The following is a 143,558-nucleotide window of genomic DNA, read 5'->3' on the forward strand; positions in this document are numbered from 1 at the left end:
GCCTGACCCTCACTCCCTCCCACACACCGTCCCCAGCCTGACCCTCACTCCGTCCCACACACCGTCCCCAGCCTGACCCTCACTCCGTCCCACACACCGTCCCCAGCCTGACCCTCACTCCCTCCCACACACCGTCCCCAGCCTGACCCGCACTCCGTCCCACACACCGTCCCCAGCCTGACCCTCACTCCGTCCCACACACCGTCCCCAGCCTGACTCTCACTCCGTCCCACACACCATCCCCAGCCTGACCCTCACTGTGTCCCACACACCGTCCCCAGCCTGACCCTCACTCCGTCCCACACACCGTCCCCAGCCTGACCCTCACTGTGTCCCACACACCGTACCCAGCCTGACCCTCACTGTGTCCCACACACCGTCCCCAGCCTGACCCTCACTCCGTCTCACACACCTTCCCCAGCCTGACCCTCACTCCGTCCCACACACCGTCCCCAGCCTGACCCTCACTCCGTCCCACACACCGTCCCCAGCCTGAACCTCACTGCCTCCCACACACCGTCCCCAGCCTGACCCTCACTCCGTCCCACACACCGTCCCCAGCCTGACCCTCACTCCGTCCCACACACCGTCCCCAGCCTGACCCTCACTCCGTCCCACACACCGTCCCCAGCCTGACCCTCACTCCGTCCCACACACCATCCCCAGCCTGACTCTCACTCCGTCCCACACACCGTCCCCAGCCTGACCCTCACTCCGTCCCACACACCGTACCCAGCCTGACCCTCACTCCGTCCCACACACCGTCCCCAGCCTGACCCTCACTGCGTCCCACACACCATCCCCAGCCTGACCCTCACTGTGTCCCACACACCGTCCCCAGCCTGACCCTCACTGTGTCCCACACACCAACCCCAGCCTGACCCTCACTCCATCCCACACACCGCCCCAGCCTGACCCTCACTCCGTCCCACACACCGTCCCCAGCCTGACCCTCACTGTGTCCCACACACCAACCCCAGCCTGACCCTCACTCCATCCCACACACCGCCCCCAGCCTGACCCTCACTCCGTCCCACACACCGTCCCCAGCCTGACCCTCACTCCGTCCCACACACCGTCCCCAGCCTGACCCTCACTGCGTCCCACACACCCTCCCCAGCCTGACCCTCACTGCCCCCCACACACCAACCCCAGCCTGACCCTCATCGTCGTCCAACACCGTCTCCAGCCTGACCCTTACTGCCACCCACACATTGCCCCACAGCCTGACACTCACCGCCGCTCACACAACACCCCCTGCCTGACCCTCAGTATTGTCAATAACTACTCCCAGCCTGATTCTCAACGCTGCCCACACATTGTCCCACAGCCTGACACTCACCACCCTCATCCTAACCATCACCAACATCTACGCACCACGCCCAGCCTAACCCTTACCACCGTCTGCACACCACCCCAGTCAGAATCCACACTGCCCCCAGCCTGACCCAAAACGCCGTCCACAAACCGCTCTCAACCCGACCTTCTCCGCCATCCACACACCAACCCAGCCTGACCCTCACTGCCATCCACACACTGACCCAGCCTGACCCTTACCACCATCTGCACACCACCTCAGTCTGACTCTCACCAGAATCCACACTGCCCCCAGCCTGACCCTAACCGCCGTCCACACAACGCCCCCAACCCGACCTTCTCCACCATCCACACATCGCTCCAGCCTGGCCTTCACCGGCATCCACACACCACCGCCAGCCTGAACCTCACTGCCATCCACACACTGCCCTCAGCCTGACTCTCAGCGCCGTCCACACACTGCCCCCAGCCTGACCCTCACTGCTGTCCACACATCGCCCCCAGCCTGACCTTCACCGGCATCCACACACCACCCCCAGCCTCACCCTCACTGCCATCCACACACCGACCCAGCCTGACCCTCACTGCCATCCACACACCGACCCAGACTGATCTTCACTGCCGCCCACGCAATGCCCCCAAGACTGACCCTCAGCGCCATCCATACAACGCCCCCAGCCTGACCCTCACCACCTTCCAAAGACCGCCCCCAGGCTGGCCCTCACTGATGCCCACACACCGCCCTCAACCTGACCCTTACTGCTACCCACAAATCACCCCATCCTGACTCTCACTGCCGTCCAACACTGCCCCCCGCCTGACCCTCACTGCCGATCATACACAGCCAACAGCCTGACTCTCACCACCATCCACACACCGCCCCCAGCCTGAGCCTCACCACCGTCCACATAGTGCCCCCAGACTGACACTCACCACCTTCCAAAGACCGCCCCCAGGCTGGCCCTCACTGCCGTCCACACATTGCCCTTAGCCTGACCCTCACCAATGTCCAACACCGACCCCAGCCAGACCCTCACTGCCGTCCACACACCACCCCCCAGCCTGACCCTCACCGCCCCAGACTCACTGCCCCCAGCCTGTCCCTCACCGCCCCCAGCTTGTCCTTACCGCCCCCAGCCTGACCTTACCGCCCCCATCCTGATCCTCACCGCCGTCCAACATTGCCCCCAGCCTGACCCTCACCGCCATTCAACACCACTCCCAGCCTGACCCTCACTGCCGCCCACACACCACCCCCAGCCTGACTCTCACCACCATTCAACACCACCCCCCCCCGACCCTCGCTGCCGCCCACACACCACCCCCAGCCTGACCCACAACGCCGTTCAACACCACCCCCAGCCTGACCCTCACTTCTGCCCACACACCACCCCCAGCCTGACCCACAACGCCGTCCAACACCACCCCCAGCCTGACCCTCACTGCCACCCACACACCATCCCCAGCCTGACCTTCACCATCATCCAACATCGCTCCCAACCTGACCCTCAATATGCCCACACATTGCCTCACAGCCTGACCCTCACCGCCGTTCAACACCATCCCCAGCATGACCCTCACTGCCGTCCAACACCACCCCCAGCCTGACCCTCACTGCCACCCACACACCACCCCCAGCCTGACCCTCACCGCCGTCCAACACTACCCCCAGCCTGACCCTCACTGCCACCCACACACCACCCCTTGCCTGACCTCCAACGTCATCCAACATCGCTCCCAACCTGACCCTCAATGTCACCCACACATTGCCCCACAGCCTGACACTCACCGCCGTCCACTCACCGCCCCCAACCTGACCGTCAGTGCCATTCACACACCGCCCCCAGGCTGACCCTCACTGCCACCCACAAACCACCCCCAGACTGACCCTCAATGCCATTCACAACCGCCCCCAGCCTGACCCTCACTGCTGCCCAGACACCATCCCCAGTTTGACCCTCACTGCCGCCCACACACCGCCCCCAGCCAGACCCTCACTGCTCCGCCACACACCACCCCACAGCCTGACCCTCACCGCCCCGGACGCACTGCCCCCAGCCGGACCCTCACCACACCCAGCCTGACCTTACCGCCCCCAGCCTGACCCTCGCCACTGTCCAACATTGCCACCAGCCTAACCCTCGCCGCCATTCAGCACCATCCAAGCCTGATCCTCACCGCCAACCACACACCGCCCCCAGCCTGATCCTCACCGCCCCAGACGCACTGCCCCCAGCCGGACCCTCACCACACCCAGCCTGACCTTACGGCCCCCAGCCTGCCCCTGACCGCTGTCCCTGTGAGGGACCCTGTGAGGGTCAGGCTGGGCATGGAGTGTAGACGGCGGCGAGGGTGAGGCTGGGGGTGATGTGTGGATGGCAGAAAGGATCAGACTGGAGACGGTATTTGCGTGGTGGTGAAGGTCAGACTGAGGACTGTGTGTGGGCGGCAGCGAGGGTCAGACTGGGGGCGGTGTGTGGATGGCACTGAGGGTCAGTCTAGGGGTGGTGTGTGGGTGGCAGCGATGGTAATGCTTGGGGTAGTGTGTAGACTGTGGTGAGGGTCAAGCTGGGGCTGTGTGTAGACGGCGCTGAGGGTCAGGCTGAGGGCGGTGTGTGAGCGGCAGTGAGGACCAGGCTGGGGGCGGAGTGTGGATGGTGGTGAGGATCAGACTGAGGGCGGTGTGTGGATGGCGCTGAGGGTCGAGCTGGGGGTGGTGTGTGGGCGGTAGTGGGGGTCAGGCTGGGGTGGTGTTGAATGGTGGTGAGGGACAGGTTGGTGGCAATGTTGGACAGTGGTGAGGGTCAGGCTGGGGGCGGTAAGGTCAGGCTGGGTGCGTTAGGGTCCGGCTGGGGGCAGTGCGTCTGGGGCGGTGAGGGTCAGGCTGTGGGGTGGTGTGTGGCAGAGCAGTGAGGGTCTGGCTGGGGGCGGTGTGTGGATGGTACTGAGGGTGAGGCTGGGAGCGGTGTGTGAATGGCATTGAGGGTCAGTCTGGGGGTGTATGAGGGCAGCAGTGAGGGCCAGGCTGAGGGCAGTGTTGGACAGCAGTGAGGGTCAGGACGGGGGCGGTGTGTGGGCGTCAGTGAGGGTCAGGCTGGGGGTGGTGTTGAATGGCGGTGAGGGTCAGGGTGGGGGCAATTTTGGACGGCGGTGAGGAACAGGCTGGGGGCAGTAAGGGTCCAGCTGGGGGCAGTGAGTCGAGGGCAGTGAGGGTCAGGCTGGGTGTAGCGTGTGGGTGGTGGTGAGGGTCAGGCTGGGGGCGGTGTGTGGACGGTGGTGAGGGTCGGGCCGGGGGCGGTGTGTGGACGGTGGTGAGGGTCAGGCTGGGGGCGGTGTGTGGACGGTGGTGAGGGTCGGGCCGGGGGCGGTGTGTGGACGGTGGTAAGGGTCAGGCTGGGGGCAGTGTGTGCACGGCAGTGAGGGACAGGCTGCGGTGGTGTGTGGACAGCAGAGAGGTTCAGACTGGGGGTGGAGTGTCAGCGGTGGTGAGTGTCAGGCTGGGGGCAGGGTGTGGACGGTGGTGAGGGTCAGGCTGTGGCTAGTGTGTGGAGGGTGGTGAGTGTCAGGTTGGGGCGGTGTGTGGACGGCGCTGAGAGTCAGGCTGAGGGCAGTGTGTGGATGGTGGTGAGGGTCAGGTTGTTGGCAGTGTGTGGATGGCGCTTAGGGTCAGGATGGGGTGGTTTGTGGGTAGCAGTAAGGGTCAGGCTGAGTGCGGTGTGTGGGCATCAGTGAGGGCCAGCCTGGGGGCGGTCTTTGGAAGGTAGTGAGAGTCAGGCTAGGGGCGGTGTATGGATGGCGCTGAGGGTCAGTCTTGGGGGCATTGTAAGGGCGGCAGTGAAGATCAGTCTGGGGCGGTGTGTGGATGGCAGTGAGGGTGAGGCTGGGGCAGTGTGTGGATGGCAGTGAGGGTGAGGCTGGGGGTGGTGTGTGGATGGCGGCGAAGGTCAGGTTGGGAGCGGTGTGTGGACGGCAGTGAGGGTCAGGCTGGGGGTAGTGTGGATTCTGGTGAGAGTCAGACTGGGGTGGTGCGCGGATGGTGGTAAGGGTCAGGCTGGGTCGGTGTGTGGATGGCAGTGAGGGTCAGGCTGGGGGTGGTGTGTGGACGGCGGTGAGGGTCAGGCTGGGGGCAATGTTGATTCTGGTGAGAGTCAGACTGGGGTGGTGCGCGGATGGTGGTAAGGGTCAGGCTGGGTTGGTGTGTGGATGGCAGTGAGGGTCAGGCTGGGCTGGTGTGTGAATGCCGGTGAAGGTCAGGTTGGGGACGATGTGTGGACGGCAGAGAGGTTCAGGTTGGGGGCGGTGTGTGGACGGCGGTGAGGGTCAGGCTGGGGGCAATGTTGATTCTGGTGAGAGTCAGACTGGGGTGGTGCGCGGATGGTGGTAAGGGTCAGGCTGGGTTGGTGTGTGGATGGCAGTGAGGGTCAGGCTGGGCTGGTGTGTGGATGGCAGTGAGGGTCAGGTTGGGGGTGGTGTGTGGATGCCGGTGAAGGTCAGGCTGGGGGCGATCTGTGGACAGCGGAGAAGGTCAGGTTGAGGGTGGTGTGTGGACGGCAGTGAGGGTCAGGCTGGGGGCAATGTGGATTCCGGTGGGAGTGAGACTGGGGTGGTGTGCGGATGCTGGTGATGGTTAGCCGGGGGGGCGGTGAGTGTCAGGGTGTGGAACAATGTGTGGGCAGCATTGAGGGTCAGGCTGGGAGCGGTGTTGGATGATGGTGAGGGTCAGGCTGAGGGTGGTGAGTGGACGGTGGTGAGTGTCAGGCTGTGGGACAATGTGTGGGCAGCGTTGAGAGTCAGGCTGGGAGCGGTGTTCGACAATGCTGAGGGTCAGGCTGGGGGTGTTGTGTGAGCAGCAGTGAGGGTCAGGCTGGGGGTGGTGAGTGGACGGTGGTGTGTGTCAGACTGTGGGGCAATGTGTGGGTGGCAGGAAGGGTCAGGCTGGGGGCGGTGTGTGGGACGCAGTGAGGGTCAGGCTGGGGGCAGTGTGTGGGATGCAGTGAGGGTCAGGCTGGGGACGGTGGGTGGGAGGCAGTGAGGGTCAGGCTGGGGGTGGTATGTGGGCGGCAGTGAGGGTCAGGCTGGGGGTGGTGTGTGGGCGACAGTGAGGGTCAGGCTGGGGACGGTGTATGGGAGGCAGTGAGGGTCAGGCTGGGGGTGGTATGTGGGCGGCAGTGAGGGTCAGGCTGGGGGTGGTATGTGGGCGGCAGTGAGGGTCAGGCTGGGGACGGTGTGTGGGAGGCAGTGAGGGTCAGGCTGGGGACGGTGTATGGGACGCAGTGAGGGTCAGGCTGGGGGTGGTGTGTGGGAGGCAGTGAGGGTCAGGCTGGTGGTGGTGTGTGGGCGACAGTGAGGGTCAGGCTGGGGACAGTGTGTGGGACGCAGTGAGGGTCAGGCTGGGGGCGGTGTGTGGGAGGCAGTGAGGGTCAGGCTGGGGGCGGTGTGTGGGCGGCAGTGAGGGTCAGGCTGGGGGTGGTGTGTGGGAGGTAGTGTGGGTCAGGCTGGGGGTGGTGTGTGGGCGGCAGTGAGGGTCAGGCTGTGGGTGGTGTGTGGGAGGCAGTGAGGGTCAGGCTGGGGACGGTGTGTGGGACACAGTGAGGGTCAGGCTGGGGACGGTGTGTGGGACGCAGTGAGTGTCAGGCTGGGGACGGTGTGTGGGACGGAGTGAGGGTCAGGCTGGGGACGGTGTGTGGGACGGAGTGAGGGTCAGGCTGGGGACGGTGTGTGGGACGGTGTGAGGGTCAGGCTGGGGACGGTGTGTGGGACGGAGTGAGGGTCAGGCTGGGGACGGTGTGTGGGACGGAGTGAGGGTCAGGCTGGGGACGGTGTGTGGGACGCAGTGAGGGTCAGGCTGGGGGCGGTGTGTGGGACGGAGTGAGGGTCAGGTTGGGGGCGGTGTGTGGGACGCAGTGTGGGTCAGGCTGGGGGCGGTGTGTGGGACGCAGTGAGGGTCAGGCTGGGGACGGTGTGTGGGATGGAGTGAGGGTCAGGCTGGGGACGGTGTGTGGGACGGAGTGAGGGTCAGGCTGGGGACGGTGTGTGGGAAGCAGTGAGGGTCAGGCTGGGGACGGTGTGTGGGACGCAGTGAGGGTCAGGCTGGGGACGGTGTGTGGGATGGAGTGAGGGTCAGGTTGGGGGCGGTGTGTGGGACGCAGTGAGGGTCAGGCTGGGGACGGTGTGTGGGACGGAGTGAGGGTCAGGTTGGGGGCGGTGTGTGGGACGCAGTGAGGGTCAGGCTGGGGACGGTGTGTGGGAGGCAGTGAGGGTCAGGCTGGGGGCGGTGTGTGGGACGGAGTGAGGGTCAGGCTGGGAACGGTGTGTGGGACGGAGTGAGGGTCAGGTTGGGGGCGGTGTGTGGGACGCAGTGAGGGTCAGGCTGGGGACGGTGTGTGGGACGGAGTGAGGGTCAGGCTGGGGGCAGTGTGTGGGACGCAGTGAGGGTCAGGCTGGGGGTGGTGTGTGGGCGGCAGTGAGGGTCAGGCTGGGGACAGTGTGAGGGACGCAGTGAGGGTCAGGCTGGGGACGGTGTGTGGGACGCAGTGAGGGTCAGGCTGGGGACGGTGTGTGGGACACAGTGAGGGTCAGGCTGGGGACGGTGTGTGGGACGGAGTGAGGGTCAGGCTGGGGACGGTGTGTGGGACGGAGTGAGGGTCAGGTTGGGGACGGTGTGTGGGACGGAGTTAGGGTCAGGCTGGGGACGGTGTGGGGGACGGAGTGAGGGTCAGGTTGGGGACGGTGTGTGGGACACAGTGAGGGTCAGGCTGGGGACGGTGTGTGGGCAGCAGTGAGGGTCAGGCTGGGGCTGGTGGTGCACGGCGGTAGGGGTCAGGCTGGGGGTCGTGTGTGGGAGGCAGTGTGGGTCAGGCTGGGGGTGGTGTGTGGACGATAGTGAGGGTCAGGCTGGGGGTGGTGTGTTGCCGGCAGTGAGGGTCAGGCTGGGGGTGGTGTGTGGACGACTTTGAGGGTCAGGCTGGGGACGGTGTTGCACAGCGGTACGGGTCAGACTGGGGGCTATGTGTGGGTGGGCATTCGTGCTGTGTGCTGCTGCTGTCTCCTGAATGGGGAGCAGACTTTGAAAACTCCGAGCCCCAGAGGAAAGGCATTTAATCAATTCACCGAATCATTGATTATCCGAATGAATTAGTGCCCACCCAACTCGTTCACATAACTGAGGTGCCTCTGTCGGTGGGAACATGATTTGGAAGGGTTTAGCGGGAAATGGGCTAGGTGCTGGCAGGTGGGACTAGAATGGGTTGGGATACCTGGTCAGCATGGACGGGTTGGCCCGAAGGGTCAGTTTCTGTGCTGTATATCTCTATGACTCTATGACCTTCCAGCCAATTTTGTATCCAAATCTCCCCATCTCCTTGTATTCTATGGTGATGAACTTGCTAACCTGTGTGTTATGTGGACCCTTGCTGACCGTCTTTCTGAAGTCCAAGTTAGTGATTTCCATGCACAAAACCATGCTGACTATCCCTAATCAATCTTGTCTTTCCAATTACATGTACATCCTACCCCTCATACGCCCTTCCAACAACTTGCCTTCTTCTGACTACAGGCTCACCGGTCTATAGTTTGCTGAATTTTCCTTACCGCCTTTCTCAAATAATGGCACCAGTCTTCCAGGATTTGGAGGGATATGGGCCGGGTGCTGGCAGGTGGGACTAGATTGGGTTAGGATATCTGGTCGGAGGAGAAAGTGAGGTCTGCAGATGCTGCAGATCAGAGCTGAAAATGTGTTGCTGGAAAAGCGCAGCAGGTCAGGCAGCATCCAGGGAACAGGAGAATCAACATTTCGGGCATAAGCCCGAAGAAGGGCTTATGCCCGAAACGTCAATTCTCCTGTTCCCTGAATGCCGCCTGACCTGCTGCGCTTTTCCAGCAACACATTTCCAGCTTAGGATATCTGGTCAGCATGGATGGGTTGGATGGAAGGGTCTGTTTCCATGTTGTACATCTCAATGACTCTGACACTAAATGGCCAGTTTCCACACCACAGTGACTCTACGGGAAACCCATTTGGACAGGTACCTCATAGGAAATGTTTGGATACATGTGGACCAAGGGGAGGCAGGTGAGATTACCTCAGTTTGGAATTATGTTTGACATCGATTGATTGGATCACAGGGTCTGTTTCCATGCTACATAACATTACGACTCTAATTCTTGCTATCTCTGCATCCCTCCCTCTTCACATCTCTCCCTATCTCTGTCACCTCACCCAGCCTCACAACTCTTCCTTATCTTCCAAGTTTGTGAGAAGATTTGTAGCTCGGGTGATCGTTGTTGTGGTTCTGTTCGCCGAGCTGGGAATTTGTGTTGCAGATGTTTTGTCCCCTGTCTAGGTGACATCGTCAGTGCTTGGGAGCCTCCTGTGAAGCCCTTCTGGGATGTTTTTTCCGACATTTATAGTGGTTCAGGAACTGACAACCGGAAGCGGCAGAGACAGGCCACTATAAATGCCGGAGGAAAAATCACAGAAGCGCGTCACAGGAGGCTCCCAAGCACTGAGGATGTCACCTAGACAGGGGACGAAACGTCTGCAACACAAATTCCCAGCTCGGCGAACATCTTCCTTATCTCTAATAATTCCTCTCCAGCCTCAGACCCCTCCCTAACTCTAATCCCCTCCAGTCTCTGAAAGTTGTGCTATATGTGCCTTTCTTTGATTGCAGCCTTTCGGATATCCCATTTTTATTTCTCACTTGATGATGGCTCTTTCAGATTCCTGCATCGAGCTCCAGAATTTCCTCCTAAACCGCTCCATCTCACTTTCCTCCCAAACACATTCACCAATCATGTGTCATCTAATCTACTATCATTTTTTCTGACCCTGTTTCAAAGGTGGCCGGTCATATTCCTATATTAAGTGTCTCGAGGTTTACAGCAAAGAAAAAGGCTCTGTGGGCCATTGAGTCTGTGCCAGTAAAGAAAACTATCACCAAACTATCCTGATCCATTTTCCAATACACAGTCATTCGCACCATCTGTCTTGGTATCACAGTGTGCACCGAAATGTGTCTTAAATGCTGTTGGGAATTCCTTGTCTCCCACCCTCCCAGACAGTGAGGATTAGTGCAACTGTTGCTCGATGATGGAATTACCCACAGGAACACAGAGCAGCTGGGTCTGTGCAAACCAGAGATCGCCCACACATTGGGAAGGATGGCAGGGTCCCTGAGAGGAGGCACAGGGGCGATTTACCAGGATGGTTCAAGGAATGGGGGATTGTAGCAGCATGTTTTGGATATTCTTTTACATTATTCATTGGTCTGATATAGTTGTTGCTGATACATTGGGTAGATAATATCGATCTACAATAGGTGGGCTCTCCTTCCCAACCTCTCCCCTTGCCTGGGCTGTGGTAACCTTCAGGTTAAACCACCACCAGTCATCTCTCCCTAATGAGAGAGCAGCCCTATGGTCTGGTAGGACAATACTGACTTTGCCTCTTACACAGTGATGACATTGTACCTCGGGGGTAGAGAGAGGGAATGCTGAAGGTGGTGGATGGGACACCACTCAGGCACAGTGCTTTGTCCTGGAGGATGTTCCCTTTCTTTAACATTGCTGGGGGGGGGGGGGTGCACTGATGTAGGTGAGTGGACACTGTTCCAACACAAACCTGATGTGTACCTTATAGAGAGCAAACAGACATTGGGGAATCAGGGATTTGGAGAAACTGAGATTGCTCTCCTTGTAGCAAAGGAAATTTGAGGAGCTGTGACAGAGGGGTTTACAAAAGTTACCCGTTATAATAATAAACCTGACACCCATCAGCTCATTATACAAGGAGTACAGGACACATTGAAGGTGTGGGGAGAACTATTGAGAGAATGGGATGATTGAAAGGAGAACTTTTATGCAGTAAATGGGATTGAGCTGGAACACAATACTCACGCACAATGTGAATATCCCGGTCCTGATGAATTGAGTAAGAGTTTGGCGTTACAGTTACTGAGATTACCATCTGAATACCTACCTGTAGTATCCTGTAATACAAGTTTATAAAATCCATCACTGTCAGTTCAGGTTAGAAACTCACACCATCCCCTCCTCCTGGCCCAGGATGACTGGACACATTACCCCTTGTGGAGGTCAGCAGTCAGTTCAGGGGGAAATCTATGTGGGTTTCTAGGAGTTTCCACCTTGGGACTTCATGTGACTGAACAGGGCAGATCTTTCATAGATGGGACAGAATGATCCAAGAGTCAGTGAGATGTGGAGAGCAGGATTTCCTTCCTTTTCTTTCCTTCCGTCTTGCCGCTGTGCCTCATCAATAAAACATGGGGGGTGAAAGGCTCATGCAGCTCCATGGGCAAGTTGTCTCCATTCTGACCAATGGGCAGCAAGCTCCTCCTAGTCATCCCATAGAGTCTCATGGAAAACAGAGCAACACTGCACGCTTCCCACTGCCCAGGATTCCCAGTAAACGGTTAGAAGAATTGGGGGGTGGGGATATCTGTCAGAAAAGGCATAACTGTAAAGCTCTAAGAGGATTGTGAAGTGAGAGAGATGCACAGGAGAAGGGAGCAACAAGTTGCCAGATGGAGTATAATTTGGGAAAATGGGAAGTTGGTCATTTTGGAGGGGATAATAAAAGAATAGAGTGCTATTTAAATGGTGGAAACTGTAGAAAGCTGCACCACAAAGGGACCAGGGGGTAATTGTGCAGGAAACACAGAAAGCAGCAGATTCTGGGTCAGTCACGAAATCAAGGGTTCGGCTTCAGATTCATCAAGTTTAAGGCAACACCGACACGGGTAAGGGGTTTCAGTAGCAATGGAGCTGGGGTGAGGGGGATGTGGGATATTGGTAAATTAATGTTATTTCTGCAATTATAATTTCTGATACAAGGTAAATGAACTCACACCAGTGTGTAATTGTTTCAGCCAAGAGCTGAGTCATCAAGAATGGAAACTATGTGGAGGAAATATATAATTGTTTTTGTATTAGCTAGCATTGTATGTCAGCATGAAACGTGATTGCAGAACAATGGTAGATTTTATGGGCAAATAGATAAGATGTTGTGAGGGGATGCAGTCAAGCTCGAAAACCTGTATAAACAGTAGGTTTTCCATTTTTACAGAGACACAGGGACAAAACCTAACTAAAGAGGTCATAGAGATCAGAGTGTTCTCGGGAGAGGCCCAGATGGAAAGAGTAGATACTGATGAAGAAAGAATATGCCTAACAATGACCTGCAGTGGGATGAGGTCAAACGGCCTTGTGAGGCCAGAACTAAGCATTTTTTCACAGACAAGGCCGGATGAGCAGGAGTGGTGGGATCAGTCTTCGGGAAGTGAAGGATGTAAACGGGGGGGGGGGGGGGGGGAAGGGGGGAAACAATGAAATAAGAAACCCTATGTAGGAACCAAATGATATAAATATCGAAAGTTTGTTGAATTTGGTGTGTGTATGTCCTCTGCCTTGCCTGGCACTGGACATCACACCCAACTGCAAGTGGATGTATAGGACACTACTGATTCCGATCTTGTCTCAGACTGCAATGATTGAAGTGTGTGAGCTTTGTTTCTCACAGGGAGACAAGCAACGTGTAACAGAATGGAATTCCTGGTGTTTGTGATTGTGTGGATGTCTGATCAGAAGGTCACCTTGGGGTCAGATATAACAGCAATATTGGAAAGAATGTAGTGTACCTCAGATATTTCCCAGTGGGACGGAGCGGCTCAGCAGTTAGGGAAAGGTATTTGTAATAGCAACTGAAGGCAATGGTTCTAACCATTACAATGTTTCATTGGAGAAAACTGCAGTTAATCGAGAAGTGGGAGCGTGGTAAGCAGTTTGATAACTGAGTAACAGTGGAGTAATGAAGACAGATGATGGGGAGAGGGACTTGGGCAGTGTCAGTTTACATGTGAAACCTAACACAGTGCTTTTGGACAATGTCACCTCCTGGCAGTATGTCGGTGAGAAAAAGGAGGGTCCAAGGATAGATCCTTAGATTCCCTACAGTGTGGAAACAGTCCCTTCGTCCCAACAAGTCCACACCGACCCTCTGAAGAGGAACCCATCCAGACCCATTCCCCTACGTTTACCACTGATTGATGCACCTAACACTACAGGCACTTTAGCATGGCCATTTCACCTAACCTGCACACCTTTGGACTGTGGGAAGAAACTGCAGCACCCGGAGGAAACCCACGCAGACACTGGGAGAAAGTGCAAACTCCACACAGACAGTCGCCCGAGTCTGGAATCGAAGCTGGGTCCCTGATGCTGTGAGACAGCAGTGCCCACCATTGAGCCACCGTGCTGGCCAACCCTTGAGGGACAACACATGCAATGAATTCAGAAAGGAAATCAGAGAGGGTATCACAGCTACAGAAGTTACCATTGTCGAGGAGGGTCTGCCTACTGAGTCAGTATGGGTGGAAATTAGGATCAGTAAGGGAGCAGTCACCTCATTAGGGGTTTACTACAGCCCCCCCCACCCCCCCAACAGCAGCAGGGAGATTGAAGAAAGCATTGGTCAGCAGATTTTGGTAAAGAGTGAATGTAATAGGGTTGTTGTAATGGGTGACTTTAACTTTCTCAATATAGATTGGAACCTCCTTCGAGCAGATGGTTTTGTAAGGTGTGTTCAGGAGGGTTTCCTAACTCAGCACATTGAAGCGGCCGACGAGGGGAGAGGCCATTTTGATTTTGGTGCTCGGCAATGAGCTGGGGCAGGTGTCAGATCTTGTGGTGGGAGAGCATTTTGGTGATAGTGACCACAACTGCCTCACATTCTATATAGCCATGGAGGAGGAGAGAAGCAGGCACAATGGGAGGATATTTAATTGGGGAAAAGGAAACTATGATACTATCAGACGTAAGTTGGGAACCATGGACTGGGAGCAATTATTCCATGGAAAGGCCACGACAGACATGTGGAGACGGTTTAAGGAATAGTTGTTGCGAGTGATGCATAAATGTGTCCCTCTGAGACAGGCAAGAAGGGGTAAGATAAAGGAACCTTGGATGTCGAGAGCGGAGGAGCTTCTTTTCGAAAGAAAGAAGGCAGCTTACGTAAGGTGGAGGAAGGAAGGGTCTTGGTCAGCTCTAGAGGATTACAGGCAGGCGAGGAAGGAGCTCAATAATGGCCTGAGGAGAACCAGGAGGGGGCAGGAAAAAGGCTTGACAGGAAGGATTAGGGAGAATCCAAAGACATTTTACACGGATGTGAGGAGTAAGACAATGATCAAAGAAAGAGTAGGGCCGCTCAGGGATAGCATAGGGAACTTGTGTGTAGAGTCTGAGGAGGCAGGGGAACCCCCTAAATGAGTTTTTTGCTTCTGTCATTACTAAAGAAAAGGACCTTGTAGTGAATGAAACCATTGAGGAGCAGGTAAGCATGCTGGAACAGATAGAGATTGAGGAAGCTGATGTGCTGAACATTTTGACAAACATTAAGATTGACAAGTCGCCAGGGCCAAACCAGATTTGTCCTCGGCTGCTTTGGGAAGTGAGAAATGTGATTGCTTCGCTGCTTGTGAAGATCCTTACATCCTCGGTCTCCATTGGAGTCGTACCTGAGGACTGGAGGGAGGCAAATATAATTCCTCTCTTCAAGAAAGGAAATAGGGAAATCCCCAGCAATTACAGACCAGACAATCTCACGTCTGTCGTCTGTAAGGAGTTAGAAAGGATTCTGAGGGACAGGATTTATGAGCATCTGGAAGAGCATGGCTTGATTTAATGCAATCAACACGGCTTTGTGAGGGGCAGGTCATGCCTCACAAACCTTACTGAGTGCTTTGAGGATGTTACTAGGCAAGTTGATGAGGGTCGAGCTGTGGATGTGGTGTATATGGACTTCAGTAAGGCATTTGATAAGGTTCCCCATGGTAGGTTCATTCAGAAGGTCAGGAGGAATGGGATACAGGGGAACTTAGCTGTCTGGATGCAGAATTGGCTGGCGAACAGAAGACAGCGAGTGGAGGTAGAAGGAAAATATTCTGCCTGGAAGTCAGTGGTGAGTGGTGTTCCACAGGACTCTGTCCTTGGGCCTCTACTGTTTGTAATTTTTATTAATGACTTGGATGAGGGGATTGAAGGAGGGGTCAGCAAGTTTGCAGACAACACAAAGGTTGGAGTGTCGTTGACAGTATAGAGGGCTGTTGTTGGCTGCAGCGGGACATTGACAGGATGCAGAGATGGGCTGAGAGGTGGCAGATGGAGTTCAACCTGGATAAATGGAGGTGATGCATTTTGGAAGGTCAAATTTGAAAACTGAGTACAGGATTAAAGACAGGATTCTTGGCAGTGTGACGGAACAGAGGGATCTTGGTGTGCAGGTACATAGATCCCTTAAAATGGCTACCCAGGTGGACAGGGTTGTTAAGAAAGCATATGGTGTTTTGGCTTTCATTAACAGGAGGATTGTGTTTAAGAGTCGTGAGATCTTGATACAGCTCTATAAAACTTTGGTTAGAACGCACTTGGAATACTGTGTCCAGTTCTGGTCGCCCTATTATAGGAAAGATGTGGATGCTTTGGAGAGGATTCAGAGGAGGTTTACCAGAATGCTGCCTGGAATGGTGTGCTTATCTAACAAAGAGAGGTTGACTGAGCTCGGACTTCTTTCAGTGGAAAAAAGAAGGAAGACAGGGGACCTAATTGAGGTATACAAGATAATGAGAGGCATAGATAGAGTCGATAGCCAGACACTTTTTTCCCAGGGCAGAAATTGCTAACACGAGAGGTCATAGTTTTAAGCTGTTTGGAGGAAAATATAGAGGGAATGTCGGAGGCGGGTTCTTTAAGCAGAGAGTTGCGAGAGCATGGAATGCGTTGCAAGCAGCAGTTGTGGAAGTGAGGTCATTGGGGATATTTAAGTGACTGCTGGACATGCATATGGTCATAGAAATTTGAGGGTTCATACTTTAGGTTTCCCTTACATGAGGATCGATGGTCGGCACAGCATCAAGGGCTGAAGGGCCTGTTCTGTGCTGTACTGTTCGATGTCCTATGTTCTATGTTCTATGAAGTGTATCTGTACCTTTCGACCATCTGCACCCTGTACTGACAGATAGTGCTCCCTCAATACCTTAGAAACCATCCCCTCAGTATGTTTATCCCCAAAGCACCTCGACAGAACATTCATGCCCTCAACACCTCAGAAAGCAAACCTGTTGCCCGCTTGGACCGTGTTCATCCCCAAACCTGTTCTCACTGTGATGACCCACAGCCACCTCCAAGATTGGAGCCCAGGGCACAGAACATTATTTGAGTCTCTGGATTGATCATACAATCCCTAAGATGTGGAAGCAGGTCATTCGGCCTATCAGGTTCACACTCACCCTCGGCAGAACAGCCCATCCTACCCCCTCTATCCCCGGATCCCTTCATTTCCTCTGGCTAACCCACCCAGCCTGCACATCTTTGGACAGTGGGTGGGAACTGGAGCACCCGGAGGCTGGCACGGGGACAATGTGCCAACTCCACACAGACAGTCGCCCGAGGCTGGAATCGAACCCGGGTGGGGTGAGGCAACACTGAGCCCCCTGTGACCAACCCACCATCTCCTCCCGTTGATGACCGTTTGATGTCTGTACCCGGGGAGTATCGAACTTGTCTAGCGTTTATTTAAGAAAGACTAGGGACAAGGGCAATGCCTCCACATGCTCAAGATGCTTGGTCCCCCTCGAAAAAATATTTATATCAATTTCAAAAAGATACTTTATTCACAAAAAAACTTTACGTACAAACATAGTCACTAAAGTTCGGTTCTGTACAGTCTGTATAACAAGTCTTTGCAATTACATATATACTCCCCTTGGCTGATTAACTGAAATGTTAGGTCTGAGCTGTTTCTTCTGAATTAACATCACAAAGTTACATTGAGAAGGATCTTTGTGAAGTGCCTGTGTTCTGTATCTGTTCTCCCATGTACCCCGCCCTCCGAATACAATACCTTACAAAGCCTTAAACCTGTTTGTCAACTTTCAGCAGAAGCAGCCTCAGGGCATTGCACACTGACTGAATGACTCAGTGACGCTTGGATCAGGTCAAATTCTCAATCAAACAGATGGTGGGGATATTCAGCAGAATTCACCAGGTAGCAACGGTGAAGAGAGAGAGGAACAATTCGCATTTCAAGTGACCCTTCCTCAAAACGGTCTGTTCTGATGGAACCTTCCCGCAGAAATCACTGGATTGAAAGGTGAACTCTCTCTCTGTCTCTCCCTCTCCCTTCAGACATGCTGCCGGACATGCTAAGTTTCTTCAGCAATCTCTGTATTGATGGTTCAGGTCTCCAGCGCGTCCGTACAGATTGATTTTAGTGTTGAATTCTCAACCTTGCTCTATTAAAGGGATTGATTCCCTCTGCTACAAAGGGGGGTCAGTTACCACAGCTAACAGGTTCGTGATGCCAACATTGTTGGCTTAATCTCTATCATGTCTGAAATTACCATGAAGGCCCCAGCTTCTCAACCTCACCCCTCACCTGAGGTGTGTGACCCACCAGGCCTCTCTGACAAGACAGCAGCTCTCGGGTCCTCCTGGTCTATAACTTCCCAACTAAAAAGGGCACTCCAGTAAGAGAGCTCTTTACGTGGTTCAGGTCAAAATCCTGGAGCTCCCTCCCTAACATCACTGTGGGACACCCAAGGACTGCAGCAGGAGAGTACAGCTCATCCACACCTTCCAGACAACTATTAGAGGGTGTGGGAATCACATACAAGCCACATGTGAAAATAAGTTTTATAACAGGGTTACGGTGGATGGTCACTAACACTGTTTCATTACCTGTGTTGAAATCAGGGTAATGAAGGAGCTCAGAGTGGGTTGAAAATGACAATGATAGCATTTCGTAGGTTGGTGTTTATTAGAGTTTGTATCGACAGTATGAATGTTTGAGCACTTATTCAAGGGCATGCAGGTAGCTGCCAGAGGAAGTGATGGGGGCTGGTACAATTGTGACATTTAAAAGGCATCAGGATGAGTATGTGAACAGGAAGGGTTTAGAGGGATATCAGCCAAGTGCTAGCTAATGGAATGAAATGAGATGAGAATATCTGGTTGGTATGGACGAGTTGGACAGGAGGGTCCATTTCCAAGCTGTGCACCTCTGTGACTCTGTGCCTCTGAATAGTCTATTACAGAGAGTTTCAGACAGGGTTTGGTTTGTGTGTCTCTCTCAGGCTTCCTCAGAATCTGCAGACCCAATGTCTCCAAATTTCCACAAGACTCTATGAAATAGAAGAAAAGAGGGTCAGTACTGAGGGAGTGCTGCACTGTCAGAGGGTCAGTACTGAGGGAGTGCTGCACTGTCAGAGGGTCAGTACTGAGGGAGTGCTGCACTGTCAGAGGGTCAGTACTGAGGGAGTGCTGCACTGTCAGAGGGTCAGTACTGAGGGAGTGCTGCACTGTCACAGGGTCAGTACTGAGGGAGTGCTGCACTGTCAGAGGGTCAGTACTGAGGGAGTGCTGCACTGTCAGAGGGTCAGTACTGAGGAAGTGCTGCACTGTCAGAGGGTCAGTACTGAGGGAGTGCTGCACTGTCAGAGGGTCAGTACTGAGGGAGTGCTGCACTGTCAGAGGGTCAGTACTGAGGGAGTGCTGCATTGTCAGATGGTCAGTACTGAGGGAGTGCTGCACTGTCAGAGGGTCAGTACTGAGGAAGTGCTGCACTGTCAGAGGGTCATTACTGAGGGGGTGTAACACTTTCAGAGGGTCAGTACTGAGGGAGTGCTGCACTGTCAGATGGTCAGTACTGAGGGAGTGCTGCACTGTCAGAGGGTCATTACTGAGGAAGTGCTGCACTGTCAGAGGGTCAGTACTGAGGGAGTGCTGCACTGTCAGAGGGTCATTACTGAGGGGGTGTAACACTGTCAGAGGGTCAGTACTGAGGGAGTGCTGCACTGTCAGAGAGTCAGTACTGAGGGAGTACTGCACTGTCAGAGGGTCAGTACTGAGGGAGTGCTGCACTGTCAGAGGGTCAGTACTGAGGGAGTGCTGCACTGTCGGAGGGTCAGTACTGAGGGAGTGCTGCACTGTCGGAGGGTCATTACTGTGAGAGTGCAGCACTGTCAGAGGGTCAGTACTGAGGGAGTGCTGCACTGTCAGAGGGTCAGTACTGAGAGAGTGCAGCACTGTCAGAGTGTCAGTTATGAGGGAGTGCTGCACTCTCAAAGAGTTAGTACTGAGGGAGTGCTGCACTGTCAGAATTTCAGAACTAAAGGTGCGCTGCTCAGTCAAAGAGCAGCACTGTCAGAGGGTCAGTACTGAGGGTGTACCGCACTGTCACACGGTCGGTATGGGGGCACTGCCACAGTGTCAGATGGTCAGTACTGAGGACGTTCTGCACTGTGTGAGCGTCAGTACTGAGTGAGTGCCGCACTGTCAGAGGGTCAGCACTGAGGGATCACTGCGCTGTCAGAGGGTCAGTACTGAGGGGCTGCTGCATTGCCAGAGGGTGAGCACTGAGGGATCACCGCACTGTCGGACAGTCAGTAGTGAGGGAGCACCTCACTGTCAGAGGTTCAGTCCAGAGGGAATGCCGCACTGTCTGAAGCTCTGTAGTCTGAGAGCACTGCGCCATCAGAGGGTCAGTACTGAACGAGCACTACACTGTCATAGGGTAGGAACTGAGGGAGCATGTACTATCAAAAGGTCAGTACTGAGGGAGCGCTACACAGTGAGAGTGTCAGTTCCGAGTGAGTGCTATTTCAGAGGGTCGGGACAGAGAGAGTGCTGCATTGTCAGAGGGTCAGTACTGAGGGAGTGCTGCACTGTCAGAGAGTCAGGACCGAGCGGGTGCTGAACTATCAGCGGGTCAGTACTGAGGGCATTCCACACAGTCAGATGGTCAGTATTGAGAGAGTGCAGTATTGTCAGAGGATCAGTACCGAGCGGGTGCTGCACTGTCAGCGAGTCAGTACCGAGCGGGTGCTGAACTATCAGCGGGTCAGTACAGAGGGCGTTCCGCACAGTCAGATGGTCAGTATTGAGAGAGTGCTGCACTGTCAGCAAGTCAGTACCGAGCGGATGCTGAACTGTCAGCGGGTCAGTACTGAGGGAGTGCTGCACTGACAGAGGGTTAGTACAGAGAGAGTGCTACACTGTCAAACAGACAGTACTGAGGCACTGCTGGACTGTCAGAGGTGCAGGACCGAGGCAGAGGGTCAGTACTGAGGGAGTGATACCCAGTCAATGGGTCAGTACTGAGGGAGTGATACACTGTCAATGGGTCAGTACTGAGGGAGTGCTACACTGTCAATGGGTCAGTACTGAGGCAGTGCTGTACTGTCAGAGGGTCAGTACTGAGGCAGTGCTGTACTGTCAGAGGGTCAGTACTGAGGGAGTGCTGCACTGTCAGAGGGTCAGTACTGAGGGAGTGCTGCACTGTCAGAGGGTCAGTACTGAGGGACTGCTACACTGTCAATGAGTCAGTACTGAGGCAGTGCTGTACTGTCAGAGTGTCATTTGTGATGGAGTGCTGTACTGTCAGAGGTTTTGTCCTGAGATTGGTCCACAATGTCGGAGGGTCAGTATAGGGCTACTTCCACTCTGCCAGAGAGTCAGTACTGAGGGAGTGCATCACAATCAGAGGATCAATGTGGAGGGAGTGCAGCATTGTCAGAGGTTCAGAGTGGAGGGAGTGCAGCTTTGTCAGAGGGTCGGTGTGGAGGGAGTACAGCATTGTCGGAGGGTCAGTGTGGAGGGAGTGCAGCACTGTCAGAGGTTCAGAGTGGAGGGAGTGCAGCATTGTCGGAGGGTCAGTGTGGAGGGAGTGCAGCATTGTCAGAGGGTCAGTGTGGAGGGAGTGCAGCATTGTCAGAGGGTCAGTGTGGAGGGAGTGCAGCATTGTCAGAGGGTCAGTGTGGAGGGAGTGCAGCATTGTCAGAGGGTCAGTGTGGAGGGAGTGCAGCATTGTCGGAGGGTCAGTGTGGAGGGAGTACAGCATTGTCGGAGAGTCAGTGTGGAGGGAGTGCAGCATTGTCAGAGGGTCGGTGTGGAGGGAGTACAGCATTGTCGGAGGGTCAGTGTGGAGGGAGTGCAGCATTGTCAGAGGATCAGTGTGGAGGGAGTGCTGCATTGTCAGAGAGTCAGTGTGGAGGGAGTGCAGCATTGTCAGAGAGTCAGTATGGAGGGAGTGCTGCATTGTCAGAGGGTCAGTGTGGAGGGAGTACAGCATTGTCGGAAGGTCAGTGTGGAGGAAGTACAGCATTGTCGGAGGGTCAGTGTGGAGGGAGTGCAGCATTGTCAGAGGGTCAGTGTGGAGTGAGTTCAGCATTGTCAGAGGATCAGTGTGGAGGGGATGCAGCATTGTCAGAGGGTCAGTGTGGTGGGAGTGCAGCATTGTCAGAGAGTCAGTGTGGAGGGAGTGCAGAATTGTCAGAGGATCAGTGTGGAGGGAGTGCAGCATTGTCAGAGAGTCAGTGTGGAGGGAATGCAGCATTGTCAGAGGGTCAGTGTGGAGGGAGTGCAGCATTGTCAGAGGATCAGTGTGGAGGGAGTGCAGCATTGTCAGAGGGTCAGTGTGGAGGGAGTGCAGCATTGTCAGAGGGTCAGTGTGGAGGGAGTGCAGCATTGTCAGAGGGTCAGTGTAGAGGGAGTGCAGCATTGTCAGAGGGTCAGTGTGGAGGGAGTGCAGCATTGTCAGAGGGTCAGTGTGGAGGGAGTGCAGCATTGTCAGAGGGTCAGTGTGGAGGGAGTGCAGCATTGTCAGAGGATCAGTGTGGAGGGAGTGCAGCATTGTCAGAGAGTCAGTGTGGAGGGAGTGCAGCATTGTCAGAGGGTCAGTATGGAGGGAGTGCAGCATTGTCAGAGTGTCAGTGTGGAGGGAGTGCAGCATTGTCAGAGGGTCAGTGTGGAGGGAGTGCTGCATTGTCAGAACGTCAGGATGGAGGGAGTGCAGCATTGTCAGAGGGTCAGTGTGGAGGGAGTGCTGCATTGTCAGAGGGTCAGTGTGGAGGGAGTGCTGCATTGTCAGAGGGTCAGTGTGGAGGGAGTGCTGCATTGTCAGAACGTCAGGATGGAGGGATTGCTGTGCAGGGAGAGGGTCAGTAATGATGAAGTGTGCACTCTCTGACAGTCAGTACTAATGGATCGCCATGCTGTCAGAGTGTCGCACTGTGAGAGGGTTACGACTGAGGGAGCGCTGCACTGTGAAAGGGTTAGAACTGAGGGGTCAACGCACTCTGAGGGGATTAGTACTGAGGGATCACCGCGCTGTGAGGGGTCAGTAGTGAGGTAGTGCCATGCTATCTGTCGGACAGTCTGTACTGAGTGATTGCTGCATTGCCAGGGGGTCAGTACTGAGAGAGTGATGCACGCTCAAAGGGACATTACTGAGGGAGAGCTACACGATCAGTGTGTCAGTTCTGAGGGAGTGTTGTTTCAGGGGGTCAGTACTGAGGGAGTGCTGCACTGTCAGAAGGTCTGTACTGAGGGAGTGCTGTACTGCCAAAGGGTCAGTACTGAGGGAGTGCTGCACTGCCAAAGGGTCAGTACTGAGGCATTGCTGGACTATCAGAAGTGCAGGAATGAGGCAGTGCCGCACTGTCAGATTGTCAGTACTGAGAGAGTTCTGCTCTGCCGGAGGGTTGGTACTGAGAAAATGCCACGTTATCGGAGGGTCAGTACCGAGAGAGTGCTGCACTGTAAGAGCAGCTGTATTGAGGGAGTGCCACATTATCGGAGGGTCAGTACTGAGGGGATGCCACACTGTATGAGTGTCAGTACTGAGGGAAAGCTGTTGTGTCAGAGCGTCATTTCTGAGGGTGTGCTGCAGGGTCAAAGGAGCAGTGCTGAGGGAGAGCTGCACTGTCAGAGGGTCAGTACTGAGGGAGTGCTGCACTGTCAGAGGGTCAGTACTGAGGGAGCGCTGCACTGTCAGATGGTCAGTACTGAGGGAGAGCTGCACTGTCAGAGGGTCAGTACTGAGGGAGCGCTGCACTGTCAGAGGGTCAGTACTGAGGGAGTGCTGCACTGTCAGAGGGTCAGTACTGAGAGAGTGCTGCACTGTCAGAGGATATAGAACATAGAACAATACAGCACAGAACAGGCCCTTAGGCCCACGATGTTGTGCTGAATATTTGTCCCAGCTTAAGCACCCATCCATGTACCTATTCAATAGCCGCTTAAAGGTCACCAAAGATTCTGACTCTACCACACCCACAGGCAGCGCATTCCATGCCCCCACCACTCTCTGGGTAAAGAACCCACCCCTGACATCTCCCCATACCTCCCACCCTTCACCTTAAATTTATGTCCCCTTGTAACACTCTGTTGTACCTGGGGAAAAAATTTCTGACTGTCTACTCTATCTATTCCCCTGATCATCTTATAAATCTCTATCAAGTCACCCCTCATCCTTCGCCGTTCCAACGAGAAAAGGCCAAGCACTCTCAACCTATCCTTGTACGACCTATTCTCCATTCCAGGCAACATCCTGGTAAATCTTCTCTGCACCCTCTCCAAAGCTTCCGCATATTTCCTAAAGTGAGGCGGCCAGCACTGCACACAGTACTCCAAATGTGGCCTAACCAAAGTCCTGTACAGCTGTAACATCACTTCACGACTCTTGAATTCAATCCCTCTGCTAATGAACGCTAATACACCATAGGCCTTCTTACAAGCTCTATCCACCTGAGTGGCAACTTTCAAAGATCTACGAACATAGACCCCAAGATCCCTCTGCTCCTCCACCTCACTAAGAACCCTACCGTTAACCCTGTATTCCGCATTCTTATTTGTCTTTCCAAAATGGACAACCTCACACTTGGCAGGGTAGAACTCCATCTGCCACTCCTCAGCCCAGCTCTGCATCATATCCAAGTCCCTTTGCAGCCGACAGGGCTGAGGCTTATTCCTCAGCTACCGTCTGCTCATCCCAAATGAATCCCACTGCCCCACACTCAGCACAGTCATGTGTTCCTTATTTCTGAGCTTCCCAATGCTAATCCACATCCAGAATGACATCCCACACTCCTCCAAATCGTATTGCAGGCTATTTGTCTGGGAACGAGGAGTGCTAAGAGAGGAAATAAAAATCTGAAAGGACTTTACAGTGACATTAAGGGTGAATTGATAATGAGAGAAAGAGTCGGTTGTGGAACACAGTGAGAATTTGTGCATGGACCCAGAGGCTACAGTGAATGGATGCATTGTGTCAATGCTCATTGGGACAGGGACGGTATGAAATCGTGGAGATGCTCTGTGATACAATTAAATGAATTAGCATATATAGAGAGAGATGGTTCTGAGTGGTCTGGCCTTCTTACAGCCCAATAAATCTCCAAAGACGGTGGAAATGTATCTCAGTTTACCGAATGAGGTGATGGAGGAAGTAGCAGGGACACTTGCAAACATTTTCAATTCCCCTCTGGCCACAGGAGAGGTGCCGTCGGACTGACCATGTGGTCCTGTTATTCAAGTAGGAACATGGGATATACCAGGCAGCTCCAGGCCAGTCAGGCTAATATCGTGGGTGGGATGTCTGTTGGAAGCAATTTTGGGAGATAGAATTAATCAGCATTTACAGAGACTGGAGTTCATGATGAACAGTCAGAATGGTTGTGTTAAGGGGAGGGCAGGTCTGACCAATGGGAGTGCACTTTTTAAGGAGGTGACCAGCTGTGTAAATAAGGGCAATACTTTCCTGTCGTCTGCTTGGAGGTCAGTCAGGCTTTTATCAGGACCCATACTGGAAACTGATAGTGATCATAAAAACTCAAGATCCAAGGAATTTGGTGCAGAATGCTGAGTGGCAGGAAGCAGACAGTGATGGCCCAGTTAGAAATCTCTGTCTGTTCATGTCTCACTGTTGGGGTCTTGCTGATGTGGTTGATAGAAAAGATTTAGGTTTGAATGGTGGAGGGTTAATCATTGGGTTCATGAATGATATGGGTATTGGTTGGGTGATAAATACTGAGGATGATAGCCTTAGGTTACAGAAGGATGGAGATGGCCTTGTCAGATGGACCGATCAGTGACAACGGGTGAGGTGCCTGAAGACTGGAGGGTGATTAATGATGGGCCATTATTGAAGTAAGGCTGCAAGGAACAGCCATTGAACTATGGAGCTGTGAGCCTGGTGGCAGTGGTGGGTAAGCTGTTGGAGGGCATTCTGAGAGACAACTTACATGTATTTGGAAAAGCAAGAATTGATTAGGGAAGGTCAGCTTGGCTTTGTTTGTGGAAATGATGTACCCAACTTGATAGAGCTTTTGAAGGGATGACCAAGGAAACAGATGAGAAGGTTTCACATGGGAGACTGCTTAGTAAAAGGTTAGATGAGATGGCATCCAAGGAGAGAGGACAGCATGGTGCCTCAGTGGTTTGATTCTAACTCCCAGTGACTGTCTGTGTGGAGTTTACACATTCTCTCTGTATCTGTGCGGGTTCCCTCCGGGAGCTCCAGTTCCCTCCCACCGCCCAAAGCTGCCATGGGAAATGCAGCATTACAGGGATAGAGTAGAGGATGTGAGTCTGGGTGGGATGCTGTTCAGACAGTCAGTGAAGAGCCAATGGACGGAATGGCTTGCTTCTACACTGTAGGAATTCTAAAATTAATCCAGAGAGACAAGTAATGTTCTGGGGACCTGGGCTCCAATCTTGGACACGGGTGGATGTGGGTCCTTACAGTCTGAAGGGGTTTGATCACAATCTAAGGGGGGAGCAGGGCTTAGCCCAGAGCCCTGAAGTGTTCAGGATGTGAATGTTTTGTGGAGCTACTGTCGAAGGGGCTTTGGGGGTTAAACACAACAAAGTGATGCTTTCTTCGGTATTAAGGGAGCACTTTCTGAGGTATTGAGGAAGCACTTTCTGAGGTATTCAGGGAGCACTTTGTGAGGTACTGAGGGAGCACTGTCTGAGGTATTGAATGAGAACTAACTGAGGTATTGAGGGAGCACTTTCTGAGGTATTGAGGGAGCACTTTCTGAGGTATTGAGGGAGCACTGTCTGAGGTACTGAGTGTGCACTATCTGAGGTAGCGAGGGAACACTTTCTGAGGTACTGAGGGAGAATTATCTAAGGCACTGAGGGAGCACTTTCTGAGGTACTGAGGGAGCACTTTCTGAGATATTGAGGAAGCACGTTCGGAGGTATGAGGGAGAACTCTCTGAGGTTTTTAGGGAGCACTTTCTGAGGTATTGAGGGAGCACTTTCTGACGTATTGAGGGAGCACTTTCAGAGGTATTGAGGGAGCACGATCTGAGGTATTGAGGGAGAACTATCTGAAATATTGAGGGAGCACATTCTGAGGTATTGAGGGAGCACTATCTGAGGTACTGAGGAAGAACTATCTGAGATATTGAGGGAGCACTATCTGAGATATTGAGGGAGAAATACCTGAGGTATTGAGGGAGCACATCCTGAGGTATTGAGGGAGCACTTTCAGAGGCATTAAGGGAGCACTTTCTGAGGTACTGAGGGAGCACTTTCTGAGGTACTGAGCGAGCACTTTCTGAGGTACTGAGGGAGCACTTTCTGAGGTACTGAGGGAGAACAATCTGAGGTATTGATGGAGCACTTTCTGAGGTATTGAGGGAGCACTGACTGAGGTATTGAGTGAGCACTTCCTGAGGTATTGAGGGAGCACTTTCTGAGGTATTGAGGGAGAACTATCTGAGGTATTGTGGGCAGCACAGTGGCACACTGGTTAGCACTGCTGCCTCACAGCACCAGAGACCCGGGTTCAATTCCCGCCTCAGGCGACTGACTGTGTGGAGTTTGCACGTTCTCCCCGTGTCTGCGTGGGTTTCCTCCGGGTGCTCCGGTTTCCTCCCACAATCCAAAAGATGTGCAGGTCAGGTGAATTGGCCATGCTAAATTGCCCGTAGTGTTAGGTAAGGGGTAAATGTAGGGGTAGGGGTATGGGTGGGTTGCGCTTCGGCGGGGCAGTGTGGACTTGTTGGGCCAAAGGGCCTGTTTCCATACTGTAAGTAATCTAATCTAATCTAAAAACTATCTGAGGTATTGAGTGAGCACTTCCTGAGGTATTGGGGAGCACTGTCTGAGGTATTGAGGGAGGACTATCTGAGGTATTGAGCGAGCACTTTCTGAGGTATTGAGGGAGCACTGACTGAGGTATTGAGTGAGCACTTCCTGAGGTATTGAGTGAGCACTTCCTGAGGTATTGAGGGAGCACTTCCTGAGGTATTGAGGGAGAACTATCTGAGGTATTGAGCGAGCACTTTCTGAGGTATTGGGGAGCACTGTCTGAGGTATTGAGGGAGAACTATCTGAGGTATTGAGCGAGCACTTTCTGAGGTATTGGGGAGCACTGTCTGAGGTATTGAGGGAGCACTTCCTGAGATATTGAGGGAGAACTATCTGAGGTACTGAGGGAGCACTTTCTGATCTATTGAGTGAGCACTTTCTGAGGTACTGAGGGAAAACTATCTGAGGTACTGAGGAAGCACTTTCTGAGGTATTGGTGGAGCAATGTTTGAGGTACAGAGTGTGCACTATCTGAGGTACTGAGGGAACACTTTCTGAGGTTCTGAGGGAGAACTATCTAAGGTACTGAGGGAGCATTTCTGAGATATTGAGGGAGCACTTTCAGAGATACTGAGGGGGCAATTCTGACGTACTGAGGAATCACTATCTGAGGTACTGAGAGAAAACTATCTGAGGTATGAGGAAGCACTATCTGAAGTATTGAGGGAGAACTACCTGAGATATTGAGGCACAATTATCTGAAATATTGCGGGAACAATTTCTGAGGTATTGAGGGAGCACTGTCTGAGGTATGGAGGGAGAACTATCTGAGATATTGAGGGAGCACTTTCTTAGATATTGAAGGAGCACTTTCTGAGGTACTGAGGGAGCAATTTCTGAGGTATTGGGGGAGCACTGGCTGAGGTACTGAGGGAACACTTTCTGAGGTACTGAGGGAGCACTTTCTGAGGTACTGAGTAAGCACTTTCTGAGGTATTGAGGGAGCACTGTCTGAGGTACTGAGTGTGCACTATCTGAGGTACTGAGTGTGCACTATCTGAGGTACTGAGGGAGCACATTCTGAGGTATGGAGGGAGAACTATATAAGGTACTGAGTGAGCGCTTTCTGAGGTACTGAGGGAGCACTTTCTGAGATATTGAGGGAGTACTTTCGGAGGTATGAGTGAGAACTATCTGAGGTATTGAGAGAGCACTTTCTGAGGTATTGAGAGAGCACTTTCTGAGGTATTGAGGGAGAACTATCTGAGGTATTGAGGGAGCACTTCCTGAGGTATTGAGGGAGCACTGTCTGAGGTATTGAGCGAGCACTTCCTGAGGTATTGAGGGAGCACTTCCTGAGGCATTGAGGGAGCACTTTCTGAGGTACTGAGAGAGCACTTTCTGAGGTACTGAGAGAGCAACTTCTGAGGTATTGGGGGAGCACTGTCTGAGGTACTGAGCGAGCACTTCCTCAGGTATTGAGGGAGCACTTCCTGAGGTATTGAGTGAGCACTTTCTGAGGTATTGAGGAAACACTTTCTGAGGTACTGAGGGAGAACTATCTGAGGTATTGACGAAGCACTATCTGAGATATTGAGGGAGAACTATCTGAGATATTGAGGGAGCACGTTCCGAGGTATTGAGGGAGCACTTTCAGAGGCATTAAAGGAGCACTTTATGAGGTACTGAGGGAGCACTTTCTGAGGTATTGAGGGAGCACTTTCTGAGGTATTGAGGGAGCACTTTCTGAGGTACAGTGAGAACACTTTCTGAGGTACTGAGAGAGCACTTTCAATGGCATTGAGGGAACACTTTCTGAGGTATTGAGGGAGCACTGTCTGAGGTATTGAGGGAGAACTATCTAAGATATTGAGGGAGCACTTTCTTAGATATTGAGGGAGCACTTTCTGAGGTATTGGGGGAGCACTGTCTGAGGTACTGAGGGAGCACTTTCGGAGGTATTGAGGAAGCACTTTCTGAGGTATTGAGGGAGCACTGTCTGAGGCACTGAGTGTGCACTATCTGAGGTACTGAGGGAGCCCTTTCTGAGGTACTGAGGGAGCACTTTCTGAGGTACTGAGGGAGCACTTTTTGAGGTATTGAGGGAGCACTTTCAGAGGTGTTGAGGGAGCACTTTCAGAGGTGTTGAGGGAGCATTATCTGAGATATTGAGGGCGAACTATCTGAGATATTGAGGGAGCACTTTTTGAGGTATTGAGGGAGCAATTTCAGAGGCATTGAGGGGGCACATTCTGAGGTACTGAGGGAGCGCTTTCTGAGGTATTGAGGGAGCATTGTCTGAGGTACTGAGAGAACACTTTCTGAGGTACTGAGAGAGCACCTTCTGTGATATTGGGGGAGCACTTCCTGAAGTATTGATGGAGGGCTTTCTGAGGTACTCAGGGAGCTCTTTCAAAGGCATTGAGGGAGCACTTTCAGAGAAATTGAGGGAGAATTATCTGAAATATTGAGGGAGCACTTTCTGAGGTATTGAGGGAGCACTATCTGAGGTACTGAGGGAGAACTATCTGAGGTATTGAGGAAGCACTATCTGAGATATTGAGGGAGAACTATCTGAGATATTGAGGGAGCACTTTCTGAGGTATGGAGGGAGAAATATCTGAGGTATTGAGGGAGCACTTCCTGAGGTATTGAGGGAGCACTTTCAGAGGCCTTAAGGGAGCACTTTATGAGGTACTGAGGGAGAACTTTCTGAAGTACTGAGGAAGCACTTTCTGATCTATTGAGGGAGCACTGTCTGAGGTACTTTGAGAACACTTTCTGAGGTACTGAGAGAGCACTTTCTGAGGTATTGGTGGAGCACTTTTTGAGATATTGAGGGAGAACTATCTAAGGTACTGAGGGAGCACTTTCTGAGATATTGAGGGAGACCTTTCAGAGGTACTGAGGGAGCACATTCTGACGTACTGAGGAATCACTATCTGAGGTACTGAGGGAAAACTATTGGAGGTACTGAGGAAGCACTATCTGAAGCATTGAGGGCGAACTATCTGAGATATTGAGGCAGAATTATCTGAGATATTGAGGGAGCACCTTCTGTGGTATTGAGGGAGTACTTTCAATGGCATTGAGGGAACACTTTCGGAGGTATTGCGGGAGCACTGTCTGAGGTACTGAGGGAGCACTTTCTGAGGTATTGAGGGAACACTTTCGGAGGTATGAGGGAGAACTATCTGAGGTATTCAGGGAGCACTTTCAGAGGTATTGAGGGAGCACGTTTTGAGGTTTTGAGGGAGCACTTTCAGAGGTATTGTGGGAGCACTATCTGAGGTACTGAGGGAGACCTATCTGAGGTATTGTGGGAGCACTGTCTGAGGTACTGAGGGAGCACGTTCTGAGGTATTGAGGGAGCACTGTCTGAGGTACTGAGTGTGCACTATCTGAGGTACTGAGGGAGCAGTTTCTGAGGTACTGAGAGAGAACTATCCAAGATACTGAGGGAGCACTTTCTGAGGTACTGAGGGAGCACTTTCTGAGGTACTGAGGGAGCACTTTCTGAGGTATTGAGGGAACACTTTTGGAGGTATGAGGGAGCACTTTCAGAGGTATTGTGGGAGCACTATCAGAGGTATTGAGGGAGAACGATCTGAAACATTGAGGGAGCACTATCTGAGGTACTGAGGGAGAACTATCTGAGGTATTGAGGGAGCGCTTTCTGAGGTATTGAGGGAGAAATATCTGAGGTATTGAGGGAGCACTTCCTGAGGTATTGAGGGAGCAATTTCAGAGGCATTGAGGGAGCACTTTCTGAGGTACTGAGGGAGCACCTTCTGAGATACTGAGGGAGAACTTTCTGAAGTACTGAGGAAGCACTTTCTTGAGCTATTGAGGGAGCACTGACTGATGTACTGAGAGAACTCTTTCTGAGGTACTGAGAGAGCACTTTCTGAGGTACTGAGGGAGCACCTTCTGATGTATTGAGGGAGCAATTTCTGAGGTACTGAGGGAGAACTTTCTGAAGTACTGAGGAAGCACTTTCTTGAGCTATTGAGGGAGCACTGTCTGATGTACTGAGAGAGCACTTTCTGAGGTATTGAGGGAGCACTTTCTGAGATATTGAGGGAGCACTTTCTGAGATATTGAGGGAGCACTTTCTGAGATATTGAAGGTGCACTTTCTGAGGTACTGAGGGAGCACTTTCTGAGGTACTGAGGGAGCACATTCTGACGTACTGAGGAATCACTATCTGAGGTACTGAGGGAAAACTATCTGAGGTACTGTGGAAGCACTATCTGAAGTATTGAGGGATCATTATCTGAGGTACTGAGGGTGAACTATGTGAGCTATTGGAGGGGCACTTTCTGAGGTATTGAAGGAGCACCATCTGAGGTACTGAGGGAGAACTATCTAAGGTACTGAGGGAGAACTATCTGAAATATTGAGGGAGCACTTCCTGAGGTATTGAGGGAGCACTATCTGAGGTACTGAGGGAGCACTATCTGAGGCCATGAGGGAGCACTTTCTGAGATATTGAGGGAGCATTTTCTGAGGTATTGAGGGAGCACTATCTGGGGTATTCAGGGAGAACTATCTGAGGTACTGAGGGAGCACTATCTGAGGTATTCAGGGTGAACTATCTGAGGTACTGAGGGAGCACTATCTGAGGTATTCAGGGTGCACTATCTGAGGTACTGAGGGTGCACTGTCTGGTGGTACAGAGTGCAGAGGGTAGAAAGGAACAGATGCAATTCCCTGATCATTTCCTCAGGGTCCCCGGGGCACTCTGGTGTCGTAATTTGAAATGGAAGCCACTCCCCATTTCAGAAGATCCAGATCATTTTACACAATCAGTGAAAAATAACAGCAGCATGTGTCTGAAACATGGTTTGGGGGAAAACATTCATCAATCTATTGTTACTTGTTTCTTGGAGACATTTTAGAAAAGCAGCACCCAAACAGACTAATGCTGTCGATGCAAGAGGTGGTGCACAGGAAGATCCAACAAGTCTCTGTAGCTGCTGTCTGTCTCCCCGGAGCCGTCATCATGTGAGATCATGGCTCAGTCCTCGGAGAAATCATTTCTCCAGCAATACCTCAACCATGCCTTTACAGCTGTGTGTGTGTGTGTGTGTGAGAGAGAGAGAGAGAGACAGACAGAGAGAGAGAGAGACTGTCCGTGTTTGTGTGTGTGAAAGAGTGGATGCATGTGTATCTCTGTGTGTCTGTATATGTGTGCGTGAGAGAGAAAGTGCATGTTCATGTGAGAGTGTGTGGCTGTGTGTGTGTTTGAGGGTGTGTGTGTCTCTGTGTGCATGTGTGTGAGTGAGAGTGTGTGTGAGAGAGTGTGTATGTGTGTGAGAGAGTGTGTGTCTATGTGTATGTGTGTGAGTGTCGCTGTGTGTGTGAGAGAATGTGTCTGTGTGTCTATGTGTTTGTGTGTCTGTGTGTCTATATGTGTATGTGTCTGTGTGTCTGTATGACAGTGTGTGAGAAAGAGTGTGTATGTGTGTGAGAGAGAGTGTGTGTCTGTGTGCATGTGTGTGTGAGAGTGAGTGTATCTGTTTGTGAGAGTGTGTGTGTCAGTGTGTGTGAGAGAGAGTGTGGGTGTCCGTGTGTGTGTGTGTGTGAGTGTGTCTATGCATATTTGAGGGAGCGTGTGTCTGCGTGCGTATGTGTGTGTGAGAGAGAGTGTAACTGTGTGTTTATGTGAGTGTGAGAGAGAGCGTCTGTGTGTGTGAGAGAGTGTGTGTCAGTGTGTGTGTGTGAGAGAGTGTGTGTCCATGTGTGTGTGTGAGAGAGAGTGTGTCTATGTGTGTTTGAAGGAGCGTGTGTCTGTGTGTGTATGAGAGAGAGTAACTATGCATTTATGTGTGTGTGTGAGTGTGTCTCTGTGTGCTTGAGGGAGCGTGTGTATGTGTGAGAGAGAGAGAGTAACTGTGTGTTTATGGGTGTGTGTGAGAGAGTGTGCCTGTGTGTGTTTGAAAGATCGTGTGTCTGTCTGTGTGTATGTGTGTGAGAGAGAATGTCTGTGTGTGTGAGAGAGACAGAGTGTGTGTGTGTGTGAGAGAGTGCCTGTGAGTGTATGAGAGACAGTGTGTGTGTGAGAGAGAGAGAGTGTCTGTGCGTGAGAATGAGTGGATGTGTGAGAGAATGAGAGTGTGTGTGTGTGAGTGTGTGTGAATGAGAGACAGTGTGTATGTGTGTGTGTGAGAGAGAGTGTGTCTGTGTGAGAGAGAGAGTGTGTCTGCGTGTATGTGTGAGAGAGTGTGTCCGTGTGTGTATTTGAGGGAGCGTATGTCTGTACGTGTATGTGTGTGAGAGATATAGTGTATGCTTGTGTGTGTATGTGTGTGTGAGAGAGTTGTGCCTGTGTGTATGTGTGTGTGAGTGTGTCTGTGTTTGTGTTTGAGGGAGCGTGTGTCTGTGTGTGTGAGAGAGCCTGTGTGTGGCGGGGTCCTGTGTGTATGTGTGTGTGAGAATGTGTCTATGTTTGTTTGAGGGAGTGTGTGTGTGCGCGTGCGTATGTAAACTCGCCAATCTTATTGGGTGCCCATGAATATAAAATCCAGCTCCTGTTTCAGGTGAATTGGTCCTTGTGTCTCCAAAGACTCAAAATCTGTCAGGGTGGCTTAACTGGGGGAAAGAGAGTGCTGTTCATTCCCATGGGGGTTTATCCGGTAAACCTTCCCCACACACAAACATCCCTCTGGCAATGCAGTGACCAGTCCTGCACACAGTGCCCCAGGTACAAACCAATGTAATGTCTTACCAGAGCATGGGACAGCTCCTCATGAGAGAGCGGTGTCTGGTGGGGATTTAAGCAGAGGGTCACCATGGCCCGGCTGAGGGGAGAGGTTGGGAAGGAGAGTCCTTCAGAATAACCCCAGCTGGTGTGGGAATTGAACACACGCTATTGGTTTTACTCTGCATTATAAACCAACTGTCCAGCCAACTGAGCTAACTGACTTCACTCCAGGGGCATGCCCTGTATAACCCAATCACAGCCAGCCTGCACCTCAATAGGAGCCAAGAGCAAGGCCATTCGGCCCCACCCTAACCCAGAAGGGAGAGCACGGGAAGCTGATGAAGGAAACAAGCCCCTCCCATGTGGCCGTCTGAAATGGAGCTGGAGGACAGAGCACATCTGGCCTGCTGTTTGCTTCCCCGAGACTGGCCTGCTCCACCTTACAGTGAGAGACTGAGGGGAACCTCAAGGAGATTTCACTTCTCACTGAGAGGCTGCACCTCCCATCCAAATCAGGCTGGTTCCCTCCGAGACTCACGGAAGAGGGCAGCCCTCTACAGATCAGGCCCTTGTGTCGTCCTAACCTCCAGTGTGGGGGCCAAGAGCTGGGAGGTAGTGTTAACAACATAAGACCATCCGAAATAGGAACAGGAGACCATCCAGACCCTCGAGCCTGCTCTGGTATTCAATAGGATCGTGGGTGATTCAACATTCGATTTGGGAACTGAAACTAGGACAATACAGAGACAGAGAATCAAATTATTCTGCCATGAGGAATCATCAGACGAAAGCACACACACACACGGACACACCCACACACACACACACATACAGACACACACACACAGACACACACACACAGACACACACACACACAGGCACACACACAGGCACACACAGGCACACACACACAGACACACACACAGACACACACACACAGGCACACACACAGGCACACACACACACACACACACAGGCACACACACACAGACACACACACAGACACACACAGGCACAGACATGCACAGGCACACACACACACACAGACACACACACATACACACACAGGCACACACATACACACACACAGACACACACAGGCACACACACACACAGACACGCACAGGCGCACACACAGACTCACACACAGACATACACACGCAGACACACACAGACACATTCACATACACACACTCACACACAAACACACACAGTGGGATTCAGGCCGTCTGTGGGAACGGGGAGAGACAAAGGAGCAAAATGCTCGAGAGGGATCTGATCCCAGAGATTTTACTGCTTCCCTCTCTCTCTGCAGCTCTCATGTCTATTTCTGTGTTCCCAGTTCTCTCTCCCACATCTTTCCTCCAATCCCTATCTCTCAACATCCTTCACATCTCTGTCCAATGTACATTTCCCAGTGTTCTGCAAATCTCTCTCTGCATCTGTCTGACAGCTCTGTGGGATCTTGCTATTCCTGTCTGTACATCACTCTAGCCACATCACAGCCCCCACCACCACCCCACTCTCTCAGCTCTATCTCTCTGCTGCTGCAGCTCCTCTCTCTCTCTCTCTCTCTCTGTCCTATCTCTCTCCCTGGGATTTCCGTCTTGCTGTCTGCCTGAACTTCTCTCCCTGCCTTTCTCTCCCCATTTTCACCTTGTATCTGTCTGACATTGTATTTCTCTCCTTGGAGTTTCACTCTCTCTCTCTCTGTCCTGCTCTCTCTCAGTTTGTCTCACTTCCTCTCCCCTTCCCCCCCCCGCCTGTCTTTGTCTTGTTCTCTCCCTCCCTCACGCTGTCTGTCCGTCCATCTCTCTTTATCTCCTGTAGTTTCTCTCCCTCTTTCTCCCTGGACCCCTCTGCTCTGTCCCAGTGACTGGGGAAGGGGCATTGGGGAGAGTTTGCCTCAGTGCCTGGTCTCTCCCAGGATTTAACCCGACTGTGGGGAGGGGGTGAATGGAAGGAACATTAAGTACTTTTCTGAGTGCGTCTGAAAAAGAGAAAAAGAGGAGAAAGGGAGAGTGACAAAAAGAGAGAGAGAGATGGAGAGAGTGGAGATGGAGAAAGTGGAGAGAGAGAAATGGGCAGTGAGAGTCAGGGAGGTGGAGTGAGAAAAGGACAGAGTGAGAGAGACAGGGAGAGAGAGGGAGAGAGAGTGAGAAGGACATATATTGAGGGAGAAGGACAGTGTGTGTACTTGGCGATGGTTTTAGAGTGGGATCTTGCTGTGCATTACAGCAGTCAGTCAAAAGGCGAGTTAGTCTCTGCACTATGTCCTCCAGCCCAGGGTCTGTGAGTCTGCATGGGAAGGGGGAGAGTGGGAGACACGGAGGGAATGGGACAGCCAGAGACAGGGGGAGGGTTTGATGGGGTTTTGAGGTTGGTAGAGAAAGGAGGGGCTGTTGTCATAGAGAGATGGCGGGAGGGATAGCATGTGATGCAAAGTCTGAGACAGGGTAGAGAAGAGGTCTCCACAGTAAGGATAGTCAATGAGGCCATTCAGGGGCCAATCCTGAGGATCCTGAACCGGACCAGGATCATTTAATGGGGCAGGGGGATGATGGGCAGAAAGGACTCCATCTGTGATGCAAACCTTCTGTAATTCTCAGGCTGGGATCTTGCTGTACACTAAAACAGTCACAGACCAGTCAGTCAACCCAGACACATTTACCGGTGTGAGAAATTGAGGACTGCAGATGTTGGAGAGTCAGAGTTACAAAGTGAGGAGCTGGAGAAGCACAGCAGGTCAGCCAGGAGAGTCGATGGTTCAGGCCTGACCTGCTGGGCTTTTCCAGCTCCACACTTTTCCACTGAACTCCCTCTGCCCCAGGGAGTGGGTCTCACAGCAATGTTGGGGGCAGCAAAATATTTGATGGGGGCACAGTTGGTGAGGTAGGTATTTGTGAGGGAAGATATTTGGGGAAGGGAATAAATTTGGGAGGAGAGCGAAAATGATGGGCAATTGTTTTTAGGGGGTTCAAAATTAGGTGAGCACTTTCAGGTCTGAAACAAAGAAAAAGAGAAAAGGAGGGTGAGAAAAAGAGAGAGAGGTCGAGAGAGTGGGGTTGGAGAACGGGGATGAGAGAAAGATGGGGCAGAGACAGACAGTGAGAGGGAGGGTGTGAGAGAAAGGCAGATTGAGAGAAAGAGACAGACAGGGAGAGAGAAGGACAAAGAGAGAAGGGGAAGTCAGACTGAGAGAAACAGGCGTTGAAGCATGGACAGACTGAAGGGGCAACACTCAGTATTCCAGGTGGTTACAGCTCCCTCTCTCTCAATGGGTTTTCACATTCCCTCTCTCCCATGCTCCTGAGGTTTCCTTCAGCTTGTCTCCCTTCCTCTCTCTCTCCCTCTCTCTGGATGGTGAGCTGGTCTCTGTCCCTTGCCATGTTGGTCACCTCAGAAAGCCTCCAGAAAATTCAAGAGATCAGTCTGCAGGTGATCCCTGGTTTTGTTCATTTCTGGATGGTTTCCCAGAACTTTCTATACTTCTGGCCAGTCAGGAGAATCAGTTAATAGTTTGAAGCGTTGCTGATCATTTGGATGGCTTGTTCCTGTTAGTTTCTTTGTGTAGCAGGACCCGGTGCCTTCCTATCTCGGCCCTCCTTTGTTTGGTGGAGACGTTGTTAGGGATATGTCTGCCCAGGGGAACTGTTGCCTTTGACATTATGCTGATGGGATAACCATCTGGCTGCTGTCTGGCTTTTGTGATTTGGGAGTATAACTTGTCCAATATACCCAGCGTCTCTTGGCTGTCTATCTGTGTTTTAGCAAGGAGGCCGCAACATTTCACCCATTCCCCCTCCCCCCCACCCAGTCTTTTGAATGGAAAGAAGCGTATACAATGAATTACAATCTTAATTTTAAAAGCTGGTTATGTTTGTTGTCAGAGTAGCCTGCTGTTTGAGTGAAAGACACTTTGTACATTGGTCAAACCGATTGTCATAGGGCTGATAAGTGATATCATAGAATCCCTACTGAGCAGAAACAGGCCCTTCAGCCCATCGAGTCCACAATGACCCTCTGAAGAGAATGCAACTCAGATCCATCCCCTGATGATATTCCTGAAACCCTGCATTTCCCATGGCTATTCCAGCTAACCTGAATATCCCTCGACACTATGGGCAATCTGTCAATCTGCACCATTGAACAGTGGGAGAAAACCCATGCAGTTGCAGGGAGAATGTACAAACACCACACAGACAGTCGCTCAGGAGTGGAATCAAACCCAGGTCTCTGGCGCTGTGAGGTAACAGTGCTAACCACTGAGCGACTGTGGCACTTGTAACTGTTTCGTCAAAACATATTCCGTTCTGAGAATCCATACAGAATTGTGATGCATAGCCAACATCCAGTGAGCAGAATAAATGCAAGGGAATGAGACCTGCTGGCTCAAACTCCTGGAATTCCCTCCCTAAGGACATTGTGGGTCCACAACCTGCAACAGTTCAAGGAGGCAGCTCACCACCAAAACCAGCTCCCGAGCAGCTACGGACAGGCAATCAATACTGGGCCCAGCCAGGAACACTCAAACCCTGCAACTGAATGAAACTAAGGTGATCACCCGGGGAGTTCCATCTACCTTCCAGTCCCTGGGGGTGTGTCCAGGTATTATTCACCATGATCGTACCCATCTGTTACAGCCTGCAATCCTAACCACCGGTATCCCGAGATATATCAAGGTGAGTGCAGTTAGGACCACAGCTTGATGTGAGAGGAGCCGAATTCGTTCATGACAGGCGGTGGGAATGCTGTGGTATGGCCTGTTCCTTCACATTTACGTAAGTGTGGTCCCTGTCAATGTCCCCTCTATCTCCACAGCATGTGGGATGGAATCATGATACCCCATCCAAATACCTTTTTTAATATCATTCCAATACTTTCGATCCCCAGCCTAACTTTGTCACTTGGGATAATTGGAATTCCTCGCACCAAGCCCAGTGTCCCACCGAAAGTGTCCTTACAGCTGTTACTAACCCAGCCCTTGGTGAGCTGCTGTAACTGACAGTGAGACATGTTGGTGTGGGTGTTCTCCTGGAACAAATATTTATGCTGTTTGTCACTAACCCGGGATGGGACTTTTCTCGAGCAGTGAGGACCGCTGCCTTCATTTCATCATGGATGCCCCTCCCTCACTGTTGTCCCTCAGGGAGGGATGAATGGCCTGGTGGACAAAGTCACATGGTGATTAATTTAGTTTGTTTGTCAGCATCCAGTCCGTGTATGACAGACTGTCGGTCTGTCTCATCCAAACATGTATCTGGGTTTGAGACAGGATCAAACAGAGTGGCATTTTTGGTGCTGCCCACCTGCTGGGTGCCTGGACTGGCTGTTGTGTCCGGAGTGAGACCATCAGCTGTCTGACACTGGGTAACCACAGGGTTCATGGAATCTGGGTCCGTCTGTGGGCCAGCGCTGGGGGCAAAAGGAGCAGTTACCTGGGAGAAAGGCAGTGGGAGTTCCCATCTGTGGGCGGGTGTGGATGTGTCAGGGAGGGGCCTGTCATTATCTCCCTGGGGAGGTAGAACCCCAAAGGCACACATTATCCCACTCTGGGAGGAGCCCTGGTTCCCTAGGATTGTATTTGCTCCTGGCACCTCCTATTAGGGCCTGATGTGTGTTGCTCCGTGTTGCAGGTGTACAGGACCCATGCAGCTGCTCGGAGCTCATACACTGTCCTTCCAGATTGTTAATGTAACCTGAGGCTGTCTCCCCATCCTCAGAGGCCCCCCTGTCACTGGATTGGGCTCTTCCCAATTGTAACTGGAGTAGTCCCATGTGGGTGAACTTTTCCTGCAACCTTCTGTCCTGCTCATTGTGTCAGAGACCTAGCTCGGTCACAGCCTGTAGGTTTCCCTGGGGTGACTGGATCCCAGCCATGGGTCCTCCAGGCTATCGGCAGTGGAGTGAGCTTTCCATATTCCTTCCCCAGTTCTCTATGGGCTTCTCACCACAGCTCCTGTGCCAGGAATCCTTCACTGCAAGGCCAGGCTGGCTTCCTGCCAAATTCTGCCGGCCTGTTTCACATTTGTACCGGCTCGTGTTGATGTTGCTTTAGCCACTTCTGTATTATGGGACACCTGGGTATACTCATAGAGTCACAGAGTTCTGCAGCATGGAGACAGGCTCAAACTGGCCCATCCACGCTAACCCCGTTTCCCTGCACTTGGCCAATATCCTTCCAATATGTTCCTTTCCATGTATTTGTCCAAGTGCCTTTTAAATGTTATTAAATGTATCCTCCTTGACTACTTCCACTGGTAGTTCACTCCGTATGTGTATCACCCTCTGGAGAAAAGGGTTGTCCCTCGGGTTCACTTTTAATCTTTCCCCTTTCACCTTAAACTGATGCTCTTTCGTCATCGATGTCCCAAGCCTTGGATAAAGTCTGAGTGCATTCCCATGCCTCCCATGATCTTATACACCTCTATAAGGATACCCCTCAGTCTCCTGCACACTACAGGCAATGCCTTAGCTTGTCCAACCTCTATCTATAACTGTCTAGTTGAGTTCTGGCAACATCCTTGTAAATTTTGTCTGCACTCTTTCCAGTTTAATAACATCCTTCCGATAGCAAGGTGGCCAAAACTGAATCCTGTACAACTGCAACAGAACTGCCCAACTTCGATATTCCATGCCCTGACTGATGAAGGGCCCAGTGTACCAAAAGCCTTCTTCACTGCCCTGTCTACCAGAGTTCAGAGAGCCGTGCTCCTGGAATCCAAGGGCGCTCTGTCCCACGACACTCCTTCAGGCCCTACCATTTACCATGAAACCCCTGTCTTGATGTGACTTTCCAAAATGCTCGATCTCGCCCTTGTCTGTATTAACCTCCATTTGCCATTTCTCAGTCCAATTCCCCAGCTGATCAAGGCCCTGTTGCAATTGCTGAGAACCTTCCTCACTTATTTTAGTGTAACCTGCAAACTTTCTAATCATGCCTTAAACATCCTCATCCAAATCATTGATATCGATAACAAACTGCAATGGGCCTAGCACTGACCAGCTCAGCGTCACAGTGGCTCAGTGGTTAGCACTGCTACCTCACAGCACCGTGGATCTGGGTTCAATTCCAACCTCACAGGGTACTCTGTGTGGGTTAGATCCTGTTAGGGTTAGATTTCCTACAGTATGGAAACAGGCCATTTGGCCCAACAAATCCACACAGACCTGCCGAAGAGTAACCCACCCAGAGCTATTCTCCCTGCCCAATATTTACCCTGGACGAATGCACCTACCACTATGGGCAATTTAGCCTGGCCAATTCATCTGACCTGCGCATTTTTGGATTGTGGGAGGAAACCGGAGCACCCAGAGGAAACCCACGCAGACACGGGGAGAATGTGTAAACTCCACACAGACAGTCACCAGGGGCTGGGGTCGAACCCGGGTCCCTGGCATTGTGAGGCAGCAGTGCCAACCACTGAGCCACTATGCCATACCAACTGAGTTTGTACCATCTCCCCATGTCTGCGTGGGTTTCCTCTGGGTGCTCCGGTTTCCTCCCACAATCCAAAGATGTGCAGGTCAGGTAAATTAGCCATGCTCAATTGCCTATAGTGTTCATGGATGTGTAAGTAAGTTGCATTAGTCAGGGGTAAATATAGAGTAACAGGGTAAGGGAATGGGTTAGGGTGGAATAATCTTCAGAGGGCCAGGAGACGTGTTGGGCCGAAGGGCCTGTTTCCACAGAGGAGGGATTCTATGGTTCTGTGACCGCTGAGGCACACCACTAGTCACAGGCCTTCAGTCTGACTATTACCCTCTGCTTCCTACCATCAAGCCAATTGTGTACCCAGTTTGCCAATGCCCCCTGGATTCCGTGCGATCTAACCTTCCGGCGGGTGGGGGGGGGGGGGGCGGGGGGGGGGAGTGGTGAGTGCAGAGTTGTGTAGGTATCAGTAAGGAAGGGGGAGATTACAGTATTGGGTAGGGATCAGTCAGGGAGGGGGAGAGTGCAGTGTTGGGTAGGGATTAGTCAGGGAGGGGGAGAGTGCAGTGTTGTGTAGGGATCAGTCAGGGAGGGGGTGAGTGCAGTGTTGGGTAGGGATCAGTTAGGGAGGGGGAGAGTGCAGTGTTGGTAGAGATTAATCAGGGAGGGGGGGATTACAGTGTTGTTTAGGGATAGAGGGAAATCAGGAGGGCAAAAAGGGGACATGAGATTGCTTTGGCAAATAGGTTTAAGGAGAATCCAAAATGTTTTTACAATTCCATAAAGGACAAAAGGGTCACTGAGGAGAGAATAAGGTCCCTCAAAGATCAAGACAGCCTTCACGTGGACCTGCAGGAGATGTGGACATACTGAACAAGTATTTCCTGTGGAGAAGGACCAGGAAGATATAGAATAGAATGATAGTTTGGGAAATATCTTTGGGAAATCGATGATGTCATCTTGCAAAATATCCACATTACAGAGGGGGAAGTGTTGGATGTCTTGAAATGGTTAAAGGCGGATAAGTCCCCAGGACCTTATCAGGTATACTCTCGATCTCTGTGGGAAGCTAGAGAAGTGATTGTTGTTCCCCGTGCTGAAATATTTGTATCATCGATAGACACAGGTGAGGTACCAGATAACCGGAGCTGTGGTGCTACTGTTTAAGACGGGTGGTCAGGACAAGTCAGGGAACTACAGACTGGTTCGCCTGACGTCAGTCATGGGCACGTTGAAAGACGGATACATGAGGGACAGGAATTACATGTGTTTAGAAAGGCAATGTCTAATTGGGGATAGTCAGCATTGCTTTGTGCGTGGGAAATCATGTTTGAAGATATTGAGTTTTTTGAAGAAGTAACAAAAGGATTGATGAGGGCAGAGCGGTGGGTGTGAGTGATATGGACTTCAGTAAAGTATTCGAAATGTTTCCACATGGGAGATTGGACAGCAAGGATAGATCTCATGGAATACAGGGAAAACCAGCCATTTGGATACAGAACTGGCACGAAGGTAGACGACAGAGGATGGTTGTGGAGGGTTGTTTTTTCAGACTGGAGACCTGTGACCAGTGGAGTGCCACAAGGATCGGTGCTGGGTCCACGACTTTCCATTAATTATATAAATGATTTGGATGTGAACATAGCAGGTATAGTTAGTAAGTTTGCAGATGACACCAAAATTGGAGGTATAGTGGACAGTGAAGAATGTTACTTCACATTACAACGGGATGGTGAACTGATGGGTTAATGGGCTGAGGAGTGGCAGATTGATCTTAATTCAGATAAATGGGTGGTGCTGCATTTTGGCAAAGCAACTCTTCGCAGGATTTATACACTTAATGTTAAGGTCCCAGGGAGTGTTTCTGAACAAAGAGACCTTGGAGGGCAGGTTCATTGTTCCTTGAAAGGAGAATTGTGGGTCGATAGGATAGTGAAGAAGGTGTTTGGTATGCTTGTGTTTACTGATCAGGGCATTGAGTAGATGAGTTGGGAGGTCATGTTGTGGCAAAACAGGACATTGGAATAGTCACTGTTGGAATATTGCGTGCAATTCTTGTTTCCTCCCTATCGGAAGGATATTGTTTAAATTGAAAGGGTTCAGAAAAGATTTACAAAGATGCTGACAGGATTGGAGGATTTGAGCTAAAGGGAGAGGTTAAATGGGCTGGGGCTGTTTTCCCTGGAATGTCTGAGGCTGAGGGGTAACCCATATGGAGGTTTATAAATCCATGAGAGGCATGGTTAGGTTTAACAGACAAGGTCTTTTCCTTGGGGTGGGGTGGTCCAGAACTGGAGGGCCGAGGTTGAGGGTGAGAGGGGAAAGATATAAAAGGAACATAAGGGACAACATTTTGATGTGGAGGGTGATGTGTGTATGGAATGAACTGCCAGATGAAGTGGTGGAGACTGGTAGAGTAACTGCATTTAAAAGGCATCTGGATGGGTATACGAACAGGAAGGGTTGAGAGGGATTCGGGCCAAGTGCTGGCAAATGTGACGAGATTATGTTAGGATATGTGGGTGGCGTGGATGAGTTGGACAACGAAGGGTCTGTTTCTGTGGTGTACATCCCTCTGACTGTAAATGTTTTCCACTGTCCATTACCAGCCATATACTTCACTGTTTCCCCTGGTTACCTTGGTCAGTTCTCCTCTCAAAAACATGCCAATGGCTTTGGATGTGATTGTAGGGTGTGCTTTATGGTCACTTTAAAAATCCATCATCTCACTGAATTCCACTATACTGCAATTTCCCAGAGGATATCTTAGTGTGACATTACTCCTTCCCTCAGTGCCATCACCCAACGGTCGATCTGGGATAGTCACGTCCCTGGCCGTTTGCACAACGTGTTATTCAAACAAACACTGACAGAAACATTCAAAGAGGAGTTCGGATAACATCACTTTTGCCAAAGTGACTGTCCCAGGTTATACAAAGACTGAAGTCTCCCAAAATGGTCACAGTGCCTTTGCACTTTGCACAGGAATTCATTGGAATGTGTAACAGGGTTGAGCAATGAAATGCCGTTCGGCAGCCTCCAAACTCTTCTCCTGTTTGTGTTTTTGACACGTGTTACCCAGAATCTGCATTCAGGCTGATTCAGCTTCATCATCTGAGGCCAAGTGCTTTCTCTGTACTGCCTTTGTTCCCCATTACTGTCAGGGTTACCCATCCTGCACTCCCTGACACCCCTCAAGGAGGTGGACAATAGAATATTCATGTTCCACCTTTTGTTCACAGTGTCACCACTAAACCTCATTTATCTCTGTACCAGAGACCTTATTGCAGAGACTTTAGCCAGTCCAAAAAAAGTACATTACGATTGATTCTTTCCACAATTTCTTGTCACAGTCCAATTCACTGATGTACAGTTTCAGTTAAACTCTGTCTCTTCCTGTTCTTTTCTGCTTGTCTTCAGCTACATCGCCATTTCTCTTTGGATTTGGAAAGCTCCTTTCACCTGAACCCTGGCCCTGCAACCTCTCTGTCAGCTGAAAGTCCTGTCCATAAGCCTACCGACATGATTGGCCAAGACACTGGTCCCAGCAATGTTGTGTTTAATTCACTCATGGGATGTTGCTGTCTCTGGCTGGCCAGCATCACATGCCCACCCCGAGCTGCCCTTGAGCTGAGTGTTTTGCTGGATCATTACAGAGAGCAGTTTAGAGGCAACCCCATCGCTCTGGGTCTGGAACATGTGTAGGCCAGACCTGCTGCCTATAACAGATTTCCCTCCTGAAAGGATATTAGGTAGTTAGATGGGTATACTGGACACCGGCATTAACATCTGGGTGAACAGTTGGGTGAAAATAACACGAGGAGAAAGTGAGGTCTGCAGATGCTGGAGATCAGAGATGGAAATGTGTTGCTGGAAAAGCGCAGCAGGTCAGGCAGCATCGAGGGAACAGGAGAATCGACGTTTCTGGCATTAGCCCTTCTTCAGGAATTCCTGAAGAAGGGCTAATGCCCGAAACGTCGATTCTCCTGTTCCCTAGATGCTGCCTGACCTGCTGCGCTTTTCCAGCAACACATTTCCATCTCTGAAAATAACACGAGGCCATCACCTGTCCCACTCATAGCTCACCCGTCACTGAATACTGATCCCAGTGCACCATGAATCACAACCCTTTCATCATGACCATTGTGTGATCCTGATACCGTCCTGCACTCTGGTGATATCACTCAGTCTCTCTCCATGTGGTATCCCTCACTGTGTGGCTCTAATTGCTGCCTCTGTCAACTTCTCTCGCTCTTGCAGCTATTCCAGATCCTGAGCCAACAGAATTCCCCACTCCAGAGAGACGCAGCAGCACAGGCCAGGGATGGAGACTGGGATTTTCCAGGTCTCGGTGGGACTCAGTGCCATCCTCCATGTGTAACTCTGACTGCATCAGTCTAATTTCCCATTCTGTCTGCTTCCCTATCTCCTGTAGGTACTCAGGATGTTCCTGTCTCAGCCGAATTCCTAACTCCTGTCTCGTCCATAACCACATCAAAGATGGTTGGTCAGGCAGAGAGAGATGGAGAGGGAGATCTGGAGCCTTCAGTAAATCCTGCAGCCGGTAACATCACTCACAGTAAACAGCACAGGGTGGAGGTAGTAGACTTCTATATTCAGACCTGGAAGACAGGACATAGATACAGAGCTGGGCAAGGAACAGCAACATTCTAGGCTTCATTCCCACCATCTTGTCAGGGTCCTGCTCTCACCTCTGCTGCATTGGTCCTCCCTGAGACATCTCTCTCTGACTCTCTCTGACTCTCTGTCTCTTTTTCTCGATCCCCTCTCTCACTCCCTCACTCTCTATCTCTCACCCTCTCACTCTCATTCTCTCTCTCAGCCCCTCTTTCACCTTCTCTCTCTATTCCCCTGACTCACTCTCTCTCTAACCCACTCACTCTCCACCTCATCCCTCTCTCTCACCTGACTCTCTCTCTCTCCCCCTTCGCGTGCCTCTCACTCATGTCCCTCTCTCTCTAGCTCGCCTTCATCTCTCCCTATCTCACTCTACCCATCTTTCTATCTTTCTCTCTCTCTCATTCTCTCTCTTGTCCACTTATCGCACTCTTTCTCTCTCGATCTCTCAGACTCTCTCTCATTTCCGTCCCCTCACTCACTCACTCACACTTGCACCTCTCTCTCTCTCGCTCACCCCCTCTCTCGCCTGTCTCTCTTGCTCGCTCCTCGCTCTCCCCATCTCTCACCCCTCACTCTCTCTCTCCACTTTCTCTCATTTTCTCCCCCATCTCTGGCCCCTCTCTCTGCCCCCTGTCCCCCACTCTCTCTCTCCCCACTCTCTCCCCCACTCTGTCCCTCCTCTCTCTCCCCCATCTCTCTCACCCCGCTCTCTCACCCCTGGCTCTCCCCCTCCCCTCACTCTCCCCCCTATCGACCCACTCTCTCGACCCACTCACTCGAGCCCCTCAATCGACCCCGTCTCTCGACCCCCCTCTCTCAACCCCCTTCTCTCGACCCCCCTCTCGACCACCTCACTGGACCCCCTCTCTCGACACCCCTCTCACAACCACTCCCGTCGAAAGCCCTCACTCGACTCCCCTCTCTCGACCACCCTCTCACGACCCCTCTCATCCGACCCCCTCACTCGAACCCCTCTCTCGAACCCCTCTCTCAACCCCTGCACTCGACCCTTTTCGCTCCCATTCTCTCTCTCTAATCCATCTCTCTCGAACCCCTTTCTCTCCCCTACCTTTCCCCTTCTGTTTCCCCTTCTCTCTCCCCATCCCTCCCGCTATCTCTCCCCTATCTCTCCCCAATCTCTCGCCAAATCCCTCCCCAATCTCTCCCCCAGTCTCTCCCCAATCTCTCCCCTTAGCTCCCCCCCTTATCTCTCCCCTTGTCTCTCCCCTTATCTTCCCCCTCTCTCTTCCCCTCTCTCTTCCCTTGCTCTATCTTCCCCTCTCTCTTCCCCTACCTCTCTCTGCCCCACCTCCCTCTCACTTACCTCTCTATCTCCCTCACCTCTCTCTCAACCCACCTCTCTCTCCCCCTCTCTCCTCTCTCTCTTCCACGCTCTCTCTTCCCCTCTCCCCTCGCTCTCTCGCTCTCTCTCCCACTCTCTCCCCCTCTCTCACATCTCTCTCCCCCCTCTCTCTCCCCCTCTCTCTCTCCCCCTCTCTCTCTCCCCCTCTCTCTCTCCTCCTCCCTCTCTGCCCCTCCCTCTCTCCCCCTCTCTCTCTCGCCCTCTCTCTCTCGCCTTTACTCTCTCCCCCTCTCTCGCCCCTCTCTCTCGCCCCCTTCTCTCTCCACACTCTCTCTCTATCCTTCTCAATATTCCCCTCTCTCTACCCCTTTCTCTCTACCCCGTCTCTCTCTCCTCTCTCTCCCCTCTATCTCTCCCCTCACCATCTTCCCTCTCACCTCTCTCCGTCTCTTCTATCTCCATCTCCCCCTCTCTTCCCCACTCTCTCCCCCGCTCTCTGTCTTCCCATCCCTCTCTCCCCACCCTCTGTCTCCGCCTCTCCCTCCTCACCCCCCTCTCTCGCTCTCTCCCTCTCTCTCTCCCCCTCTCTCTTTCCCCATCTCTTGCCCCCCTCTCTTGCCTTACTCTCTCACCTTTCTCTCTCTCTCCCCATCTCTCTCTCGCCCGTCCCTCTCCCCCCTCTCTCCCCACTCTCTCTCTCTGCCCCCTGTCTCTCCCCCTCCCTATCCCCTCCCTCTCCCCTCCCTCTCTCCCCCCTCCTTCTCTCCCCGTCCTTCTCTACCCGTCCTTCTCTCCCCGTCCTTCTCTCCCCCTCCATCTCTCCCCCTCCCTCTCTCCCCTCCATCTCTCCCGCTCTCTCACCCCCTCTTTTGACCCCCTCACTCTGTCACCTCACTCTCCCTCCCCCTCTCACTCACTCCCTCTCTCTCTCCCCCACTCTTTACACCTCCTCTCCCCCTCTCCCCACACTCTCTACAACTACTGTCTCCCCCCACTCAATCCCCCCACTCACTCCCCCACTCTATCTCCCCACCCTCTCTCTCCCCCTCTCCCTCCCCCTCTCTCTCACACACTCTCTCTGTCTCCTCTCTCGCTCGTCCCCCTCTTGGTCGTCCCCTCTCTCGCCCCTCGCTTTCCCGCTCGCTCTCCCACGCTCCCTTCCCCTCTCTTTCTCCCCGTCTCTCTGCACATTTCACTCACCTCTCACACTCTCCCCCTATCTTGACCCTCTCTCTCGCCTCCCTCTCTCCCCCCTCCCTCCCCTCTCTCTCACACCCTCTCTGTCTCCCCCTCTCGCTCGTCCCCCTCTCTCGCCCCTAGCTTTCCCGCTCGCTCTCCCCCTCTCCCTTCCCCTCTCTTTCTCCCCCTCTCGCTGCCTGTTTCACTCTCCTCTCTCTCTCTCCCCCTCCTTGCCCCCTCTTTCTCCCCCTCTCTCCCCCCTCACTTGACCCCATTCTGTTGGCCCTACTCCCCTCTTTCGCCCTCCTTCTCTCTGCCCTTCTCTCCGTGCCCCTCGCTCTTTCCCCTCACTCTGTTAACCCTCTCTCCCACTCTCTCTTCCCCCTCTCCTCCCTCTCCCCCTCTCTCCCCCTCTCCTCTCTCTCCCCTCACTCTCCCCCTCTCTCTCCCCGCTCACTCTCCCCGCTCTCTCTCCCCCTCTCTCTCCCCCTCCTCTATCCGCCCTCTCCCTTCACCGCTCTCCCTTGTCCCCCTCCCCTTTTTCGCCCTTCTCTCTCTTCCCCTCTCTCTTTCTCCTTCTCTCTCTTCCCCTCTCTCTCTTTCCCCATGTCTCTCCCCCCACATCTCTCTCACTCACCTCTCTCTCCCATCTCTCTCTCTCTCCCTGCTCTCGCCCCCCCTCGTCCCCTCTCTCTCCACCTCTCTCTTCCCTCCCTCTCCCCGCACTCTCCCGCCACTCTCTCACTCCCTTTCTGTCCCCCCCTCCACTTCCCTCGCCCCTCTCATCTCCCTCCCTCTGTCTCTCTCCCCGTCTCTCTCCCCCTCGCTTTCTCACCCCCGCTCTCTCTCCCCCTCTCCTCCCTCTCTCTGCCCCACTCTCTGCCCCCTGTCTCCCATTCCCTGCTCTCTCACCCCCGCTCTCTCACCTCCCTCACTCCCCTCTCTCACCCTCTCTTACTCTCTCTCACCCTGTCTCTCCCCATCTATCGCTCCCCCTCTCTCTCCCTCATACTCTCCCGCGCTCTCTTCCGCCTTTCTCTCCAAACTCTCTCTCTCTCCGCCCCATCTCTCCCCATCTCTCTCCCCCCTCTCTCTCCCTGCTCTCTACTTCCCCTCTCCCCCCTCACCCCCTGTCTCGCCCCCTCTCTCTCCGTCTCTCTCCCCCTCTCTCTCACCCCTCTCTCCCTTTTTCGCCCCCCTCTCTCACTCCCCCTTTCTCGCCCCCCTCTCTCACTCCCCCTCTCTCGCGCCCCTCTCTTCCCCCTCTCTCACCCCCTGTCTCGAACCCACTCTCTCGCCACCCACTCTCGTCTCCTCTCTTATCCCTTCTCTCACCCCCCTTTCGCTCTTCCTCGTCTCTCCCCGTCTATCTTCCCCTATCTCCCCCCTCTCCCCTCTCCCCCTCTCTCTCTCCACCTTTCTCTACGCCTCTCCCCTCTCTCTTCCCCCACTCTCTCTCCTCTCTCTCTCCCTCTCTCTCACCCCCTCACTCACCCCCACACTCTCCCCATCTTTCTACCCCCACTTTCTCCCCCCGCTCTCTGTCTCCCCTCTCCTGCCCCCTCTCCCCTCTCTCGTCCCCTCTCTCTCCCCTTCTCTCTCCCCCTTCCCTCTCCCCCCTCCCCTCTCTCTTCCCTCACTCTCTCCCCTCTCTCTCTCCCTCTCTCTCTCACCCCCTCACTCACCCCCACACTCTCCCCATCTCTCTTCCCCCACTTTCTCCCCCCCCGCTCTCTGCCTCCTCTGTCCCGCCCTCTCTCTTCTCTCTCCCCCCTCTCTCCACACTCACTCTCTCCCCCTCTCTCTCGCCTCTCTCTTCTTCTCTCTCCCCCTCTCCCTTGCCCCTTCTCCCTTGCCTCCTCTCCTTCCCACTTTTGCCCTCCCTCTCTCGCCCCTATCTCTCTGCCCCTCTCTCTCCTCACTCTGTCACCTCACTCTCTCTCCCTCTCACTCCCTCCCTCTCTCACCCCCTCTCTCACTTTTTTCTCACCCGCTCTCTTCTCCTCCCTGTCGCTCTTCCCCCTCTCTATCTCTCTCTACCTCCTCTCTCTCTTCCCCCTCTCTCCCCTCCTCTCTCCCCTTCTCTCTACCGTCTCTCTCAGCCCCTCTCTCGGCACCTCTCTCTCGCAACCCCTCTCTCTACGCCTCACTCTCTCTCTCTCACCCCTGTCTCTTCACTAACTCTCTCCCCCACTCTGTCACCTAACTCTCTCCCCTCTTTCTCAATCCCAGCCTAACCCTCTCCCTCCAACATTCTAGCCCCACTCTCTCTCCCACTCTCTCTCCCCCTCTCTCTCCCCCCTCTCTGCCCATCCATCTCCCCCTCTCTCTCTTCCTCGATTCTCTCTCTTTTCATGTTCTGTCCCCCTCCTTCTGTCCCCCTCCCTCTGGCCCCCACTCTCTCCTCTCTCTCTCTCCACCCCGACTCTCCACTCTCTCTCCCCCACTCTCCTCGTCTCTCTCCCCTCTCTCTCTCCCCCTCTCTCTGCCTCCATTCTCTGCCCCCTCCTTCTGTCCCGCTCCTCCTGTCCCCCTCCTTCTGTCCCCCTCCCTCTGTCCCCGTCTCTCCTTCACTCTCACCCCCGACTCTCCCCTCTCTCTCCCCCACTCTCCCCCTCTAACCAATCTCTCCCCTCCCCGTCTCTCCAACCTCCCTCTCCTCCTCTCTCCCTCCCCCACTCTCAGCCCCACTCTCTCCCCGCACTTTCTCTCCCCATTTTCTCTCCCCACCCCTCTCCCCCCACTCTCTCTCCCCACTCTCTCTCCCCACTCTCTCCCCACACTCTCTCTCCCTTCCCTCTCTCCCCCTCCCTCTTTCCCCCTCCCTCTGTCCGCCTCTCTCTCCTCTCTCTCAGCCCACTCTCCCCTCTCTCTCCACACTCTCCCTCCTCTACCTCTCTCCCTCCCTCTCTCCTCTCTCTACCCCAATCTCTCACCTCCTCTCTCTATCCCGTCTCTCTCTTCACTAACTCTGTTGCCTAAATCTCTCCCCTCTCTCCCCCCCTCTCTCCCTCCCTCCCTCTCTCATCCTCTCCTTGTCCCCTCTCTCTCCCCCCACTCTCACCCCCTTTCTGTCCCCCTCTCTCCCCCTTCCTCGCACCTTCCTCTCCCTCCCACTCTCTCTCCCCGTCTCTCCCCCTCCCCGTCGCTCTCCCCGTCTCTCTCCCCTCCCTCTCCCCCACTCTCTTTCCCCGCTCTCTTTCCCAACTCTCTCCACCACGCTCTTCCCCCACTCTCTCCCCCATCTCTCTCCCTTCTCTGTCCCCCCTACTGTCATCCCCTTTCTGTCCCCCAGTCTCCCCCTTCCTCGCACCTTCCTCTCCCTCCACCTCTCTCGCCTTGTCTCTCCCCCTCTCTCCCCGTCGCTCTCCCCTTCTCTCTCCCCCTCTCTCTCTCCCTCCCTCTCCTGCCTCTCCCTCTCCCCTCTCCCCCAACTTTCTTCCCCCACTCTCTGCCCCATCTCTCTCCCCTCTCTCTCCCTCCGCTCTCACCATCTTTCTGTCCCCCTCTCTCACCCTCCCTCGCACCTTCCTCTCCCTCCCACTCTCTCTCCCCCTCTCTCTCCCCGTCTCACCCCCCTTCCCCTCGCTCTCGCCGTCGCTCTCTCCGTCTCTCTCCCCCTGTCTCCCACTCTTTCTCGCCCTCACCGTCTCTATTCCCCCCTATCTCTCTCTCTGCCGCCTCTCTCTCTTCCCCCTCTCTCCACACCCCTCTCACCCTTCAAACCCCTCTCTCCCCCTCTCCCCTCCTCTCTCCCCTTCTCTCTACCGTCTCTCTCTCACCCCCTCTCTTTACACCTCTCTCTCTCACCCACTCTCTCTACACCTCAGTCTCTCTCTCCCCTCTCTCTCTTCACTAAATCTCCCCCCAACTCTGTCACCTAAATCTCTCCCCTCTTTCTCACTCCCTCCCTAACCCTCTCTCTCCCCCACTCTCTCCCCCACTGTCTCCCCCACTCTCTTCCCGCACTCTCTCTCCCCACTCTCTCCCCACTCTCTCCCCCACTCTGTCCCCACACTCTCTCTCTCCCTCCCCCTCTCCCTCCCCCTCTCTCTCCCCCTCTCTCTCTCCTGCCACTCTCTGTGCGCCTCCCTCTTTCCCCCTCCCTCTGTCCGCCTCTCTCTCCTCTCTCTCCCCCACTCTCCCCCTCTCTCCTCCCACACTCCCCCTTCCCTCTCCATTCCCTCTCACCTCCTCTCTCTATCCCGTCTCTCTCTAACCCGCTCACCCTCTCTCTCTACCCCTCAAACTCTCTCCCCCCTCACTCTTCACTAACTCTGTCGCCTAAATCTCTCCCCTCTCTCTCCCTCTCTCACTCCTTCCGTCTCTCACCCTCGCACTCTACCCCTCTCTCCCCCCACTCTCACCCCCTTTCTGTCCCCCTCTCTCCCCCTTCCTCGCACCTTCCTCTTCCTCCCACTCTATCCTCGTCTCTCCCCCCTCCCCGTCGACTTCCCCGTCGCTCTGCCCGTCTCTCTCCCCCTCTCTCTCCACCTCCCTCTCCCCACTCTATTTCCCCAATCTCTTTCCCCACTCTCTCCACCACGCTCTTCCCCCACTCTCACGCCCATCTCTCTCCCCTCTCTATCTCTCACTCTCTCTCGTCCCCCTCTCTCTCCCCCCTCCACCCTCTCTCCCCCTCCCTCTCTCACCATCTCACTCTCCCCCTCACTCTCTTTCCCACTCTTTCTTCCCTGTCTCCCCCAATCTCACTCCCCCTCTTCCTCTCCCCCTTTCTCTGTCCCCTTCTCTCCCCACACACCCGTCTTTCCCCTTTTCTCAACACCCACTCACCCCCTCTCTTTCACCCCCTCTCTTTCACCCCCTCTCTTTCACCCCCTCTCACTCACCCCCTCTCTCACCCCCTCTCTCTCACCCCCTCTCTCTCACACCCCTCTCTCCCACACCCTCTCTACCCCTAACTCTCACACCCTCTCTCTCACCCCCTCTCCCACACCCTCTCTCACACCCCTCTCTCCCACCCCCTCTCTCTCACCCCCTCTCTCTCACTCACTCTCTCTCCTCACTCTCACACCCCCTCTCTCCTCCTCTCTCTCACCCTCTCTCTCTCACCCCCCCTCTCTCTCACCCCCCTCTCTCACCCCCTCTCTCTCACACCCTTTTTCTCCTCCTCCCTCCTGCCTCACGACAACCTCTCTCTCCCTAAACTCTCTCCCCTCTCTCTCCCCCTCTCTCGCTCTCGCCCCCTCTCTCCCCCTCTCTCTTCCCCTGTCTCTCACACCCTTTTTCTCCCCCTCCCTCCCGCCTCACGAGAACCTCTCTCTCCCTAAACTCTCTCCCCTCTCTCTCCCCCCTCTCTCCCCCGCTCTCTCCCCCTCTCTCTCCCCCTCTCTCTCCCCATCTCTCTCGCCCCACTCTCTCTCGCCCCTCTGTCTTGCCCCTCTCTCTCCCCTTCTCTCTCCCCCTCTCTCTCCCCCTCTCTTTCCCCACTCTCTCTCACCCCTCTCTCTTGCCCCTCTCTCTCACCCCTCTCTCTCACCCTCTCTCTCCCCCTCTCTCTCCCCCACTCTCTCCCCCTCTCTTTCCCCCACTCTCTCGCCCCTCTCTCTTGCCCCTCTCTCTCACCCCTCTATCTCACCCTCTCTCTCTCCCTCCCCCTCTCTCTTCCCCTCTCTCTCAAACCCTTTTTCTCCCCCTCCCTCCCGCCTCACGAGAACCTCTCTCTCCCTAAACTCTCTCCTCTCTCTCTCTACCCCCTCTCTCCCCGTCTCTCTCCCCCTCTCTCTCTCTCCCCCTCTCTCTCCCCCTCTCTCCCCCCTCTCTCTCCCCCTCTCTCTCCCCCTCTCTCTCCCCCTCTCTTTCCCCCACTCTCCCTCGCCCCTCTCTCTTGCCCCTCTCTCTCACCCCTCTCTCTCCCCCCTCTCTCAGCCCCTCTCACCACTCATCTCACTCCACTCTCTCTCCCTCTCTCTCCCACTCTCTCACCTCTCTCTCTCTCCCCCTCACTCTCACACCTCTCTCTCCCACCCGTCTCTCTCCCCACTCTCTACCCCACTCTCTCCCCCTCAAACGTTCCTCCCACTCTATCCCCACTCTCTCTCCCCCACACTCTATCCCCATCGCTCTCCCACTCTCTCTCTCCCCCCTCTCCCCCCTCTCTCCAACCTCTCTCTCCCACCCCTCTCTTCCCCTCACTCTCTCCCCCTCACTCTCCCCCTCTCTCTCCTCCTCTCTCGCCACTCTCTCTCACCTCTCTCTATCACCCTTTCTCTCTCTTCCCACTCTCTCCCCCCTCTCTCCCCTCTCTCTCCCCTCTCTCCCCACCTCTCTTGCCACTCTCTCTCGCCTCTCTCTCACCCCTCTCTCTCCCCCACTCTCTCTCCCCCACACTCTCTCCCACTCTCCCTCCCCTCTACCCCCTCCCTCCCCCTCTCCCTCCCCCTCTCTCCACCTCTCTCTCCCCCTCTGTCTCCCCCTCTCTCCCCCTCTCTCTTCCCTCTTTCCCCAACACTCTCTCTCTCCCCCCTCTCTCCCGCCTCTCTCTCGCCCCCTCTCGTTCCGTCTCTCTCCCATCTCTCGCCCCCTCTCGCCCTCCTGTCTCTCCCCTCCTCTCTCGCACCCTCTCTCGCCCACTCTCGCGCCCCCCACTCTCTCCCCTCTCTCTCACCCCCTCTCTCTCCCCTCTCTCTCCCCTCTCTCTCCCCACTCTCTCCCCTCTCTCTCCCCTCTCTCTCCCCTCTCTCACCCCTTCTCTCACCCCCTCTATCACCCCCTCTCGCACCCTTCTTTCTCCCCCTCTTTCCCCAAATCTCTCATTCTCTACCCCCTCTCTCCCGCCTCTCTCTCGCTCCCTCTCTCTCCAATCTCTCGCACCCTGTCTCGTCCTCCTGTCTCTCCCCTCCTCTCTCACACCCTCTCTCGCCCCCTCTCTCGCACCCCACTCACACCCCTCTCTCGCTCCCCACTCTCACCCCCCTCTCGCCCCCTCTCTCATCTCCTCTCTCGCCCCCTCTCTCGCACCACTCTCGCCCCCCACTCGTCTCCACTCTCTCCCCCTCTCTCACCTCCTCTCCTCTCGCTCCCCTCTCTCTCCCCTCTCTCTCCCCCCTCTCTCCCCCTCTCTCCCCCCTCTCTCCCCCTCTCTCCCCTCTCTCACCCCCTCTCTCACACCATCTCTCTCCCTCCTCTCTCCCCCACATCCCCCTCTCCAAGCTCTCTCTCTCCCCCTCTCTCTCCCCTCTCTTTATCTTCCACTCTTTCTACCCCCTCTGTCTCTCTCTCCCTCGCTCTTTCCCACTGTTTCTCTACTCTCTCTCTCCTCTCTCTTTCCACCCCTCTCTCTCCCCTCTCTCCATCTCCCCTCTTTCTCGCCCCACTCTCTCTCTCTTCTCTCTCCCTCCCCTCTCTCCCTCCCCTCTCTCTCTCTCTCCCCACAGTCTTACCCTGTTCTCTTACCCCGCTCGCTTACACCAGTTTCTCTCTCCTCTCTCCCAACGCACTCTCCCCACCCACTCTCCCCACCCACTCTCCCCACCCACCCTCCACCCCAACTCTACCCACCCACTCTCCCTTCCCCACTATTTCCCCCACTCTCTCCCCACCACTCTCTCCCCCACTCTCTTTCAACCCTTCTCTCTCTCCCCCTCTCTCCCCTCTCTCTTCCCCATCTCTCTCCCCCTCTCTCCCACCCCTCTCTCCCCCCACTGTCTACCCCCACTCTCTCCGCCTCTCTCTTTCCCCCTCTCTCTCCCCCTCTCTCCCCCACTCTCGCCCCCTCTCCCCCTCTCTTCCCCCCTCTCTCTCCCCACGCTCTCTCCCCCCTCTAACTCCCCCTCTCCCCACCTCGCTCGCCTCTCTCTCTCCTCTCACTCTCTCCCCTCTTTCACCCTCTCTCTCCCCAGCTCCCTTGCCCTTCTCTCTAATCTCTCTCTCTCTCCCCACTCTCTCTCTTCCCCACTCTCTCCCCCTCTCTCGTCCTCTCTCTCTCCCCCCTCCCCTCTCTCCCGCCTCTCTCTCTCCCCCTGTCTCTCCCCTCTCTCTCCCCCTCTTTTCCCAACACTCCCCTGATCTCCTCTCTCCCCTCCCTCTCTCTCCCCTCCCTCCACCCTCTCTCTCGCCCCCCTCTCGCACCCTCTCTCTCGCCCATCTCTTTCCCCCTGTCTCACCCTCCTGTCTCGCCCCTTCTCTCTCGCCCCCTCTTTCGCCCCCACCCTCGTCCCCTCTCACGACCCCCACTCTTGCCCCCACTAACGCCACTCTCTCGCCCCCTCTCTCGCCCCAACTCTCGCCTCCCATCGTCTCCACTCTCGTCCTTCTCTCTCACCCCACTCTCTAACTCCTTCTCTGTCGCCTCTCTCTACCCCTCTCTATCCCCCTCTCTCCAGCCCTCTCTCTCCCTTTCTCCCCCTCCCCCTGTCTCCCCCGCTCTCCCCCACTTTCTCCCCACTCTCTCTCTCTTTCCCCGTGCTCTCTCCCCTCTCTCTCAACCCCTCTCCCCACCTCTCGCCCCTCTCTCCCCCCTCTCTCCCCCCTCTCTCACCCACCTCCCTCGATCCCTCCCTCTGCCCCCTCCCTCTTCCCCTTCTCTCTGCTCCCCTCTCCCTCCACCCTCTCCCTGCCGCGCTCTCTCTCTCCCCCCTCTCTCTCCCCCTCACTCTGTCCAGCTCACTCTCTCCCCCTCACTCTCCCCCTCTCCTCCTCTCTCTCCCTCTCCCCTCCGTCTCCCCCGCCATCCCACTAGCTCTCTACCCCCTCTCTCTTCCCCTTCTCTCTCCGCCCTCTCTCTCCATGCCTCTCTCTATCCCATCTCTCCTCCTCAACCTCTCTTTCCCCCTCACTTCCTCTCTCTCTATCCCTCATTCTCTCTCTGCCCCTCACACTCTTCACTAACTCTCTCCCCAACTCTGTCACCGAACTCTCTCCACTCTCTCACCCCTTGCCTCCCTCACTCACTCTCTCACTCTCCCCATCACTCCCACCCCGTCTCCCCCTCCCGTCTCCCCCGCTCTCTCCCCACTCTCTCCCCTCCTCTCTCTCCCCTCCCCTCTCCCCTCTGTCTCCCCTCTCTCCCCCCTCTCTACCCTCCAATCTCTTCCCTCCTCTCTCTCCCCCTCTGTCTCTCCCTCTGTCTCCCCCCACTCCCCCTCCACCCTCTCTCTTCCTCCTTTCTCTCCCCCTCTCTCTCCTCCCCCTCTCTCTCTCCCCTCTCTCTCCCCACTCTCTCCCCTCTCTCTCCCATCCTCGCTCTCCCCTCCTCTCTCTCCCCGCCTCTCTCCCCCCCTCCCTCCACCGTCTGTCTCCCCCCTCTCCCCCCCTCTCTCTCCCCCATCTCTCTCCTACCTCTCTTGACCCCCTCTCTCTGTCCCCATCTCCCTCTCGGTGCCCCACTCTCACTGTCCCCTAACTCTGTCCCCCTCGCACTGTCCCTGCGCTCTCTGCCCCTCCGGTCTCTCTGTCACCCCTCTTTCTGTGCCCCCTCTCTCTGTCCTCCCTCTCTGTCCTCCCTCTCTGTCCGTTCCCCTCTCTCTGTCCCCCTCTCTCTGTCTCCCCCTCTCTGTCCCCCCTCTCTGTCCGTTCCCCTCACTCTGTCTCCCTCTCGTTGTGCCCTCACTCCACCCTCTCTGTCCCCCCTCTCTCTGTCCCTCCTCTCTCTCTGTTCCCTTCTCTCTGTCCCCCTCTCTCTGACCCCTCCTCTCCTTCTGTCCCCATCTCTCTGTCCAACCCTCTCTCTGTCCCCCTCTCTCTGACCCCCTCTCTCTCCATTCCCCACTCTCTTTCCCCCTCTCTCTGTCCCCCTCTCTCTGTCTCCCCCTCCCCGTTCCCCTCTATCTGTCCCCTTCTCTCTGTCCCCCTCTCTCTCCGTTCCCCTCTCTCTGTCCCCCCTCTCTCTGTCCCTCCTCTCTCTCTGTTCCCTTCTCTCTGTCCCCCTCTCTCTGACCCCTCCTCTCCTTCTGTCCCCATCTCTCTGTCCAACCCTCTCTCTGTCCCCCTCTCTCTGACCCCCTCTCTCTCCATTCCCCACTCTCTTTCCCCCTCTCTCTGTCCCCCTCTCTCTGTCTCCCCCTCCCCGTTCCCTTCTATCTGTCCCCTTCTCTTTGTCCCCCTCTCTCTCCGTTCCCCTCTCTCTGTCCCCCCTCTCTGTCCCCCCATCTCTGTCAACACCCTATCTGCCCCCATCCCCCTCTCTCTGTCCCCCTCCCTCTGTCCCCTCTCTCTGTCCCCCTCTCTCTGTCCCCCCTCTCTCTCTGCCCCCTCTCTCTGTACTCCTCTCTCTGTACCCCCTCTCTCTGCCCCCCCTCTCTCTGTCCCCCTCTCTCAGTCTCCCCTCTCCCTGTCCCCCTCTCTCTGTCCAACCCTCTCTCTGTCCCCCTCTCTCTGACCCCCCCTCTCTCCATTCCCCACTCTCTTTCCCCCTCTCTCTGTCCCCCTCTCTCTAACCCTCTCTCTCTGTCCCCCCTCTCTCTCTGTCCCCCCTCTCTCTGACCCCTCTCTCTGTCCCCATTTCTCACCGTCACCCCTCCTTCTGTCCCTACCCTGTCTGTCACCTTCTCACTCTGTCCCTCCCTCTCCTTCTGTCCCATCTCTCTGTCCACCCCTCTCTCTGCACCCCCTCTCTTTCACCCCTCTCTCTTCCCCCTCTCTCTACCACCCTCACTCTCCCCTATCACTACACCCTCTCTCTCCACCCACTCTCTTGTCCCCCTCTCTCTCTGTCCTCCTCTCTCCTTGTCACCCCCTCTCTTCCCCCTTCCACCCCTCTCTCTGACCCCCTCTCCCTCTGTTCCCTCCTCTCTCAGTCCCCCCTCTCTCTGTCACCCTCACTCCGTCCCCCTCTCTCTCTGTCCCCCTCTCTCTGTCCCCCCTCTCTCTCTCTGTGCCCCCTCTCTCTGTCCCCCTCTCTCTGTCCCCCCTCTCTCTGTGCCCCCTCTTCCTCTGTCCCCCTCTTTCTCTGTCCCTACTTCTCTCTGCCCCCCCCGCTCTCAGTCTGCAACCCCTGTCCCCGCACTCTGTCACCCCATCTCTCTTTCTCCCCCTCTCTGTTGTCCTCTCACTGTCCCCCTCTCACTGTCCCCCTTCACTGTTCCAACTCTCTCTGTCCCCCTCTCTCTGTCCCCTCTCTCTGTCCCCCCCTCTCTCTGTCCCCCCTCTCTCTGTCCCCCTCTCTCTCTGTTCCCCTCTCTCTGTCCTTCCTCTCTCTGTCCCCCCTCTCTCTGTCCACCCTCTCTCTGCCCCACTCTCTCAGTCCCCCCTCTCTGTCACCCCCTCACCACCCCCCTTGTCTCTCCGTTCCCCTCTCTCTGTTCCCCCTCTCTCTGTCCACCCTCTCTCTGCCCCCCTCTCTCTGTCCCCCCTCTCTCTGTCCCCCTCTCTCTCTGTTCCCCTCTCTCTGTCTCCCCTTTCTCTGTGCCCCCCTCTCTGTCCACCCTCTCTCTGCCCACTCTCTCAGTCCACCCTCTCTGTCACCCCCTCACCATCCCACTTGTCTCTTCGTTCCCCTCTCTCTTTTCCCCATCTCTCTGTCCACCCTCTCTCTGTCCCCCTCTCTCTGTCCCCCCTCTCTCTGTCCCCCCTCTCTCTGTCCCCCCTCTCTCTGTCCCCCTCTCTCTCTGTTCCCCTCTCTATGTCCCCCTCTCTCTGCCCCCCGTCCACCCTCTCTCTGCCCCACTCTCTCTGACCCCCTCTCTGTCACCCCCTCACCATCCCCCTTGTCTCTCCGTTCCCCTCTCTCTGTTCCCCCCTTTCTATCCCCCTCTCTCTGTCCCCTGTCCCCCTCCCTCTGTCACCCCCTCTGTCCCCCTCCCTCTGTCCCCCCTCTCTGTCCCCCCATCTCTGTCAACACCCTATCTGCCCCCCGTCCCCCCCTCTCTGTCCCCCTCCCTCTGTCCCCTTGTTCTGTCCCCCTCTCTCTGTACCCCCTCTCTCTGTACCCCCTCTCTCTGTCCCCCTCTCTCTGTCCCCCTCTCTCAGTCCCCCCTGTCTGTCTCCCCTTTCTCTCTGTCCCCCTCTCTCTAACCCTCTCTCTCTGTCCACCCTCTCTCTGTCCCCCCCCGCTCTCTGTCCCCCTGTCTCTCTGTCCCCCTCTCTCTCTGTCCCCCTCTCTCTGTTTCCCCTCTCTCTGTCCCCCTCTCTCTGTCCCCCCACTCTCTCCGTTCCCCCTCTCTGTCCCCCTCTCTCTGTCCCCCCCAGCCGTTCCCCTCTCTGTGTCCCCTCTCTCTCTGCCCCCCTCTCTCTGTCCCCCCGTCCCCACCTCTCTCTCCGTTCCCCTCTCTCTGTCCTCTCTATGTTTGTCCCCCCCCTCTGTCTCCCCCTCTCTCTGTCCCCCTCTCTCTCCGTTACCCTCTCACTGTCCCTCCTCTCACTCTCCCCCCTCTCTCTGTCCCCCCTCTGTCCCTCCTTTCTCTGACCCCTCTCTCTGTCCCACTTACTCCCCGTCATCCCTCTCTCTGTCCACCCTCTCCCTGTCCCCTTCTCTCTGTCTCACCTCTCTCTGTGCCCCCTCTTCCTCTGTCTCCCTCTCTCTCTCTGTCCCTACTTCTCTCTGCCTCCCCCGCTCTCAGTCTGCCCCCTCTGTACCACACTCTCTGCACCACCTGCCTTCCTCACTCTGTCACACCATCTCTCTTTCTCTCCCTCTCTGTACCCCTCTCACTGTCACCCACTCACTGTCCCCCCTCACTGTTCCCCCTCTCTCTGCCCCCCTATCTCTGTCCACTCTCTCTGTCCCCCTCTCTCTGTCCCCCCTCTCTCTCCATTCCCCTCTCTCTGTCCCCCCTCTCTCTTCGTTCCCCCTCTCTGTCCCCCTCTCTCTGTCCCACTCTCTCTGTCCCCTGTCTTTCCATTCCCCTCTCTCTGTCCCTTCTCTCTAGCCGTCCCCCTCTCTGTGTCCCCCTCTCTGTGCCCCCCTCTCCATTCTCCTCTCTCTGTCCCCCATCTCTCACCGTTCCCTTCTCTGTCTGTCCCCTCTCTCTCTGCCCCCCTCTCTCTGTCCCCCGTCCACATCTCTCTCTCCTTTCCCCTCTCTCTGTCCTATCTCTCTCTGTCCCCCCTGACTCTCTGTACTCTCTCTCTCTCCTCTTCTCTCTGCACATCTCTCTCTGCCATCTCTGCCGCCCTCTCTCTGTGACCCCCACTTTCTTTGACCCCCCGTCTCTCCCGCTCTCTGTCACCCTCCCTCGGTGCCCCTCTCTCTCTTCCCCTCCTTCTCTCTGATCCCCGCTCTCAGTCCGCCCACTCTGTCCCCTTCTCTCTTTCCCTCGCTCTCTGTACCTCCCTCCGTCCCCCTGCCCCTCTCTACTGCGCCCCCCGTCTCTCAGTCCCCCCTCTCTCACTGTCCCCACTCTCTTTGTCCCCCCTCTCTCTGTCCCTCCTTCTCCCTGTACCCCCTCTGTTCCCCCTCTCACTGTACCACTTCTCTCTGTCCTCTCTCTCTCTCTGTCGCCCTCTTTCTATTCCCCCTCTTCCTCTGTCCCCCTTTCTCTGTCCGCACTCTCTGTCCCCCCTCTTCCTCTGTCCCCCCTCTCTCTGTCCCCCTCTCTGTCCCCATCTCTCTATGTCCTCCTCTCTTTATGTCAACCCCTCTCTTCCCCCCTGCCACACCTCTCTCTGACCCCCTCTCCCATTCCCCCCTCTCTCTGTCCCCCTCTCTCTGTCCCCATCTCTCTGTCCCCCTCTCTCTCTCTGTCGCCCCTCCCTCTGTCCCCCTCTCTCTCTATCCCCCCTCTCTCTGTGTCCCCTCTTGCTCTGTCCCCCTCTCTCTGTCCCTGCTACTCTCTGCCCCCCGCTCTCAGTCTGCACGCTCTGTACCACTCTGCCTGCACCCCCTGTCCCCCTCACTCTGTCACCCCATCTCTCTTTCTCCCCCTCTCTCTGCACCCCCTCTCTCTGTCCCGCCTCTCTTTACCCCCCTCTCCGCCCCCGTCTCTCCGTTCCCCTCTCTCTGTCCCCCCTCTCTCTGCCTACCCTCTCTCTGTCCCCCCTCTGTGTCCCACCTTCTCCATCTCCTCTGTCTCTCCGTTCCCCTCTCTCTGCCCCCTCTTTCTATTCCCGCTCTATCTATCCACCCTCTCTCTGCCCCCACTGTCCCCCACCCTCTGTCACCCCCTCTGTCCCCCTCTCTCTGTCCCTCTCTCACTGTCCCTCTCTCACTGTCCCCCCTCTCTCTCCCCCCTCTCTGTCCCCCTCTCTCAATCCCCCCGTTCCCCCCTCTCTGTCTCCCTCTCCGTCAGTCTCTCTTCGTCCTTCTCTCTCTGTCCCCCTCTCTCTCTGTCCCCCTCTCTCTGTCCACTTCTCTCTGTCCAACCCTCTCTCTGTCCCCCTCTCTCTGCACCCCCTCTCTCTGTCCCGCCTCTCTTCCCCCCTCTCCGTCCCCCCTGTCTCTCCGTTCCCCTCTCTCTGTCCCTCCTCTCTCTGTCCCTCCTCTCTCTGTCCCTCCTCTCTCTGCCCCCTCTCTCTGTCCCCCCTCTCTGTCCCCCCCTCTCCGTCTCCCGTGTCTCTCCGTTCCCCTCTCTCAGTCCCCCCTCTTTCTATCCCCCCTCTTTCTATCCCCCCTCTCTCTGTTTTCCCGTCCCCCACCCTCTGTCACCCACTCTGTCCCCCTCTCTGTGTCCCTCTATCTCTGTCCCTCTCTCACTGTCCCCCCTCTCTCTCCCCCCTCTCTGTCCCCCTCTCTCAATCCCCCCCGTTCCCCCCTCTCTGTCTCCCTCTCCGTCAGTCTCTCTTCGTCCCTCTCTCTCTGTCCCGTTCTCTCTGTCCCCCTCTCTCTCTGCCCCCTTCTCTCTGTCCCCTTCTCTCTGTCCAACCCTCTCTCTGTCCAACACTCTCTCTGTCCCCCTCTCTCTCCGTTCTCCTCTCTCTGTGTCCCCCTCTCTGTGTCCCCCTCTGTCTGTCTCCCCCCTTCCCGTTCAACTCTCTGTCCTCCCTCTCTCTTTCCCCCCATCTCTCCGTTCCCCTCTCTCTGTCCCCCGTCTCTGTCCCCCCTCTCTGCCCCCATCTCTGTGTCCCCATATTTGTCCCCACCCTCTCTGTCCCCCCTTCTGTCCCCACTCTCTCTGTCCCCCTCTCTCTGTCCTCCTCTCCGTCACTCTCTCTCCGTCCCGCGCTCTCTGTCCCCCTCTCTCTGTCCAACCCTCTCTCTGACCCATCTCTCTGTCCCCCATCTCTCTCCGTTCACCTCTCTCTGTCGCCCCTCTCTCTCTCCCCTCTCTCTGACTCGGCCCTCCCCGTTCCCCTCTCTCTATCCCCCTCTCTCTGTCCCCCCATCTCTCCGTTCCGCTCTCTCTGTCCCCCGTCTCTGTCGCCCCTCTCTATCTCCCCATCTCTGTCCCCACTCTCTCTGTCCCCCCTCTGTCCCCACTCTCTCTGTCCCCCTTTCTCGCCGTCACCCCTCTTTATGTCCCCATCTCTCTGTCCCTCTCTCTGTCACCCTCTTCTCTGTCCACCCTTCTCAGTGTACCCTCCTCTCCCTCTGTCCTCATCTCTCTGTCCACCCTCTCTCTCTCTGTCCACCCTCTCTCTCTCTGTACCCCCTGCTCTGTCACCCTCCTCTCTTTCCCCACTCTCTCTGTCACCTTCTCACTCTGTCCCTCCCTCTCCCTCTGTCCCCATCTCTCTGTCCACCCCTCTCTCTGCACTCCTCTCTCTTCCCGCTCTCTCTTCCCCCTCTCTCTCCCCTATCACTCCACCCTCTCTCTTCCCCCACTCTCTTGTCCCCCTCTCTGTCTGTCCCCCTCTCTCTATGACCCCCCCTCTCTCTCTGACCGTCTCTCTCTGTCCCTCCCTTTCTCTGTCCCCACTCTCCCAGTCCGCCCCCTCTGTCCCCCTCTCTCTTTCCCCCCCTTCTTTCCACCCTCTCTCTGTCCCCCTCTTTCTGTCCACCCCGCTCTCTGTACCCTCCTCTCTCTCTGTCCCCATCTCTCTGTCCACTCCCCTCTCTCCGCGCCCCTCTCTCTCTTTCTCCCCTCTCTCTGGCACCCCATCTCTCTGTCCCCTGTCTCTCTGTCCCCCTCTCTCTCTGTCACCCCTCTCTCTTCCCCCTCTGCCCCCTCTCTCTGACCCCTTCTGCCTCTGTTCCCTCCTCTCTCTGTCCCCCTCTCTCTGTCCCCCTCTCTCTGTCCCCCCGCGCTCTGTCCCCTCTCTCTCTGTCCCCCCATCTCTCTCTGTCCCCCGTCTCTCTGTCCTCTCTCTCTGTCCTCCTCTCTCTGTACATCTCTCTCTGTCCCCCTCTCTCTGTCCTCATCTCTCTGCCCCCTCTCTCTGTCCCCCTCTCTCTGTCCCCCTCTCTCTGTCCCCCTCTCTCTGTCCACCTCTCTCTGTCCCCCTCTCTCTGTTCCCCCCTCTTTGTATCCCCCTCTCTCTGTTCCCCCCTCTTTGTATCCCCCTCTCTCTGTCCCCACTCTCTCTCCGTTCCCCTTTCTCTGTCCCCCTCTCTCTGTCCCCCTCTCTCTGTCCCCACTCTCTCTCCGTTCCCCACTCTCTGTCCCCCTCTCTCTGTCCCCCTCTCTCTGTCCCCCTCTCTCTGTTCCCCCCTCTCTGTATCCCCCTCTCTCTGTCCCCCTTTCTCTGTCCACCTCTCTCTGTCCCCCTCTCTCTGTTCCCCCTCTCTCTGTCCCCCCTCTCTCTGTCTCCCCTCTCTCTGTCCCCATCTCTCTGTCCCCCTCTCTCTCCATTCCCCTCTCTCTGTACCCCCTCTCTCTCCGTTCCTCTCTCTGTGTCTCCCTCTCTGTGCCCACCTCTCCATTCCCCTCTCTCTGTCCCCCCCGTTCCCCCTCTCTCTGTCCCCCCTCTCTCCGTTCCCCTCTCTCTGTCCCCCCTCTCTCTGCTCCCCCTCTCCCTGTCCCCCCCTCTCTCTTCCTCCCCTCCGTAACCACTCTCTCTCCATTCCCCTCTCTCTGTCCCCTACTTTCTATCTCCCTTCTCTCTGTCCCCCCCGTACACCCACCCCGTCTCCCCCTCTGTCCCCCTCTCTCTGCCCCCCTCTCTCAATCCCCCGTCGCCGCCTCTCTGTCCCACTCTCCGTCACTCTCTCTCCGTCCCTCTCTCTCTGTCCCCTCCTTTCTTTGTTCCCTCTCTCTCCGTTCCCCTCTCTCTGCCTTCCTCTCTCTCACTTCCATCTCTGTCCCCCTTCTCTCTGTCCCCCCTCTCTGTCCCCCTCTGTCCCCCCTCTCTCTCCGTTCACTTCTCTCTGTGTCCCCTCTTTCTATCCCCCTCTCTGTCACCCCCTCCCCCTCCCTCTGCCCCCCCCTCTGTCCCTCCCTCTCTGTCCCCCCTCTCTGTCCTCTTCTCTCAATCCCCCCGTCCCTCTCTCTCTGTCCGCCCTCTCTCTGTTCCCCCTCTCTCTGTCCCCCTTCTCTCTGTTCCCCCTCTCACTGTCCCCCTCTCTCCCTGTAACCCCTCTGTCTGTCCCCCTCTCTCTGTCCCCCCACTCACTGCCCCACTCTCTCTGTCCACCCTCTCTCTCTTCCCCCTCTCTTTACCCCCCTCACTCCCATCTCTCCCTTACCTCTCTCCCCCATTCTCTTGTCACCCTCTCTTTCTGTCCCCTCCCTCTCTGACCGTCCCTCTCTCTGTTCCCCCCCTCTGTCTCCCCCTCTCTGTCCGTCCCCTCTGTCCTCCTTTCTCTTACCTCCTCTTTCTTTCCCCCGCGCTCTCTGCCCCCTCTTTCTGTCCACCCACTCTCTGCGCCCCCATCTCTCTTTCCCCTTCTCTCAATGTCCCCCCTCTCTCTGTCCCCACTCTCCCTCTGTCCCCTCCCTCTGACCCCACTCTCTCTCTGTCCCCCGTCTCTGTACCCCCTGCTCTCTCACCCTCCTCTCTGTCCCCACTCTCTCTGTCACCATCTCACTCTGTCCCTCCCTCTCTCTCTGTTACCATCTTTCAGTCCACCCCTCTCTCTTTGTACCCCTCTCTCTGTCACCCTCTCTCTGTTCCCCCACTCTCTTCCCCCTCTCTCTACCCCCCTCTCCCCTATCACTCCACTCCCACTGTCGCCCCACTCTCTTGTCCCCCTCTCTCTCGCTATGTCCCCCCTCTTTCTCTGTCCCCCCGTCTCTCTCTGTCCCCGTCTCTCTCTCTGTCTCCCTCACTCTCTCTGTCCCCCTCTCTCTCTGTCCCCCCTCACTCTCTCTGTCCCCCACTCTCTCTGTCCTCTCTCTCTGTACCCCTCTCTCTGTGCACAACTCTCTGCCCTCTCTGCCGCCCCTCTCTCTGTGACCCCCACTCTTTCTGCGCTCCCCCCCACCCCCCGTCTCTCCCGCTCTCTGTCCCCTCTCTCGGTCCACCTCTCTCTCTGCCACTCATTCTCTCTGTCTCCCTCTATCTGTCCCCTCTTCCTCTGTCCCCCACTCTCTCTCTGTCCCCCTCTCTCTGTCCCCCTCTCTCTGTCCCCCCTCTCTCTATCCCCTCTTTCTCTGTCCCCTTTCTCTCTGTCCCTCCCTCTCTCTGCCCCTCCGCTCTCTGTCTGACCCCTCCGTACCACTCACTCTGCTCCCCTCTGTCCCCCTCACTCTGTTACCCCATCCCTCTTTCTCCCCCTCTCTGACAGCCCCCTCTGTGTCCACCTCTTCCTCTGTCCCCCTCTCTATCTGTCCCCTCTCTCTGTCCCCCTCCTCCTCTGTCCCCCTCTCTCTCTGTCCCTCTCTCTCTGTCCCCCTCTCTCTGTCCCCCTCTCTCTCTTCCCCCCTTTCTCTTCCCCTCTCTCTCTTCCCCCCTCTCTGTTCCCCCCCTCTCTGTTCCCCCCTCTCTGTTCCCCTCTCTCAGTCCCCCCTCTCTCTGTCCGCCCTCTGCCCCATCTCTCTGTCCCCCCTCTCTAACCCCATTCTGCCCCCTCTCTCTGTCACCCTCTCTGTACCCCACTCTCTGTCCCACTTCTCCCTGTCTCCTTTCTATCTGTCCCCCTTCTCTCTGCACCCCTCTCTGTCCCCTTCTATGTACGCCCTCTCGGTACTCCCCACTCTGTCTCCCTTCTCCCTGTACACCCTCCCTCTGTCCCCTCTCTCTCTGCCCCCTCTCTCTGTCCCACTCTCTCTGTACTACTCTCTCTGCCCCTCCTCTCTCTCTCTGTCCCCCCGCTCTCAGTCCGCCCCCTTTGTCCCCTTCTCTCTTTCGCCCTCTCACTTTCCCACCTCTCTCTTTCCCCCTTTCTCTTTCACCCCTCTATCTGAGCCTCTCTCTCTGTCCCCCTATTCCGCCCTCTCTACTGCACCCCCGTCTCTTTGTCCCCCCTTCTCCCAGTCCCCACCCTTTCTGTCCCCCTTCTCCCTGTCCCCACTCTCTCTGTCCCCCTTCTCCCTGTCCCCACTCTCTCAGTTCCCCCTCTCTCTGTCCCATCTCCGTCCCTACCCTCTCAGTCCACTCGCTCTCTCTGTCCCCCTCCACTCTTCCCCCTCTCTCTGTCCCTCTCTCTCTACCCCCCGTCTGTTCCCCCCTCTCTGTATCCCCCTCTCTGTACCCCCCTCTCTCAGTCCCCCCTCTCTCTGTCTGCCCTCTGCCCCCTCTCTCTGTCACCCTCTCTGTAACCCACTCTCTGTCCCACTTCTCCCCATCTCCTTTCTATCTGCCCCCCTTCTCTCTGCACCCCTCTCTCTGTCCCCCTCTATGTACGCTTCTCTCCGTACTCCCCCCTCTGTCTCCCTTCTCCCTGTACTCCCTCCCTCTGTCCCCCCTCTCTCTCTCTATCCAACCTCTTTCCCGCTCTCCCTGTCCCCTCCTCTTTCTGTCCCCCCAGCTGTCCCCCTCTGTGTTCCCCTCCTTTCTGTCCCCATTCTCTCTGTCCCCCTCCTCTCTGTCCCCCTCTCTCTGAACCACCTCTCTCTCTGCCCCCTCTCGCTGTCCCCCTCTCTCTGTACCACTCTGTCTGCCCCCTCCACCCCTCCTCTCTCTCTGTCCCCCCGCTCTCAGTCCGCCCCCTATGTCCCCTTCTCTCTTTCGCCCTCTCACTTTCCCCCCTCTCTCTTTCCCCCTCTCTCTTTCCCCCCTCTATCTGAGCCCCTCTCTCTGTCCCCATTCCCCCCTCTCTACTGCACCCCCGTCTCTCTGTCCCCGCTTCTCCCAGTCCCCACACTCTCTGTCCCCCTTCTCCCTGTCCCCACCCTCTCTGTCCCCCATCTCCCTGTCCCCATTCTCTCAGTTCCCCCTCTCTCTGTCCCCATCTCCGCCCCTACCCTCTCAGTCCACCCTCTCTCTCTGTCCCCCTCCACTCTGCCCCCTCTCTCAGTTCCCGCTCTCTCTACCCCCCTCTGCCCCCTCTCTCTGTTCCCCCTCTCTCTGTACCATTTCTCTCTGTCCTCCCTCTCTCTCTGTCCCCCTCTCTCTCTGTCCTCCCTCTCTCTCTGCCCCCTCTCTCTGCCCCCCCTTCCTCTGCCCCCCCTCTCTCTGTCCCCTCTCTCTGTCCCCCTCTCTCTGTCCCCCTCTCTCTCTGTCCCCTCTCTCTCTGTCCCCCTCTCTCTGCCCCCCTCTCTCTGTCCCCCTCTCTCTGTCTACCTCTTCCTCTGTCCCCCTCTCTCTGTCCCTCCTTCTCTCTGCCCATCCGCTCTCAGTCTGCCCCCTCCGTGTCATTCATTCTGCTCCCCTTTGTCCCTGTAAACTCTGTCACCCCATCTCTTTTTCTCTCCCTCACTGACACCCCCTCTCTGTCCACCTCTCACTGTCCACCCTCTCTCTGTCCCCTTTCTCCATCTGTCGCCTCTCTTTCCCCCTCTCTCTGTCCCCCTCTCTCTGTCCCTCCCGTTCTCTGTCCCCCTCTCTCTGTCCCCCTCTCTCTATGTCCCCCTCTCTCTCTGTCCCCCTTTCCATCTGTCCCCCTCTCCATCTCACCCGTCTCTCTTTAACCCTCTCTCTGACCCCCCTCTCTGTCCCCCCCTCTCTGTCCCGCCTTATTGGTCCCAGCCCTTTCTCTGTACCCGCTCTCTGCGTCCCCTCTCTCTCTGTCCCCTCTCTCTCTGCACCCCCCCTTGTCCCTGTCCCCACTCTCTCTGTCCCACTTATCCCTGTCCCCACCCTCTCTGTCCCCTTTCTCCTGTCCCCACTCTCTCTGTACCCTCCTCTCTGTCCCCCATCTCCTGCTGTCCTCTCTCTGTCCACTGTCTCTCTCTGTCCCCCTCCACTCTGCCCCCTCTCTCTGTCCCCCCCTCTGCCCCTCTCTCTCTGTCCCCTCTCTATCCCCCTCTCTCTGTCCCCTCTCTCTCTATCCCCCCTCTGCCCCCTCTCTCTGTCCCCCTCTCTCTGTCCCCCCTCTCTCTGTCCCCTCTCTCTCTATCCCCCCTCTGCCCCCTCTCTCTGTCCCCCTCTCTCTGTCCCCCTCTCTCTCTGTCCCTCCTTCTCTCTGCCCCTCCGCTCTCAGTCTGCCCCCTCCGTGCCATTCATTCTGCTCCCCTCTGTCCCTGCAAACTCTGTCACCCCATCTCTTTTTCTCTCCCTCTCTGACACCCCCTCTCTGTCCACCTCTCACTGTCCACCCTCTCTCTGTCCCCTCTCTCTCTGTTCCCTTTCTCCATCTGTCGCCTCTCTTTCCCCCTCTCTCTGTCACCCTCTCTCTGTCCCTCCCGTTCTCTGTCCCCCTCTCTCTGTCCCCCTCTCTCTCTGTCCCCCTCTCTCTCTGTCCCCCTCTCTCTCTGTCCCCCTCTCCATCTCACCCCGTCTCTCTTTAACCCTCTCTCTGACCCCCCTCTCTGCCCCCCCCTCTCTGTCCCGCCTTATTGGGCCCAGCCCTTTCTCTGTACCCGCTCTCTGTGTCCCCCTCTCTGTGTCCCCCTCTGTCTGTCTCCCCCCTTCCCGTTCAACTCTCTGTCCTCCCTCTCTCTTTCCCCCCATCTCTCCGTTCCCCTCTCTCTGTCCCCCGTCTCTGTCCCCCCTCTCTGCCCCCCATCTCTGTGTCCCCATATTTGTCCCCACCCTCTCTGTCCCCCCTTCTGTCCCCACTCTCTCTGTCCCCCTCTCTCTGTCCTCCTCTCCGTCACTATCTCTCCGTCCCGCGCTCTCTGTCCCCCTCTCTCTGTCCAACCCTCTCTCTGACCCATCTCTCTGTCCCCCATCTCTCTCCGTTCACCTCTCTCTGTCGCCCCTCTCTCTCTCCCCTCTCTCTGACTCGGCCCTCCCCGTTCCCCTCTCTCTGTCCCCCTCTCTCTGTTCCCCCCTCTCTGTATCCCCCTCTCTCTGTCCCCCTTTCTCTGTCCCCCTCTCTCTGTCCACCTCTCTCTGTTCCCCTCTCTCTGTTCCCCCCTCTCTGTATCCCCCTCTCTCTGTCTCCCCTCTCTCTGTTCCCATCTCTCTGTCCCCCTCTCTCTCCATTCCCCTCTCTCTGTACCCCCTCTCTCTCCGTTCCTCTCTCTGTGTCTCCCTCTCTGTGCCCACCTCTCCATTCCCCTCTCTCTGTCCCCCCATCCCCACCTCTCTCTCCGTTCCCCTCACTCTGTCCTCTCTCTGTCTGTCCCCCCCGTTCCCCCTCTCTCTGTCCCCCCTCTCTCTCCGTTCCCCTCTCTCTGTCCCCCCTCTCTCTGCTCCCCCTCTCCCTGTCCCCCCTCTCTGTTCCTCCCCTCCGTAACCACTCTCTCTCCATTCCCCTCTCTCTGTCCCCTACTTTCTATCTCCCTTCTCTCTGTCCCCCCCGTACACCCCCACCCCGTCTTCCCCTCTGTCCCCCTCTCTCTGCCCCCCCTCTCCATCCCCCCGTCGCCGCCTCTCTGTCCCACTCTCCGTCACTCTCTCTCCGTCCCTCTCTCTCTGTCTCCTCCTTTCTTTGTTCCCTCTCTCTCCGTTCCCCTCTCTCTGCCTTCCTCTCTCTCACTTCCATCTCTGTCCCCCTTCTCTCTGTCCCCCCTCTCTGTCCCCCTCTGTCCCCCCTCTCTCTCCGTTCACTTCTCTCTGTGTCCCCTCTTTCTATCCCCCTCTCTGTCACCCCCTCCCCCTCCCTCTGTCCCCCCCTCTGTCCCTCCCTCTCTGTCCCCCCTCTCTGTCCTCTTCTCTCAATCCCCCCGTCCCTCTCTCTCTGTCCGCCCTCTCTCTGTTCCCCCTCTCTCTGTCCCCCTTCTCTCTGTTCCCCCTCTCACTGTCCCCCTCTCTCCCTGTAACCCCTCTGTCTGTCCCCCTCTCTCTGTCCCCCCACTCACTGCCCCACTCTCTCTGTCCACCCTCTCTCTCTTCCCCCTCTCTTTACCCCCCTCACTCCCATCTCTCCCTTACCTCTCTCCCCCATTCTCTTGTCACCCTCTCTTTCTGTCCCCTCCCTCTCTGACCGTCCCTCTCTCTGTTCCCCCCCTCTGTCTCCCCCTCTCTGTCCGTCCCCTCTGTCCTCCTTTCTCTTACCTCCTCTTTCTTTCCCCCGCGCTCTCTGCCCCCTCTTTCTGTCCACCCACTCTCTGCGCCCCCATCTCTCTTTCCCCTTCTCTCAATGTCCCCCCTCTCTCTGTCCCCACTCTCCCTCTGTCCCCTCCCTCTGACCCCACTCTCTCTCTGTCCCCCGTCTCTGTACCCCCTGCTCTCTCACCCTCCTCTCTGTCCCCACTCTCTCTGTCACCATCTCACTCTGTCCCTCCCTCTCTCTCTGTTACCATCTTTCAGTCCACCCCTCTCTCTTTGTACCCCTCTCTCTGTCACCCTCTCTCTGTTCCCCCACTCTCTTCCCCCTCTCTCTAGCCCCCCTCCACTATCACTCCACTCCCACTGTCGCCCCACTCTCTTGTCCCCCTCTCTCTCGCTATGTCCCCCCTCTTTCTCTGTCCCCCCCTCTCTCTCTGTCCCCCCCTCTCTCTCTGTCCCCCTCTCTCTCTCTGTCCCCCTCACTCTCTCTGTCCCCCTCTCTCTCTGCCCCCCCTCACTCTCTCTGTCCCCCACTCCTTCTGTCCTCTCTCTCTGTACCCCTCTCTCTGTGCACAACTCTCTGCCCTCTCTGCCGCCCCTCTCTCTGTGACCCCCACTCTTTCTGCGCCCCCCCCCCCCCACCCCCCGTCTCTCCCGCTCTCTGTCCCCTCTCTCGGTCCACCTCTCTCTCTGCCCCTCATTCTCTCTGTCTCCCTCTATCTGTCCCCTCTTCCTCTGTCCCCCACTCTCTCTCTGTCCCCCTCTCTCTGTCCCCCTCTCTCTGTCCCCCCTCTCTCTATCCACTCTTTCTCTGTCCCCTTTCTCTCTGTCCCTCCCTCTCTCTGCCCCTCCGCTCTCTGTCTGACCCCTCCGTACCACTCACTCTGCTCCCCTCTGTCCCCCTCACTCTGTCACCCCATCCCTCTTTCTCCCCCTCTCTGACAGCCCCCTCTGTGTCCACCTCTTCCTCTGTCCCCCTCTCTATCTGTCCCCTCTCTCTGTCCCCCTCCTCCTCTGTCCCCCTCTCTCTCTGTCCCTCTCTCTCTGTCCCCCTCTCTCTGTCCCCCTCTCTCTCTCTTCCCCCCTTTCTCTTCCCCTCTCTCTCTCTTCTCCCCTCTCTGTTCCCCCCCTCTCTGTTCCCCCCTCTCTGTTCCCCTCTCTCAGTCCCCCCTCTCTCTGTCCGCCCTCTGCCCCATCTCTCTGTCCCCCCTCTCTAACCCCATTCTGCCCCCTCTCTCTGTCACCCTCTCTGTACCCCACTCTCTGTCCCACTTCTCCCTGTCTCCTTTCTATCTGTCCCCTTCTCTCTGCACCCCTCTCTGTCCCCTTCTATGTACACCCTCTCTGTACTCCCCTCTCTGTCTCCCTTCTCCCTGTACACCCTCCCTCTGTCCCCTCTCTCTCTCAGCCCCCTCTCTCTGTCCCACTCTCTCTGTCCCCCCCTCTCTGTCTACCTCTTCCTCTGTCCCCCTCTCTCTCTGTCCCTCCTTCTCTCTGCCCCTCCGCTCTCAGTCTGCCCCCTCCGTGCCATTCATTCTGCTCCCCTCTGTCCCTGCAAACTCTGTCACCCCATCTCTTTTTCTCTCCCTCACTGACACCCCCTCTCTGTCCACCTCTCACTGTCCACCCTCTCTCTGTCCCCTTTCTCCATCTGTCGCCTCTCTTTCCCCCTCTCTCTGTCCCCCTCTCTCTGTCCCTCCCGTTCTCTGTCCCCCTCTCTCTGTCCCCCTCTCTCTATGTCCCCCTCTCTCTCTGTCCCCCTTTCCATCTGTCCCCCTCTCCATCTCACCCGTCTCTCTTTAACCCTCTCTCTGACCCCCCTCTCTGTCCCCCCCTCTCTGTCCCGCCTTATTGGTCCCAGCCCTTTCTCTGTACCCGCTCTCTGCGTCCCCTCTCTCTCTGTCCCCTCTCTCTCTGCACCCCCCCTTGTCCCTGTCCCCACTCTCTCTGTCCCACTTATCCCTGTCCCCACCCTCTCTGTCCCCTTTCTCCTGTCCCCACTCTCTCTGTACCCTCCTCTCTGTCCCCCATCTCCGTCTGTCCTCTCTCTGTCCACTGTCTCTCTCTGTCCCCCTCCACTCTGCCCCCTCTCTCTGTCCCCCCCTCTGCCCCTCTCTCTCTGTCCCCTCTCTATCCCCCTCTCTCTGTCCCCTCTCTCTCTATCCCCCCTCTGCCCCCTCTCTCTGTCCCCCTCTCTCTGTCCCCCCTCTCTCTGTCCCCTCTCTCTCTATCCCCCCTCTGCCCCCTCTCTCTGTCCCCCTCTCTCTGTCCCCCTCTCTCTCTGTCCCTCCTTCTCTCTGCCCCTCCGCTCTCAGTCTGCCCCCTCCGTGCCATTCATTCTGCTCCCCTCTGTCCCTGCAAACTCTGTCACCCCATCTCTTTTTCTCTCCCTCTCTGACACCCCCTCTCTGTCCACCTCTCACTGTCCACCCTCTCTCTGTCCCCTCTCTCTCTGTTCCCTTTCTCCATCTGTCGCCTCTCTTTCCCCCTCTCTCTGTCACCCTCTCTCTGTCCCTCCCGTTCTCTGTCCCCCTCTCTCTGTCCCCCTCTCTCTCTGTCCCCCTCTCTCTCTGTCCCCCTCTCTCTCTGTCCCCCTCTCCATCTCACCCCGTCTCTCTTTAACCCTCTCTCTGACCCCCCTCTCTGCCCCCCCCTCTCTGTCCCGCCTTATTGGGCCCAGCCCTTTCTCTGTACCCGCTCTCTGTGTCCCCCTCTCTGTGTCCCCCTCTGTCTGTCTCCCCCCTTCCCGTTCAACTCTCTGTCCTCCCTCTCTCTTTCCCCCCATCTCTCCGTTCCCCTCTCTCTGTCCCCCGTCTCTGTCCCCCTCTCTGCCCCCCATCTCTGTGTCCCCATATTTGTCCCCACCCTCTCTGTCCCCCTTTCTGTCCCCACTCTCTCTGTCCCCCTCTCTCTGTCCTCCTCTCCGTCACTATCTCTCCGTCCCGCGCTCTCTGTCCCCCTCTCTCTGTCCAACCCTCTCTCTGACCCATCTCTCTGTCCCCCATCTCTCTCCGTTCACCTCTCTCTGTCGCCCCTCTCTCTCTCCCCTCTCTCTGACTCGGCCCTCCCCGTTCCCCTCTCTCTGTCCCCCTCTCTCTGTTCCCCCCTCTCTGTATCCCCCTCTCTCTGTCCCCCTTTCTCTGTCCCCCTCTCTCTGTCCACCTCTCTCTGTTCCCCTCTCTCTGTTCCCCCCTCTCTGTATCCCCCTCTCTCTGTCTCCCCTCTCTCTGTTCCCATCTCTCTGTCCCCCTCTCTCTCCATTCCCCTCTCTCTGTACCCCCTCTCTCTCCGTTCCTCTCTCTGTGTCTCCCTCTCTGTGCCCACCTCTCCATTCCCCTCTCTCTGTCCCCCCATCCCCACCTCTCTCTCCGTTCCCCTCACTCTGTCCTCTCTCTGTCTGTCCCCCCCGTTCCCCCTCTCTCTGTCCCCCCTCTCTCTCCGTTCCCCTCTCTCTGTCCCCCCTCTCTCTGCTCCCCCTCTCCCTGTCCCCCCTCTCTGTTCCTCCCCTCCGTAACCACTCTCTCTCCATTCCCCTCTCTCTGTCCCCTACTTTCTATCTCCCTTCTCTCTGTCCCCCCCGTACACCCCCACCCCGTCTTCCCCTCTGTCCCCCTCTCTCTGCCCCCCCTCTCCATCCCCCCGTCGCCGCCTCTCTGTCCCACTCTCCGTCACTCTCTCTCCGTCCCTCTCTCTCTGTCTCCTCTTTTCTTTGTTCCCTCTCTCTCCGTTCCCCTCTCTCTGCCTTCCTCTCTCTCACTTCCATCTCTGTCCCCCTTCTCTCTGTCCCCCCTCTCTGTCCCCCTCTGTCCCCCCTCTCTCTCCGTTCACTTCTCTCTGTGTCCCCTCTTTCTATCCCCCTCTCTGTCACCCCCTCCCCCTCCCTCTGTCCCCCCCTCTGTCCCTCCCTCTCTGTCCCCCCTCTCTGTCCTCTTCTCTCAATCCCCCCGTCCCTCTCTCTCTGTCCGCCCTCTCTCTGTTCCCCCTCTCTCTGTCCCCCTTCTCTCTGTTCCCCCTCTCACTGTCCCCCTCTCTCCCTGTAACCCCTCTGTCTGTCCCCCTCTCTCTGTCCCCCCACTCACTGCCCCACTCTCTCTGTCCACCCTCTCTCTCTTCCCCCTCTCTTTACCCCCCTCACTCCCATCTCTCCCTTACCTCTCTCCCCCATTCTCTTGTCACCCTCTCTTTCTGTCCCCTCCCTCTCTGACCGTCCCTCTCTCTGTTCCCCCCCTCTGTCTCCCCCTCTCTGTCCGTCCCCTCTGTCCTCCTTTCTCTTACCTCCTCTTTCTTTCCCCCGCGCTCTCTGCCCCCTCTTTCTGTCCACCCACTCTCTGCGCCCCCATCTCTCTTTCCCCTTCTCTCAATGTCCCCCCTCTCTCTGTCCCCACTCTCCCTCTGTCCCCTCCCTCTGACCCCACTCTCTCTCTGTCCCCCGTCTCTGTACCCCCTGCTCTCTCACCCTCCTCTCTGTCCCCACTCTCTCTGTCACCATCTCACTCTGTCCCTCCCTCTCTCTCTGTTACCATCTTTCAGTCCACCCCTCTCTCTTTGTACCCCTCTCTCTGTCACCCTCTCTCTGTTCCCCCACTCTCTTCCCCCTCTCTCTAGCCCCCCTCCACTATCACTCCACTCCCACTGTCGCCCCACTCTCTTGTCCCCCTCTCTCTCGCTATGTCCCCCCTCTTTCTCTGTCCCCCCCTCTCTCTCTGTCCCCCTCTCTCTCTCTGTCCCCCTCACTCTCTCTGTCCCCCTCTCTCTCTGCCCCCCCTCACTCTCTCTGTCCCCCACTCCTTCTGTCCTCTCTCTCTGTACCCCTCTCTCTGTGCACAACTCTCTGCCCTCTCTGCCGCCCCTCTCTCTGTGACCCCCACTCTTTCTGCGCCCCCCCCCCCCCCACCCCCCGTCTCTCCCGCTCTCTGTCCCCTCTCTCGGTCCACCTCTCTCTCTGCCCCTCATTCTCTCTGTCTCCCTCTATCTGTCCCCTCTTCCTCTGTCCCCCACTCTCTCTCTGTCCCCCTCTCTCTGTCCCCCTCTCTCTGTCCCCCCTCTCTCTATCCACTCTTTCTCTGTCCCCTTTCTCTCTGTCCCTCCCTCTCTCTGCCCCTCCGCTCTCTGTCTGACCCCTCCGTACCACTCACTCTGCTCCCCTCTGTCCCCCTCACTCTGTCACCCCATCCCTCTTTCTCCCCCTCTCTGACAGCCCCCTCTGTGTCCACCTCTTCCTCTGTCCCCCTCTCTATCTGTCCCCTCTCTCTGTCCCCCTCCTCCTCTGTCCCCCTCTCTCTCTGTCCCTCTCTCTCTGTCCCCCTCTCTCTGTCCCCCTCTCTCTCTCTTCCCCCCTTTCTCTTCCCCTCTCTCTCTCTTCTCCCCTCTCTGTTCCCCCCCTCTCTGTTCCCCCCTCTCTGTTCCCCTCTCTCAGTCCCCCCTCTCTCTGTCCGCCCTCTGCCCCATCTCTCTGTCCCCCCTCTCTAACCCCATTCTGCCCCCTCTCTCTGTCACCCTCTCTGTACCCCACTCTCTGTCCCACTTCTCCCTGTCTCCTTTCTATCTGTCCCCTTCTCTCTGCACCCCTCTCTGTCCCCTTCTATGTACACCCTCTCTGTACTCCCCTCTCTGTCTCCCTTCTCCCTGTACACCCTCCCTCTGTCCCCTCTCTCTCTCAGCCCCCTCTCTCTGTCCCACTCTCTCTGTACTACTCTCTCTGCCCCTCCTCTCTCTCTCTGTCCCCCCGCTCTCAGTCCGCCCCCTTTGTCCCCTTCTCTCTTTCGCCCTCTCACTTTCCCACCTCTCTCTTTCCCCCTTTCTCTTTCCCCCCTCTATCTGACCCCCTCTCTCTGTCCCCCTATTCCGCCCTCTCTACTGCACCCCCGTCTCTTTGTCCCCCCTTCTCCCAGTCCCCACCCTTTCTGTCCCCCTTCTCCCTGTCCCCACCCTCTCTGTCCCCCTTCTCCCTGTCCCCACTCTCTCAGTTCCCCCTCTCTCTGTCCCATCTCCGTCCCTACCCTCTCAGTCCACTCGCTCTCTCTGTCCCCCTCCACTCTTCCCCCTCTCTCTGTCCCTCTCTCTCTACCCCCCCTCTGTTCCCCCCTCTCTGTATCCCCCTCTCTGTACCCCCCTCTCTCAGTCCCCCCCTCTCTCTGTCTGCCCTCTGCCCCATCTCTCTGTCCCCCCTCTCTATCCCCATTTTGCCCCCTCTCTCTGTCACCCTCTCTGTAACCCACTCTCTGTCCCACTTCTCCCCGTCTCCTTTCTATCTGCCCCCCTTCTCTCTGCACCCCTCTCTCTGTCCCCCTCTATGTACGCTTCTCTCTGTACTCCCCCCTCTGTCTCCCTTCTCCCTGTACTCCCTCCCTCTGTCCCCTCTCTCTCTATCCAACCTCTTTCCCGCTCTCCCCGTCCCCTCCTCTTTCTGTCCCCCCAGCTGTCCCCCTCTGTGTTCCCCTCCTTTCTGTCCCCATTCTCTCTGTCCCCCTCCTCTCTGTCCCCCTCTCTCTGAACCACTTCTCTCTCTGCCCCCTCTCTCTGTCCCCCTCTCTCTGTACCACTCTCTCTGCCCCCTCCACCCCTCCTCTCTCTCTGTCCCCCCGCTCTCAGTCCGCCTCCTATGTCCCCTTCTCTCTTTCGCCCACTCACTTTCCCCCTCTCTCTTTCCCCCTCTCTCTTTCCCCCCTCTATCTGAGCCCCTCTCTCTGTCCCCATTCCCCCCTCTCTACTGCACCCCCGTCTCTCTGTCCCCCCTTCTCCCAGTCCCCACACTCTCTGTCCCCCTTCTCCCTGTCCCCACCCTCTCTGTCCCCCATCTCCCTGTCCCCACTCTCTCAGTTCCCCCTCTCTCTGTCCCCATCTCCGCCCCTACCCTCTCAGTCCACCCTCTCTCTCTGTCCCCTCCACTCTGCCCCCTCTCTCTGTTCCCGCTCTCTCTACCCCCCTCTGCCCCCTCTCTCTGTTCCCCCTCTCTCTGTACCATTTCTCTCTGTCCTCCCTCTCTCTCTGTCCCCCTCTCTCTCTGTCCTCCCTCTCTCTCTGTCCCCCTCTCTCTGCCCCCCCTTCCTCTGCCCCCTCTCTCTCTGTCCCCTCTCTCTGTCCCCCTCTCTCTGTCCCCCTCTCTCTCTGTCCCCCTCTCTCTGTCCCCCTCTCTCTGCCCCCCTCTCTCTGTCCCCCTCTCTCTGTCTACCTCTTCCTCTGTCCCCCTCTCTCTGTCCCTCCTTCTCTCTGCCCATCCGCTCTCAGTCTGCCCCCTCCGTGCCATTCATTCTGCTCCCCTCTGTCCCTGTAAACTCTGTCACCCCATCTCTTTTTCTCTCTCTCTCTGACACCCCCTCTCTGTCCACCTCTCACTGTCCACCCTCTCTCTGTCCCCTTTCTCCATCTGTCGCCTCTCTTTCCCCCTCTCTCTGTCCCACTCTCTCTGTCCCTCCCGTTCTCTGTCCCCCTCTCTCTGTCCCCCTCTCTCTCTATGTCCCCCTCTCTCTCTGTCCCTCTTTCCATCTGTCCCCCTCTCCATCTCACCCGTCTCTCTTTAGCCCTCTCTCTGACCCCCCTCTCTGTCCCCCCCTCTCTGTCCCGCCTTATTGGTCCCAGCCCTTTCTCTGTACCCGCTCTCTGTGTCCCCCTCTCTGTGTCCCCTCTCTCTCTGCACCCCCCCTTGTCCCTGTCCCCACTCTCTCTGTCCCACTTATCCCTGTCCCCACCCTCTCTGTCCCCTTTCTCCTGTCCCCACTCTCTCTGTACCCTTCTCTCTGTCCCCCATCTCCGTCTGTCCTCTCTCTGTCCACTGTCTCTCTCTGTCCCCCTCCACTCTGCCCCCTCTCTATGTCCCCCCCTCTGCCCCTCTCTCTCTCTGTCCCCTCTCTATCCCCCTCTCTCTGTCCCCCTCTCTCTATCCCCCCTCTGCCCCCTCTCTCTGTCCCCCTCTCTCTGTCCCCCCTCTCTCTGTCCCCTCTCTCTCTATCCCCCCTCTGCCCCCTCTCTCTGTCCCCCTCTCTCTGTCCCCCCCTCTCTGTCTACCTCTTCCTCTGTCCCCCTCTCTCTCTGTCCCTCCTTCTCTCTGCCCCTCCGCTCTCAGTCTGCCCCCTCCGTGCCATTCATTCTGCTCCCCTCTGTCCCTGCAAACTCTGTCACCCCATCTCTTTTTCTCTCCCTCTCTGACACCCCCTCTCTGTCCACCTCTCACTGTCCACCCTCTCTCTGTCCCCTCTCTCTCTGTTCCCTTTCTCCATCTGTCGCCTCTCTTTCCCCCACTCTCTGTCACCCTCTCTCTGTCCCTCCCGTTCTCTGTCCCCCTCTCTCTGTCCCCCTCTCTCTCTGTCCCTCTCTCTCTCTGTCCCCCTTTCCATCTGTCCCCCTCTCCATCTCACCCCGTCTCTCTTTAACCCTCTCTCTGACCCCCCTCTCTGTCCCCCCCTCTCTGTCCCGCCTTATTGGGCCCAGCCCTTTCACTGTACCCGCTCTCTGTGTCCCCCTCTCTCTCTGTCCCCTCTCTCTGCACCCCCCTTATCCCTGTCCCCACCCTCTCTGTCCCCTTTCTCCTGTCCCCACTCTCTCTGTACCTTTCTCTCTGTCCCCATCTCCGTCTGTCCTCTCTCTGTCCACTGTCTCTCTCTGTCCCCCTCCACTCTGCCCCCTCTCTCTTTCCCCCCTCTCTGCCCCTCTCTCTCTCTGTCCCCTCTTTATCCCCCTCTCTCTGTCCCCCTCTCTCTATCCCCCCTCTGCCCCCGCTCTCTGTCCCCCCTCTCTCTGTCCCCCCTCTCTGTCCCCCCTCTCTCTGCCCCCCCCCCCTCTGTCCCCTCTCTCTCTGTCCCCCTTCTCCATCTGTCGCTTCTCTCTGTCCCCCTCTCTCTGTCCCCCTCTCTCTGTCCCTCCAGGTCTCTGTCCCCCTCTCTCTGTCCCCCTCTCCCTCTGTCCCCCTCTCTCTCTGACCCCCTCTCTCTGTCCCCCTCTCCATCTGTCCCCGTCTCTCTTTACCCCTCTCTCTGACCCCCTCTCTTCCCCCCCCCCTCTCTGTCCCGCCTTCTCGGTCACAGCCCTCTCTCTGTATCCCCTCTCTCTGTCCCCTCACTCTCTCTGTCCCCTCACTCGTTCTGTTCCCCCTCTCTCTCTCTCTCTCCCTCTCTCTCTACCGCTCTCTCTCTATCCTCTCTCTCTGACCCCCCTGTCCCTATGCCCCCTCTCTGTCCCGCATTATTGGTCCCAGCCTTCTCTCTGCACGCCCTCTCTGTGTCCCCCTCTCTCTCACTGTCCCCTCTCTCTCTGTCCCCTCTCTCTCTATCCCCCTCTCTCACTGTCCCCACTCTCTCTGTCCCCCTCTGTCTATCCCCCCTCTCTGTCCCCCCCTCTCTGTCCCGCTTTCTTGGTCCCAGCCCTCTCTATGTACCCCCTCTCTCTGTCTTCTCACTCTCTCTGTCCCCACTCTCTTTATCCCTCTCTCTGTGTTCCCCTCTCCGTCGCCCCTCTCTCTGTCCCCCACTCTCTATCCCCCACTCTCTGACCTCTCTCTGATTATGTCCTCCCCTATTTCTCTCTCTCTCCCTCACATTATGTCTCCCTTGCCCCTCTCTCTCTCTTTCTCCGTGCTCCTTCACTTTCTCTCCAGCTTCTCTCACTCTCGATCCACCTACCTCGGTATCTCTTTCTCCTCACCTCCCTCTGTTTCTCTCTGACTAAATCTTTCTCCCTCCTTCCCCTTCCTCCCTCTCTGACGCAGTCTGTCTCCCTGACGCGTCCCTCTCTCTCTGATCCAGAAGCTGGGAAGGCGGGTAGTGGGTGGTGCTGTGGCTGCATGTGGTTGGAGGGGTGGTTGTGAGATGATGGAGAGATGTGGCAGGTGAGAGGAGGGGAGAAAATGGAGCAGAGTCGGAATTGCGGGAGGCAGACAGACGGCAGGAGAGAGAGTGCAGTGGAGTGGGAGAAGAAAGAGTGGAGGCGGGTGGAGAGAGTAGGGGAGAGGAAATGGGGAGGTCAGGTTGGATTGGGAGGGACAGAGGGAGTTAAACCCAGCTCCTGAGCTCAGGGCACGGTGCCCTCCACTTCCTTGAGGACCAGGACTTGGGGCTGAGTCTGTCTCTCTCCAGCTCAGCTTCTCCAACACAAAGACACACAACAACATCGGTCACTCTGCTGCTCGGCACGCTTTAATCAATATTTTTATTGGTTACAAATGGAAGTGATGGATACAGTCAGTGGGATGGTGCCTTTTCTCACCGGCCCCTGAGTTGTGAGAAACATTGAAATGTTTCCCTGTAACCCCACTGTGGGATAAGGATGGACAACCCAGCGCTACCCTCAGTCTGTTACCATAGCGACAGGCTGCTCCATCGCTGAAACACTGAACTGAAATGAGAAAATCCCGGATTGATTGATTAATGAGGGAATTTGATGGATGGATGGATCTGGGTGAAGGGATATTTCAGAACATTCTTCAGCTGCTGCCTGAACTTAGTCTGGGTCACGGCATAAATCGCGGTGTTTGTGCAGCAACTGAGGAGCTGCAGCATGAAGCCCAATTCCTGCACAAAGTAATGGAGATTCACAGGGGTATCCACAATCCACGACATCCGGTACCAAAGAGAATACACCATTAACGATGACCATAACAGGATGAAATTGGCCGAGATCACAAACAGTAAAATGATGGATTTTTTTCGGTTTCTCATTTCAGTGTCAGACTGAGTGTCCCCATTGGTGTGAGCGCGGAGTCTCCTGCGGGCTCTGCTGGTCACTACAATGTGTCTGACGGTGAGAACATTGAGCAGCAGAATCAGGAGAAATGGGACACACGGGGTTAGAATGTGGTGGAGGGACTCGATTGTGACCCAGACAATGGAGTATAGACCAGCGTCTGTTACCTCACAAAACATGGGATTGTTCCACATCCGATACCGAGTCGTGAACATAAAATACCAGGAAATGTTCTTTAAACAGCTCAGCACAGTCACTGCTCCCAGAACCACAGCCGCTGTTTTCTCACTGCAATATTTACTTTTCAGCTTCTGGCAACAAATGGCCACAAACCGATCAAAGGTGAAAGTGACGGTGAACCAGACAGAGCAGTCAGTGGCTGCATAAAGCAGGACGGCGTGGATATTACACACGGGGACAGAGTCCCTCAGGAAATAAAACTGTTCCCAATAAACAATGGGAATGTGTCTCAGGATCAGGTCGAGGATAATGACCAGGAGATCGGCCGCTGCCATGGCCCCCAGGTAACGTCTGACACATGGAGACAATCCACAATCTTTATAAAGCAGGACGTAGATGGTCACTACGTTAACTGTGAGGAAGGAAAACAAACCCATTATCCATCAGCCTGGAGGCAAAGGGAACCGTTTGATCGGGGACCCAGTGAGATTTCCAAATGTGTCCCTGTATTCAGGGATTTATTAAAATAATCGGAGCTGGAATAACAAATGGGAAGGTCGGAATTACTGACAAAAATGTGACATAAACCACAAGAAACCCTCCCTCCCCAAACACACAGAGACACATCCATAAGGACAGACGGTTTCTAAAACATTCCCACACACTCGATCACTCGAGACCAGACACAGGTCACTCCTTCCCAGTTCCTAATACGGAGGGTGGAAACGTTGCTGTCCTGAAGGATTCTCTCCCAGTTTCCTGAAGACAAACAGAGTTTGGGAATTCCTGTGTTTTGGTCTACATTGTGGTCGATCCTGTATAGTGGAGAAATGGAAACGCAGGGAAACGTATTCCCCCCTTTAACTGCCTGAGGGGCCTTCGGAACAGTGTCTCCTTCTCCTTGGAACGGGATCTCTTCCCTCGGGATCTTATCGTTTGTTCAATTCACTGACGTCCGGCCGTTCACAAACAATGTCAGGGACAGAACGTTCCGGGGAATGTCAGTTATAGAATGTCAGGGACAGAACGTTCCGGGGAATGTCAGTTATAGAATGTCGGGGACAGAACGTTCTGGGGAATGTCAGTTATAGAATGTCGGGGACAGAACGTTCCGGGGAATGTCAGTTATAGAATGTCGGGGACAGAACGTTCCGGGGAATGTCAGTTATAGAATGTCGGGGACAGAACGTTCCGGGGAATGGCAGTTATAGAATGTCAGGGACAGAACGTTCCGGGGAATGGCAGTTATAGAATGTCGGGGACAGAACGTTCCGGGGAATGGCAGTTATAGAATGTCGGGGACAGAACGTTCCGGGGAATGTCAGTTATAGAATGTCAGGGACAGAACGTTCCGGGGAATGTCAGTTATGGAATGTCGGGGACAGAACGTTCCGGGGAATGTCAGTTATAGAATGTCAGGGACAGAACGTTCCGGGGAATGGCAGTTATAGAATGTCGGGGACAGAACGTTCCGGGGAATGGCAGTTATAGAATGTCGGGGACAGAACGTTCTGGGGAATGTCAGTTATAGAATGTCAGGGACAGAACGTTCCGGGGAATGTCAGTTATAGAATGTCGGGGACAGAACGTTCCGGGGAATGGCAGTTATAGAATGTCGGGGACAGAACGTTCCGGGGAATGGCAGTTATAGAATGTCGGGGACAGAACGTTCCGGGGAATGTCAGTTATAGAATGTCAGGGACAGAACGTTCCGGGGAATGTCAGTTATGGAATGTCGGGGACAGAACGTTCCGGGGAATGTCAGTTATAGAATGTCGGGGACAGAACGTTCCGGGGAATGGCAGTTATAGAATGTCAGGGACAGAACGTTCTGGGGAATGTCAGTTATAGAATGTCAGGGACAGAACGTTCCGGGGAATGTCAGTTATAGAATGTCGGGGACAGAACGTTCCGGGGAATGTCTGTGCCCCTCTCTCTGTCGCACTCTCTATCTCCCCCCTTTTCTGTCTCCCTCTCTCTGTCCCCCTCTCTCTGTCCCCCCTCTCTCTGTCCCCCTCTCTCTGTCCCCCCTCTCTCTGACCCCTCTCTCATTATGTCCTCCCCTATTTCTCTCTCTCCCTCCTTCACCTTATCTCTCCCTTCCCTCTCTCTCTCCCTTTGCCTCTCCCTGCTCCTTCGCTCTCTCTCCATCTTCTCCCACTCTCGATCCCCCTCCCTCGGTGTCTCTCTCTCTCTCCCCACTTCCCTCCGTTTCTCTCTGATTCAATCTCTCTCCCTCCTGTCCTGCCCTTCCTCTCTCTCTGACACACTCTGTCTCCCTAGTCTTTCCCTCTCCCTCTAACCTAGAGACTGGGGGTTGGTGGTGAGGCTGCGTGTGGGGGGTGGGGGTGAGATGATCGAGAGATGTGGGAAGTGGGGAAATTGGGGTAGAGACGGAATTGTGGGAGGGAGACAGAGATGGCGGTAGAGAGTGAGTGAGGGTGAGGGGGAGAGAGAAGAATGGAGGCAGGTGGAGAAACTCATGTTGGGGGTGTGAGAGAGAGAGAGGGAGAGGGAGGCAGAAAGAATAGTGGAGGCAGGTGGAGAAACCGGGGTTGGAGGGGTGTCTGAGAGGGGACCAGAGAGAGTGAAAGGGAGAGGAGGTGAGAGAGAGACAGTGTGCAGAAAGAGAGAGAGAGGGAGAGAATTGAGGAGGAAGAGTGGGGGAGAGGAAATGGGGAGGCTAGGTTGGAGTAGGGGGGTGTCAGAGGGAGTTAAACGCAACTCCTGAGCTCAGGGCGCGGTGCCCTCCACTTCCCTGAGGACCAGGACTTGGGGCTGAGTCTGTCTCTCTCCAGCTCAGCTTCTCCAACACAAAGACACACAACAACATCGGTCACTCTGCTGCTCGGCACGCTTTAATCAACATTTTTATTGGTTACAAATGGAAGTGATGGATACAGTCAGTGGGATGGTGCCTTTTCTCACTGGCCCCTGAGTTGTGAGAAACATTGAAATGTTTCCTGTAACCCCACTGTGGGATAAGGATGGACAACCCAGCGCTACCCTCAGTCTGTTACCACAGCGACAGGCTGCTCCATCGCTGAAACACTGAACTGAAATGAGAAAATCCCAGATGGATTGATTAATGAGGGAATTTGATGGATAAATGGATTTGGATGAAGGGATATTTTAACACATTCTTCAGCTGCTGCCTGAACTTAGTCTGGGTCACGGCATAAATCGCGGTGTTTGTGCAGCAACTGAGGAGCTGCAGCATGAAGCCCAATTCCTGCACAAAGTAATGGAGATTCACAGGGGTATCCACAATCCACGACATCCGGTTCCATATAGAATACAGCATTAACGTTGACCATAACAGGATGAAATTGGCCGAGATCACAAACAGTAAAATGATGGATTTTTTTCGGTTTCTCATTTCAGTGTCAGACTGAGCGTCCCCATTGGTGTGAGCGCGGAGTCTCCTGCGGGCTCTGCTGGTCACTAAAATGTGTCTGACGGTGAGAACATTGAGCAGCAGAATCAGGAGAAATGGGACACACGGGGTTAGAATGTGGTGGAGGGACTCGATTGTGACCCAGACACTGGAGAATAGAGCAGCGACTGTTACATCACAAAACCAGGGGGTGTTCTCCAGCCAATACCGAGCCGTGAGCATAAAATACCAGAAAATGTTCTTTAAACAGCTCAGCACAGTCACTGCTCCCAGAACCACAGCCGCCGTTTTCTCACTGCAATATTTACTTTTCAGCTTCTGGCAACAAATGGCCACAAACCGATCAAAGGTGAAAGTGACGGTGAACCAGACAGAGCAGTCAGTGGCTGCATAAAGCAGGACGGCGTGGATATTACACACGAGGACGGAGTCCCTCAGGAAATAAAACTGTTCCCAATAAACAATGGGAATGTGTCTCAGGATCAGGTCGAGGATAATGACCAGGAGATCGGCCGCTGCCATGGCCCCCAGGTAACGTCTGACACACGGAGACAATCCACAATCTTTTTAAGCAGGACGTAGATGGTCACTACGTTAACTGTGAGGAATGAAAACAAACCCATTATCCATCAGCCTGGAGGCAAAGGGACCCGTTTGATCGGGGACCCAGTGAGATTTCCAAATGTGTCCCTGTATTCAGGGATTTATTAAAATAATCGGAGCTGGAAAAACAAATGGGAAGGTCGGAATTACTGACAAAAATGTGACATAAACCACAAGAAACCCTCCCTCCCCAAACACACAGAGACACATCCATAAGGACAGATGGTTTCTAGAACATTCCCACACACTCGCTCACTCGAGAGCAGACACAGGTCACTCCTTCCCAGTTCCTAATACGGAGGGTATCCTGAAGGATTCTGTCCCAGTTCCCTGAAGACAAACAGAGTTTGGGAATTCCTGTATTTTGGTCTAAATTGTGGTCGATCCTGTGTCCTGGAGAAATGTAAACGCAGGGAAAACGTATTCCCCCCTTTAACTGCCTGAGGGGCCTTCAGAACAGTGTCTCCTTCTCCTTGGAACGGGATCTCTTCCCTCGGGATCTTATCGTTTGTTCAATTCACTGACGTCCGGCCGTTCTCAAACAATGTCAGGGACAGAACGTTCCGGGGAATGTCAGTTATAGAATGTCGGGGACAGAACGTTCCGGGGAATGGCAGTTATAGAATGTTGGGGACAGAACGTTCCGGGGAATGGCAGTTATAGAATGTCGGGGACAGAACGTTCCGGGGAATGACAGTTATAGAATGTCGGGGACAGAACGTTCCGGGGAATGACAGTTATAGAATGTCGGGGACAGAACGTTCCGGGGAATGGCAGTTATAGAATGTTGGGGACAGAACGTTCCGGGGAATGGCAGTTATAGAATGTTGGGGACAGAACGTTCCGGGGAATGTCAGTTATAGAATGTTGGGGACAGAACGTTCCGGGGAATGGCAGTTATAGAATGTTGGGGACAGAACATTCCGGGGAATGTCAGTTATAGAATGTCGGGGACAGAACGTTCCGGGGAACTCTTTGACCTGTCCATCACCCTTCCCCCCCCCTCCCCTACCCACCCCACTAACATGATGTACTGTGCCTGGACACACTGTAACATTAATGTGGTGAGAGACGGAGGGCACAATCACAGGGATGGGAACTAAAGGCATTGCCAGATCAGCTGAAAGGGTTAGATATACCACATTCTCAATCCACCGCACAGAACCAGCCCAGACACCATACACCCAGGGGAGATATCTGTTCACCGTGGAACACTGTGCAGACCAGGCCAGTGTCCTGCTCAGTACAACCCAGCAATCTGTCCAGATTCATCCATTGCACTGGTCAATACAAGCCATCAATCTGTCCAGAGTGGAACACTGCACAGACCACAGTAGTTCATTGATCTATAAACCCGGACTAGGTATCTATCCGTCACGGGGAGGTGTGCAGACCACAGCAGGGCACTAATGTGTGAACCTGAAACAAATATCCATCCAGCACGGGGAGCTGCACAGACCACATCATTGCAGTATCTATAAACCTCAACCAGAATGACTGACCAGCACAGTAACCTGTGCAGTGATCACCTGGGAATTAATCTGTAGAAGAGGAGCAGTTACCCTCCCAGCATGTAGGTCTGTGTACCCCAACCCAGGGCATTGATCTGTAACCCAGGGGCAGTTACCCTCCCAGCATGTAGGGCTGTGTACACCAAACCAGGGCATTGATCTGTAACCAGGAGCAGTTACCCTCCCAGCAAGTAGGGATGTGTACACCAAACCAGGGCATTGATCTGTAACCCAGGAGCAGTTACCCTCCCAGCATGTAGGGCTGTGTACACCAAACCAGGGCATTGATCTGTAACCCAGGAGCAGTTACCCTCCCAGCATGTAGGGCTGTGTACACCAAACCAGGGCATTGATCTGTAACCCAGGAGCAGTTACCCTCCCAGCATGTAGGGCTGTGTACACCAAACCAGAGCATTGATCTGCAAACCAGGAGCAGTTACCCTCCCAGCATGTAGGACTGTATACACCAAACCAGGGCATTGATCTGTAACCCAGGAGCAGTTACCCTCAAAGCATGTAGGGCTGTGTACACCAAACCGGGGCATTGATCTGTAACCCAGGAGCAGTTACCCTCCCAGCATGTAGGGCTGTGTATACCAAACTAGGCCATTGATCTGTAACCCAGGAGCAGTTACCCTCCCAGCATGTAGGGCTGTGTACACCAAACCAGGGCATTGATCTGTAACCCAGGAGCAGTTACCCTCCCAGCATGTAGGGCTGTGTACACCAAACCAGGGCATTGATCTGTAACCCAGGAGCAGTTACCCTCCCAGCATGTAGGGCTGTGTACACCACCCCAGTTCATTGATCTGTAACCCAGGAGCAGTTACCCTCCCAGCACGTAGGGCTGTGTACCCCAAACCAGGGCATTGATCTGTAACCCAGGAGCAGTTACCCTCCCAGCATGTAGGGCTGTGTACACCACCCCAGTTCATTGATCTGTAACCCAGGAGCAGTTACCCTCCCAGCATGTAGGGCTGTGTACACCACCCCAGTTCATTGATCTGTAACCCAGGAATGGTTACCCTCCCAGCATGTAGGGCTGTGTACCCCAAACCAGGGCATTGATCTGTAACCCAGGAGCAGTTACCCTCCCAGCATGTAGGACTGTGTACACCAAACCAGGGCATTGATCTGTAACCCAGGAGCAGTTACCCTCCCAGCATGTAGGGCTGTGTACACCACCCCAGTTCATTGATCTGTAACCCAGGAGCAGTTACCCTCCCAGCATGTAGGGCTGTGTACACCAAAACAGGGCATTGGTCTGTAACCCACGAGCAATTACCCTCCCAGCATGTAGGGCTGTGTACCCCAAACCAGGGCATTGATCTGTAACCCACGAGCAGTTACCCTCCCAGCATGTAGGACTGTGTACACCAAACCAGGGCATTGATCTGTAACCCAGGAGCAGTTACCCTCCCAGCATGTAGGGCTGTGTACACCAAACCAGGGCATTGATCTGTAACCCAGGAGCAGTAACCCTCCCAGCATGTAGGGCTGTGTACACCAAACCAGGGCATTGATCTGTAACCCAGGAGCAGTTACCCTCCCAGCATGTAGGGCTGTGTACACCAAACCAGGGCATTGATCTGTAACCCAGGAGCAGTTACCCTCCCAGCATGTAGGGCTGTGTACACCAAACCAGGGCATTGATCTGTAACCCAGGAGCAGTTACCCTCCCAGCATGTGGGACTGTGTACCCCACCCCAGTGCATTGATCTGTAACCCAGGAGCAGTTACCCTCCCAGCATGTACGACTGTGTACCTCACCCCAGGGCATTGATCTGTAACCCAGGAGCAGTTACCCTCCCAGCATGTAGGTCTGTGTACACCAAACCAGGGCATTGATCTGTAACCCAGGAGCAGTTACCCTCCCAGCATGTAGGGCTGTGTACACCAAACCAGGGCATTGATCTGTAACCCAGTAGCAGTTACCCTCCCAGCATGTAGGGCTGTGTACACCACCCCAGTTCATTGATCTGTAACCCAGGAGCAGTTACCCTCCCAGCATGTAGGGCTGTGTACACCACCCCAGTTCATTGATCTGTAACCCAGGAGCAGTTACCCTCCCAGCATGTAGGGCTGTGTACCCCAAACCAGGGCATTGATCTGTAACCAGGAGCAGTTACCCTCCCAGCATGTAGGGCTGTGTACACCAAACCAGGGCATTGATCTGTAACCAGGAGCAGTTACCCTCCCATCATGTAGGGCTGTGTACACCAAACCGGGGCATTGATCTGTAACCCAGGAGCAGTTACCCTCCCAGCATGTAGGGCTGTGTACACCAAACCAGGGCATTGATCTGTAACCCAGGAGCAGTTACCCTCCCAGCATGTAGGACTGTGTACACCAAACCAGGGCATTGATCTGTAACCCAGGAGCAGTTACCCTCCCAGCATGTAGGGCTGTGTACACCACCCCAGTTCATTGATCTGTAACCCAGGAGCAGTTACCCTCCCAGCATGTAGGGCTGTGTACCCCAAACCAGGGCATTGATCTGTAACCAGGAGCAGTTACCCTCCCAGCATGTAGGACTGTGTACACCAAACCAGGGCATTGATCTGTAACCCAGGAGCAGTTACCCTCCCAGCATGTAGGGCTGTGTACACCAAACCAGGGCATTGATCTGTAACCCAGGAGCAGTAACCCTCCCAGCATGTAGGGCTGTGTACACCAAAACAGGGCATTGGTCTGTAACCCACGAGCAATTACCCTCCCAGCATGTAGGGCTGTGTACCCCAAACCAGGGCATTCATCTGTAACCCATGAGCAGTTACCCTCCCAGCATGTAGGGCTCTGTACACCAAACCAGGGCATTGATCTGTAACCCAGGAGCAGTAACCCTCCCAGCATGTAGGGCTGTGTACCTCAAACCAGGGCATTGATCTGTAACCCAGGAGCAGTAACCCTCCCAGCATGTAGGGCTGTGTACACCAAGGAGAAAGTGAGGTCTGCAGATGCTGGAGATCAAAGTTGAAACTTTATTGCTGGAACAGCACAGCAGGTCAGGCAGCATCCAGGGAACAGGAGATTCGACGTTTCGGGCACAGGCCCTTCTTCAGGAATGAGCAGAGAGTGTTCAGCAGGAGAAGATAAAAGGTAGGGAGGAGGGACTTGGAGGAGGGGAGTTGGAAATGTGATAGGTGGAAAGAGGTCAAGGTGAGGGTGATAGGTCGGAGTAGGATGGAGGCGGAGAGGTCAAGAAGAAGACTGCAGGTCAGGAAGGCGGTGCCGGGCTGGAAGGATCCGGCTGAGACAAGGTGGGGGGAGGGGGGATGAAGAAACTGGTGAAGTCCAAGTTCATCCCCTGCGGTTGGAGGGTTCCCAGTCGGAAGATAAGACGCTCCTCCTCCGACCGTCGGGTTGTTGTGGTTTGGCGGTGGATGAGTCCAATGACCTGCATATCCTCGGTGGAGTGGGAGGGGGAGTTGAAATGCTGTGCCACAGGTTGGTTGGGTTGGTTCGTCCGGGTGGCCCAGAGGTGCTCTCTGAATCGCTCCGCAAGTAGGCGGCCTGTCTCCCCAATATAGAGGAGGCCACACCGGCTGCAGCGGATGCAGTAGATGATGTGGGTGGAGGTGCAGGTGAATCTGTGGCGGATATGGAAGTTTCCCTTGGGGCCTTGGAGAGAAGTGAGGGGGGAGGTGTGGGCGCAAGTGTTGCACCTCCTGCGGTTGCAAGGGAAGGTGCCGGGAGTGGTGGTTGGGTCGGTGGGGGGTGTGGATCTGACAAGGGAGTCGCGGAGGGAGTGGTCTCTACGGAAAGCTAATAGGGGAGGGGAGGGAAATATATCCTTGGTGCTGGGGTCTGTTTGGAGGTGGCGGAAGTGACGGCGGATGATGCGCTGCACATGGAGATTGGTGGGGTGGTAGGTGAGGACCAGTGGGGTTCTGTCCTGGTGGCGGTTGGAGGGGCGGGGCTCAAGGGCGGAGGAGCGGGAAGTGGAGGAGATGCGGTGGAGGGCACCGTCGACCACGTCGGGGGGGAAATTGCGGTCCTTGAAGAAGGAGGCCATCTGTGTTGTACGTATTTTGAACTGGTCCTCCTGGGAGCAGATGCGGCGGAGACGAAGGAATTGGGAGAATGGGATGGCGTTTTTACAGGGGGCAGGATGGGAGGAGGTGTAGTCCAGGTAGCTGTGGGAGTCGGTAGGTTTGTAGTAGATGTCCGTGTTGATTCGGTCGCCTGAGATAGAAACAGAAAGGTCTAGGAAGGGGAGGGAGGAGTCCGAGACTGTCCAGGTGAATTTGAGGTCGGGGTGGAAGGTGTTAGTGTAGTGGATGAACTGTTCAACCTCCTCGTGGGAGCACGAGGTAGCGCCGATACAGTCATCAATGTAGCGAAGAAAAAGATGGGGGGTGGGGCCAGTGTAGTTGCGGAAGATGGATTGTTCCATATACCCTACGAAGAGGCAGGCATAGCTGGGGCCCATGCGGGTGCCCATGGCTACTCCTTTTGTTTGGAGAAAGTGGGAGGATTGGAAAGAAAAGTTGTTCAGGGTGAGGACCAGTTCGGTCAGTCGAAGGAGGGTGTCGGTGGAAGGGTACTGGGTGGTACGGCGGGAAAGGAAGAAGCGGAGTGCTTTGAGTCCTTCGTGATGGGGGATGGAGGTGTACAGGGACTGGATGTCCATGGTGAAGATGAGGCGTTGGGGACCGGGGAAGCGGAAATCCTGGAGGAGGTGGAGGGCGTGGGTGGTGTCACGAACGTAGGTGGGGAGTTCTTGGACTAAGGGGGACAGGACGGAGTCAAGGTATGCCGAGATGAGTTCGGTTGGGCAGGAGCAGGCTGAGACGATGGGTCGTCCGGGGCAGTCAGGTTTGTGGATTTTGGGCAGGAGGTAGAAACGGGCGGTGCGGGGTTGTGGGACTATGAGGTTGGAGGCGGTGGATGGGAGGTCCCCTGAGGTGATGAGGTTATGGACGGTCTGGGAGATGATGGTTTGGTGGTGGGGGGTGGGGTCATGGTCAAGAGGACGGTAGGAGGAGGTATCTGCGAGCTGGCGTTTGGCCTCAGCGGTGTAAAGGTCAGTGCGCCAAACCAGGGCATTGATCTGTAACCCAGGAGCAGTTACCCTCCCAGCATGTAGGGCTGTTTAACCCAAACCAGGGCATTGATCTGTAACCCAGGAGCAGTTACCCTCCCAGCATGTAGGGCTGTGTACACCAAACCAGGGCATTGATCTGTAACCCAGGAGCAGTTACCCTCCCAGCATGTGGGACTGTGTACCCCACCCCAGTGCATTGATCTGTAACCCAGGAGCAGTTACCCTCCCAGCATGTAGGACTGTGTACCTCACCCCAGGGCATTGATCTGTAACCCAGGAGCAGTTACCCTCCCAGCATGTAGGTCTGTGTACACCAAACCAGGGCATTGATCTGTAACCCACGATCAGTTACCCTCCCAGCATGTAGGGCTGTGTACACCAAACCAGGGCAATGATCTGTAACCCAGGAGCAGTTACCCTCCCAGCATGTAGGGCTGTGTACACCAAACCAGGGCATTGATCTGTAACCCAGGAGCAGTTACCCTCCCAGCATGTAGGGCTGTGTACACCAAACCATTGCATTGATCTGTAACCCAGGAGCAGTTACCCTCCCAGCATGTAGGGCAGTGTACACCAAACCAGTGCATTGATCTGTAACCCAGGAGCAGTTACCCTCCCAGCATGTAGGGCTGTGTACACCAAACCAGGGCATTGATCTGTAACCCAGTAGCAGTTACCCTCCCAGCATGTAGGTCTGTGTACCCCAACCCAGGGCATTGATCTGTAACCCAGGAGCAGTTACCCTCCCAGCATGTAGGACTGTGTACACCAAACCAGGGCATTCATCTGTAAACCAGGAGCAGTTACCCTCCCAGCATGTAGGGCTGTGTACACCAAACCAGGGCATTGATCTGTAACCCAGGAGCAGTTACCCTCCCAGCATGTAGGGCTGTGTACATCAAACCAGGGCAATGATCTGTAACCCAGGAGCAGTTACCCTCCCAGCATGTAGGGCTGTGTACCCCACCCCAGTGCATTGATCTGTAACCCAGGAACAGTTACCCTCCCAGCATGTAGGACTGTGTACACCAAACCAGGGCATTGACCTGTAACCCAGGAGCAGTTACCCTCCCAGCATGTAGGACTGTGTACACCAAACCAGGGCATTGATCTGTAACCCAGGAGCAGTTACCCTCCCAGCATGTAGGGCTGTGTACACCAAACCAGGGCATTGATCTGTAACCCAGGAGCAGTTACCCTCCCAGCATGTATGGCTGTGTACCCCAAACCAGGGCATTGATATGTAACCCAGGAGCAGTTACCCTCCCAGCATGTAGGGCTGTGTACCCCAAACCAGGGCATTGATCTGTAACCCAGGAGCAGTTACCCTCCCAGCATGTAGGGCTGTGTACACCAAACCAGGGCATTCATCTGTAAACCAGGAGCAGTTATCCTCCCAGCATGTAGGGCAGTGTACACCAAACCAGGGCATTGATCTGTAACCCAGGAGCAGTTACCCTCCCAGCATGTAGGGCTGTGTACACCAAAACAGTGCATTGATCTGTAACCCAGGAGCAGTTACCCTCCCAGCATGTAGGGCTGTGTACCCCAAACCAGGGCATTGATCTGTAACCCAGGAGCAGTTACCCTCCCAGCATGTAGGGCTGTGTACCCCAAACCAGGGCATTGATCTGTAACCCAGGAGCAGTTACCCTCCCAGCATGTAGGACTGTGTTCACCAAACCAGGGCATTGATCTGTAACCCAGGAGCAGTTACCCTCCCAGCATGTAGGGCTGTGTACACCAAACCAGGGCATTGATCTGTAACCCAGGAGCAGTTACCCTCCCAGCATGTAGGGCTGTGTACACCACCCCAGTTCATTGATCTGTAACCCAGGAGCAGTTACCCTCCCAGCACGTAGGGCTGTGTACCCCAAACCAGGGCATTGATCTGTAACAAGGAGCAGTTACCCTCCCAGCATGTAGGTCTGTGTACCCCACTCCAGGGCATTGATCTGTAACCCAGGAGCAGTTACCCTCCCAGCATGTAGGACTGTGTACACCAAAACAGGGCATTGATCTGTAACCCAGGAGCAGTTACCCTCCCAGCATGTAGTGCTGTGTACACCAAACCTGGGCATTGATCTGTAACCCAGGAACAGTTACCCTCCCAGCATGTAGTGCTGTGTACACCAAAACAGGGCATTGATCTGTAACCCACGAGCAGTTACCCTCCCAGCATGTAGGGCTGTGTACCCCAAACCAGGGCATTGATCTGTAACCCAGGAGCAGTTACCCTCCCAGCATGTAGGGCTGTGTACCCCAAACCAGGGCATTCATCTGTAACCCATGAGCAGTTACCCTCCCAGCATGTAGGGCTGTGTACACCAAACCAGGGCATTGATCTGTAACCCAGGAGCAGTTACCCTCCCAGCATGTAGGGCTGTGTACACCAAACCAGTGCATTGATCTGTAACCCAGGAGCAGTTACCCTCCCAGCATGTAGGGCTGTGTACACCAAACCAGGGCATTCATCTGTAACCCATGAGCAGTTACCCTCCCAGCATGTAGGGCTGTGTACACCAAACCAGTGCAATGATCTGTAACCCAGGAGCAGTTACCCTCCCAGCATGTAGGGCTGTGTACACCAAACCAGGGCATTGATCTGTAACCCAGGAGCAGTTACCCTCCCAGCATGCAGGACTGTGTACACCATACCAGGGCATTGATCTGTAACCCAGGAGCAGTTACCCTCCCAGTATGTAGGGCTGTGTACCCAAAACCAGGTCATTCATCTGTAACCCAGGAGCAGTTACCCTCCCAGCATGTAGGGCTGTGTACACCAAACCAGGTCATTGATCTGTAAACCAGGCGCAGTTACCCTCCCAGCATGTAGGACTGTGTACACCAAACCAGGGCATTGATCTGTAACCCAGGAGCAGTTACCCTCCCAGCATGTAGGGCTGTGTACACCAAACCAGTGCATTGATCTGTAACCCAGGAGCAGTTACCCTCCCAGCATGTAGGGCTGTGTACACCACCCCAGTTCATTGATCTGTAACCCAGGAGCAGTTACCCTCCCAGCATGTAGGGCTGTGTACACCACCCCAGTTCATTGATCTGTAACCCAGGAGCAGTTACCCTCCCAGCATGTAGGACTGTGTACCTCACCCCAGGGCATTGATCTGTAACCCAGGAGCAGTTACCCTCCCAGCATGTAGGGCTGTGTACCCCAAACCTGGGCATTGATATGTAACCCAGGAGCAGTTACCCTCCCAGCATGTAGGGCTGTGTACACCACCCCAGTGCATTGATATGTAACCCACGATCAGTTACCCTCCCAGCATGTAGGACTGTGTACACCAAACCAGGGCATTGATCTGTAACCCAGGAGCAGTTACCCTCCCAGCATGTAGGGCTGTGTACACCAAACCAGGGCATTCATCTGTAACCCAGGAGCAGTTACCCTCCCAGCATGTAGGGCTGTGTACACCAAACCAGGGCATTGATCTGTAACCCAGGAGCAGTTACCCTCCCAGCATGTAGGACTGTGTACCCCAAACCAGGGCATTCATCTGTAACCCAGGAGCAGTTTCCCTCCCAGCATGTAGGGCAGTGTGCACCAAACCAGTGCATTGATCTGTAACCCAGGAGCAGTTACCCTCCCAGCATGTAGGGCTGTGTACACCAAACCTGGGCATTGATATGTAACCCAGGAACAGTTACCCTCCCAGCATGTAGGGCTGTGTACACCACCCCAGTGCATTGATCTGTAACCCAGGAGCAGTTACCCTCCCAGCATGTAGGACTTTGTACCCCACCCCAGGGCATTGATCTGTAACCCAGGAGCAGTTACCCTCCCAGCATGTAGGACTGTGTACACCAAACCAGGGCATTGATCTGTAACCCAGGAGCAGTTACCCTCCCAGCATGTAGGGCTGTGTACCCCACCCCAGGGCATTGATCTGTAACCCAGGAGCAGTTACCCTCCCAGCATGTAGTGCTGTGTACACCAAAACAGGGCATTGATCTGTAACCCACGAGCAGTTACCCTCCCAGCATGTAGGGCTGTGTACCCCAAACCAGGGCATTGATCTGTAACCCAGGAGCAGTTACCCTCCCAGCATGTAGGGCTGTGTACACCAAACCAGGGCATTCACCTGTAACCCATGAGCAGTTACCCTCCCAGCATGTAGGGCTGTGTACACCAAACCAGTGCAATGATCTGTAACCCAGGAGCAGTTACCCTCCCAGCATGTAGGGCTGTGTACACCAAACCAGGGCATTGATCTGTAACCCAGGAGCAGTTACCCTCCCAGCATGTAGGGCTGTGTACACCAAACCAGGGCATTCATCTGTAACCCAGGAGCAGTTACCCTCCCAGTATGTAGGGCTGTGTACCCAAAACCAGGTCATTCATCTGTAACCCAGGAGCAGTTACCCTCCCAGCATGTAGGGCTGTGTACACCAAACCAGGTCATTGATCTGTAAACCAGGCGCAGTTACCCTCCCAGCATGTAGGACTGTGTACACCAAACCAGGGCATTGATCTGTAACCCAGGAGCAGTTACCCTCCCAGCATGTAGGGCTGTGTACACCAAACCAGTGCATTGATCTGTAACCCAGGAGCAGTTACCCTCCCAGCATGTAGGGCTGTGTACACCACCCCAGTTCATTGATCTGTAACCCAGGAGCAGTTACCCTCCCAGCATGTAGGGCTGTGTACACCACCCCAGTTCATTGATCTGTAACCCAGGAGCAGTTACCCTCCCAGCATGTAGGACTGTGTACCTCACCCCAGGGCATTGATCTGTAACCCAGGAGCAGTTACCCTCCCAGCATGTAGGGCTGTGTACACCACCCCAGTTCATTGATCTGTAACCCAGGAGCAGTTACCCTCCCAGCATGTAGGGCTGTGTACCCAAAACCAGGGCATTGATCTGAAACCCAGGAGCAGTTACCCTCCCAGCATGTAGGGCTGTGTACCCCAAACCTGGGCATTGATATGTAACCCAGGAGTAGTTACCCTCCCAGCATGTAGGGCTGTGTACCCCAAACCAGGGCATTCATCTGTAACCCAGGAGCAGTTACCCTCCCAGCATGTAGGGCTGTGTACCCCAAACCAGGGCATTGATCTGTAACCCAGGAGCAGTTACCCTCCCAGCATGTAGGGCTGTGTACACCAAACCAGGGCATTCATCTGTAACCCAGGAGCAGTTACCCTCCCAGCATGTAGGGCTGTGTACCCCAAACCAGGGCATTGATCTGTAACCCAGGAGCAGTTACCCTCCCAGCATGTAGGACTGTGTACCCCAAACCAGGGCATTCATCTGTAAACCAGGAGCAGTTACCCTCCCAGCATGTAGGACTGTGTACACCAAACCTGGGCATTGATATGTAACCCAGGAACAGTTACCCTCCCAGCATGTAGGGCTGTGTACCCAAAACCAGGGCATTGATCTGAAACCCAGGAGCAGTTACCCTCCCAGCATGTAGGGCAGTGTACACCAAACCAGGGCATTGATCTGAAACCCAGGAGCAGTTACCCTCCCAGCATGTAGGTCTGTGTACACCAAACCAGGGCATTGATCTGTAACCAGGAGCAGTTACCCTCCCAGCATGTAGGGCTGTGTACACCAAACCAGGGCATTGATCTGTAACCCAGGAGCAGTTACCCTCCCAGCATGTAGGGCTGTGTACCCCACCCCAGTGCATTGATATGTAACCCAGGAGCAGTTACACTCCCAGCATGTAGGGCTGTGTACACCAAACCAGGGCAATGATCTGTAACCCAGGAGCAGTTACCCTCTCAGCATGTAGGACTGTGTACACCAAACCAGGGCATTGATCTGTAACCCAGGAGCAGTTACCCTCCCAGCATGTAGGGCTGTGTACACCAAACCAGTGCATTAATCTGTAACCCAGGAGCAGTTACCCTCCCAGCATGTACGGCTGTGTACACCAAACCAGGGCATTGATCTGTAACCCAGGAGCAGTTACCCTCCCAGCATGTAGGGCTGTGTACACCACCGCAGTTCATTGATCTGTAACCCAGGAGCAGTTACCCTCCCAGCATGTAGGTCTGTGTACCCCAAACCAGGGCATTGATCTGTAACAAGGAGCAGTTACCCTCCCAGCATGTAGGGCTGTGTACACCAAACCAGGGCATTGATCTGTAACCCAGGAGCAGTTACCCTCCCAGCATGTTGGGCTGTGTACACCAAAACAGGGCATTGATCTGTAACCCACGAGCAGTTACCCTCCCAGCATGTAGGGCTGTGTACACCAAACCAGGGCATTGATCTGTAACCCACGAGCAGTTACCCTCCCAGCATGTAGGGCTGTGTACCTCAAACCAGGGCATTGATCTGTAACCCAGGAGCAGTTACCCTCCCAGCATGTAGGGCTGTGTACACCAAACCAGGGCATTCATCTGTAACCCATGAGGAGTTACCCTCCCAGCATGTAGGGCTGTGTACCCCAAACCAGGGCATTGATCTGTAACTCAGGAGCAGTTACCCTCCCAGCATGTAGGGCTGTGTACACCAAACCAGGGCATTGATCTGTAACCCAGGAGCAGTTACCCTCCCAGCATGTAGGGCTGTGTACCCCAAACCAGGGCATTGATCTGTAACTCAGGAGCAGTTACCCTCCCAGCATGTAGGGCTGTGTACCCCAAACCAGTGCATTGATCTGTAACCCAGGAGCAGTTACCCTCCCAGCATGCAGGACTGTGTACACCAAACCAGGGCATTGATCTGTAACCCAGGAGCAGTTACCCTCCCAGCATGTAGGGCTGTGTACCCAAAACCAGGTCATTCATCTGTAACCCAGGAGCAGTTACCCTCCCAGCATGTAGGGCTGTGTACACCAAACCAGGGCATTGATCTGTAACCCAGGAGCAGTTACCCTCCCAGCATGTAGAGCTGTGTACCCCACCCCAGTGCATTGATCTGTAACCCAGGAGCAGTTACCCTCCCAGCATGTAGGGCTGTGTGCACCAAACCAGGGCATTGATCTGTAACCCAGGAGCAGTTACCCTCCCAGCATGTAGAGCTGTGTACCCCACCCCAGTGCATTGATCTGTAACCCAGGAGCAGTTACCCTCCCAGCATGTAGGGCTGTGTACCCCACCCCAGTGCATTGATCTGTAACCCAGGAGCAGTTACCCTCCCAGCATGTAGTGCTGTGTACACCAAAACAGGGCATTGATCTGTAACCCAGGAGCAGTTACCCTCCCAGCATGTAGGGCAGTGTACACCAAACCAGTGCATTGATCTGTAACCCTGGAGCAGTTACCCTCCCAGCATGTAGGGCTGTGTACCCCACTCCAGTGCATTGATCTGTAACCCAGGAGCAGTTACCCTCCCAGCATGTAGGTCTGTGTTCACCAAACCAGGGCATTGATCTGTAACCCAGGAGCAGTTACCCTCCCAGCATGTAGGGCTGTGTACCCCACCCCAGAGCATTGATATTTAACCCAGGAGCAGTTACCCTCCCAGCATGTAGGGCTGTGTACACCAAACCAGGGCATTGATCTGTAACCCAGGAGCAGTTACCCTCCCAGCATGTAGGGCTGTGTACCCCACCCCAGTGCATTGATCTGTAACCCAGGAGCAGTTACCCTCCCAGCATGTAGGGCTGTGTACCCCACCCTAGTGCATTGATCTGTAACCCAGGAGCAGTTACCCTCCCAGCATGTAGGGCTGTGTACCCCACCCTAGTGCATTGATCTGTAACCCAGGAGCAGTTACCCTCCCAACATGTAGGACTGTGTACACCAAACCAGGGCATTGATCTGTAACCCAGGAGCAGTTACCCTCCCAGCATGTAGGGCTGTGTACACCAAACCAGGGCATTGATCTGTAACCCAGGAGCAGTTACCCTCCCAGCATGTAGGGCTGTGTACACCAAACCAGGGCATTCATCTGTAACCCAGGAGCAGTTACCCTCCCAGCATGTAGGGCAGTGTGCACCAAACCAGGGCATTGATCTGTAACCCAGGAGCAGTTACCCTCCCAGCATGTAGGACTGTGTACCCCACCCCAGGGCATTGATCTGTAACCCAGGAGCAGTTACCCTCCCAGCATGTAGGGCTGTGTACACCAAACCAGGGCATTGATCTGTAACCCAGGAGCAGTTACCCTCCCAGCATGTAGGGCTGTGTACACCAAACCAGGGCATTGATCTGTAACCCAGGAGCAGTTACCCTCCCAGCATGTAGGGCTGTGTACACCAAACCAGGGCATTGATGTGTAAACCAGGAGCAGTTACCCTCCCAGCATGTAGGGCTGTGTACACCAAACCAGGGCATTGATCTGTAACCCAGGAGCAGTTACCCTCCCAGCATGTAGGACTGTGTACACCAAACCAGGGCATTGATCTGTAACCAGGAGCAGTTACCCTCCCAGCATGTAGGACTGTGTACCCCAAACCAGGGCATTGATCTGTAACCCAGGAGCAGTTACCCTCCCAGCATGTAGGGCTGTGTACACCAAACCAGGGCATTGATCTGTAAACCAGGAGCAGTTACCCTCCCAGCATGTAGGGCTGTGTACACCAAACCAGGGCATTGATCTGTAACCCAGGAGCAGTTACCCTCCCAGCATGTAGGACTGTGTACACCAAACCAGGGCATTCATCTGTAACCCACGATCAGTTACCCTCCCAGCATGTAGGGCTGTGTACACCACCCCAGTGCATTGATATGTAACCCACGATCAGTTACCCTCCCAGCATGTAGGGCTGTGTACACCAAACCAGGGCATTGATCTGTAACCCAGGAACAGTTACCCTCCCAGCATGTAGGGCTGTGTACCCCACCCCAGTGCATTGATATGTAACCCAGGAGCAGTTACCATCCCAGAATGTCGGCCTGTGTACCCCACTCCAGTACATTGATCTGTAAACCAGGAACAGTTACCTCCCAGCATGTACGACTGTGTACTCACCCCTCTGCATTCCTCAGTAACACTGTGTTAGATCCCTGCCCAGTGTGGGGAAACTTGCAGCCCATGCTGTGAATGACAGGTTGTGCAGCTCCCACCCATTTACAGCTCCACATCTCCATTGTGCCCTGACAAGGGTTTGCTCTGGGTGTGGACACATCACAGGACTGTATACACCCCCCCAGTGCATTAGTTGCCTAAGAGAAATGGGGGGGAAATCAGTTTAAATATCGATGAGCATTTGTTCTGCATCTTTGTAACTGGAATTAGTTTCAACCGAATCTATGACTCATTGGGCAGATTCTAACAATAATTTATCTTTGTTTGACTTTCCTTGAGTATGACAGAGGGATCATCCACATGACGCTGAGCTACTTTCCTGATGCTATCGTATCGAACTCACCTCATTAACTACCCACCCCACCCCATGGTGTCACCCTCATTCAATACCTGCCTGATTCTCCCACCCATCATGACTGGAGGTACTCACCATCGCCTGGGTGACCCTGGATACTCCGTGATCCCTGACACTGGTGCCATCTTTAAAAGGCCAATGGGCACACGGTTGAGCTTTCTCAGTAAGGAGCTGGCCTGAACAGTTTACCCCGAGCATGACAGATAAGGGGCAATTACACCACAATTAGTCGACAGAGGCACGGAGGTCCTGGTGGATGCCTAGCAATCGAGGACAAGAATCACTAACCTTCTCCGCTCTGTCAGGATAAGGGTCACCGTATTCTCTCTCCTCCCTCACACTCACTGTACATCTGTTATAGCACGGACCCCCAAACAAGGTTCATGTTCCACCACTGTCACTGCTGTATGCAGCACCTTCCCCCTTTCCGTCTCTGTCTCTGTCTCTCTCTCTCTCTCCCTCCCTTCACTTTACTCCCCGCACACACATTAATAACACTGTGGACTGACTCCCTCCGGACAACTCACCATGACCCCCTCCCCACCTGCACCAGCATTAACAGCAGGGCCACCCAAACGCACCCTCCCTCTCTCCCTCCCTTTCTCCAATTTCAGGGGAAACAGTCTGGAATAGGACAGGAAGGGCCTATCCGGGTGGTGGAATGCCCGATATCCGCGCCCCCCCCCCCCAATTGTGGTGAGGACCCTGGTACGAGCCGGATAGCACTGGGCTACCTCGTGTGGAGATTCTGAACCATCCACGTCCCACCGACCGAGTAAGGAGCAATGTTCAGTGAAGGGTAATTCTCACTTTAAACCCACTGGCAGCTCCGTTTCCCCCCGACACAACCTAGAAGACGTGGTCCTGATGCCATCTCCCTTTTGTGTCGAGCTGGTCCAAATGGAAACCCCACGGTCTCAGTGGACAGGAGGGTGGTCTCACAACACATCTTCACCACCACCTCCCAGGAAGGGAGCACCGAGACTCCCTCCTAAACCTCCTTCTGTAAACAGCTCAGATACTGAAACTAATCTGTGACAGTTACTGCTCTCCCCACCTGTCCTGACATCTTCAACAATCTGTGCTCCTATACACCCAGCGCTCTCTGTTCCTGCAGCTCCTTTATAATGGCACAGCCTGTTTTAAACTGCCGTTTATTGTCTTTCCTACCGAAGTGTATCATCTCACACTGCTCTGCACTGATCCCCATCTGCCTTACACCTGAACACTACACCAACGTGTCACTGTCCTGTTAGAGTTCCACACTCTCCTCCATAGACTTCAGAGTTCTTCCAGGCTCGGTGCCATCTACAAACATTGAGATTGTCATAGTGTCACAATCCCCATGTAACAACTGAAATCCTGCCCCACATACAAGAGTGTGAGCAAGTGAAATACTGATATATTCCTATGGACAGAGTCAAATAATGACATGCTGTCAATGGAGCAACAAAAATCCTGCACACACCAGACGGAGCAAATGAAATATTGACAAACCACAGAGCAAGAGAAATCCGGATAGGTTCCACTTACCGATATTCATCAGGGTATAATGTGATGAAGTTGAAAGCGTGTACTGTACCTTTAAGCGAGGGTGAATGCCGTTCTGAACGGAGAGCTTACAAGCACCTGTGATACGAGAGGATGGCAGACCCAGAAACAGTATATTGCTATCGAGCTGGAGTCGGGTAATAAGCAGTTAAGAGAAAGGGGGTCTCAGAGTTGTGAATAGTTAATGTAAAATGTTTACTTTCAGAGTGAAAAAAATAAATTGATGTTTTTATTTAAACAGTGGGATTTGGCAGACCTGTCCCTCATATTTTAACAGTTTACAAAGCAAATTGAGCATTTCTTTATGTTTAGTTTAAATTACCAGATGAGCTCAATGTTGTGTCCTAACAATTGCTGTGCGTGTATCTGTGTGTCTCTGGGTGGGGCAGGTCTGGCAGTCTCTGTGGTGCTTAAAGTGATGCAATGTCACCCTCTGCTGGCCTCCCCACGCCACTGCACAGCCATTGGCAGAGGGTGAAAACCAACAGGGATTCATTCAGAGATGGGGAGGGAGAGGGCAGCTGCTCACAGCACCATCCAAACTGATGTCTTATCCATGTACTGATCTAAATGTCCTTTAAACGTTGTAACTGTCCCTGCTTTCACCACTTCCTCTGGAAGTTCATTCCACACACAAGCCAGCTTCTGTCTAAAATATTTACCTCTCATGACTTTTGTAAATCTTTTTCCTCGCACCTTAAAATATCCCTCAGTTTTGAATCCCCAACTCTAGGGAAAAGACATCAGCCCTTCAGCTTATGTGTACCCCTCATTATTTTATAAACCTCTGTAAAGTTACCCCTTAGTCTCATACTCTCCAGTGAAACGAGTCCCAGCCGACCCAGCCTCTCCTTATAGCTCACTCCCTCCTTTCCCAGCAACATACAGATTAATCTGTTTTCAACCCTCTCCATCTTAATAATATCAAGGTCAGTAATATCAAAGTGAACAGTCAAGGTGTTTTCCAAGGGTACGGGAAGTCCAAAACTAGAGGGAATAGGCTTAAGGTGAGAGGGGAAACATTTAAGAGTGACCTAAGGGGCAGCTTTTTCACCCAGAGGGTGGTGTGCCAATGGAATGAGTGGGCAGGGTGACCAGACTGGACACAGTATTCCAGAAGAGGTCTCACCAATATCCTGTACAACCACAACATGACATCCCAATTCTGATACTCAAAGGTCTGACCAATGAAGACAAGTGTGTTAAACACCTTCTTAACCACACTATCTGTATGAGATGCAAATTTTAAACAATTAAACCTGACAGCTAGGTCTCTGTCCTACAACACTGCCAAAGACCCTACTTTTAATTGTATAGGTCCTGCTGTTGTTTGATTTACCAAATCCAATACCTCACATTAATCCAAACTGCACTCCATCTGCCACCCCTCAGCCCAGTGAGTGATATTACTGCCACCTCACCCTCCCCCTTCAATTTTAAAATGCCCATCCCCCTCTCCAGGATTCCTGCACACTCCGGCCTTGATTTTCACAAAGACCCTGAGCTTAGTTTGTCTTGTGTGGTTAGGGCGAGGAGAGAGAGATTGCTGACACAGTCAGTGGGGAGGAGAGGCTGGGCAGTAATCAGCGGCCTGGTGTCATTTCATTTTAGGAAGAGGGCAGTCGCACGTTAGAGGTGGGTAAGGGTGATCGGTGTGTTGTGACCAGAAGTAAAGCTCTTCCTTCGTCTCTGGTGTTCAGTAATAAATATCTATTTGAGACCCTTCATTGGGCAGATTGTGTCAGCAGGATTTCTTTTTCTCATATTGCAGACCACAGACAATAGCAATTAAAGATGTTTATAGTTACTTTTGATGGCACAGCACATACACTCAATATCCTACAGTTGAGACAAATGTCTTGCATTTGTTTAATAATGCAAAGTGTTGTTTGTAATTCAGTAATGGTAACCTGATTATAATAAATCCACACCAAGCTGAAAGCGGGCACTAACAAATGAACCAAAATCTGGGTATGGTAGTGTAGTGGGTAGTGTCCCTGTCTCTGAGCCAGAGCTCTGGATTTGATTCCAATTCCTGAAATTGTGTGGTAGTGTTCCTAGGTCTGGAATAGAAGGCCTGGATTCAAGTCCTGCCTGTTGCAGAGGTATGTCCCAGCATGTCTGAACAGACTGATGAACAAACCACAGAGGAGAATAATGTTACAACTTTATGGGTATTGCAGAGTGATGTTAGTATCCCAACCTCATTGCACAAAGGTCTAGGTGTAAAGCTCACAGAAGTGCCTCATGATACATCTGAACAAACTGAATAAAATTGACTTAGAATTGTGACTTGATGGAGAAGGAAGAGGTGTCAGTATTGAATTTCAGAATTTAGGCCCAGGATAACTGAAAGTACAGCCATTCGTGTTGATTGGGGCCATATTTCGCAGCAGTAGCGGTTTATAAAATCAGAATGGTCATGGATAGGGTGAGTAGTCAGGGTTTTTCCCAGATTAGGGACGTCTAAAACTAGAGGGCATTGGTTGACAGTGAAAGGGGAACGTTTTTGAAAAGGCCTAAGGGGCACCTTTTCACGCAGAGGGTGGTGTGTGTATGGAATGAGCTGCCAGAGGAAGTGGTGGAGGCTGGTACAAATACAGCATGTAAAAGGCATCTGGATGCTGACAGACCTGCAAAGCTTTTCCAGCAATTTATGCATTTCTTGAAAAATGCAAGCATTTTAACTTAGGAATTCTGAATAAATTAAACATTTCATTTTTTTAATGACGCGGGGCTATGTAAACATATTTCAAATCGGCCGAGACCATTTTCTGCGAAGGGTATGGCTTTGTGTATGACAGCTGCAATGATGCAACCACATGGAACAGGGAATGTGATGGAGACATAGTTTGGACCATGTACAAGGAGACCTCACATGGTCCAGTTTGGGAGTGGATGACATTATTGTGTGACTCAGCTCAGAGAGGGAGAAAATGTAATCTGCCTGAGAAGGAATGGCCTATTGTACTCTCTCTCCTTCATTGTTCCTCATCACAGCAATGTATACGAGCTAAAAAGAACTCTACAGTCATCGTTACCATTCTTATTGGAACAGAATCCCTGCAGTGTTGAAACAAGCCCTTCGGCCCAACAAATCCATACCAACCTTCCCAACGCATTCCCCTATAGTTATCCCAGACTAATGCACCTAACCTAGAAACCCACAGACAATTTGGCATGATCAATCCATCTAACCTACACAGTTTGAGCTGTGGTAGGAAACGGGATCACCCATTAGAAGCTCACACAGACAAGGGGAGAATGTGCAAACTTCACACAGACAGTCACCCAAGGTTGGAATCGAACCCAAGCCCCTGGTGCTGTGAGGCAGCAAGGCGAACCACCATGCTACCCTTTGGGTGCTCCCTGACCCGAATCCATTGGAATCTACTCACTGCCGAAAGCAAATGGAATTCAGCCAAATCCAACTCTCCCAGGATGGAATTCCATTGCTAGGAGCGGTGTGAGTACAATATCTTCAGAAGCAGAATGATTTTTTGGAAAATCTTGCAATTTTTCCTTTTGTCATGAGTTACAATAATATCTGGGCAAAGTTCTTTCAAGTTAAAGTTGCAGAGATTTTGTTTATATGTGTGTGTGTGTGTGTATGTGTATGTGTGTGTGTCAGTGTTTTTAGAAATATTGATTATATATTTTCAACAACCAAACATGCATCTTTCCATCATAGTTTGAGTAACATTGCTCTGGATCAAAAACGTGCTATTTGAGCAGATTACAGAAACTAGCTTGACTTGTTCCTAAAACTGATCCTCACCCAGTCTGAGACCGATATGATCGGCCATGACACCAACCTGGTTACATTTAACATCTGTTGTGAGCAGTGCAGGAGTGGGACGAGAAAAGCAAACAGTGACCCAAAAAGCCGGGGAACTACAGACCGGTGAGCCTGATGTCAGTGGTGGGTAAGTTGTTGGAGGGGATTCTGAGGGATAGAATTTACATACATTTGGGAAGGCAAGGGCTGATCGGAGTAGACAACGTAGCTTTCTGCATGGGAAATCATGTCTCATTAATTTGGTTAAGAGTTAACAAAGAAGATTGATGAAGGCAGTTTGGGTGACATTGTCTATATAGACCTCAGCAAGTTGTTCATTTAAAGAACAAAAAGCAAAGAAAATTTACAGCCCAGAAACAGGCCCTTCAGCCCTCCAAGCCTGAGCCGATCCAAATGTACTGTCTAAATCTGTTGGACAATTCCTAAGGATCTGATCCCTCTGCTCACTACTTACTCATGCATCTGTCCAGACGCATCTTAAATGAATCGACCTTGCCTGCCTCTACCACCTCTGCTGGCAACGCGTTCCAAATGCCCACCACCCTCTGTGTGAAGTGCTTACCGCGTGTATCCCCCTTAAACATTCCACCTCTCACTTTGAAAGCACGACCTCTCGTGACTGAATCCTTCAACCTGGGAAACAGCTTGTCTCTATCCACCCTGGCTATACACTTCATGATTTTGTAAACCTCAATCAGGTCCCCCCTCAATCTCCTTTTTCTCGTGAAAATAAGCCTAGCCTACTCAATCTGTCTTCATAGCTAGTATTTCATTCTGATTGGTAGACAAATGAGTAAGGTTCGGTCACTTGGGATACAGAAGAAGCTAGTTACAATTGGCTTGAAGGAAGAGGGATATTTTTCAGACTGGAGGCTTGTGAGCAGCAGTGTGCTGTAAGAATCCGTACTGAGTTCACTGCATTTCATCATTTATGTAAAGGATTTAGTTGTGAATATTGAGGACAGAGTAAGTTTGCAGATTATATCAGAATGGTGGTTTAGTAGATTATCTCAGAGTACAACAATATCATAAATAGATGGGAAAAAGGTGCAAGGAGTGACAGATAAATTAATTTATCTATTAATTTAGATAAATACGAGGTTTTGCATTTTTAGAAGGCAAATCAGGGCAGACATTATATACTTCATGGGCAGGTCCTGGTGCATGTTGTGAAACAAAGGGGCATAGGGCTGCAGGTGCATTGTTCCTTGAAAGTGGAGTCGCAGGTAGACAGTGTGGTGCTAAACACATTTGGCACATTTGCCTTAATCAGTCAGAGCATTGAGTATAGGGGTTGTGGTGGCATATTGTATCTGTACAGGATGTTGGTGAGGCCACTTTAAGAATATTGTGTACAACTCGGTTTTCTGCAGAAATGACTTACACATATGTTCCAGGACTGGAGGTTTGACTGCAGGGAGAGGCTGATTCCATTGAGGTGTTTCCCCCCGGAGTGTCAGAGGTTGAGGGGTAACATTACAGATGTTTATAAAACCAGCAGGGCATGGATATTCTGAACAGCCACGTTCTGCTCCCCAGGGTAGGGGAGTCCAGAACAAGAGGGCATAGGCTGAAGGCGAGGGGGATTGATTTAGAAGAGACCTGAAGATAAATGTTTCACACAGAGAGTGGTGTGTGTACAGAAAGTGCTGTTAGGGGAAGTGCTGAAGGCGGTTACAATCGCACATTTAAAAAGTATCTGAAAGAGGAGGGATATTGGCCAATTGCTGGCAAATGGGACTGGATCAGATTTGATATCTGATCGGAGTGAACAGATTGGACTAACGGGTCTGTTTCCGTTCTGCCTGACTCTCTTATTCTATAAGAGGGATGGTGAAAATTTCTGAAAGGACCTTTCAAGTAGGAATTCTCTTCACTGGAAGTTTATCGTGCCTCTATGTTCACATTGATTGAAAGATGCGTTAGGTAAATATTTGGTAGAGAAGTGAATAACGGATAATGGGATATAGACAAAAAAGTAGGCACAATTTTAGTGCCTGGTGGAGAAGGGTCAAAATGTCTAATGACCCTCTCCTGCTCCTCAGTCCCATATTCTCGTGTTCCATCCAGCCCCTCATACCTGCTGGACAGGAACAGTTGGAGGCCACTTACTCCTATAACCAGGTGCACGGAAACAGAGGAGACCATTTGGCCCTTGAAGACTGCCCCACATGTTTCGAGGTGATTTGGGAAATATAATTGGAAAACCCAGGCACGGGTATGAAAGAGGCCCCTCATCTCTCTTTACAGAGCTTCCCCTCTCTGCAACTTGTGCTTCATTTGTTGGTCATGTTGTAGACCCAGATTCACTGTGAATACAGCCCCCATACCTCACTCAGCACTGGCTCACAAAATCCTCTGGTCTCCCTGTCTGCAATATTCAAAACCATAACATTCAGGAAAATAACACCCACTAACTTTCCAATAACAGAATGGGCGAAGATCAGATACAGGGGCAGGTCGTTCACTCCCCAAGCCTGCCTTGCCCTTCACTAAGATCATGACTGATCTGCTCTTGGTCTCAAATCCTCTTCCATACCCAATACTTCATAGCCCTCACCTCTCTGACAGGTCAATATCCAGTACCTCCTCTTCAAATACTTTCAGTCATCTAACTCCCCGAACACTCTTGAGACGAGAAATCCTGGCATTCAATCCCATCTGTTTGAAGAAAACACTTGCTGCTCCGATACCATGGCCTATTGATATGAACAAAAGACGTTGAGACAAGGGTTCAGGTACAAATGACTGGCCCTGATACCAAGGCAATGGTTGGCTTCTGTTGACATCAAGGAGCTTAACAAAACTGGACTTAATGGGAATCAGAGTAAACTCTCCAGTGTTTGGAGTCAAACATGGCACAAAGGAAGATGTTCATCATCTCCGTCCTGTGTCAGCTCTGCGGGAGATCCTCAGGGTAGCTTCCTCTTCACAAACAGCTTCAGCTGCTTCATCAGTGTCTACCCAGCCCCACCCTCCCCACCATAAGATCAGAAGTGGGGATGGTCACTGAAGATTCCACAATGTTCAGAACATTTTGTTGCCCGTCAGCTCCTGAACTGGTCTGTGTCCATGAGCAGCAAGACCTAGACTCCATTGAGACTTGTGCTGTTAACGTGTCTGTAACATTCGTGTAACAGCACTGCCTGATACTGCACATTGCTACAGTGAAATAGAGTTCATTCAGCAACACACGCTGGTTTCACAGGAATATGAGGAAGCCATTCAGCCCATTGACATTATTGGAGAAGAACAGAGACAGCCCATTCAGAGCCTCCAGCCTATTACTCAGGAAGAGAAGGAGTCTAGTGTGATGGACCACACAAGAGCCCCTCGACAATATTTGAAAGCGGTAGCGTAGATTCTAATGTTTTCTTATTTTAAAGGGAATGTAAAGGGTCTGTTCCAGATGCAATGTGACAGGTCAAACTACTCGGTGTGAAGCTAAACACTATTTATTTAAACACGAAAGATAAAATGAAAGCAAAGAAAGAGGAAATTAGAATAACTTAATTCTATTGGACAAGTTAACAGAATGATTGATCGTGGAGCTATTACTAATGAACTGGCCCGATACACGAAAATCCCATAAACACAGCCCTTGGCAAAACTGAGTATTCAGTCACAGATTGCCACAGACTCAAAGATCCTAATCTGTGAGAGCTGGCCACATCCATTCAGGCTGCACTAAAATAAACCCAAGGCCTCCCTCGCTGTTTACTCAGTGGTCTTAACTAACCAGCTTGTTAATGATCATTCAATCTCTCTCTTCAAAGAAACCAGAACAAAATAATTCTTAAAGCTGCAGCATCATCACACTTGTCAGTACATCGACCTATTAAACAGGAACCAGGGGTAACCAGTCAGGCCCTTGGCCCTGTCCAATTGAACAAGGAATAAGTAATTCAGTCCCTTGAGTCAATTACACAGAAACAGAACGAGGCCATTCAGCCCCTTGAGTTACTTACACATGAACAAGAGGAGGCCATTCAGCCCGTTGAGCCACTTATACAGGAACAGTAGGAGGCCATTCCCACCTCAATGCACTTACACGGGGGCAGAATGAGTTAATTGATGCTGATTCTGATGAATGGCTTATGCCCAAAACGTCGTTTGCCCTGCTGTGCTTTTCCAGCAATTGATGCTCCATTCTGATCTCCAGCATGGGTAGTCCTCACTGTCTCCTAATAGATGCTCTAACATGATGAACAACTGGAGCTGAGGTTGCACAGACAGGCTGCTCCATGTTGTTCCTCCTGGCTCCATTGCTCATGACACACACGTGGGACTTTAACATGGTTTTCTCGCAGTGAGGAGGGAAGCCATATGTCTTGTGTGAAGTCTTAAGAAGGCACCTTTCATTTCCGAGAAGACAGCCTGCTGTTCATTATGCAGGACGGAAGCTGTTGGGAATGGCTACCTGTTTCAGATGGAAGGTATTGTGGCTGCTGTTGGGGATTGTGAGCAACCTGACGTTCAGTACGGGCTCACCCGCCGACTGCACAATAACATGGGGAGAGTTAGTAAAAGCATATAGACTATTAGGAAAGTCACATTAGACTGATGAATGGACTCACTAAGTTCAAATAATGCTGATATTACTCATGTTGATCTTGTCTAGTGCACGTCAGTTCCGTGTAACTTGTGTGCCTTACTCTGTCCAAGTCTATGTCCACCCTATGATCTGTCTGGCCATGCTTACGATGACCTGTATCCACTGCTCATAAATAAAGTGTTTCCCTGTACTGAGGTACACGTGGCAATAAATCAAACCAATCAATCCTGGGTAAAGCATGGAATTTCTCACCCTATCAATGTCTCTTTTGCAAATAAGTGATCGCTGCCACTCCTCGTGTTTCAGCGTCACTATTTCTTCATCCCTTACATCTCTACAGGTTAAACACTTAGCTTCTTCACTCTATCCTCATGTTACCATCACCCGTGTCTGTGGTAAGGAGATCATTCCTTACAAAGGAGATCAAATCTGTAGAGATTGCCCCAAATGCTCTCTCAGCAAGGCTCTAAAACTGCAGGAAGATGGCTTTACTTATGTTCTCGAATCATCATAAAATGAAGGACAGCATACCATTGACTGTACCCATTACCTTCACAGGGTTTGATTCGGAGCAGTCAGCATAGATATGTGAGTGGGAGATCATGCTTCCCAAATTTGTTCGAGTTCTTTGATGAAGTGACCAGGAAGGTTGATCAGGACAGAGGGGTAGATATAGTCTCTATGGATTTCAGTAAGGTCTTTGATAAGGTCCCACACGGCAGGCTGCTCTGGAAGTTTCCATCACGTGGAATGCTGGGGGAAGTGGCCAGTTGGGTACACAGTTGGTTTGATGGTAGAAAGCAGAGGGTTTAGTGGAAGGATGCTTGTCAGACTGGAGGCTGGGTCCATTGTTGTTTGTTATCTGTGAATTGGTTGTGAATGTACAAGTTATGATTAGAAAGTTTGCAGATGACACTAAAGTAAGTGGGAGCATGGTCAGTGAGGAAGTTTATCAGAAATTGCAGCAGGACCGTAATCAGGTGGGGAAGTGGGCCGAGAAATGGCAAATGGAATTTAATATAGATGCGTGAGGTCTTACATTTTGCGAACTCAACGCAAAGTAAGAGTTTCATGGTGAATGGGAGGATCTTCAAGGGTGTAGTGGGCAGAGAGACCTTGGGGTTCAGGTGCACGGTTCTCTGAGAGGGGAGCCACAGGTAGACAGGGCAGTGAAGAAGGCATTTGGCACATTGGCCTTCATCAGGCAGGACATGGAGTACAGAAGTTGGGAATTTATGTTGCAGTTACACAGGACTTTGGTAAGGCCGCACTTGGAGTATCGTGTTCAGTTTTGTCACCTTGTTATAGGGAGGACACTATTAAATTAGAAAGAGTGCAGACGAAATTTTCAAGGATGTTGCCAGGACCCAATGGTCTGAGTTATAGGGAGAGGTTGGACAAGCTCAGACCTTTTCTTTAGCATGTAGGAGACTGAGAGAGTCCTTATAGAGCTGTATAAGATCACGATGGTAGGGTTAATGCTCTCAGTCTTTTTCCAAGGTTTAGAGAATCGAGAACGAGAGACGATCAGTTTAAGGTTAAAGGGGAAGGATTAAAAGGGAAGCTGAGGGACCACATATTTACATAAATGGCTGGTGTACGGATGAGCTGCCAGCAAATGTGGTTGGGGGGTACATTAACAACATTTCAAACGCATTTGGATAAATATGTGAATAGGAATGGACTGGAAGGATATGGGCCAACTGCAGGGAATTGGGGTTAGCGTGGATGGTCATTTACATGGTGGAGTCGAACCCTTCTGTTAATTAAAAACAAACACCCAGAATAGCTCGCCTCACCTCATAATCTGTTAAAATATGATCGACACAGATCTCCTACATTCCACGTTTTATACAAAAATTAACAAGTTAGTTTCTTAACTTTAAAAGTGAACACTAAACGATAACAATTCACAAATACAAGCCCCTCCTTTCTTAGCTACTTACTATCTGACTCCGACTCTGTAAAAATATTCTGTTCCAAAAGCCCACATATTAAACATTACAATCTCAAGACCACACCGTCTCTATCTTCCCCGCCGTGTTCACTCTTCCAGCTGCTGATCTCCCTGGGTCATTTTTTATTGCAAGTAGGTTTGACATGAACATGTATCTTTGAAAGAGAGTGTTTGAGATGGCCAGTTAGCACTCCTGCTCTACAGCAGTTACTCTGTTGTTGGATGGCAGTGGCTCTCCCTCTAGTGTTCAAATGCTGGGTTTATATACTCCCCATGATACAACAATTCTCATAATTTGATTGCTTTCCAGGTGTCTAAACAATAATATTCAAATTCCGTTGGCTTCTGGTATCCTGACCATTATTTAAACACTTTGGTTTTATTTGAATTGTTGTCAAACCAGCAACCAAAACTCAGGTATCCATTTCACAGCTAACTGTGACATATGGAACAATCTGACATTTAGCTGTCATCTGTGCTGTACTTTCTATTCAACAAAACCCGTTCTGTCTTAAAGTGAGCTGACATGCTTTCTGCTTCATAAGACATCCCTCCTTCAGAAAAAAAAATCAGAATGAAAAGATGGCTTCATTTCTTTTCTTCTAATTCTTAATCCCATTATTATGAAATACAAAAGTATTTCTCAGTTATATCAATCATATTAATCTTACACACCTATATAAACTGGAATAAGTCAAATCTTATCTAAACTTTTTCTTTTAAATCCACGCTAACACATCTGCTATCACATTTTAGGACCCACAGCATGTACATTTTGTAAGTTTAAAGTCGGTGTGATAAGACTCCAATGAAATGCTCTCATATTCTGGTCTTTAAATATTCCAAAAAACGCGAGAGGTTTGTCGTTGTCCACAACCATCTCCGACAATTTATTTGTCACATAAACATTAAAATATTGTCAGGTCAGTTCGAAACTTAATCATCCTTTTTCAATAATGGAGAATGGTGTATTTTATCTTTCTGGTGGATATTGCGTTTTTTCGACAAGTAGCCAATTAGCCATTCAATTCTATCATCATCTTACTGTATCAATACAACTCCAACCCCTATATCCCTAGAAGCAAATAGAATTTTGAAAGGGTTTCAAAATATTTGGTGCAGCTAAAACTGGTGCGGTGATTAATCCTGCTTTAAAATTCTCAAATGCCTCCTGGCATTGTTCTGTCCACCACAATTATGTTTCCTTCTTTACTAAGTCCATCAGTGGTGCCAATACGCTGCTGAAGTTTGGAACAAACTTCCGATCGAATCCACTCAGTTCCAAAAATGCTCTTTCATCGAGGATGGTCGTGGAAATTCCTCAAAGCCCTTTGTCTTTGTGTTCCATGGGGGTCAACCTTCCATGTCCAATGTAATGTCCCACGAACGTCACCTCTGCCTTCACGAATTCAGTTTTCTTTAAGTTTATTACAAAGTTTGCTTCTTGTAAACATTCAACATGCTCTGGCAGCTGCAACACGTGAGCTTTCAATCACTTGCTAAAAATCACTACATCATACAGATAAACTACACAATTTGTCCATCTGACCATAACTCTGTTCCTGAGTCCCTAAACCTGGCATTGAACGGGATTCCTATCACTGGTGACAATACTAATACGTCATCCCCACAGGAAATCGTCAAAATTTCAGAGTTTTTATCTGCCACGTGCTTCATTCTATACTGTGCCCTTCAGGTGTTGTTTAGCTAACTCACCTACTCCATCAAATCTCTCCCTCACCTCACATATATAATCCGAGTCTCTGACTTCGGTCCTGTCAATTTATATTCAATTAATTCCAAAGGAACTCTGACTTCAAATATTAACTCAAAGGAAGTAAACTGAGTAGATTTATTTGGGGCAAATAATTTTTGTCTAATGGCAAACAATTTAATGAGACACCTTCATTCCAATCATTCCGGTAATCCTGACAGTACGCTGTTAGTATGGTCTTCAGCGCCTGATGCTAACTTTCCAAGGGTGCCTGGGATTCAGGATGGGACACCCTTGATTTGAAGTGCTGAATGACTAAGCTATCCATGACTTCCTTAAACTATCCATGACTTCCTTGAACAGCTGAGCGGTAAAATGAGACCTTGGTCTGATTGAATCTCTCAGCGGAGCCCACAGTGAGTAAAGAAAGCTACCAACTCCTCCACCTCCCTTTTTACCTTAACACTCCATAATAGTTAAAAATCACACAACACCAGGTTATAGCTCAACAGTTTTAATTGGAAGCATACAAGCTTTTAGAGCGTCGCTCCGAAAGCTATCTCTGAAAGCTAGCGCAACCCACCCATACCCATACATTTACCCCTTACCTAACACTAGGGGCAATTTAGCATGACCAATTCACCTGACCTGCACATCTTTGGACTGTGGGAGGAAACCGAAGCACCCGGAGGAAACCCACGCAGACACGGGGAGAACGTGTAAACTCCACACAGTCAGTCGCCTGAGGCGGGAATTGAACCCGGGTCTCTGGCACTATGAGTGCAGCAGTGCTAACCACTGTGCCACCGTGCCGCCCACAATCTTGTTACTATACAGTCTGGAAAAATCCTGGGTATTTTTCTTTTAACTCCCCAATTCCCTAGTTTTTCTTTTGCCTTCTCCAACACAAGGGGTGCCACGCCCAACTTGGATCCTGTTAAATCGTTCACAAGAACAAACTGTATTCCTGGAAATGACACTCTGTTACTCACTGTCACTGTTACTTCCCCAACCTTGATTTGGCATTCCAACCTGATGTTACACAAGGGAATGCTTAATTTCTAACCCCATTCCACAAATTGTCACGATCTTGATTAATACGTCAGAAAGAGTGAAAATACTTTCATCTCTCACGATTAGAGGCCGAGAGAAAGTGAGGGCTGCAGATGCTGGAGATGAGAGTTGAAAAGTGTGGGGTTGGAAAAGCATAGCCAACCAGGCAGCATCCGAGGGGCAGAAGAGTTGACTTTAAATCCTTCTCAGGAAAGTGGGGGATGGGGTAACGGAGGGGGAAGGGGGCCGAGAAATAAATAGTAGGATGGGTGTGGAGCTGGGTGTAAGATAGCTTGGAAGGCGACAGGTAGACGCAGGTGGGGTGTCATGGTGATAGGTCGGAGAGGAGGGTGTTGTGGATAGGTGATAGGACAACTAGAACCCTCAAACTAGAACCATCATCAACGTTGACTTCACCAAATTTCAAATCTCCCTCCACCAACCTCTCCCAGATCCAACCGTTCAACCTAGTACTGCCATCTTGAACGGCCCTAACTGGCCAGCTTGCTTCCCACCTACCGACTCCATCCTCCCAACCGACATATCATTATTACTCCCACCTACATCTTCTTATTGCCTTCCCAGTGACCATCCCACCAGCTCAGCTACTACCCTCGTATTTATCTTTCAGCCCCCTTGTCCCCCCACCATGTTCCTGACGATGGGTTTCCGCCTGATATTCGATTGTCCTGCTGTTCAGATGCTGCCTGATCTGTTGTGCTTTTCCGGCGGCTCACTTCTCAACTATTAGAGACTGAGCAGATCCCGTATCTCACAAAATTATAACTTCTTGTCCAACTCCCCCTGATCTTTCTGAGTAAACTTTATCTACAGAGGTGAATTCTTTAGAGAGATTAGGCACTGCCTCCATACCCAGCCATTGCAGAGGCTGTGCAATTTCCCGCAGCTCCTCGCCTCCACTTGGGGTCTCCTTTACCAGTTTTACTAATGCCACTGGCTTAGCCTCTTCTACCACATCTTTCCCCAAAATGCCTTCCTTCAACGACCATCACAGTGTGTCCCAGCTTACTGCAGTGAAAACACCTTTTCCCAGTGCCCTTCTTAAACCATCGGCACTGTCATTTTATGTATTACACTGCCTTATACTGAGAACACCTGAGGCCTTTCACCTCCTTTCAACCCCTTTGGGCTTCTTTTTTCACTTGTGGTAAACTATTGTGCGCTACTGTTCGCTTTGTAATGTGTGAACTTTCCTTCTCTTAATTCTTATCCTTCATAGCATGAAAATTCTCCCGGTAGCTAAATTTCATCTCATGCACCAATGCATATTTACCTGCCATTTCTGCCGCGCTTCTCACTTCTTGAACTTTCTGTTCGTGCACATAAAATCTTACCATCTCTGGAAGTGAGTCTTTAAACTTCTCCAGCAGAATAATCTCCCTTCGAGCCTCACAGGTCTTATCCATTTTTAAGCCCAACACCCAACTATCAAAATGACTGTAGTTAATTCTTACAAACTTAACATAAGTCTGACCAAGTTCCGTCTCAATGTTTATGAACCTCTGTCTATGTGCTTCTGGTACCATTTCATAACCAATCAAAATAGCCAATTCGACATCTGCATAATCTCTTGACCCATCATCTGACAGTGCTACACATATCTCACCAGCTGTGCCCACCAGCTTAGTCTGAACTAGCATTACCCACAAGTTCACTGGACACGTCATCTGCCGAGTCATTTTTTTCAAATGAAATAAAAAAGGTTTTGACATTTTTCTCACCGAAATATGGCAAAGTACTAACATAGTTGTATACATCCCGATGTTCTCCCTTCAACTCCATTAATTTAACTTATAGTCTAATTCACAACTTCTGAATCTCAAATTCTCTCTCTCTTTCTTTTCCATCTCCTCTTTTTTCTAACTCTGTTTCCGTCTCTTACTTTATCTTCTAACTTCAGTTGCCATATTTGCAATTTAAGTTTTTTCTAACTCGATTGCACTTGTCTGTTTCTCTGATACATCAATGTGCTTGACCAACTACATTATAATTTCAGCTTTCCTTCTGTCCGTCGTTAAACCCAATTCCAACCTATTTGCTAATTCTAATAAATGTCCTGCTTCAGTCTTTCTCAACTTTCTTGGCAAATTTGGGAACCTCTTTAGTAATGTTAAGAGCCATTTCCCTCAGTTTTAATTTAAGCAACCACCAGTGAACAAAATAAAACAGATTTTCCGACCGGTTTTATTTGAAGAACTAGGTCACTAATTGCAACGTGTTGGAATTTGCTGGGACATTTTGACCCGAAATCTGTTCAAATCTACCCAAGTCCCTTATGGCAGGGCCCCGAACTGTGAAGACATCTATGTCGAGCACTTCTGTTAATTAAAACCACAAACCCAAAAAAGCTCACCTCACCTCGTAATCTGCTAATACATGAGTGACAAAGAACTCCCAAATTCCACTAATTAAAGAAAAATAACAGTTTGCATGTATGCAAGTTAGCTCGCTGTGTTTGAAGGTTTGTTTCCTGACGATTCGATACTTGGCTTCCATATTCGAGTGCATTCCCCAGGTTCACCAGACGCTGAGGGCAGACATTTATTGTCATCTCATTGCAGAATGGTCTGCCTGTACCTAATACTGTGGACCCTTGTTTTAGACACCAGAGCCTGGGGAATTATTATCCCTGCTTCCAATCCGTCTCACCCTGTCAGAGCTTTATATATCTCACTGAGATCTCCACCCATTTTCCTAAACCCCATGGAACACAGGCCCAGTCGCCCCAAACTCTGCTCCCACAACTAGCTTGTCATCACAAAGATCGGTCTGGTCATCCTTCACTGCACTCCCTCAATGTCAGGTTTGTCCTTTATTAGGTACTGAGACCAAACCTGCACACAATACTGCACAGTGTTTGAGACGGGGTCTCAACAACACTCTGTACAGCTGCAGTTAGACACCCTTACTCCTGAATTCAAATCCCCCTGAAATGAAGGTCAGCACATCATTGATCTTCCTAACTGTTTTCTGCTCCTGCAATATTGGTTTCAGTGGCTGGTGTACATGGAGATCCATATCGTTTACAATGTTACAGCTCCCCCTTTGTAGGTCTATGTACACTGGGCAGCGTGTGAATGCCATTCCCAGTATTGACTTCTGGGTTCAGACCTCACTGCGCTGCAGGGACCTCGGAGGTCTGCGCCAAAAGAAACAACAAAAAGGCCCATATGTCGCTTTTTAGATCAACATGTTTCAAACAATCCCTTTTCAAATGAAAAGCTGCCAATCTCTTGTTCCCATCAAAGGGCACATCGTCACCTCTACCCATAAACTTTTTTTCAACCTCCTCACCCACTCGCAATCCAACATCCTTTAGTTTTCTCAGCAGGTTGTGATATATTGTATTTGATTCCCACAACCACATTTTTAATGGATATTGTGAACAGCTGGTACCCGAGCACCGATCCCAATGATACCTCAGCAACCTTACTCTGTTAAAAAAAATCTGCTTTTTCAATTTATTTATTTCGTGAATCTGGGTGTGACTGGCTGGGCCAAAATTTATTGCCTGTCCCTGGTTGCCCCTTTAGAAGGTGGTGGTGAGCTGTCTTGTTGAATCACTGCAGCCCACTGTGGATTCAGTGATAGTAACACCATTGAATGCCAAGGGACAGCGGTTAGATTGTATTTTAGTGGTGATGATCACGGTCTGGCATTTGTGTGACATGAATATTACTTGCCACGTTTCAGCCTGGATACTGTCCAGATCTTGTTGCATTTGGACATGGACTGCTTCAGTATCTTAGGAGCCACAAATGTTGCTGAATATTGTGCAATCATTGGCAAACATCCCACTTATGACCTTAGAATAGAGGCAATGTCATTGATGAAGCAGCCCTGAAGATGTTTGGGCCTAGGCCACTGCCCGAGGGACTCCAACAGACTTGCCCTGGAGCTGAGTTGACTGGCCTTTATCAACCATGATCATCTTCCTACGTGTCAGGTATGATTCTAATCAGCGGGGAGTTTGCCCCTGATACCCATTGATTCCAGTTTTGTTTACGCCCCTTGATGCCACACTTGGGAGAAGACAGCCTTGTTTTAAAGGACTGTCACTCTCACCCCACCTCTGGAATTCAGCTCTTTTGTCCATGTTTAACCAAGGTAATGAGGTCAGGAGCTGAGTGGCCCTGGTGGGGCCCAAACTGGGCGTCATTGACCGGGTTATTGCTGAGCAGGTGCAGCTTGAAAGCACTGACACCTTCCACCACTTTACTGATGTTCGAGAGTAGACTGATGGAGTGGTAATTGGCCGGATTGGATTTGTTCTACTTTTTATATACAGGAGATACTTGGGGTAATTTTCCACGTAATCGGGGAAATGTAATTGTAACGGTATTGGAACAGCTTGGTGAGGGCAGTGACAAGGTCTGGAGAACAACTTTTCAGTACTATTGACAGAATGTTGTCAGAGTATGTACCCTCTGGTGTATCCAGTATCTCCAACTGAATCTGGATATCGCGTGGAGTGAATCAAATTGGCTGATGGCTGGTAACTGAATTGCTGAGGACCACTGGAGGAGGCTGAGGTGCATCATCCACTCAGCAGTTCTGACTGAAGATTGTTGTGAATGCACCAGCCTAATCTTATACACTGAAGTGCTGGGCTTTTCCGTCAGTAAGGATTGGGATACTCGTGGAATCTCCTCCTCCAATGACTTGTTTAATTGTCCATAACTATTCTCATCTAGAACTAGAAGGACTGCAGAGCTTAGATCTGATCCGTTGCTTGTGGGATCACTTAGCTTTGTCTATCACTTAGTGCTTATGCTGTCTGGCGCACAAGTTGTCCTGTTTGGTGACTTCATCAGGCTGACGCCTCATTGTCAGGTATGCATGGTGCTGCTCCTGCCCTCCTGCACACTCCATTGAACCAAGGTTGATCCTCTGGTTTGATGGTAATTGTTGTGAGCGGGATATGCCAGGCCATGAGGTTGTGCTGGAGTACAATTCTGCTGCTATTGATGACTTGCAACACGTTATGGAAACCCAGATAGATCTGTTCGAAGTCAGTCCCAGTTAGCACGGTGATAGTGCCACCTGTGCTGGTGGAGCTTATTCTCAATGTGCAGGTGTGACTTTATCTCCACAATAACTATGCAGTGGTCACTCTTAACGATAATGTCATGGATAGATACTTCTGCAACTGGCAGATTAATAAGGCTGTGGTCAAATATGGCTTTTCCCTCTTGTGGGTTCCTTCACCACCTGCCGTAGACCCAGTCTATCTGGTATATCCTTTCGGACTCGGCCAGCTCAAGCAGTAATTCTGCTGCTGAACCACTCTTTTTGTGGACATTGACATCCCCAACCCAGAGTACATTTTGTGCCTTTGCCACCCTCAGTGCTTCCTCCAGTGTTGGTCAGCTTGGAGGAGTACTGACTCATCAGTTGGGAGAGGCTGGTACATAGTAATTAGCAGGAGGTTTCCTTTCTCATGTGTAAACTAATGCCATGAGTCTTCCTGGGATACAGTTCACTGTTGTGGACTCCCAGAGCAATTCCCTTCCAACTGTATCCCACTGTGCCACCACGTCTGCTTTGTCTGTCCTGCTGGTGAAACAGTAGATATCCGGGGAAGGTGATGGGGTGTCTGGGACATAGTCATACTCACAGAATCAGACCTTAAATACCAGGTCAGGCTGTTGCTTCACGTGTCTGTTTTTTTTTCCTATTCACTGTTTCCTGCCAGCTGTCCCATTCTAGAAACATGGCCATATATTCGCCCCAATCTACTAAGATTTGATTTTGCAAACTAGGCTGGGAGATTTATCAACATTTTTTCTGAAAATCCACGTGTTTTACATCCATTGTTTCTCTTTCATTTATCTCCCCGTCAGTTTCTCAAACATAATTCCCATTTCATAAATATATGTTAGTGTTGTCTATGACCATTACTTTCAGTCCCAATAATTTCTCCCAAACAATTTACTTACTATATTCTGTGTTTCATGTACTATTTCGTTTTCCCACACCATACTTGGTTGTCCTGGTATTGTCAGAAAGTTCTGTGAAGACAGAACTGAAGTTGTGGCTTCATAGTTTTGCCATTTCCTTGTTTCCCATTCTCCATTCTCTGGTTTCAAACTGGAAAAAAAAATCTGCACTGTTTTTTTTATACTTCTCACATTGATATAATTTGACAAGCTATAACAGTTCACTCCTATAATCATTGTGAACATTATCTTCAGAAACCCACCAATTCATGTCTTAAGCTGCTCAGCTCCATATCATACACTCACAGGAGTATAGTTACTGTACCAACAGAAATACAGCACGATCTATATTAGTCCCACTTTCCAACACCAGGCCCATAGCCTGGAATGTTAAGAAAGTTCCAGGTAGTTTTAACGGTTGAGAGGTTAGCCGTGATAACTCCCCTCTCAGGAAGTATAATCCAGACCTCAACACCCTCTGGGTGAAAAGAAGTAATCTTTAAATCCTCTCTGAACCTCGAACCCTTCACTTTTAGATTAGATTATTTAAAGTGTGGAAACAGGCCCTTCGGCACAATAAGTCCACACCGCCCTGCCGAAGCGCAACCCACCCATACCTCTACATTTACCCCTTACCTAACACTACGGGCAATTTAGCATGGCCAATTCACCTGACCTGCACATCTTTGGACTGTGGGAGGAAATCGGAGCAACTGGAGGAAACCCACGCAGACACGGAGAGAATGTGCAAACACCACACAGTCAGTCGCCTGAGGCGGGAATTGAACACTGTGCCACCGTGCCGCCCACTTTAAACGTGTGCTCCCTGGTTCTTGACCCTCTGTCTAAAAGGAACAGCTGCTGTCTATCCACCCTGTCCATGCCCCTTATTAACTTATCCTTCTGAATCACATCCCCCGCAGCCTCCTCTGCTCCAAAGTAAACAACCAGAGCTTATCCGGCCTCTCTCCATAGCTGATATACTCCATCCCAGGGATCATCCTGGTGAATCTCCTCTGCAGCCACTCCAGTACAATCACATCCTTCCTGTAATGTGGCTCCCAGAACGACATACAGTACTCCATCATGGACTAAACCAAGCCCTTTATAGCACTTATAATCTACTCCCTGATTAATAAACGCTACACCCAAGGTTCAATTCTTAACTCGTCCATTACCCTGTTCATTCACGTTCAGGGATGTGTGGAGAAACACCCTGTGAGCTTCCTAGTGTGCTGCCAATCATTGTGTACACCCCATGTCTGGTTCCTCTTTCCAAAGTACATCACCTCATATTTATCAGGATCACATTCCATCTGCCATTGATCTGCCCATCTGATCATTCCACTTGTATTTTCCTGTAAAATCGGAACTTCCTCCTCACTGCCAACCACCCGGCCAATCCTTGTTTCAAACACAAACTTACTTATCACAACTCCCACCCCTCCACCCACCCCCCTCCCCCTCCAGATTCACATCTATACCATTTATGAATGCTACAAATAATAAGGGACACAGCACTGATCTCTGTGGTACACCAGGGGACACTAGTCTCCAGTCACACAAACAGACTTCTCCAACCACCCTCTGCCTCCTGACACTAAGACAATTTTCGTTGTAACTTGTCAAGTTATCCTTGATATTGTGAGATTTTACATTATTTTTTCCAATTTTCCATGTGGAACTTTGTCAAAGGCCTTGCTGCAAAACTAAATAAGCGACCTTCTCAGACTAATTCAATCAAATTCATTAGGTGTGACTTCACTCTGATAAAATCCTGATGATTATCCCTGATCAAACCTTGCGATTCTGATTGGACTTCGATTTTCTCCTTCTCTATTTTCTCCAGTAGTTTCCCGAACAGTGATCTAATACTTGCTCATCCGTAGTTACCTTGGCAAATATCTACCACGCTTACTGTGAAGTGGAATCATATTAGCTGCTCTCCAGTCCTCTGGCACCTCCCCTGTGGTCAGATTCCAATTAAAATTTCTTCCCTTGACTCCAACAGTGTCCAGACTTGCGGATTTGTCCAATTTTATACCAGACAAAGCCTCAAACCCCTGCTCATATTTTACATCAATCTCTTCAAGAGCTTTCCGGTCCATCTTCTTGAATTCTGTACCTGCATCCTCCTTCTCCCAAGTAAAACAGCTGTGATGTTTACATGTACCAATCTATCAATGTTCTCCGGGTTGACGCACTGATTGCCCCTTTGGTTTCTAATGGACACTAACCGTTTGCTGATTATTCTGTTCTACTTGTCCGTGTAGAATACCGTGGGATTCTCCCTAATATCGCCTGCTTGCACTTCTCCATGTCCCTCTGTTATTCAGTCCCCTCTCTGTTCCTAAGCTTCTAAGTTTCACTACAATCTCAACTTCAAAAGTCTCATCTTTTGAAACTCGAGATCACAGACTGAGTTTCCCCATCAGACAATCTTGCTATTTTATGGATTAGTCTGGAGAATACCTTTTGCAGTTCCACTGTAGTCAGTATATTCTATCTTAGATTGGGACTCCAAATGGTACGCAATACTCTAATTTCAGTCTCAGCAACACTCTATGCAGCTGGTGCATGACATCTATATTGCAATTGCATACACATGAATGTTAACCTAATTTTTCGTTTCCTATTTGCACGCGTTCTTCCCAATTCCTTTCACTTTAACTTTTCTCATGAAGTTAGTGGGAGAGTTCTTAAAAAATATCCTCCTGAACATCCAACCATACGTTATCCATTAGCTCCTTGTTACCTATGTCCACAAGAATCATCTTCAAACCATTCCAAAAAATGTTTGCCACGTATGTTTTCGTTTCATCGATGCATGATCATCCTCCCCAGCTTTCCCATTACCTTCTATATATCCAGTAACACGTTCTTTGTAATTCAGCCCAAGAGACACCCGACCGCGGATTACAAGTTAACTGATCTGTAGTTCACCACTCTCCATCTTCATCCGTTCTTAAACTGTTGGATAATATTTATAACTTTTGCCATATCCAAATTGGCTAAATATCGTTCAGGAATATATTGGAAAATAACATGAAAATCCGCAATGCAATCAATACGTCTATTGCTGCTTCCTCTGATATTCTTGTATAAAGTACATCTGATCTGTCAGATTTATAAATACTCAATCTAGTTTTCTTTTCAAAGATGACCTCAACACTGATAAGAATGATCTTAAACTTTACTTGCACAAGTCCCATGGTCACTTGGTATTTCTGGGAGAATTTCTGGATATTCTGCCTTGAAGATAGACACAAATAACTGTTTCGTTCCCCTGTGATTTCTCTGTTCTCTACAATAAATTACCCTGCCCGCACGCATACTGTTCCATATTTGACCTTGTTTTTACATTAGTTTCATACACTGATGTACTTTTTTTAGCAGTCTTTATGTTTTTTATTAGCAGTCTTTATGTTTTTCTTTAGCTGTTTGTATGTTTTTCTTTTGTTTGCATGCTGTTTCGCTTTTTGATTTCCTTCTCAGTTTCTTGGTCATCCGTTGCTGGGTCCTACATTTCTCCGAATCCACTGGCTTACTACAACACTTGGCATTTTTCTAAGCTGCTTCCATTGACCTAATAGGTAGTTAAAGGTGAGGCTGAAAGGGTTATGTCGGAGAGGAGGGTGGACCAGATTGATGGGAAGGAAGATGAACACATAGGAACGTTCAAAAGGGGGGAGTGTGCTGAGTTGGAAGATTGGACTGAGATAAAGTGGAGTTAGGGGAAATGGGGAAACTGGTGAAATCTACATTAATCTCCTGTGGAGGGTCCCAAGGCAGAAGAACAACCTTTCTCCATCCATGCTTCGGGTGGTTAGGGTTTGGCGATGGAGGAGGCCCAGGACTCTCATGTCCTTGGCAGAGTGGAAAGGAGAATTAAAATGTTTAACCACGAGGTGATGGAGTTGGTCAATGTGGCTGTTCCAGCGATGTTCTCTGAAATGATCCACGTGTGTCTCGCTAATGTGAAGAAGACCACACTGAGTTTAAAGGATGCAGTAGATGAGGCGTTCTGTCTCCCTTCATCACCTATCACTTTCAACACCACCTTCATCTACCTATCGCATTCCTAGCTACCTGCCTCCTGCCACACCCCCTTCTCATTTAACTCTCAGCTCCCTTGACCCAGAAGCCTCATTCCTGATGAAATGTTGTGCCCGAAACGACAATGCTCCTGCTCCTAGTACGCTGCCTGACTGTGCTTTTCCAGCGCCACTGATCTCCAGCAGCTGCAGTGCCCACTTTATCCTCACACCTTCAGGGCTTGCATGATTCAGATTTATAATAGTTACTTCAAATATACCGTATACTCAAAACAGCATAAAGGAAAACTAATGCATTGTGGTCACTGTTCCCAAAAGGTCCTTTACAGCAAAATTTTCAATTAGCTTTTCTGATCATCCAACACCAAATCCTAAATAACCTGATCTCTAGCTCAGTGCTCGACAAAATGCCAGCCATCTAACACATGCTCATGAAATCTATTTTTCCCAGCATTAGCATTCAGTTGGATTAAAACAGTTTAGATATAATGTAAACAGAACATTATTACTGCAGTAGCCACAAATGTGTATATCTCATTTTCCTGTTTTCTAACCTGCCGAACATTTGTATTGCAGCTTTCACTTTGATATATAATTCCTATCAATGTTTCCTTCTCCTTGCTGTTTTTACACTCCACGTTACAAGATTCTGTAGATTCTGAGCGACGTGGGCTTTGGGAAGATTAATGGTAGAGATCATCTTGCCACATCATTTATGATCTTCTTCACCATCATTGTGACATTTTCTCCAGATTTCCCGTTATGCTAGTGGAGTAGAGAAGGACAATGATCGTTTTACAATGCTCTGTATTATCCCCAGAGAGCTGAGACAGCTCTAACCTGGGTGGGAACCTTGCAGCAGGCTGGTAAAGTGTTGCTGCTGCTGTACAGGATCTTAGTGAGATCACATCTGGAGTAGTGTGTACAGATTTAGTCTCTTCAATGTAGAAAGGATATTGTTATATTGGAAGCAGCTCAGAGATGGTCCCCTCAACTGATTCCTGCAATGAAGGTGCTAGCTTATAACGAAAGGATGACCAGGTTGATCCAATAGCCATTGGAGTTTACAAAAATGAAAGATGATCATATTTCAACATAGATGACAGGAAGGAGTCAACAACTGAAGCGAATTACACAGATAATGGCGGAATCAATTCCATTCTTCAGCCTGTTACACACGAACAACAGAAGGATATTCAGGCCTTTGACCCTGTTACAGTAGAATAGGACGAGGCTGTTCAGCCCCTGGAGCCTGATGTATATTTACAGGAGGAGGCCAATCAGCCCCTTGAATCGATAACACTGGCCCCAGAGTAGGCCATGCGACACCAGTATCCTGTCACAGAGCAACAGGATCAGTCCATTCATCCACCTCAAGTTTGTAACAGAGGAACTGAAAGCGGTCACATAGTGACTGGAGAATTGTAACACTGGGATAACAGGAGGCCATTCAGATACACCGATTCTGTTGCAAGAGAATTGGATAAAGATAAAAACTATCTGAGACTTATTTCAAGAGAAAGGAGGAGGTAATTCAGACACGTGTCTGTTGTATGGGAACAAGAGAAGATCAATCCCTCCCTTGGTCCCATCTCCGGGATACATGAGGAGACCGTTCAGTATTTCCACCTGAGATGGAGAAATATGAAAAGAACCATCAGCCCGTCAAAATGTTACACAGCAACAGGAAGATTCCATAATGTCCCAATCCTCTAACACATCAACAGAAGGAGGTCATTCTGGCCTTGTAGATGACAACATGGGAACGCCATCCCATCGATTTTGTACACCAGCAGGAGGATGGGTCCAGTCAGCCACACATACCGCTTATGCAGCAATTGGAGCAGATCTCTTAAAACCTTTTGTCCATCAAACAGGAATACAAAGAAAACGTAAAGGTTTTAGAAAGTGAAGAACTTATAATAACTGAATACATTAAGGAGTAAAATGTAACAATAAAGTATTGTAATTTAAGGCAAATTATTAGAATCCATTGTTGTGGACATTTGCAAACGTAAACCACAATTCATCGGAGTCAACATGGATTTTACAAAGGATAAATCATGATTGAAGTGTTTTCTTGAGTTATTTAAAGATGTGACAAACAAGGTGGATAGTGGGAATCCTGGAAATGGAATATATCTGGTCTTCACAAAGGATTCAGATACGTCGCTTCTCCAAAGAGTGAGTGGTAAGATCAGACAGCATCGGTTTAGGAGCAATTTATTGGCTTGGATGGAGGGTTGGTTAACCAACAAAATGCAGTCAGATGAATTAATTGTGTCATTTTCTATTGGAAAATGCAATTTGTTGGGTGCCATAGATTTCAGTTCTCATGCTTCAACCATTTGTGATCGACATTATTACTCGGTTGACGGGATAGAAAATGCTACAGCTACATTTTCAGATGACACTAACATTGGTGGGAAATTACTTCGGAATGATGATGCAAGAGATTTAAAAACTACATGTATAGATTGGGTGAATGGGCAAACATTTGGCAATGAAAATTAAAGTGGATAAATATGGGGTTATTCAAGTTGGCCAGCCTAATAAAAAGGCAAATTATTATCTAAATGGAGAGAAACTTCAACGTGCTTAAGTGCAGAGGGATTTGGGTGCCTGCTTGCATATCACAGAAAACCACTTGCGGGTACTTGAAGTAATGAGGAATGCAAGCATAACTTGAGCGTTTATTTGTAAAAGGATAGAGTAGAAAGGTTACTGTAGCTATACAAGGCGTCAGGGAGGCTGCAACTGGAGTACAGTTTGGGTGTCCTGCAGAATGAGGTATTTCCATTGGAGGCAATTCAGAAGAGCTTCATCAGACTGATTCCATATTTGAAGTGTTTGTCTTATGAAGAGAAATTGAGCAGTTCAGGCCTATTCTGTCGAGTTTATAAGAAATAAATGAGATCTCATTGAGGTCTGTAAAATGCTAAACGTAATTGAAAGTGTAGATGTGGAGTGGATATTTTTTCATGTGGCGCAATCTACAATAAGAGACTAGAGTTTGAGGATCGAGAGATGGCAGTAAAGTGGAACAGAGGCCGCGATGACATCAGCCATGATTGTATTCCATGGCGGAGCAAGTTCGAAGGGTTGGATTCCTGACTGATGCTCCTTGTTCATATTCAGCTTTACGGCTGTGTTACACAGTAATAGGGGAGGATGATGTATCAAACAGGAAGCAGGCACTCCGGATAAATCAGTCTAAATCAGTTTGACAGAACGTCATCAGAGGAGTCACACAGTGACTAGTGCTGGGTCCTCAACTATTTGCAATCTATATCAATGATCAGGAGAATGGAACAGATATAGAGATAATGAGTTTGGTCATGTTGCTGTGATAAGCAAGAGATTAAATTATCAAGAGAGGGTGGAGGGTCTACAGATAGATACAGAGAGGTAAATGCAATGGATAATAATTTGGCAGCTGCAATATAACATGATGTAATCTGTCATTTCATTTACAGGAATAATGGAAGGCAGTATGTTACTGAAATGGAGAGGGATCACAGGGATTATTAATACTGTGTATTGGGGGGTTCACTCTGACCCGTTCAGACAGGGGAGGTTTTACTCAATCCCTGATTGTCTGCTCATTGACGCTCCAAGTGACCCCATTGCTCTCCGTGCACATGGAATACTTTGAAGTGTTTGGTTGGTGATGGGGGATGCTGTTATCAAACGTGTATCAAGGGGATGGCCTTTATCCAAGATACATTCATTCCTTTCTACATGGAGATCTGAAGATGATGGGAATGGCTGCCTGCTTGTGAATGAAGAGGCTTTGGCTGCTGTCAGGACAGAGGTATTCACCAACATGATGTACTGTGATGGGCACACTGCAAGATTAATACAGAGAGTGCTCCTTCAGTTCCTCTACCTCTCCCCATTGACACGGCTACTCCGCAGATGCCATGTACACCATCGGGAATCCCACTATACTGGATACACCTGGCAGCTCCCTGCTGAGGGAGAAACAATGTATTTACCTCACCATATATATCCTCCGTCATTGAATGGTTACATTGATGGCAACATACTGGGAGATGACGGATATGTCACCCAGTCTTGTTTGAACAGTTCCAGAACATAGAAGCTGAATGAAACTGTGACCCGAACAGCCACTGGCAGCACCGTCCTTCCCCCTGGTGTGAAGCTGCAGGACGTGTTAAAGGAGGTGACACCGCTCTGTGACCAGCTCCTTCTTCAATCAGAGTCCCCTCACACTCTGCTACTGGGTTAAGTGGAGCTTGGGAAGCTGTTCCGGAAAATTCCGGGGTGGACGCAGCAGTTCTCTTTCCCCACACACACTCACTGCGTGGTTTCAGAGCCTCCCCTCTCTGCAACCTCTGCTCCATTTGTTGTTCATGTTGCAGACCCAGATGTTGTAACTCCAGTCCCCAGGCTCCATCCAAGAGTCCCCAGGGTCACCAAATCCTCAGGTCTCCCTGAATGTCTGAGGCAGCTCACAGCATAACTTCCAGCAAACCATCCCCAGCTGCTGCACTAACCTTTCAATAACAGGAGTCAGTTAGAAACCCCTCGGCTACAAGTGTTGTGGACCAGACCAGATTCCCGCAAAATATTTTAAGAAGGCCGCTTAGACCCAAACCTTTCCTTATTTTGAATATAGATGTGAAGTGTGCCTTACAGATATGTTGTGATTGGTCAAACCACTCGACATTAGGCAAAATATAATCTATTTAAATGCTTTAGTTAAAATACAATCAAAGAAAAGAACATTTCGGGATGACTTATATGTTGGAACAATTACACATACAATTGATACCATACCTTATTGGTATACACCGCTTGGCACAAAGATATATTCAAATACAGATTCTTACATTGTAGTTTTCTGATCCAGGAGAAATCAACATAAATAGAGATCTCAGAGAGAAAGGCAGTTGGGGATCAAGTATTGACACTTCCAAACATTCTGGGACCCGAACAGCTTCTGAATGCTGCAGCTAAAAACAAAACGAGTAAACCTGGTCTGGGAGAGCTGGCCACTGCCCTTCCATTGTTACCACCGTTTTAATGACACCTAAAGGATTTCTCAGTTATTTACTTAAACTGTTTTCAGACAGCAGTTCTGCACTTCTGCCTTTAAAAGCTTTCATTAAAAAAAAACCCGAAGAGAAAATAACCTTTTTACGGTGATAGTATTCTCACAACTCCACTTTTAATAAAATGATCCATCAATAAGCACAAATGGATTCATTTTAGACCTCCTAATCTTCCACTATTAGTAGACTGGAACGAATATATATTATATTGACTCTGAGCATACAAATGTTCACAACTCGATTCGATTTCAGTCATTTTACTCCTGCCACAGAATGCCTTTTGTCTTTCTTCATCCAAGTCTCCACAACATGTCAAAACTTAGGTTTTCTCGCACTGTCAACTTTATAATTTCAATTATCTCAATAAAAACGCTCTGGTATTTTTCTCCCTAAACTTCTCCAAAATCTTTAAGGGTCACGATCAGTGATAAAGATTTGTCTCATGTATGTTATTTGCAATTTAAATGCTGAAATGTTGTAACGCCAACGCCAAGCTCAAGGCCATTTCCCCATTGTGGAATAAATCTGTTGATGTTTCTACTGGACACTCCAACCACACGTTACATAATGGAGCACTTCTCATCTCTCCAATAGTCCTTCTGAATGACACAGCTCCTCATGTCTCAGCATAAAAATATTACATCCTTCTGTACCACTTTGTAATGTAACCGCTTCACCTGCTAATGCTGGCCTACGCCAGTAAACCTTACTCTCACAGGGATATGTTTTAAGAAGATCTCGCACATTCTTCTTAATCCCTCACAGAAACCAAACTTTGATTTCAGAACCCAATCATCATTATCAGCCATTTCAGCTTCTAATCTTGCCATAGTAACTCTCTGCTCTTCCACACGAGTTCTCACGGCTGCAGGAAGTGAATTGTTGAACTTCTCCAAAATTAGAGTCTCTCTCAGAGTGCCATAACTTTGCTCTGTTTTAATACCCTTCCCCACCTTTCAAAAATTACTTTGTTTGATTCTTTCAAACACAACGTGCGTTTAACCAGCAATGCTCTTTTAGATTCCTGAAACACTGTCGGCTTTTGGCACAAGCTCATATGCACTTCAGATGGCTTTCTTCACCTCCTCCGATAGGGATGCAAATACCTATCAGCTTTGTTTGGATAAACTAAATCCACATGTTCTCTGGCCACTGCACTTGTTTAGCCACTTTCTGAAATGAAATTAAAAAGGCTCCCCCATCATTCTCATCAAATTTAGATAATGCCTGGATATATTTAAACAGATCCTGATCAGGCCTTTGGCTACTATAGGGTTGCTCAACCTCACTATCCTCCAATGAAAATCCATACAAAATGAAGAAGAATTTAGAATAACTTAACTATTGTAAACCTGAACCGAATAATGGATACAGTGCATTCTACAAATGGACTGTTCAATCTATTAACATCACCGAAACACACCCCTTGGCAAAAAGGAACATTCAGACATGCATTCTTGCATACAGTTCTCCAATCCAGGAGGAAACACTGTCAAGTGAGGCTTTAGAGAGAGTAACAGCTAGGGATAATTTACTAAAACTTCCAACCCCTCTGGGACCCCAAGCACCCCGTGATTGTTACAGCTGCAAAAAAAACAAACAAACTAGAAAGCCTGGTCTGTGTGAGCTGTCCATTGTTACTACTATTTATTAAAAACCCTAAAAGCCCCGTAAGTTATTTACTTGAGCCGTTTTCAGTAGGCACTTTGGCCTTTAAGACCTCTTACTAAAAAAAAATGAGAAACTAACGTTTTATTTAAAAAGTAACAGCATTGTCAGGCAATTCAGATGCCTGGTCCTTCACTCAGTGGGCTTGCTCGTGTTACTGATCGCAAGGTCACCTGAGAGGGACAACCACAGGTACAGACCAAGTTACAAGGATGTGTCTCATAACTTCTGAAACACACCTGCCCATGGACCATAACATGGAACATACCAGGAAGTGAACAACAGTTTGACACACACGACTTCAGTATTTCTGAGCTACACAATGCCAGCATTCGATACACTAGGGAGCCAAAACCCAAGGCCAGGGAAAGATACAGAGGGACAGAGAGATTCACATTAAAGACAGAAACAGACAATTAATTAACTGAAAAGATGTTGTGGAAATATGGGGAAAAAGACGGGGAAGTGGGACTAACTGGGGAAGTGAGACCTTCGAGAGTAAAATGACAAGAATGACAACATTGAATAAAGGCATTGTCAGATCAGCTGGAATGGTTTGTTACATCAAATTCTGAATCTGCTTCACCGAACATTACACACAACATAAACTGGGACAAGATGACAGCCCAGCGTGGACAGCTGTGCAGGCCATGCTAGTGTGTTGTTCAGTGAACTGCACTATCTGCCCAGCATAGAGAGTATTGCAAACTTTGCTATCATATGCTAACTTTCCTCGCATCAGATTACTGCTTGCAATGGGAAGGTTTGCTCTGTGTGTGTGTGTGCGCGATTGGCGTGGTTGAATGCGAAACTCACTGTTTGAGAAGGAACGCACATGGAGGAAATTTTAAATACGAACAACTGGCAGGCTTTTTGTTAATCAACAGAGAGAACGAGGGAAGTTTCATGGACAGATGAGATAAAGTGTTTGAGAATATTAAAATAAAGTCATTGCCAGACACAACAGCAATATACATCGGCGTGCACATGAATGACAGATGGATGGGGGTTTGGTGTGAATTCGAATCAGATTTGCTTCGGCAGGTTTGAAGCCGGGAGCGTCAGCAGCAGATTATTGGCTTCATTAAGCCTGTATTTCATAGCTCAAGATTCAAACAGCAGATGGAATAAGCAGTGAGATATATTCTGGAGTGGTGAGTATTTCAAGTTAGAAATGGTCAGGACATGGTGTCAGGAATCAGCTCGTGGTCAAAGGGATCACCCACAGTTGTGACTTGTCTGCTTCAGCTGTAGATATTGGCCAGGGATGGGATGGAAACAGTGGAAGGAAGTGGAGTTTGTAACCAGAGCAGTAGACGGTGACCTCTATACTCTTAACAGCAAAGGCAATGCTACAATGCATTGTGGTTCTCCCCTGAAACTGAATAGATCAACATAGAGACCCGGAGTAACACTGCCAGAGCAGAGAGCGAGACAGTAATTGAACGCATTCATTCATGTAGTTAGTAGTGGTCTGTAGAGTGAATATCTGGATTGAGAGATTCAACAGGAACAATAATAGTGGCAGGAAGTGTAGACTACATGGAATAACAGTAATACAGTCATAACTGGTTTATAGAAACAAAATCTGGACAGTGACACTCACCAGGAACACCAATGATAGCCAGGAAGGGATAATAAAAATATTGAATAATGAGAAGAGCGTAATAGATCCGCGGTGATAATGACAACCAATCAAATGCAGAAAGATACCAAACATAATTGGATAAGCGCCTGTCTATTGTTGGAACATGCCAGTCTAATGTTCTCAGATTCTGATCCATTGTTTGAATATTCCTGTCTAATGTTCTCAGATTCTGATCCATTGTTGGCACATTCCAGTCTAATGTTCTCAGATTCTGATCTCTCCTCTCCCTCTCTCTGGATCTGCTGATCCCGATCAGTGCTGTCGGTGATGCTCCCGCTCATGTTATGGAATAACACATTGAACGGACCCCATTTATCATTAAAAGATGGAAACCCTCTACTGGCATAATTAGAATCCATGGAGATTGGCATTAATCGCAGTCACTGAACAAATAGGCTCAGTTAACCTGTTCAAAACATCACTTTTCATTTATTGGGTTTGGATGGAATGGATGAGGGTTGCTGAGGGATGGATCATAAACCTTTCAATCTTTTAACTCTTTTTATTAATTTGTACGTGAGAGTATTAACAGGACACTGCAGGGGTCAATATATGTTCCACTCTGTTTATGAATGGAGGCAGTTATAAAATAACAGATCGGCCGCATCAAAAAAAGTCGGGTGGGCAAGTTTCTCGATACCTGAACAAAAAGTACGGTACTTGTTGACCAGTGTGAGGCTACTCCTGGTGTTAATGCCCTGTTGTCAAATCCTTTCATAACCTTGAGACAGAGCATTGAGACTGCTGCTCAGGAACAGACCGAAGCAATTCTGTCCCTATGGGCCTCTTACAGAGGGATAAGAGAAGGCCATTCAGCCCATATTAGCCTAGTGCTACTTGAAAAGGTGGAAAGCTGGAATATTGGCATATTTTTCCGAAAGATTCATTCAAAACAAAGAGATGTGTCGCTGCATCTGTATAAAGTGTTACTGAGAGGGCACCTGGAGTACATTGTGTTGTTTGTGTTTCTGTAACTCCATTAGATACAGTTTAACGGCTGCTCGTAATCCACGGGTTGCTATCTTACTTAATGTCTCGGATCTGTTACACAGGGACAGGAGGAGGCCATGAAGCCTCTTGAGTCTATTTCAGAGGGACAAGAGGAGGTCATTTAGCCTTTCCAGTCTATTACAGAGGGACACAAGGAGCCCACTCAGCCTCTCGAGCCTGTTGCAGAGGGGCAGGAAGTGTTTATTTAACATTCAAGTCTGTTACGCATAAATGTTAGTTTCAAACTAGTTGTGGAATAGGAAAGACCTGATGTAAACATTAAAGTTCTAACTTTGAATAAGGCCAATTTTGAAATTTTAGGCGAGCCCTGTGAAAGGCAGATTGGAATACCCTATTCACAGGTAAAGGGATGGTTGGAAAATGCAAGGCCATCAAAACGTGGTTTCAGAGAGTCCAGAGCCAACATGTTCCTATTAGTGAGATGGGCAAGGCTGGTGGGTGCAGGGAGTGCTGGATGGCTAGATATATTGATGTTATGGTCAAGGTAAGGAAGGAGGCATATGTCAGGAAAACAGAGCTGAGATTAAGTGAATCCCGAGGGGAGTATAAGGGCAATAAATGTATTGTCAATGGGGAAATTGGGCCAGAAAAATGTGGACATGAGATGGCTTCAGAAATAGTGTTAATGAGGCATTGAAGAAATTCTACAAATCCTTTAATGGCAAAATATTAACTAGGGAGACAATAGGGCACCTTAAAGGTCAGTAAGGCTACCTATGTGTGGAACTATAGGAGATGGAAGGGAGACTAAACAAGTATTTTGCCTCGTATTTAATGTAGAAGAGGTTACAAGAGCGAGAGAATGAAGAAATACATAGTGATATCTTGAAAAGTATCTATATTACAAGGAGATGTTGGACATTTAAAAACATATAAAGGTGAACAAAGCCCAGGGACCTGATCAGTTGTATCCCAGAATATTGTGGGAAGATAGGAAAGAAATTGCTCAGCCTTTTGCTGATATATCTGTAACATTGATTTCCACAGATGAGGTGGCAAGAGACTGGAGAGTTGCTAACATAGTGACATTATTTCAGAAATTAAGGAAAACCCAGGTAACTATAGATCGGTGAGCCTGACGTCAATGGTGACTAAATTGTTGGAGGGGATTTTGAGGGAAACGATGTATATGCATTTGGAAAGACAAGGACTGAAGAGGGCTTTGTACATTGGAGATCACGTCTCACTGACTCGGTAGAATTTTTTGAGGAAGTGATGAAGATGGTTGATGAAGGCAGGACAGTGAATGTTGTCTTTATGGAATTCAGTAAGAAAACCAAAATGTTCTACGTGGTAGACTGGTTAGCAAGGTTAGACTGCCTGGAATCCAGGGAGAGCGTGCAATTTAGATCCAAACTTTTCTTGAATATCGGAGACAGGGTGTGACAGTTGGTATTTGTTCATTAACTTGGAGACCTGTGACCAGTGGCGCTGCTCGCAAAGATCAATAGTGGGTCCACTGCCTTTTGTTACTTATACAAATCATTTGCACTTGAGTATATGACGTATTGTCAGTAAGTTTGTAGATAATTCCAAATTTGGTGGTGAAGTCGACATGAAGAATGATCTCTCAGAATATAATGGGAACTTAGTTAGGTGAGCTGAGGAGTGGCAGATGGAGTTTATTTTAGATAAATGTAAGGTGTTGCATTTTGGCAAGAAACGTCAGGGCCAGACATATAGGTAGGGTCCTGTCGGAAGTTGCCAATCAAGGAGAACTCCATAGAAATTATAGAAACCCATCGAGGCCACACCGTCCTTCTAAACAGTATCCCACTGGACAAACCTCTACCCTATACCTCTCAGCCTGCATTTCCCATGGCTAATGCCCGTCGCCCTCACATCCAAAGGTACTATGCACAATTTAGGATGGCCAATCTACCCTTACCTGTATATCGTTATACTGTCGGAGGGAAACATAGCACCCGAGGAAGCTCACACAGACATGGGGAGAATGTACAAACTTCACACAGCCACTAATTCAAGGATGGAATTAAACTAAGATCGCTGCGCTCTGAAGCAGCAATGCTAGCCACTGAGCTACTGTGTTCTCAGTTCCTTGAAAGTGCCGTCACAGGTAGACAGTGCAGTGAAGAAGGCACTTGGTGATCTTTCCTTTATTGGTGCGTGCTTTGAGTCTAAGCAATTGCATGAAACGTTGCATCTGTACAGGACATTGGTTTGGCCACTTTTGTAATATTGCCTTTAATTCTGGTCAACCTGCTGTCGGAAAGATGTTGTCAAACTTGAAAGGGTGCAGAAGAGATTTAAAAGAATGTTGCAGGTGTTGGAGGGTTAGAGTTACAGGGAGAGTTTGAATAGGCTGGGGCTATTTTCAAGTGTTGAGGCTGAGGGTGGACCTTAAAGAGGTACATAAAATCATGAGGGGCATAGAAAAAGTAAACAGTCAATGTATTTTCCCAGGATAGACGATTCCAAATATAGAATATAAAGGCTTAAGGTGAGAGGAGAAAGATTGAAAAAGGGACGTGAGGGACAACATTTTCACACAGAACTGCTGCGTGCATGGATTGAACAGCCCAAAGAGGTGGTGGAGGCAGGTACAGTTACACCATTTGGATGGGTATGTGCACAGGAAGTGTTTAGAGGGAGATCGGCCAACTGCTGGCTAGGGGGACGAGATAAATTTAGGATATTTGGTTGGTATAGATGACCAGACCCGAAGGATCTTCTTCCATGTTATACATCTCTGAGAGTCGATTGACTCTTGAGTGTTTAACATGGGAGCAGGAGGAGGCTATGCAGCTTCTGAAGTTTATCAGTAGCGTGTTTGCTCAATTACTGACAGTCAAATACAAAAATACATCATTCACATTTTGATGGTGCTTTAAAGAAACAGGAGAAAGGCTTTTAGTCAAGAAAAGCTGTAAGGAATGTGAAGAGGCCATTCAGGCCCTCAATTCCATTCCACATGAGCAGCAGTTGAGCATAGAGCTATTGGAGCCTGTTACTCTGGAGCAGTTGGAGCACATCCATTTTCACAAACTTGGGATCAGGAGGGAATCATTCAACTGCTTGAAACTGGGACACAGGAACAGGAGGCAGTCACTCAACTGCACGAGACTAGGTTAGACAGGGGATTGCAGGGGATGATTGGAGTTGTTTGTTTCCAGGTAAAAGGAGCTCGGGCAAGTGGGAGGGCTTTAAAAGTAAGATAGCTCGAGTTCAAGGTTTCCATTTTCCTATGAGGGTGAAGGTTATGTGAGACTGGAAGAGAGAACCCTGGATGTCAAGAGATATTGAGGCTTTGACCAGAAAAAAGGAGGCGTGGCTCATGTTCAGGCAGCTCGTATCAAGGGAATCCCTGGAGTATTACAGGGGATAGAGGAGATTACTGAAGAAGGAAATCAGCAGGACCATAAGGGGGTATGAGGTAGTCATGGCTGAGAAGATTAGAGTGAATCCAAATTCAGTATAGGAAAGATAAAGAGCAACTAGAGAGAGAATAGGATGCTTTAAAATCCAAAACCGGCATGCATGAGTAAAACCTCAAGAGATGGGTGAAGTCCTCAATTTCCCCTCGATGTTTATCATGAAGAAAGACATGAAGATCTGTGACCTTTAGGAGGTTAGTTGTCATATCTTGGTACTGTCCATATCACAGTAGAGTTGCTGTTGGACATATTAGAACGCAGAAAGTCAGACAAATCTCTTGGTCCTGACCACATATATCTAAGATCACTGTAAGAGGCGAGAGAAAAAGCTTAGGGACCAAGATCCCGGAAGACTCGCGGTAGCAAATGTTGTGCCCTTATTCAATAAAGGCTGCAAAGAAAAGCCTGGGAAATATAGACCAGTAAGCTTCACACCTGTTTTCGGTGAACCACTTGAGAAGGTTCTGAGAAATAAGATGTGCATGCATTTGGAAAGACAGAGTTTGACTTGGAGCAGTCAGCATAGCATTGTGCGTGGCGGATCATGCCTTACAAATTTTGTTAGAGATTTTTGAGGAAGTGACCAGGAAGGTTGATGAGAGCAGGGTTGTAGACATATTATATATGGCTTTCAGTGAGACCTTTGATAAGGTTTCACATAGTAGGCCGCTCTAGAAGGGTGGATCACATGGAATCCAAGGTGAACTGTCAAATTAGACTGAGCTGCCAGTGGAAGTGGTTGAGGTGGGTACAATAACAACATTGAAAAGGCATTTGGACAAATACAATGATAGGAAAGGATTAGATGGATACAGAGCAAAGACAGGGAAATGGCAAATTGGTAGATAAGGTGCAATTACACCATGGTTTGTTGACAGAGCACGGTGGGCGTATTGGATGGGCGAATACAGAGGGGGAACATTCCCATCCAAGAAGGTGCCACACCACCAGACCCACCGAGCATGGTCTGTGCTCACTACCGAGTTCAGTGCAGTATTTGAGGTCTGAAGAAATGTCCAGCAATACAGGATAAGCATCAAAAACCTTCCCCACTCTGTCAGGATAATGGTCACCGTATTCTGTCTGCTCCCTCACAATCACTGTATATCTGTGATTGCAACTACCCCCGAACAAGGCTCGTGGTCCCCCACTCTCACTACTGCATGCAACACCTTCTCTCTCTCTCTCCTTTGCAATACCTCCCACACAGTCATAGAATATTCTGGAGAATGCCGATTATAGAATGTTCCAAATAATGTTCCAAATATTTCCCAGTTTCAGGAAAATGGTAGTGTGCCAGTGTGTAACACATAAGAGTTACTTGACTCACCTTAATGATATTAAACCAAAAACAACTTCTAAACACGTCTCGTTATAAATACAATTTCGAGCAAAAAAACATTTTTACCCTCAGGCGTTATCTTGACCGTTATCTGAACTGTACCACTTTCCTTATTATGCATGTTTCTCTTAAAATTTGTCTGTGACTGTTGCTGTCTGTAACAGTTACACAGTCTCCCACTCAGTTGGCAGGACGGCAGGTTTTTGATGTAGAGGCAGAGCAACAGCGCAGGTTCAGTCCCCCACACTGACAAAGATTACCATGAAGGGGACAGTCTCTCAGCCTCACCCCATCACCCGAGATGTGGTGATCCTCAGGATAAACCACCATGAGTGGTCTTTCTAATGAGAGTTTTTGGGACTTTATTCCATCAATGTTAGCATTTTAATTAAAAAAAAATTAAGAAGAGATTTTTAGTATTATAATAAACCAATAACAACACAACTCAACTAACTGAAAACAAAATAACATCCAATTTCATGTACATACAAAACAAATTAAAACACTACACAGGCAGAAGAAAAAACAAAACTAAACAAAAAATAATGAATAAATAATACAGCTCAGCATAACAAAAGGACAGCTCTTGTTCATCAAGAGCATTAACTGATACACATTTTTATGTACATAGTTCTTCCTCTCTGGGGGTGGGTGAGTTCAGACATCCATCGCAACAGAATATTTTTCCGAACACGGGAAGTACAGAATGATAGGATATAACTTTGTTCCCGTATTCATCTGTGGAAAGTACCCTGGGCAGGCCCAGGAAAACAGAAACCAAGTCCATCTCCATTCAGTCCCCAATACACACTCTATCACATCTGACACAGTGCTCCAATATAGATGAAGTCTGCAGCAGGACCACAAGCAATGAGTAAGAGTGCTTGTAGACATTCTGCATTTAGGACATGCTGAAGATAATCCCACTTTGCATTTTGAGAGACAATTTGGGGTCAGATAGACACTACGAAGAATTTTCAACTGCATGGAATGGGTCCTATTACAGATCAAAATCCTTCGATCATTTTCACAAATATCCTCCCATGTCTCCGAGGTGTTCTGAACCCCAACTCTCTCTCGCAGACATCACAACGCTGCACAGTCTCATCTGAAGGGACACTCTCCAAATAATGATAAAGGGTACTGACAGAGAGTGTATTCTAAGCAATAAGCGCCCTCTTCCCTTTATCGGATCTGAAAGAGTGTGGTAAAAGTGTGTTTTTCTTTAATCAAATCTCTGATCTGGAAAAAAAAAACCAGAAGAGATCTCTCCTAGGTAGTCCATACGCACGAGTTATTTGATCAAATGATATCATTGTTTCTCCATCAAATAACACGTGGTGGCTCAGTTGTGAGCATTGTTGCCTCACAGCACCAGGGTCTCGGCTTTGGTTCTGGCCTTGGGGGACTGGCTGTGTGGAGTTAACATTCTCGCCTTGTCTGTGTGGGTTTCCTCCCACAGTACAAAGATGCTCATGTTAGATGAATTGGTGATTGATGAATCACCCATAGTGATCAGGGATGTGTAGGTTTGGGCATTAGTCAGGGTAAATATGGGATGGTAGGGGAATGCGTCTGGGTGGGTTACTCTTCAGAAGGTCGAAGTGGACTTGTTGGGCCCAAGGGCTTGTATCCACACTGTAGGGATTCTACTAATTCTAAATCACTCAAGCAATGTACACCCCTTGCTGTCGACAGTTTAAACCTGGATTCTATTATTCCCGGATGACAACCCGGTGTACCAATTACAGGGCTAAGAAACATGATTTTGGCTGTATTGCCCCAATCTGACGCATTGTCATTCATGCTTTAACAATATTGATAATTATTGGGTTATGACAATGCTTCATAAATGTTGTCAATTTAGTTAAGAAAAACAGACTAATAAGGGTTCACTTTATCTAATAGGGTTAAACATCTCGCAGTATTGAAGCCGAGTCCTCAGCTCCCCAGGCCCTAACATAGGATAAAAAAGAGCTTAATTGATAGCTTTTATCTGGGCGATCTACTCCCCACAATCTGTGGGGTAGTTGCAATTTGGTTAGCTTGATAAACAGTCGCTCATGCTGCCAAATAGAAGAGCTAAACCAGCCATTATGTCTCCTAAATACCTATGTGGGAAACATCAAAGGAAGCATTCACACGGGGTATAGGAAATGAGGAAGGACATTCTTTAATAAGAGCTATCCGACCACGCCAGGATATTGGAAGTGCCTCCCATCTTTGAAGGTTTTGTTTAATTTTGTCAAACAAATGGACATAGTTCACGTTAAATAAATGATCAAAGACGGATGTAATGAATATACTGAAATAGAGAACCTCGCCCCCCTACA

The 143,558-nt window shown here is 51.8% G+C and overlaps 1 long non-coding RNA gene across 1 annotated transcript; it reads left to right on the top strand.

The window, feature by feature from the left end:
• The first annotated feature begins 17,326 nt into the window (after window positions 1–17,326).
• LOC148137977 (uncharacterized) lies at window positions 17,327–83,084 on the top strand. The gene is made up of 3 exons (XR_015754076.1): window positions 17,327–17,482; window positions 45,787–45,915; window positions 82,707–83,084. It is a non-coding gene; the product is annotated as an uncharacterized LOC148137977 (long non-coding RNA).
• Window positions 83,085–143,558: the final 60,474 nt, after the last annotated feature.

Source organism: Chiloscyllium plagiosum, unplaced genomic scaffold (genome assembly GCF_037043375.1).
Source record: "Chiloscyllium plagiosum isolate Xiang-an unplaced genomic scaffold, Cpla_swu_hap1 HiC_scaffold_42, whole genome shotgun sequence".
Lineage (NCBI taxonomy): Eukaryota > Metazoa > Chordata > Chondrichthyes > Orectolobiformes > Hemiscylliidae > Chiloscyllium > Chiloscyllium plagiosum.